At 48.0% G+C, this 121,896-nt stretch overlaps 1 protein-coding gene across 3 annotated transcripts; it reads right to left on the bottom strand.

The window, feature by feature from the left end:
- Positions 1-21,972: 21,972 nt before the first annotated feature.
- Positions 21,973-60,805, bottom strand: JDP2 (Jun dimerization protein 2). 3 transcript variants are annotated; one of them, XM_081145122.1, is made up of 4 exons: positions 60,699-60,805; positions 51,726-51,949; positions 29,839-29,943; positions 21,973-23,130 (listed from the first exon to the last, which is right to left on the bottom strand). In XM_081145122.1, exons 2-4 carry the CDS (start codon positions 51,924-51,926, stop codon positions 22,945-22,947), a joined length of 492 nt encoding a protein of 163 aa, XP_081001248.1. In that variant the 5' UTR covers positions 51,927-51,949; positions 60,699-60,805; the 3' UTR covers positions 21,973-22,944. The 3 variants fall into 3 exon arrangements, with proteins under 3 accessions (XP_081001248.1, XP_081001246.1, XP_081001247.1); XM_081145120.1 differs by lacking the exon at positions 60,699-60,805 and adding an exon at positions 60,296-60,540; XM_081145121.1 differs by lacking the exon at positions 60,699-60,805 and adding an exon at positions 59,941-60,172.
- Between the last annotated feature and the right edge of the window lie 61,091 nt (positions 60,806-121,896).

Genomic DNA, 121,896 nt, shown 5'->3' with positions numbered 1-121,896 from the left:
CTAGTCAGACAGACAACACTGAATCGCAGGCACAGCGCCTGCCGGCTCTGTGACTGTGAGCAAGTTATTCTATGGTTCAGCACCTTGGTTTTCTCACCTGAGAAACGAGGATATTATCGGCATGTACATCATGTTTGAAAAGTTGCATGAGATTTTGCTTTCGGTGTGCTTGGTGAATGGCAGCCATTGTCATTGCTAATCTGACCACAGATAGCAACTTGTGTCTTCTCCCGAATGTGACTGTGTCCCCTTTAAGGGTGGGGCCCTGTCACCGCCAGTGTTGGTGTTCCCAGAAGTGCCAGCACAGTCAAGGCATAGAAATCTTTCAGTGACTTGCAGTGATGAGGCCCTGGACCAAACTGCCGCCTCGGCCCCCTGATGAACCCCAAATTAGTGTGAGAGAGGTGAAGAGGCGTTACTTTGAGTGAGAGGTCTTGAGAACAAATGTCCAGTTTCCTCTCCAAAGCCAAGAATAATTTAACAGACTGAATGTCACTGATGAGAGAACTGAGTCCCCGAGAGGAGGTGGGCCTTTGACTGGGTTGATCATCTTGGGTCTTAAATTCCATATCTGTGTATTGTCTTTTTTCCATTAGCCTCCCAGATATACTTGTAACCCCCCTCACCCTTAAGTAGGACGGAGATGGCATCTGCAATAGATATCAATCCTGGGAGACTTGTGCTCGCCAAAGACACACTTCCTATCAAAGACAGTCCCCAGTGGTTGAGCATCGACCTAGGATCCAGGAGATAGCGGTTCGATTCCCGGTCAGGGCACATGCCCGGGTTGTGGGCTCGATCCCCAGTAGGGGGTGTGCAGGAGGCAGCCGATCAATGACTCTCTCATCATTGGTGTTTCTATCTCTCTCTCTCCCTCTCCCTTCCTCTTTCTGAAATCAATAAAGATATATTGAAAAACTACAACAACAAAAAAAACCACACACACACACACACACACACACACACAGAGTCCCCAGAAGCCGAGGCCCCCCTCAGCCTCTCACTGGTGCAGAGACGCACCATGTAACAATTTCCCAGCGCGGCCCCTTCCCTGCAGCCTGGTAGAGAAAGAGACCAACACTTTGATTTCCCTGCACCACGGACGAGTTCACCTCTCCAAGTGAGTGGGCGACTGAGCTGAGATTCCCAGGGGCCCTACTGCTTTCCTTACCAGGTCATCCTGGGGGGGATGGAGTCCTTATCTGAAGAAAGCAGACGTAAAGGCCTGCTTCACAAAAAGCCTCAGCTATAACGGGGCCCTCATGCCTCACCCCACTCCCAGCCCCAGAAAATTCTTCTCTGGTCAAAATGAGCGTATGAATAGGGCTGGATCCTCTAGTTGCCAGAGGAGAGCACATACACACCTGCTGATGCAAATCTTTTTTTTTAAATTTTGATTTTTCAATTACAGTTGACATTCAATATTATATTAGTTTCAGGTGTACAGCATAGTGATTAGATGTTTATATAACTTACGACATGATCCCCCAATAAGTCTAGTACCCACCTGACGCCACACATAGTGATTACAGTATTATTGACTATATTCTCTGTGCTGTACTTCACACCCCCATGACTATTCTGTAACAACCAATTTGCTGATGCAAATCTTCCGGCTAATCATATGCGATCTTTTTCTGTGACCAGACTCCTTTTAAAATAAGTAGTTCCAATTTTCTTTATCACATTTATACATATAAAAAGTTTTAAAAATTGTCATAGGGCAGAAGAACTTATAATGAAAACCAGAGAGATGCTTCCAGAAAGAATCATTGCAGCTACCATTTACTGAGCACCTACTATGTGCCATGCACTTTATAATCATGATCTCATTCAAGGCCCACACCCTCTGTGAGGTAGGTGCTTTACAGATAAGAAAACTGAAACTTGCCCAACATCACACAATGTTAAGAGAGAAAAAAAGTTAATATCATAGGTGCAGTGGAGCTATGATTAAACTATGAAGATCGGGATGGAAGGAAGCCCAGAAAAAATGAAAACAGATTATTTGATAGGGTGATAAGATTATGGGGATTTTTTTCTTCTTGGTAAACAGCTCTGTTGTTTTCCTGCAGTGTTAGGTACGGGGCACTACAGGGTAGAGAGGCCACCCCCAGGGTGACAGCCAGGAAGCCTTCTGGGAAGGGGCCGTGGACTGTGGTGAGAGATGCCTCTCCCCAGCTGCCCCTCCCTCCTCCCTCCAGGACTTTCTCAATATCTTTGCAATTGCTGAGTGCGTGGTGGAGGGAGAGTTTGGGGGAAATCCCTTCTCCAACTCAGATTGGCTTTGGTTCTTTTGAAAACTTACTGCAAATTTGCTCCTTTGGAACCTAGGGGTTTTTTCCCTTCCCTTTTATAGTTCAGCAAGAATTGGCTTGTGTGGGCCAGAGAAGGCTCTGAAATACAAATCTTGCTGAGGTCCTAGTGCTTCTCTGCCTGACTATAGGCTCTCCCTCCTCCCTCAGATTCACTTGCTCCAGGCTTGCTCCAGCCCAGGCTCCAAGCTGACTCCTGCCCTTTCTGCCCCCAGGAGCCTGGGCCCAGAGAAGAGACTCCTGGCCCTCAGTCCCACCCCCCATCGCAGAGGCGACCTGGGGGTCCCTGTAATCCACATGCCTCATGAAGGGAGAAGTCAGCTGGGAAACCGCTCTCCTCCTTCCCCACCCCCCACCCCACCTTCCCCTGGGGCATCATGACAGTCCCCTGGCCAAGTGACCCTGCAGTTTTATTCTGCTCTCCCGCCTGCCCCAGGCTCAGGGCCCCACCGGCAGCTGCTCCTGACAGTAGGAGCCCGATACGCTTCCCTTGTTAAGTGTCCCTGATGTAACACGCTGCCCTCCGAGGACATTTGGTGTCATCGGGGACTCTCCTACCCACCCAGGGTATCTGGGTTCAGTTATCCCATTTCATAGATGAGACGAAGGAGGCTCAGAACCACCATGTGACTTGCCAAGGCCACCAGCCAGAGGCGCCAGTCTGGGATTCTTGCCTCGTCACCATGCCGGACCATCCCCTTCTGTCTCGTCAAATTGTGTGTCTGGTTTTTGTAGAATATAAGGACGGTTATAATATATCAGGACTGTGCTTTCGTTCACGGACACTACCGTCATCTTAAGTCAGACTGTGGCAGGGATTTGTAGGAAGGAGGGGGAGCAGGGATGAGCTCAAGGGTTGGAGCTGAAGAGGGGCCGGGAACCCTGAAAAGAAAGGCCATGAGCTGATCACAGTCCTGTCCCCACCCTGCCCACTCGAGATCTCAGCTACAGGCCAAGAGTCATGGACACCAGACACCCAGCGACAGTACAAGGCAAAGGGGGACGAAAGAGATCAATATTCAAAAAAATAAACAACACTGAATATTGTCCCAAAATAAAGACGTGGCTTGTAAGGCCGACACGCTTGTTGTCTGGAGGCACTAGATTTCCAATGACCTAGTATCACGTCAGCCGGGTTCCCCCTGTTATTCAAGTTTCTCCCTCTTACGGTGCTCATTTTGTAAGCACTGCAAAGTTTGCTGGGAAGCGGATAGGATATAAATTGTAAACAAATAAATGCATTGCATCGTTTTATCATTATGGTGGTTTGTTTCCCAAGTTCAAAGCCAGGCCCTGCTGAGCACATGCACTGGAACAGGCTGAGGAGGAGCTGTCTGCACGGGGTCCTCCTTGGGGGCAGGTGCAGAGGCCCAGACAACCTGTGACCACACGCAGCATCTCAGTTCCACTCTTGAAAACAGATACCCCAACCTCAACCTCAGAGGACTTTCTAGCCCTGTTCCGGGATTAGCTGTCCGTGATTCTGAAACTTAGTGACGCCGAGAAGTGGGGGGCCAAGAGACCACTCCCAACCACTTCCTCTGCCCCTCAGCGATTTGTCCCAGACACCATCCATTCAACAATTATTGAGCACCTACTGTGTGCCAGGCTCAGTGTAAGCTGGGAATTCAGCAGTGACCCAGAATGGCATAAGCCCCGCCCTAATGTAGCCCACAGAATAATGGGGGGACAGGTGAATAAGTAATTATATATAATTCTATGCACTGGATGCCACAAGAGAGGAGTACAGAAGAGGATCATCCAATTCAGATCCCAGGGGTAAGGATTTCTTACCGGAAGAATTAAAATTTAAACCCAAATCTCAAGGCTAGTTAAGACATAAGCCATTTGTGGCAGAGACTGGCTCGAAGGTGCATTTCCTCTGCCTCCTGGACACAGAGCAAGACTAGATTTCCCAGCCTCCCGTGCAGTTAGGTATGACCATGTGACTGAGCTTTAAGTTAATGGAATATGGACAGAGTTGATAGATGCCACTTCTAGGCCTGGTCCATGCCCTTTGCTCACTCACCAGCTAAATGCAGAGGACTCCAAAGCCCCAGGGCAGAGCAGAACCACGAGACAGAAGGAGCCTGGGTCCCTGAATCACCCAGGGAAGGCCTGCCCACCAAATGGGAATGCCTTCATGAGTTGTTGCATACATGAGAAATAAAGTTCTATTGTGTAAAGCTGTGGAGATTTGGGTCTTCTCTGTTACAGCAACTGGCATCACCCTAATTTATAACCAAATAGGAGTAGAGATGAAGTATTCCAGAAAAAATATATTAGTGAAAACAACCTAACCTTAGTAGATAGCAGTCAGCCAAATAGACAGGAAAGAACAGAGGCTCTAGAGTCAAACCAATGGGATCAAACTCTGGTTCCATATTTCCTAGCTGATGTGATCTTGGGTGAATTACTTAACCTCTCTGAATCTTAGTGTCCTCATTTGTAAAATAAAGATAATAACACCTTCCTTGAATGGTTGCAGTGAGTATTCAAGAAATAGTATGTAAGACATAAAAGGCTTATCAAATAATAAATTTCTTGCTTCTAACTATATGCATTCATAGAATGGCATTTAAATAATAATATGCTTTGGTAATTGGTAACAGTAGCAATAATAATAAATATATATTGAGAACTTATGTCCCAGGCACTGTTCTAATTATTCACATATATTAATTAATTCCATCCTCACAGCTCTGTGAATTAGGTACCCTTTCCCCCCAGTTTTATAGACGAGGAAACTGAGACAGAGATGTCAAGTAACATGTCCAAGGTGAACAGCTGATAAGTGGTAGAGCTGGGGTTTAAATCTAGGCAGGCACCGTTGCTATTCCCATGTTACAGATGAAGGAACAGAGAAGTGACATGATTTGCTTAAAGCCACATGATCTCAAAGCGTTGCCCAGGTTGGGGGCCTAGAACCTGCCATTACTGATTGCGATTCTGTGGGAGTTCGGAGCCACACTCTCGGACCGTGAGAAGCTCTGTCCCTTTGCGTCCCAGCAGGTGTGCTGGTGGCTTTGGCAGTAATGATGCTGACCAAAACCAAATGCAGCTTCAGTCAACTGTGAAAAAGCAGCAGGTGAGCGCGCCCGGAGCCCCCCAGAGCCCTCCCCTGATGAAACTCTGGCTGTGAAATCCAGGCGGAGGGGCTCTGGTTTTTAAAAGAATGACATTTCTACCAGGGCTTTAAAGAACTGTACCCCGGAGCAAACCTCAGCAAATTTAAAAGGATGCACAACTTCAGAAAAACAAAACACAACTCGAAAAACCCAGTTCTGAAAAATGGGACTTTAGAGGGCAAACCTCAAGTGGAAGTGTGCCCACCGAAACAGGCTGGGCATCGGACCTGCTGAGGTCCCAAATGACCACCAGGGGGCAGCAAAGACATTGGTCAGAGAAGGCAGAGTCCCCTTTGAGTCTATTCCCTGAATCATCTTCAAAGGACAGGAGAAAGAAATGAGAAAGGAGAAAGGAGAAATGCCCTCAAGGAGCAGCCCCGAGACTTGGGATCCAGACATTTAAAAGAGACTGGGCTTTGAATTCATTCTTCAGATCATGCAACTAATGTATGGTAAGTGTAGGAAATCTGGAAAATGCAGAAAAACACGCCAATGAAACGGTGATAATGTCACCACCCAGGGAAAACTGCAGTTAGTTAATATTTTAATGCATATTCTTCTGGAGAGATGTAGAAATAGAATATTTAGCTATATAAACATGTTAGATATACATCTACCTATTTTTTGATTTTGTGAAACTGGCATCAGTCGGGACATGCACTGACTTCTAAAAACTCGGCTGCAACAAAAATACATATAACTAGACACGTACATGTATATATGGCATTATTTGGCCCAGTGTCTCTTACTTGCTCACCTGTGAGCTTCTCAAAGGTTTCAGCCTCCATTGTCCCTAGCAAAGGAGTGAGGGGACTGGCACCGTGGGGGTAAGCAGGCAGGAGCAGTGTCTGCTGAGGTCCACTGGTCACTCTGATGGGTCTCTTTATAGCCTGGGTCAAAGCTTCCTGGAATCTTGGGGGAGGGGAGTTGTAGAGCCTTCTAGATAAAAGACTCCACTTAGTGACAGGTGCCAGTTCGCCGAATTTCATCAAAATGAGTCACACTGAAGGTGTGAAGGAGTGACAGGTGTAAGGAGTTACCACTTCCTGGTTCCACGCCAGCACAGCATTCTATTTTTTTCTTTTTTTCAAATCCTCACCTGAGGATATTTTTTCCATTGCTTTTCAGAGAGCGTGGAGGGGGACAGAGAGAGAGAGACATCGATGTGGGAGAGATGCATCAATTGGTTGCCTCTCGCACGCACCCCGATTAGGGCCAGGGAGCGAGCCTGCAACTGAGGTACGTGCCCTTGGCTAGAACTGAACCCAGACCCTTTAGTCCGAGGGCTGGCGCTCTAACCACTGAGCCAAACTGGCCAGGGCAGCACTTCATGCTTTTACCAGAGCCAGAGGCACTTCCCGAACGGTGAGAATCCAGGCAGCAGTCACAGGCACCATTTTTTTCTCTTCAGGTGTGACCATGTCTTCCCACAAAAAAAATCAGCATCCTTACTCTGTGACCCCCTCCATCATTGTTGAATGAGCTTAAACCCCAGAAAAAAAACCCTGAAAGTGCAGTGGTGCTTGAATTGAGTCTTTAAAAGGACACTGGTGGCCCGGCCGGGTGTGGCTCAGCAGTTGAGCATCGACCCAGGATCCAGAAGATCGCGGTTCGATTCCCGGTCAGGGCACATGCCCGGGTTGCTGCTCCATCCCCAGTCAGGGGCGTGCAGGAGGCAGCCGATCCATGATTCTCATCATTGATGTTTCCATCTCTCTCTCTCCCTCTCCTTTCCTCTCTCTGAAATTAATAAAGATTTATTTTTTTTTTAAAAAAGGACACCAGTGTTCACCAGGTGAGAGGAGGGCGTATCACAACCAAATGGGACAGCACTGATCCCCTAAGGAAATTCTCTTTGGCCTGTGCTTTGTAATGAGACAAATCTGGTTATGAATCAACTCTATCACTTTCTAAATCTGTGTCCATGGGCAAGTCACATGATTCCTGGCATTCTAGGGTAGGGCCAAGGGGAAATGTTGGGACAGTTTTGGGAGAAGCATCTGCTGTTCAGTCTGATGGGATCATAGAACTGAAGGTAGGCAAGAGGATGGCCTTGAATGCCACACCAGGGAAGGCCCCCAGGAGCCATGGCAGGCTTTTAAGGAAGGGTTAAACCATGCAATAATATGTTTCACCAGTCTCACAAGACTTGTGGTAAAAACCAACAAAATGCATTTGAGGAAGGGCTTTGTAAACTGGAAATATATGTCACTGGCATCTTTCCTTTCTATCTGGGTGACCATTAGTGGCTCCCAGGTGTAACCACAAAGGGAGGAATCCTATCTAACTTCAGGATTCCAACGCATCTCATTGACAGGGCTCTTACTACGTGACACACATTGCTCCCAATGCTTTAAACATGACAGCATTTATAAAGGGCTTTAGCCCCATTTTACAGGTGAAGAAACTAAGGCTAAGTTTTTAAGTGACTTGGACAAAATCACACGATAGGAAGGAAGAGAGAGAGAGAGAGAGAGAGAGAGAGAGAGAGAGAGAGAGTGTGTGTGTGTGTGTGTGTGTTGGAACCTGGGACCTGAGCCCTTAGCTACAGCCTCTAGTTGTGATGCTCAGCCCGGAGCCCGGGAGACAAGAAGGGAAAGCGGCAGGTACCTGGGGCTGCATGGCCTAGAGGAAGCCACCATGCAACAGGATTCTGATGAACTGAAGCAGATTTGTCCCCGAGTAGGTGGCTGTGAAATCAAGAGGGAGGGGCCTCAGGGAGAAGTCTTCCTACCACACAGATGATTTCCATTCATGAGGGGGGAAGGGTTTCGGCAGAAAGAACCATCTGACCACATCAAGCATGATGGTGGTTCTTGCCACAGTGGATTGAAGGTTTAGTCACCCTGGGAAGGTGGTCAACTGGGTTCTCCCTGAGGTTGGGGAACTAACAGGTACAGAGGGGGCTCCCCAGAGCTTAAGTGTTGTCCAGACTCAACCTGAATGAACAGAACGCACTACTCAGCTGGTCCCTCCCTGCCTGCTCACTTTATGTGGCTCTCACACATACAGAGGAATTGGGTTTTTATTTTTTATAATAATAATTTTTACAATTATCTTAATTTTTATAATAATCTATCTATACAATAATTATCTTTTCTGGTGACAAAATAACACAAATTTTAATCTTAGAAAAATTGGAAAATACAAATAGACATGCACACAAAATAGGAAAGTCATGGATCATCTCACCAGGCAGGAATAACCTTGTTTAATATTTTGGTATATTTATTTCTGATATTTTTTCATGGCATATGAATACATATTTCCCCCTGCATCACTGATATAATATGTAATACAGTTAATTTTCGTAAACAATTTGGTAGAAACTTTTTTAAAAAGTCAACAAAACAGAATTATTATTACAATTAAAATATATGAAATAAAATGTAAGTTTGGGTTTAGCATTCCTTACTTTCTTCTAGATGTCCCAGGCTGTTGTAGTGCACATGAAACAGGCAACAGGTAGTCACAAGTGAGATCTTTGGCTCTTATCATGTCTCAGGAATTGATGGAATTGGCCTTTGTTTCTGCCGAGCGTGAGTGGAATCTCAGGAGTTGCATGGTGTGGCCACACTAATTAGCTGTTCCTCAAACCCATTTCCCTTTCCTCCTGGGAACACAACTACATTTTCCAGCCTCTCTTGCAGTTAGGTGAGACCATGTGACTGAGTTTTGACTGATGACACAGAGGTAGAAATGGGTTTTAGTTATCTATTGCTGTATAACAAATTATCCCCTAAGTCAACAGTTGAAAACAAATAATTTTCTCACGGTTTCCGAGAGCCAGGAGCCCAGGAATGGCTGACCCCGACGCTTCTGGCCGCGGGGGCCACACAAGGGTGCAGTGAGTCTCTGAAGAACCATCGAGGCTGTTGGAGGTGGGAGGGGTGCTCAGCTCCCCTCCCCATGGGCTTCTCCACAGGCTGGCTTGAGGCATGGCTCCCCCGGAGTGAGCATCCAAGAGGGACAACCCCTGACGTGGAAGCTGCAGCCTTTTTATACCCGAACCTTTACAACAATGATCGCTTCGGAATCTATTTGCTGGAAGTGAGTTACTAAGTCCAGCCTGCACTCCTGGGGAAGGAATCGAGCTCCGCCTCTTGGAGGAGGAATATGGCTCCAGAACAGAAAGAGCTCGGCCATCCCGGGCTGGCACAGCCAAACAAGACACCAAGAACGGCAGTGCAGAAATATCGGCTCTTTTATTCTGAATGGAGCGGTCTAGGAGAACGGGAAACTAAAACGAATGCTCAGAAGCCCAGACTCCCCAACGGCTTGTACACTGCACATTGTTTAGGGCAGAATCACAAGACACCGTGGGTTAGGGGTTCTGGGTGGTGCTGGGTGCTGATTAGTCAGAGGTGGGGGAAAGGCGATAAATCAGTTCTTCGGGTCTGGAGGACAGCTCCCAGGGCTGTGCCTGCGTTCCTGCCCAGTCTCGTGGGAGAGGAGCCAGGGGCTTGTTCCACCTTAGGGCTTAGGAGCTGAAACATAACTTAAGGTCAGGATGTTCTCTTTACTCACAGATACAGAGAACAGGCTGATGGCTGTCAGAGGGAAAGGGTATTGAGGGGCTGGGTGAAAAAGATGAAGGGATGAAGCAAAAACAAAAAAGAAAAAGAAAACTCATAGACACTGACAACATCATGGTGATTACTAGAGGGAAGGGGGTGGGGAGGCGGGAGAGGGTAACGGGGGGGTAAATGGAGATGGAAGGAGACTTGACTTGGGGTGGTGAGCGCACAATACAATATACAGAGAATGTATTTCAGAACTGTACACCTGAAATCTACGTAATTTTATTAACCAATGTCACCCCAATAAATTCAATTTTAAAAAAAAGAGGTTATCTTTAGCCCGCCATTGGTCCAGACTGTGTGACTATGAGTCAGGCCCAGGCTACTGTCTCCTGCTGCCTCGGCGGTTGCTGATTATTGGGGGGAGGGCTAGGCCTCTGAGGGGTACAGAGAAAAATGATTTCTAGACCTAGGATTTAAAACTACATTTAACCAAAATCATAAGGACCCTTGGTTTCAAAGAATTTGTGCATGTATTTTAAAACCATCACAATCTACTATGCATTCAAACTGGGCCATAAAAACCCCTGTCTTCCTCTCAGGCCAGCTGAGAGGAGAGGACTCAGTCACAGAGGACGAGGGGCACCAAGTGGGAGGAACCTGGTCCCTGGGAGGGAGGGGCACTGAGGAGTGCTCCCCACTCTGCTGGCCATTTGAACTTTAGAAGATGGGCATCAAGGTCTTAAACTGAGCCATCGGAGATTTGGAGTTTATCTGTTACCGCACCTAATCAGCGCCCAAAGGAGATCTGTTTTGTTTCCTAGGCTTATGCCTGTGGGTATATGTTCTATCAGATCACAGTCTCTTTAAAATAACAGAATTGCTTCAGAGAAATGATCCCTTTCTTTGTTCAGAGAGCCCTGACCCCAGAGAGAAATAATCACATTCCTTCCAGTTTGGGGTAAGCGAATCAAGACACAGAAAGCAGGAGGACGTCGGTACCAGCGGGGGCAGAGAGCTGGAGGGGAGGCCCTGGGGGCCACGCTGAGCGCAGCCAAACGCTGCCAGGGCTGGGGGCGCCTGTGCACAGCAGTGCCCGCAGCGAGTCCGGCCCCGCGTACAGGAAAAGACGACACAAAGGACAGAAGAGCAAGGGACAGGGATTTGGCAACATCCTCATTTGAGGGACGTATGCGCAGAAACAACGTGTGAGAACCTGAAGGCATGTGTATGAAGATGCCGCTGTGCCAGGCCTGTGAGGCAGCGGGGGGGCAGGGGCCACCTAATGGTTCAGGGGAGGGCGGTGGGTGCAGACCACGCTAGGCTGGGAGGGTTGATCCCAGCAGGCCTGGGAGTGGCACGAGCTGATTTACTGAAATAAACGACACATGTACAGTCCATAACGTAAGTGAAATAAACAAGTTGCAGACTAGCATGTAAGACGTGACTTTTTCTTTTTTCTTTAGAATTTTTATGAGTTTTTTTGAGCCGAACTGACGACAACTGCCAGGAAGCAAAATCTCAATGGATCGAGACAATGCTCCTCATCTCTATTTTTTTAAATGTGTGATGGCAGATAGATAGATGATTGACAGATGATTAGATAGATAGATGATGATAGATAGATAGATAGATAGATAGATAGATAGATAGATAGATAGATAGATGATAGATAGATAGATGATAGATAGATAGATAGATAGATGATAGATAGATAGATAGATAGATAGATAGATAGATAGATAGATAGATGATAGATAGATAGATAGATGATAGATGATAGATAGATGATAGATAGATGATAGATAGATGATAGATATAGATATAGATAGATATAGATAGATGATAGATAGATAGATGATAGATAGATAGATAGATAGATGACAGATGATAGATAGATAGATGATAGATGATAGATAGATAGATAGATAGATAGATAGATAGATAGATAGATAGATGAGATAGATAGATGATAGATAGATAGATAGATAGATGATAGATAGATAGATAGATAGATAGATAGATAGATAGATAGATAGATAGATGATAGGTAGGTAGGTAGACAGATAGATGGCAGATAGATAGGTAGATAAACAGATCGTAAGACAGAAACTTAAGAAAAAAGTCAGGAGGCATGCACACCGAACTATAAATAACAGTTACCTCACTGGGGATGTGTAGAGTGGGGAAGGCAATGGGCTGGAATGTTTACTTCTCACTTTATGTGATTTTTAAAAAAAAGACAGCATTATAGATCTTTTTTAAAAATGAATAAACTTTATTGTTTAGAGCAATTTTAAGTTTACAGAAAAATTTAGCCACAAGTACAGACTTCCCATGTACCCCCCCCACACACGCCCTCCTGGACACTTTCCCCCACTATTAATACCTTGCACGAGTGTGGTACATTTGTTACAGTTGACGAAACAATACTGAGGTATTATTATTAACTGAAGTTCTCTATACCTTTGCCTTTTCCAGAATGTCATATAATTGAAACCACACACATACTAGCTAGCCTTTTCACACTGGCTTCTTTCACTTTGTAATACGCATTCAAAGTTCCTCCATGTCTCTTCGTGGATTGATAGCTCATTTCTTTTTATTGCTAAATATTTCATTGTCTGAGTGTACCGCCGTTTGTTTATCTATTGAAGGACATCTGGGTTGCTTCCAATTTTTGGCAATTGTGAATAAAACCGCTGTCAACTTTTGGGAGGACATAAGTTTTCAACTCATTTGGGTAAATACCAAGCAGTACGTCAGCCAGATTATAGAGTCCATGTGTAGCTTTGTAAGAAACGAGCAAAGTGTTTTCCAAAGAGCTTGTACCGCTCTGTCTGCCCACCGGCAAAGGAGGACAGTTCTTGTAGCTCTGTATCCTCACCAGAATCTGATGTGACCAGTGTTTTGGATCTGGCCATTCTGATAGGTGTGTGGTATTTCATTTTTGTTTTAATTTGCAGTTCCCTAATGGCATATGCTGTGGAGCATCTTTTTACACGTTTATTTTCCTTCAGTATATCTTCTCTGGTGAGGTGTCAGTTTAGGCCTTTTGTTCATTTTTAATTGGGTTGTGTTCTTAGGGTTGAGTTCTTAGAGTTCCTTGTGTATTTTGGATACAAGCCCTTTTTCAGATATGTTTGGCAAATATTTTTTTCCAAACTGTGGCTTGCCTTCTCACCCTCTTACTTATAGGTTATTTGTATCACTTCTGTGTTTTTCAAGTAAATGTTTAAGTCAGGAAGATGCCGGTGAGCAGGAATGACTCCGGTTAGCCCTTTGCCCCATTGGAGGACTTGTGCTAATTCCTAGGGAGGAGGGGTCAACAGCGGCACGAAATTCACATCTATGTATTATATTTGTAAACAGTTTTTGTATTTATGTAACTGATTTAGTGAATCCCATTGTTCATCTATAGTGTGTGATTGTTTATCTATAATGCTCCTTTTTTGGAAGGCCCAGTTAAAGAAGAACAGTCCAGGGGACTTGCGAGAGTCATCTGCTCCTTGGTGGGAAGCCCCATCGGGGACAGAGGCCAAGTGCAGGGGGCTGCCTGCACCCCCACCTACCCGACCAGGCCCCGAAAATCAGTTTCCCGAGAAGCTGAATGCTTCGCTTGAGCTTACTTTATTACACCCACAGCGGTGACCTTGGACTCCCCTCCACTCCCTCTCAGTGAAAGAAGGGAAGCCTCCAGAGTGTGGGGTGGAAGCTGCCTTAGAAATGCAAAGACTCAGCTACTTGAAGGGAATGCATTGGAGGGAAGTCTCTTCTGGTTTCCCCTTTGCCTTCAAAGAGGAACAGAGCCTTTCAGAAACGCTGTATAAAGACAGAGAGTTCAGAGGCTCTGGTCCCTGGGCCCAGAGGAGGCTTCTTCCCAGGCGCTGTTATGCAAATCTGGCTTAGCTGGGCAGACTGAGCCTTTGGTTCAAGCAAAGAAAGGCAGAGCAGGCGGATGAAGACGCCCTTCACACTGGCTGTGCACCCAGTAAGCAGGGCTGGGGAGAAAGGAGTGGGGCCTTCTGGGGCTTGAGGCTGCTGGGAGGCCTGTGCCCAGTTCCTTCTCACAGGAAGGATGTTACAAGCTGGGATGGAGGGACTGTGATGGGCACCCATTAGAAAAGGCTCCCTGAGGACACAGCCACTCCCCAGGGCAGCCTTTTGGTCACCTAAGAGGGGCAACAACAAGGTGGCTGAGAAGAAAGCAGTCATGCACTGTGGACGGACTGTCGGGATCAGAGGGGCCAAAACTGCTGTCAGAGATGAAAATGTTGGCCCTGGCCAGTGTGTTTCAGTGGGGGGCATCGCCCTGAGTACTGAAAGGTTGCTGGTTTGACTCCCAGTCAGGGCATGTGCCAGGTTTGTGGGCTCAATCGCTGGTAGGGGGCATGCAGGAGGCAGCCAATGCCGATGGATGTTTCACTGTCCTATGGATGTTCTCTCTCTCCATCTCCCTTCCTCTCTCTCTAAAAATCAATAAAATTAAAAGAAGATGAAAATGCTGACCTGAGAGTGACCTTTGGTGGAACAAAGTGATAAGATGGAGTTTTATTTTCCCTCAGATGAAAAGAGCACGCACTCAAGAGTCCCCTGACCCAAGGTGGCCGGTGCCCTTGTCTGCCTCCCCAAGGGACTGTGACCTCCCTAAATGCAGGGATTTCATCAGGTCTGTATTTGTCTTCCAACCCAGCCCAATAAATATTTCTTGGGTTGAATCCAGTGGTGCTAACTGCCTCAGTTTCCTCATCAATAAAACGGGATGTAAAGTTATAACACACACACACACACACACACACACGGAGCCCAGCACATGGCTGATACTCAATGAAAACCAGTGTCTGCCCTTTACTTCACTGGAGATCCACACTATCTGCTCCCGTGGGGAGGCAATTTTTTTTTTTTTTTTTTACAGCTGGGTAAGAGGAGTCCATGACCCTTTATAATCACCATCTACCCTTTAACTACAAAAAATTACAGTTTGACCAAGACACCAAAGCACAATACATGTGAAGCCATATCACCAAGTACAGACTTAATGAATTTTAAAGAACTGGTTCCAAGACGACGGAACTGTGATAGGCAGTTAGACGTGAGCAGAGCAAGGATAATGGGCCAGGTACAGAAGGTCATCAGGGTGGAAAGCCATGGATGCCTGGTAAAGGACAATTGTAGGGTAGGACTTCACCCCTAGGGTGGCCTTTCCTCCTCTAGCAGATCGCCGGTCATGAGGTTTAGGCCCCTGACCTTTCCTCCCTAGAGATAACATTTAGGCCTCAGCTGCATTCCAGCTCCAGGCCCAGAAAAGCAGCAAAACCAGCCACAGCCGACCTCAGGACCAGCTGCACTGAATGATGCCCACCCCCCTCCCCGCCCTGGCGCCAACCAATCAATCAGTGGAGACCACAACCCTGAAAGGCCACACCTGGAAAGCTGCTGAATATTATAAAGAGATCTTTCCCGGGGACCTCCCCGAAGATCTCCACATTTAAAACCATTAGGACTGGGGACCCAGTGCGCTCTCCCGGTAGCAGTCCCGTGCCCACCCCCCCTCCCCAGCCTTAGCATTAGCTTCCACAGGCCCTTCCTTTGCCCCTATAACTTGTTTCCTAAGCCCATTTCTTCAAGGAATTACTTCTTCCATCTCTGTATTTTTACCAAATAAATGTTTTCTTGCAGTTTGGGTCTTGGCTCTGAATTCTTTCCTAGCCAGAACCCAAGTATGGAGGTTGCTGAACCCAGGTCTGGTCTGACCCCACTGGACTAACACTCAGTGCCATTCTCACCGCCTACAACAGAACCCTTATCCACTCTGAGGGTCTAAAAAGGGCTCCAGATATGGAGAGGTAGGAGAAGCATTTGTAGAGCCATTTCTTTGGAGAGAATTTTGGTGCAGAGTCCTGGACCTCCACCAGGCAGGAGGGGGTGCCTGCTGCTCCCTTAGCCATGTAAGGACGGGGCTGCCATCTTGCAGAAGGGGTTGTGCTGGGCTGGGTCTACATGCCCCCAGTGTCTCTGGGCAAGGGGTGACTGGGAGCGACCTGGGGCCAGTGTTGGCTGGTGTGAGTAGGCCTGGGTCTGTCCCGTAGGGCCACATAGAGGATGCTGGGATGAACCCGAAAGAAGCTAGAGGTGGGAGACACTCTCCTGGGCCTGAGGAAAGCACTTCCTGCAGCCCTATCTGCCCGGGTGGAGGGACATGCTGAAAAGAGGTCCCTGGAGAAGGAAACATCAGAAGAACCCAGAAAAGAATCTATGAAAGAAAGAACCAGTTTTAAACATTTGCCAGAAACAGCACACCCAAGCCAGCTTAGAACCCTAACAGTTCAAGGTCATCAGGCCATGCCTACCCCCTCACTTCTGCTCCCACCTCCTGCTCCATCCCCAGGAGGAGCCAGAAACTGGCTGGTGAGCTTGGGTTGGAGGAAGGGAGGAGAGAGAAGTTCTCTCTCCTGCTTGCAGGCCCTCAGGCTGAAGCAGACCTGGGCTGGTCAAGTGGGGAAGATTTGAAGATTTGGCGGTTCAATTTTATCTCAGACTGGACCTTCTAATTAACAAATCACAGCTCAGAATGGCATAGGACTGTCTCTTACTTGAAAGTGAGCAGAGAAATTCCAGGCCTGCTGGAATTTTCACACACACGCACACACAAAATTTCCTCATTGGATAAGTTTCAAAGGGACTGTGGGAGATCACACATAAAGTTGTATTTTAATTTAGCACGAGTTATGCATTCAAAACAGCCAGTACCTTATGCACCATGGACGCCTCTAGCTGCACCGGGTCTGCCAGGTGATGCGGTGACAGTGCCTAGGGCCGGACACTGTGAGTGCCGGGTCAGCTGGTGCCGCATTCAAGGCCCAGGCCCCATTCAAGTCTGGCAGCTTTCCAGGGCACTGGGAAACGGGTCAGAGCAGTATTCCTAAGTGTGGTATCTATGCCGCCTCCAAAATCCAAAGAGTTCCACCAGGCCAAGGAATTCTAGGGCCTGAAGAGTCTCATTTAGCCAACTGTCCCAGCTTCAGACCGCGAGGGTCCCCATTCTTCCATTTTAGCACCCTGACTTTAACATGGAAAATTTCTCCAGGGTGGACGTTCCTTCTCCGGGTCGGGTGTGCCAGGCCTCTCACATCTGAGGTCAGGAAACCGGGCCGCGGGCCTGCTCCTCGGGGCAGCGGAGGCCTGGACGCTGCCAGGGCTGCCTCCCGGCTCTCCCAGCCCTCTTCAGTTTAGAGCTGGCTGGACTCGGTTTGTCATTTCTTTCTCCAAGGCTTCCAAAACAGTTAACAAAACGCAACCCAATCAAGCTTGCTAAGTACCCCCCACCACTCAGGTGCCACCCACACCGCTCACCCTCCAGCTGCATCGCATCTCCAGCCGCCAGGCTGAGTGACGGCCCCACCCCACTTACTGTCGGCCGTCTGACCCGCACGTGACTCAGCTCCAAACATCCATCCCGAGGGGCTGATTTCTAGGCTTGCTTCTGATACCAACTGTTCTTGCCTGGGTTCTCCCCAAAGAAGAGCCTGAGACAAGGGCCTGTGCTCAGGTGGCTTATTTGGGAAGTGATCCCAGGGAGCAGGGGAGTGAAAGAGGGAAGGAGAGGAACCCACACAAGATGCACTGCTGAGTTGGGCCGCTTCTGCCAGTCATTTCTGCAGGTCTTGCTTAATCCTGCAAGACCTTTTGAGGAACCTTAGGAAAAGCATCTGCGAACTCTTCACCTGGAAGACGAAAGGGGGAGGAAAGCATTTATCCATCAGCTCCTCACCCCAATTAGTCAAAGGAGACCCTACAAACATTGGCTCCCCTGAATTTCCACGTTGCATGTGTGCAAGTGCCAAGGGGGTGGCCATGGGTGTCCCCCAGGCCAGGAAGTAACACAGGTACAGTGCGTCCCTGTGGGAAGTGACGCGGGTACAGGGGCCCTGTGGGAGGCCCTGTCAGTTTGCACCTGTGTGAAGATGCTCACACCTGCTCAGAACTGGAGTCAGAACTTTCAATGGGGCACAATAGGTGCCCAGTACAGCCCACCCAGGTGACTGCCATCCTTCAGGGCAGCAGAGGCCGATGCTTTAATGTTCATTTCACTGCAAATGGTCCAGGGCATTAGAAGTCATTTCTTTTTAGGAATCACCCACAGAGCCAGCTTAGGAGCCAAACAACAAACCCAGTCTCTCACAATACTTAGTTTTTAAGCCAAGACAGTGTGCCCAGCTTAAGTAACCTCATCATTAACTATAATTTAGATCTCCCCCCCACAAAAAAGATGATTTGCCAGTATGGAGAACAAGCTCACTTCAAAACTACAGAAATGTAATATAAAGGAATAGGACTGGCATCAATCTCATTACTTTATGCTTAGTCATATTTTATATGAATGAATGTGTCTATATCTGCGTGTTGTATAAGTAACTGTTTACGTCTATATCGTATCACATATCTGTGTGTTTGTGTGTATGTTGACCATCTGGTATGTGCCAGGCACTGGGGATGCCCTGTGTAGACTCCATCCTCATGGACAGAAAACAGCCTATCTTGTCAGAGAGTGAGGAGGGCCAGCGTTAAGAACCTTCAACTCTTAAATTTTATTGTGGTAGGTGGAACAATGGTCTCCCAAAGACAGAAACTGAATATGTTTTGTCACATGGCAAGGGGGAATTAAGACTGCAGATGGAATTAAAGTTGCTAATCAGTTGACCTTAAAATAAGATTATCCTGTATTACCCAGGTGAGCCCAATATAATCACAAGGGTCCTAAAGATGGAAGGGAGAAGGCAGAAGAGTCAGTGTCAGAGCCATATGAAGTGAGAAAGACACAACCAGCCATTGCTGGCTTTGAAGATGGAAGGGGTCACGAACCAAGGAATGTGGGCAGTCCCCAGAAATTGGAAAAGGCAAGAAAATGGATTTTCCTCTAGAGCCTGCAAAAGGTATGCAGGCGTGCCGACACCTTGATTTTAACCCAGTGAGGCCCATTTTGGACTTCTGACCTCCAGAACTCTACCATATTAAAACCTGTGTTGTTTTAAACCATTAAATCTGTGGCCATTTGTTACAGCAGCAAGAGGAAAGGAAATTATCTGTGAAAACTGGATTCATGTCTTTAAAATGCTTTCCTTTTGCTTTGCTTTCAGCCTTAAAAGTGCAGTGGATTGCATTTTACATAGGGGCTTGGTTGAAAAGTCAGCATTTAAATGAGAAAATGTAGAGTCAAAATCATTATATCTCGGATATACTTTCAATTGCTCGGTATTAAAGAGCAGGGACCAGGATCCACTGAAATGAGCAGATCAGCACTCCCCAAGGTGTCCCCATCTTGGGACCAGCTAAACAAATCACACTCTTTGAATCCTCTCTCCCCCTAGGCATATAATGAAATTTGCATCAATTCAAAGACCCTCTGCTGCAACTCCATTGTAATTTCAGATTTTGTTTTTCTCTCCTGAGTTTGCTAAGAAAAGTATGGAAAAACAAAGCCTTCTATTTGTGTTGTGGCTTCTCCTCTTTTATTATGTAGAAATACCAAGCAGACAGAGGAGCCTGGAGAGAATATACCCCACATCTGTGCGCACACCACCCACCTCTGACAAATTCTAATTATTATTCTACATTTGATTCAGATTATTAAAAATAAATGAAATGTTACACATATGGTTGAAACCCAGCGTCCACCTTACCTTTGCAGATGCCATCCCCACCTCCCTTTCTCCCCACCCCCAGGAGCCTCTCCCATTCCTGGTTTTGATTTTTAGAGCGTTCCTGGGCATGCTTTTCTCTCTCTTACCCAGATCTGTATGTACCCATAAACAATAAAATCTCGGTTTACATGTTTAGAACGATTCCATAAATGGGACCCTGTTTATATCCCTCTGCAGCTTGCTCCCCTTTCCTCCAGCTTAAATCATGTTTCTGAGATTTATCCACATTGATACTGTAGCTCTGGCTCATTCTTTTTAACTGCTAAATAATATTCAATTCTATGAAAACACAAGTTGTTTATCTGTTCTTCTGTCCTAAGCCACTGAGGTTGTTTCCAGTTTCCCTTTATTATAAACAAAGCTTCAGCGAACATTCTTGAACATTTCCTTGTGCTCCTAAGCTCGAGTTCCTCCAAGGTATGTACTTAGAAGGGAAACTGCTAGGTCAAAGGATGCGTTTAGCTTTAGCGTCACTGGCTATTGCCAAATTGCTTTACACAGTAGTCACACCAATTTCCCACCAGCGCCGCAGGTAAGGTCCCTTTACTCCGCGCCCTGCCAGCATGTACTGGCTTCTGCCCATCTGACTGCTAATGGGCCTCACCGTTCTCACGCTGCACAGTTGATTTTCACAGCAATCTAGCACAGAGGGGGCACAGGTCTTATTTATGACCACCTGGCAGGAGGGCAGAGGAGGCTCAGGGAAGGAATGACAAGCCCAAAAAGCTAGTTGTGGCCAAGCAGGAGCCGAACAAACCCAGGGGTGGCGGTCCCGGTGAGGAAGAAACTCCAAGGGCAGGCCCGGACACAGCACTGATTCTGGAGGCAGCCCATCTGCAGAGGCCAGGAGGGTCCATTCTGCAGGCACAGGCTCGGAGCACCCAAGTACAGGTCCAGAGGAGCCACAGCCGGGGACAGGGAGTAGGAACTCCTACCAGGTCTACATCTTTGTTTTTCTCACAGCTTGAAAAATCCAAAGGACTACAGCCTGAGGACTTACCCTGGCTGCCACAGCTGACAGTGAGCTGCCCAGGCCCGGCTTCCAAGGCAGGGCTCAGGGGGCCCACACCAAGTGGAGAGAACTTGAGATGATAGGGAACCAAAGATATATTAATGACCTATCCTCAGTTCCCATCCATCCCAGAAGGCCTCGTTCATGATTTAGAAAGCAACCCACCGTCACTGCTGTTCAAAACATCATCATCAACAACTAGTTATCTAGCCCCAGCGATGGAGAAGAGCGAACATACCATAGAAAGTAGGAGAGTAGGGTTCAGCTCCTAGCTCTGCCTGTTTTCAGAAGGGTGAATTTTCACCTTTGTAGCCTCAGTCTGCACAACTATACAATGGAGGTAAAAACACCTATCCCACCTACCTCGCAGAGCTGTGATAGGAAATGAGATAACATGCTTGAAGTGCCTTGTGAACTGTCGGGTGCCAAGTTAATGGCAGTTATTGCCGGTCACACTGAACCACATTTGCTCGTCTGAGTCAGGTATTCAGCTGTGCAGGTGAGGACCTGGCTAAGTGATCCACACCCTCTCTCCTGGGTCAGGCACACATTTCCCTGGGTCACTCCATGAACGTGAAATAGCCCTTCCAAAAATGAAATCTGCAACCATGGCCTCATAGGCTTCCTGTTCTAATCAGGTGAGACATCCAACCACGGGGATAACCACACAGCTGGGGACAGGTGAGTCATGGGCCTTTGGAGGCAGAGTTCAAACACCAGCTCTGCCCCTCACTAGCTGGGTGACCCTGGGTAAGTCACTTACCCTCTCAGTTCAGTCATTTGTGAAATTGGGGAATGGTGCCTATTTCATGCTATTGGGAGAAGTCAATGAGACTATATATGCTTGTCACACAGTAACTCAACAAATGGTGGCTGCAAGTTCATCTCCCAGGGCCTCTAATTTGTCATCTGTGAATGACAGCAATTGCTGCTCCCTGGCACAGCTGTTGTGAGGATGAATTGAGACCATGTATCAAGCAAGCCCAGGGTTTAGCTTAGGACTGGAATGCCACAAATGCTGGGATTAGGTTTGTTTTATGGCGACTGGCACACAGGGGGAGGCACTCGGTGAACATTTGTGTAGTGTATAAATGAAGCAAGTACTGCAGATTAATTTCTCTGAACCTCAACTTCCTCATCTGTAAAATGGGCACATAAACACTTACCTGGGAGCGCTGCTGTGAAAACCAAGGGCCTACAGCAGATGTTCCAAACGTTCTGGTACACCACACACCAGGAGGCCCACTGAGCACGCCCTGCACCCCATTCCCTTGGCAGATACCACAAGAGGCAGCTGGGTAAGTAAGAGTAATGTTTACTGAGCGATACAGGACTGAGTACTATGAAGGGTTTACCAGGATGGAAATGCACCCCACCCCCGCCCCTGCCACCCCCAACACCCAGAGACTACAGTACTTAGGAGTTACACGCAACGGCCATAACTGCTGAATATCTGTTCGTAACAAACAAACCATAGCATATTTATACTGTATCACATCGAGTGATTATAGAAATCCATTTATATATTGCTTGTATAAAATCTTTTTTGTAAAAAATATTAAAAAAAAAAAAAAAGGAAAGTATAAAAAACATGTGCAGTTGAAAGCCCTGCCAGGACAGCCAGTCTGTAAACATTCAGTGAGTATGTGCTTTGGAAGGGCGCCCGCGCCTCATGCCCACAGCAACTCCAGCAGGGCTGGCGAGGGTGCGCCCCGGCTGCCGCTCCCGGGCAGGGCCGCGCTGGACCGCGGTGGGCAGGTACAGCAGGGCCTGGCATTGTGCCCCTCTCCAGCCTTGCATTGGGGTCGGGGTCAGGGTCAGGGTCAGGGTGAGGGTCAGGGCTGGGGGCAGGCAGATTGCAGTTTCACTCAGAGTTCCATTCTCAGCCGAATTTTGGTTGCAACTCATGGCTTTTCCTGGCTGCTCGGAGGTCCTTTGGGTGGGTGCCCTGGAAGAGAGGCCAGAGAAGTGCCCACAGCTGCCTGGTTGGGCGTCTCTCCGGCCCAGAGCCTCTGTCCTGCCTCCTTCAAGCCTGGCCCCGGGCAGGACAGCCCCACCCTCGGGGCTACTTTGGTCTCAGCACTTGGTCCTGGGTTTCATCAGCCTGTTCTTCCCCTGGTGTGGCTGATCTGAGTTTCACAAAAAAGCCCGGCCAATGCTGGCTGTGCTGAGCCTCATTGAAGAGTTTTTCACGCAGCAAGGAAGAGCCCTTTGGGACCCTCCTCCTCCCTCTTCCCATCTCCTCCTCCTCTTCCTCCCAGCCCATGGTCACTTCTTCTCCAGCTGCTCCAGCAGCGGGTTGCCTTCTGAGTCGGGGGTCTTGACGCTGTCCGTCCGGACGATGCAGGTGGGGCGATGTCGGTTCAGCATCAGGATGAGCTGCTGCCGCTCCTGCTTCAGCTCCTCGATCTGGGTTTTCAGCTCCGCGTTCATGAGTTCCAGCCGCTCAGATTCCTGGGTGCAAACACAGACATGGCTTTCAGCTTTCACTGGGACGGGCTCTGGGGAGAGGTGCTGCCTCTAGGTAGGCACAGGGCTAGCATTTCCCTGCTGTCCATCTGCCAGGTTCCCACTGGAGGAAGCACAGAGCCTGCAGGCAGTGTCCCTCACACCTGAGACACTGGCCTAGGTCACCAGTGAGATGAGCCCCGGTTATACCTGGGGCCAGGCTGGTTCAGGTCCCACCTCTCTTCCCTCACTCAATCCTCCAAACCCAGGGGCTTCCTTGCTGTTGCTCAAATATGCCCAATACTCTCCTGTTTCAAGGCCTTTGCACAAAAAACAAAAGGTGGGAGAAGACTGGAGGGTGAGTGGATGTAGAACAGGTGCATGGAGGGTCCACAGAGGGGTCGGAGGTGGCCCCTGGGTGGCAGTGAAATGGCAAAGTGCTTTGATGAGTGACAAATGAACATTGCAGAAATTTTGGCTTGAGAAGAACAAGCCCAGTGTGGCCATGTAATTCCTTTTCAAACATGTGCTTCCTGGTTATTAGCCTATAATTGTTTCAACAGCCTCTTCTTTATCCCATTATCAAGAAGCTTTACCCATTGGGAGGCAATAACAGTCATCCTTCTGGATCCAAAATGAGGCTCTAATAGACCTCAGGAGAGATTGCCAGTCAACTTGCAGCTCAGTTGGAAAGGCTCCAGGGAAAGAAAAGAACGCTGGTTTGATGTGGGGGGGTTACATGCTTATAGTGTGGATAGCGCTGGGCATACCAATTAAAGCCTCAGGGATCATAACAACAAAATAGAAAAGCTCCTGAATGATTTTTCTTGGACTGTGTCTAAAAACTTATAACCAGTTTAAGAGCTGGAATTTATTCAATGGCCAGCAAAGTTTTAGGCCAGCGGTTTTCAACCAGGAAAAATTTTGCCTCCCAGGAGATATTTGACAATATCTGGAAACACTTTGGGTTGTCACAACTGGTCAGGGGGCAGCTACTGGCATCTCGTGGCTCCTAAACGTTTGCCCTGCAATGCCCAGGGTGGCCCTAGAGAAAGAACTGTCCTGTCCAAAATGTCAACAGTGCTGAGGTTGAGCAACCTGCATTAGACAAAGAACACGCTGCGGTTGCAACTGTGTGTGTGACAACAGGCTGTGTGGCCTGGCTCAGGCCTATAAGCTGCCGTCCACCTGGTGGGGCCTGCACATCCCCTGGGCTGCTGTCTTCCTCACACCAGCCAGTCTGACTAAATTGTTCCTTATGCTCGTGTCTGAGGGGACAGCGTCAGCGCCCAGGGACCTCAGAGCTGCTGAGACCTCGTGACTAGATGCTGAGGGAGAACAGTTTCAAAATGAGGAAAAAAAATGCTCAGGGGGAAAATATTAAAAACCAGCCATAGTGGGTTTTAGTTCAACAGGATGACGCACAACAGGGAGGCTGGCCTGGTCCACTGTTCTCAGAATTCCAGAAGAAGTCCACCTCTGAGGGCCAGGAGAGCCCATGTGACACCATGAGTCCAGGCCCGACCGTCCGGGGCCGGGAGGTGCTGATCTTAGCCACCGGCTCACTGAGTCTGATGAGCTGCTGACCTTGGGACGGTCTCACAAGCCTGCTGACCATCCGGCTCTCTCCAGCCCAGGCTCTGACCCTGAATAATTCTGAGCCTCTGCCCACCCACCCGTGAGTACCTGTTGAGGGCCTGTCATATACAATGAATGCTCTGGAGAAATCCAGAGACCTGTGAGCGCCCACCACGGCTCTTGTATGGCTTCCACTCCAAGGGGAAGAAGAATCCATACAGCAGGGCAGAGCTTACTATGTGCCCGTCAGCCAGGCAGAGCCTGGAAGGCCTTCAGAGGGGGCTAACTAGCCAGGTCTGACCTTGGGTTTGAAAAACCAGTTGACTCTCTGGTTGAGTAGAGGAGGTCAGCGGGGGTGAGGGATTTCAGGAAGGGAGCCCTGAGTGAACAAGGACACAGGCATGGAAAAGCTTCAGATGTGTTTAGGAGAGCGCTCAGCTGGTTAGAGCGTCATCCCAGTACCCCAAGGTTGCTCCGGTCAGGGCACATACAAGAAGCGACCAACAGATGCATAAATAAGTGGAATGACAAATCAATCTCTCTCTCTCCTCCCCCCCTTCCTCTCTCTCTAAAACTCAATCAATCAATAATTTTTTTTTTTAAAGATGTGTTTAGGAGAGAAAATCCCCCATCGTGACCATGGGTCAGTTTAGGACATAGTGGAGTGGAAAGCTGGGAGGTGGGTGCAGAGGCAGCCTCAAAAAAGCTTTCGGGTTTCAAATGAGAGTCTAGAGCAAGTTTCTTAACTTCTCTGAGCCGTGGTTATCTCATCTGTAAAAAGATGCTGATCAAGGACTCGAATGGGAAAGGAACTTCGTAAACCGAAGGGTTAAGGAGGCGTAAGGAATTTTTACCTTAAGCCACGGGACAGTGGCGGGAAAGGACAGACAAGGGGTTGTTAGGGTGCAGGTGCAGTGAGTGCAAGTTAAAAACGGACGCACGAGGGGCAGCACCCGACACGCGGCATTCAGTTCTGTGCAGCATTCAGTTCTGGAAATGACTGCACGTCAACCCAACCTTGTATGTGAACATCCGTATCACACGAAAAGACCAGCAGGTGTGTGGCACCTTGGTTCACACATGATCTATCGCAGGGATGCTGTGACATACCATTGGCTCCGAAACGTTAGGGTAAATCATGGAATACCATCTGGCTGTTCAGACTGTCACTGCTTTTTAGTTTTATTTCCTTCTGTTTTATTGGTTGGTGCTACATATTTATGTATTGTGTACGACTTGAGTTCAGAAGAATCTCTTTTTAACCATAACTGTAGAAGTGGTTTGTGGCTTTATAGCTGCAATGACCTGATCTGTTTTCCTAATTAATTAGGAACTTGGCCAAGGATCTCGGAATGTTAATTATGAAGTGAATAACTCTGCTTGCATTTTTGTTTATCATTTGGCCTGCTGGTAGGTATTTACTGCCCTAGAGAAAAGAAACCATTCATTGTTTTAGAATAGAATGAGTACACATGAAGTTACAATCTCCTCCACTGTGGTCAGCAAAGGCAATAGAAAAAAATACAGGGTGAGGGGCCGGGATCCTGGCTTTTCATCCTGGCTGTGTGACCTTGGCCAAGTCACTCCCCTTCTCTGGGCCTCAGTTTCCTCCCTGATTGGCCCAGGGAACTTTACACATTAAGATTCTCTGACTCTTACCTTTTTTTATTAAAATTACCCTAACAGTTGGGAGGAAGCCTGGTGCAACCTTCTGAACCCAAAAGACCTGTCTGAATTAAAATCCTGACTCTGCCACTTGCTAGCTGTGCCGCTGTGAACAACATTCCCAGGTTCCCTGAGCCTGGGCAACCTAAATAGAGTGCTGGGCAGTAGAGGAAGCCCTGGATTCTAGTCCTGACTCGGCCACTGTGTGACCTTTAGCAAACTTGAATGCCTCCGAGTGTCAGATGGTCTCCTCAGTGGAATGGGGCTGCCTTGCCTCCTCCCAGAGTCAGTGACCATGAAGGAGAGAGTGGCTGTGAGAGCGCAGAGTGCCATGGGAGTATGAGATGGTGTTATTGCTACCAGTGCACAGGGAACCTGTGCTAGCGCAGCAGTTCAGAGGCTGTGTTACAGAAGGGAGAAGCCTAGGAGGCCTGTTGCTAACTGATGGCAGACAGAGGAGGTCCTGAGGTCACCCTGGGGCTCACAGGGTGAAAATCTGCCCATCCAAAGGCCTGCCTCCTTCAGAGCCTTGGCTGGTCCAGCTGAGGTGTTATAGGAATTTCCCAGGGTGGATGTGGATGTCCAGAGGTCAAGGATGGGAAAGTGATTTTCTACATACTTGTGTGTATGTTAATGTGTATATATATGTACACACGCGCACACGTGCGCACACACATCCCTTTGTACCTCTGGGCCTCGTAAATACTTTACTTGCTAATAAGTAAATTCCAACACAATTCCCCAGGTCTGTGGACAATGACTGTCAACGAGCCATCTACATTCACGCCTATACTTCACACCCAACCTCTGCTTCCAAGGCCAGATGGGGGCAGGCGGGGGGCGAAGGGGAAGGGCTGAGGTTAGGCCCAGTCCATGTCTCTCATTCTCCAGACCTGTGCAAACCTCCCTCCCAGACCCAGAGGCCATACACTTCACCTCGTGCTCACTGCTGCCTTCTCCTCTCACCAGGACAATACCATAGCCACATAAGGGATCCTCCTTCCCACTCTATTCTCTGCTGCCCCAATCCCTGCCCCATGCTAGAGGGATCTTTCTAAGATGTGTCTGTCTCTCCTGAAACCCTTCCATGGCTCTCCATGACCACACAATTCATCATCCTAATGGGGACATTTGTGAGAGCAAAAGTAAGTGTTATTAATAATCAGGCCAGGCCAACGGGGACACACTGGTATTGCCCCAGACCACCAGCGCAGAGGACCACCTGACACATTAAGGCTCTGGGGCCTGCTGGCCTCTCCTTCCTCCCACCAGTGCTCTAAACTCCAGCCACTCTTTTCAATTCCTTAACCACTTTCTTAAACACCTCTTGCCTCGGGCCTTCGCTTATGCTGTTCCTGGTAACCCCTGCTTCCCTGTCCTTCACCTCGGCTAGCTCCTACTCCTTTTTTATGTCTCAACAGGCAGTCTTTCCTCAGCCTAGACTAGGACGGGGCCTCTCTGTATGTTCTTACAGCTCGCTAGGCTTGCCCAACGTAAGGCTCACGCACGTTACTATTCCTCATTTCCCAGCTGCCGCCCCCTTGCAGACATCGCCTGCTTGGTCTCTGTGCAGTGGGCATCACTAAACACTTACTGGGTGGACAGATGGGTCAGCAAAGGAATAAATGAATCCCAGCTCTACTGCTTGCTAGCAGTGTGACCTTGGGCAAGTAATTTGACCTCTGAACTACAGGTCAATGTCTAAAACGGGGATAATCAATATATATATTACTGGAATGTTATAAAATTAAATGAGATATGTGTAATGCCAGGCACACAGTAGGTGCCCAGTAAGTGTTACTGGAAGGTGAAGAGCAGCTAGCAACGTTCATTTGGCACTGACTGTTTACTGCACTAGTGTGTTATTAGTTTACATTCACTTGGCGTATCTTGCCTGCTAACTGGCTGACGAGCCCTTGAAGGCAGGGATCTGATGTGAGACTTCTCAGTTCTCTGCTGGGCCTCATCCAGCTCTGCACACACTCAGGGCTGGCAATGAGTATGCGATACCTCCATCCATCTTAAAGGCCCATGGAAGACCCGTGTCTTAGAAACTTCTTGAAAACATCCAGTCCAGCGTTGGTCCCCCATCTCTTCCAAGGGGGCTCCAAGATCTAGGAGTCTAATGGACCTAGGGGCTCATAGCCCAGAGGCGTAACACAGCCCCATGCTGATTGCACCCATGACCTCAGATTTGCTCTCTGTTAGTTGCAGGCATGAGAAGAGACCCATAGATTCCCAGTGTCAGAGAAAATCAAGACCAACCCGGGTTTCTCTCTCCAGCTCCCATAGGAGAGACCATGTCTGCTCTACATGTGTCTCCCGCAGTGTATCTAGTGCCAGGCACCTAGTACACACTTAAAAATACTTGTCAACAAGTCAATGTAAGAGTAAAAGAATAAATAGATGAACAAATGAATGCACAAATGAATGAATGAGTTAGAGCCAGTATAGCAGAGTGTGAAGAACAAATGCTTTGAAGTTAACCTCAGGCTCAAATCTCAGTTCTACCACTAAGTTGCTGAGGAATCTGGGCTAGTCGTTTAACCTTGCCATGCCTTATTTTCCCCATCTGTAGAGAGAGGATCATGAAAACACATACCTCGTACAATTATTATGAAAATAAAATGAGATAATAGACACACAGCAGTTAGCACAGTGCCCAGCTTTACAAATGTGAGCAACTATTGTTAATTGTTCATACTGTAGGTTAGAGCCTGACCCATGATGTTATTATTATATATTGTTACTATTATTATTTAGAAATGAAGAAAGGATTGGAGGTGGGGAGGCAAGAGAGACTACCGCCTGGCCTAATTAGCTTTCTGGTCATGTTCCTTCACTGCCATCTACCATTTCTGAGAATTGGGAAAGGCCTGAGAAATGGGACTCAGCAGAGAAAGAACAAACCCCTGCTTGGTACATTCCAAATGGAAGGGCAGGGACCTGCTCTGAGGGCTGAGGAAAGGCAACTTTCCACCAGCCTTTGCATCAGAGCTGATCTCTGGTCCCCGGGGGCAGGAGCAGAGGCCAGCCAGCTGGGAGGCAGAGCTGGAGGAGCCTCCTGCAGCCTCTGCCCAGGTGCTATGTCCACGGCCCACACGCATGGTGTTATCACCCACTTCACCAGCACCTACCCTAGACAACTTTGGCAGCCACCAGGGCACCAAAATGGGTAGTACCAGTCCTGGGCCATCCTGGTCAATCAGCACCAAGGTCTAGCCTCAGTGGAGGGAACTTGGCTCCTCCTACCTTCTCTGGCCCCCCAAGGGACCTGCGTGGGCCAGAGCTGCTTCAGCTGCCCTTGGCTGTCTTGATTTGGGAAGGGGCATTAGGCCGGGGCAGGGAAGAGCAGAGGGGCCAAGGCCGCTTGGGCAGATGCCCAGGTACACGCTGACCTGCAGCTTTGCTGATGTCATTTGGCCCACAGTGCACAAGCCCACTCCCCGCCTGGCCCGCAGCCCGGCTCACCCGCTGCAGGAACTCCGTGCGCTCCTTCTTCTTGTTGCGGCATCGGGCTGCCGCCACCTTGTTCTTTTCCCGGCGCCTTTTCCTCCGCTCCTCTTCCTCATCTAGCTGTGAGGGCAGAGAGCCGCTGATTAGACACGGACGCAGGCCCGGAGCAGCTCACTCCTGACTCACAGACAGACAGGTGGACAACCCCCCTCACCCACATCGCGGCAGTGAGGGCCGCCCGTCCGCCAGCTGCTGCCTCTCGGTGGTGAGATGGAAACGCCTCCCCGCAGCCGGAGGGCCCCCTCGGAGCAGGTGCGCACCCCTGGGGGAGTCAGGGCCGCATGGTTCTGCTGGAGTTCAGGAGGCCTGGGCCTGGGAGTCTACTCACACAGAGGTGACGCCCAAGGGTGACAGTCTGCTCTCCTGCCCAGCCCAAGCCCTCTGGGCACTATTTTCCAGGCCAGTGGTTCTCAGCACTTCCTTTAAAACCACCTTGGGCGTGGGCACAACTTTTGCATTCTGCCCCCACCCACTTTCACCTCCCTGAGGTACATTCTCCCTCTCTCTTGGCCCTTCCAAACGCTTGGATCTATCTCCCTGTCAACAAAACAGTCTCCCAGCCTCCTCGCCTGGCTTTAATCCTCTCCCCTGCGTGTTCCTCCCCAGGACACCACCCACCTGTATCCCAGGATCCCAGGGCCCCCTCAAGTGCCCTGCGTGGGACACAGGCAGAGGGGCCTCCTGGTCTCTGGGTTCACTTCTCCCCAGGACACATTAGCAAGTGCACCAAACATGGGAGAGGGCCCATAACATGGGAAGGAGGAAACTGCCCACCAGCACTGGCTTTCAATCAAAGTGGCAGTTATTGTTTCATCATCAATAATAACAGCTGCTGTTTGCTGCCTGCTTTGCTAAGTGCTTTAAACATAGGTCATGTAATCCTTGCAATCAAAGCTTGATGAGTAAGGCACTACTACTGTCCCATTTGACAGATGGTGATACTGAGGCTAAACAATATATCCAAGGCCATTCATCTAGAAAATGGAGTCAGCATTCCAACTTGGATTTCTGTGACTTCAACCTTTCTGCCCTTGACCACTGGCCCACACAGCCCCAGCCCATCGGGATCACTTTGATGTGATGCCTCTCATGGTCCATTACCTGCAGGAGTATCTGGAGGACACACATGACCAGCTGGACTGAGGACAGCCTAGGGTGAGAGGCCATTAGAGAGGTCACGGATTGCCCTGGGCTTGCCAACTCTCTCACTTCTCAAGCCAGTGGGGGTGATTCTGGCAGCCTGAGGCCTGGAATAAGGTCTCAGCCGAAAGGGCTTTGGGCCAGGAAAATAAACAGCCTCTCTCCATGCACTCCCGGCATGCTCTAGGAGGTCAGGACCCAGGGCCTGGGCTGGAGACCAGCACCCACAGCCATCATCACAGACCCTGGCAGGGCAGCCCGTTCTCCTTCTCCACCACCTCTGAGCTTCTCCCTGACCCACTCCCACCCCACCTGGGAGGCTGGCTGGAGAGGTGCCTTGTCAACACTGCCGCACCCACGCACCTCCCAGCCCCTCGGCCTCCTTTGAAACAGAACCAGAAGTGACAGCTCCTCTGGCTGACCTGCATCTGGGAAAATAGAAACCTGGACAAAATTGATTCCGCCCAACCTCAACCTCACCCCCAACAAAGCAGAGGTAACCGTGACGACAGCCAGAGGGAAGGAACTGGAGGAAGTGGCAGGTGGTGCAACCTCCCCTCTGCCAAGAGGGTTTGCCCACAAACTGCTAAGGTGATGTGTGCAACCTGAGCACTGCCTTGACCCCCTCCCTGGGGCACCCTGGGTTCAGGCAGAGCTGCCATTTCCTAGGAGACACAACCTCTCCTCCAAGACCCAGCTTCCTACCCCACCCCTGTGCAGGGCCTCATCCTATATAAAGTTGGGGGCAAATGGAAGCTGCTCTAGCAGCAGATGCAAAGAAGGCTCAACACTGGAAGTTTAAGAAATCACCTGGGCCACCCGGCTGGGTGTGGCTCAGCGGTTGAGCATCGACCTGGGAGCCAGGCGATCAGGGTTCGATTCCCGGTCAGGGCACATGCCTGGGTTGCGGGCTCTATCAATGACTCTCACATCATTGATGTTTCTATCTGTCTCTCTCCCTCTCCCTCTCCTTTCCTCTCTCTGAAATCAATAAAGATGTATTTAAAAAAAAAAGAAATCAGCTGGGCCAGGCTGATGCCCAGACAAGGGCTGCTCCACCCATTCCTCCAGCCACAGCAATCCCTTCCTGCCATCACCCTGTACTTTAAAACACCTCACCTTTCTCCAAGCCAGCCAGGCCCTCCTGAGATGGCCTTCCTTTCCCACTTGGAAAACTCTCACTCAACCTTCAGGAGCAAATGTCACCTCCTCTAGGAAGGCCCCTTTGACTCCCAGATAAAATTAACTCCTTTTTTATGCTGCTACAGCACTTTGAGTACCCTGCTGTAAGAGTCTCTATCCCATCCCACCATAACTCTCTGTTTACATAGGTACCTGTCTTCCCTGCTGGGGACCTGAGCATCCCCAGCACCTGGCACAGAACGTGGCACTTAGTAGGAGCTCAGCAAATGTTAGTCAAATGAATGAAAGAACAAAGGATTCCGGAGAAAGACAACACAGGCTTGGATTCTATAATTTAAAAAGGGACTTACTGCCTATTTTTGTATCTGCATGACCTTTTCCCCAGAGCTCACAAGGAGCCTTCTTTGCTGGAACAGCCTCTGTCTGTCTGCAGGAGGCAAGCAAAGCTTGGGGATTGGGGCCTGTCTCCTCAGAAGCACACTGACGGCTGCGGCAGGTCTGCACGAATCCTGAGCAGGCCCTGAAAGCAACCAGACTGTGCACTGAAGCCTAAAGCCTCCAGTTCCACAGCCTCCACCAGCTTCCCAGCCTGTCCCCAGGCCTTTCCTACATCCTGCTCCGCCCTGGCTGACATCTCCCAATAAGGCAAGAAATGGCCCTAAGGCCCCATCGCCACACCTTCCCCATTGACACTGTGCTTCATCTCCCCCCAAAACCTCCTGCTGCTATTTAAGAGCCACCCAGAGGACATGGAGAAAACAGCTCTGCTGAGGCCCTGCCAGAAATATGGGCTTGGGCAGTGCCCCTCAGCCTTCTCCACCCCCATGGGCTAACTCTGGCTCCTTTTGCTTGGGCGTGCGTGGCCTGGACCACCCCCAAACTGGGCCCATTTGGAGACCCCCCTTCCTCTAAGTCTTCTTTTATCCCCAGAGTCCAAGCTGCTGCCCCTCCTCCTGGACACTCCTGGATTAAAGCATTTGGAGGCGAGTGGGTGAGAGAGAGCGGAGACTGTTTTCATCACACACAGTCCAGGCATCTAAAACTGGAACCCAGAATGGGACATGACCGTTTTTCCTGCAGATACAGCTGGAAGAACCAGGCTGTCTGAGGAGGAGGCAACTTGACACTCAATACATTTAAAGAACCAAGAGATGGGGGTTAGGAGATGGAAGGGAGCATACTTTTTCTGTTCTCAAACAGTTCTGGCTCTGTTTTTCCCAAATTCCCAGGAAGGCCTGGGGCAAAGCTGTCCATGTTCAGCACTGATGGTACCCCTGGGCCGTACTTCATACTGAAGGGACTTGGGGACCCATGCCAAGAGGGCCCTGCTGCTGAGCTGTCCCACCTCAGGAAGCCTGTTCTCAAGCCCCGACTGAGGGCTGGGAGGCCCCTGGCCACAGCTGACTGGGCAAGGTGTGAGTGGCTGACCCGAGTGGGGCTGTATTTACCTCCTGGAAATTTAAAACTGGACTGCTGGACTGGGAGCAACCAACCTCAGCCACGTGCCCAGAGGAGCAAAAAGATCAAGTTGCTGGGGATGAGCAGAGACCAGAGACCATGTGACAAGAGAGATACACATACCCAGCTATAGGAGGGAGTCAGAGAGGCAAAGAAAGAGAACAGGTGACAGAGAGAAAAACAAGACCTGAACCAGGGTGAGGCAAGGAAGGTGCCTGCTACGCACATTTAAGGAGGCGCTGCCTCTGGGGCTCGTGCAAGGGCAGGGTCAGCAGCCAAGAGTGAGTGAGTGCCTCCTTGAATGTCCTGCCCTGGCATCTTGCTTGCCTCACAAAAGCTCCAGACTGGGAAAGGTGAACCTGAGACCAAGAGGAAAGAGAGAAACATAGAGAACAAAGAGAGAAAGAGACAAAGGCAGAGCCCCAGCAACACACACAGAGACATGGACAGAGACCAGTGGTATAGACACACTAAGTGGACAAACGCACACACAGAGGAAGAACTATCCTAGTCCTCCTGATTCCACCCCGGAGAGGCCTGACTATGCTTCCTGTCCTTGGGGTCCAGGGTGCACACCCCTACTGGAATCTATCCGGAAAACTCCTCTGCCTGGAGGGAGTTTGAGAAGGTTTCTGCCTCTTGCCAGGACTCCAGGGTCCCACCCTTGTGAAGTCAGGTGGTACCTGGTGAAAATGAGTAGAAGGTGGTCCCCAGTGGTCCAGGGGAGAATCCCTGCTCCCCAGGAGCCATGCTTCTAGACCAGCTGGGAAAGTGGCAGCCGGGTGCAGAAGGGCCTTGAGCAAGTGGAGGCAGGGCACCTCAGTGGGAGTCAAATACCTGGATTTGGAGTCCGGTGGGCTAAACGGCCTCAGTAAACTACCCAGGATAGTCTTCTCCTCCCCACTTTTTCAGATGAGGAAACTAAAGACCTCAACGCTGCCTAGAAGGTCAGTGACAGCCGCTGGGCCCCAAGGCCTGAGTGCCTCCTGCTCCTCGAAGGGCAGGTGGTCTGAGCCTCCCATACATGGTAACAGGCCCCTCACCCTTTCAGCTCTATCCTAGTGATAGGACTGTATTCTGAGGGCGATGACCATTTTGTTTTTCCCTATGTGGGTCTTTTAAAATAAAAACTATATACTGCACAATTAACAGTGAATGTGTAGCATTGAAGCTGCCCAGTTTTAAGGAGGGGGCTTACCTGCTCCACTCTGCTCCTGCCTCATCCTCACCAGCGGCCCTGTTTCTCAGGCCCGTCTGTAGGCCATGTGACTTTCATATGGTGGCAAAAGTTGCTTAGATGTGATTGTGAATTCTGACATTTCATAAGCCTTTTTAAAAATGTATCTTGTGGGACCCACAAATGGATAAGATGAGAAAAAGCAATGATACTTTTTAACCTGAGGCACTGAAAATACAGAAACTGTCATATGGACAAAGCAATAGAGAAAAGAGCAATAAAGCAGGTGACAAGCAGAAATAGTGGAGGGGGAATCAAATCCCCAGCACTAATCAGAGCAGCGGAAGGTCTGGAAGGCTTCTCTCAGGCTGAAACTGTAGCATGCGCAGAGAGACCAGGCTCATCTGAGGCTCACGGCTTCAGGGTTGGCAGCATGGGCTTTATGGTCTAAGAGGCCTGGATCCCCTGGCAGCTCTGCTTCAGACTGGCTGTGTGCTCCTGGGCAAGTCACTTGATTTCTATGAGGGTGACACTGAGCCCTGCTGCACAGGTTTGTAATAAGAACTAAGTCCCAACCCAGAGCCTGGGACACAGGAAGGGTTTAGTAAATGCCAGCTTCCCTGCTGCCTTCCCAGGTGAAGCATGGAGACAGAAGTAGTGCTGCCTGGGGTGCACCAGCCTCCAGCACCCATGGGCCGATTCTGGCATAAAAGAACACCTGAGCGAGGGGAAGCAGGTGGGGGTGCTTCGTGGCATCGAGCTGTCAGAGAGCAGACCTGGAGTAACAGCTCCATGGCCTCCAAATCCAGCCCCGGCTAGGCCCACAGGGTCCGCCCCCCTGAATGAAGGAGACAGATTTCAACACTAGGGACCCATGAGCACCCTGGGAAGTAAACACCCAAATACCAAACATACCAGACATTCCCCCATATAAACAGGCTGCTCTGAGCAGTCCCTCCCCACTCCCTGCACCCCCCTCTACCAACAAAAAGTTGGGCAGTCCAGGGATAGGACCTCACTGGGGAGGCCAGCCATCTGGGGCCCATGAATCCCTCGGCCTCCTCCCACTCCTGTAGGAGGAAGGAGCCCTCGTCCAATACCCTTGCTGACCCCCTGAACCCACAGGGGCCAGGCCCTCCTAATCAGCATCTCCCCTGGGGCTAAGCTGTTGGAAACTCTGCCCTTCACTCTCTCCCATCTTCTCTAGCCAGGCCCTTGCCCTCCAAATAGCCAAGGTCTGGACCTCAGCTGTGAAATATTGGACAGTTCCTGTGAACAAGGACAGGGCCATGAGGGCAAATTCAAGACAAATGTGGTCAGTCTAAGGCTTCAGTTGCAAACGCAAGTCACCTCCAGGGTCCAAGTCAGTAACCATCAGTGAGAGAGGACTAGATGGGGCCATGGCCCACAGAGAGGCACCCCAACTAGCCCCAGGGCAATGCATGCTCAGTGTTGCCAAATCTTCCAAGTTTCCAAGACTAGCTGAAAATGCGAATTTTTAAGTAAAATCTCCCAATTTTTAATGTTGGCAATGAATTCTGTTTTGAAAAGAACACTGAGTGAGCCAAACAAAACACATCTGTGGGCTGCACTGGCTGTGGGCTGCAAATTTATGACCCCTGGCAAGCGACCCCACAGGAGTTGGTCATCAGACACCTGGTTCTAGCCACCACAGTGCCCTATATTCCTCGTGACCTTGGGCCAGTCAATTCACCTCTCCTGTCCTGGGTCTTGTCCTTAACAAACACAATAGCTCCTACTTCTCACTAACCTTCAAACACCTCTGCAAGGTGGGTAATGTGGGCCTCATTTTACTCTCCATCCCCAAGGTGAAGTTTCTGCCCTAGGTCACCCAGCTGGGAACAGACAGGGATTCCATTCTATTCCATCACGCTTCCTTCCAATCAGTGGGCTGGACTAAAATCTCCCCAAGTCCCACCTGGCCCTGATGTCCCTGGGTTTTACTCGTTCACTTTTCAGGGGTAGTGCTGGCTTGGCAACATGTGCTCCCTTTTAAGAAGTTTCAGAAATAGTCAGTTCGGAGCCAGAAAGAGGCTCTTGACAAGCGCCCAGGCCAATCTCTAGATTTTACAGATGAGGAAACTGAGGTCCACGAAAGGAAGGGGATTGCTCCAAGGCTCACGCTTGAGGACAGGACCTGATTCCTCATGACCAAGTCCAAAGGACCCCCTGGTCAGACCCCCTGGGCCTCCTGGCTCTGCCTGACTGGGCATCACTCCCTCTTTCTGCAATTTCCCCATCTCCCTGACCTCTCCTTTCTGTCTCTTGCCTGGGATCCTTTGCTCATCCCTTGCAGGCCGCTGTGTTCCAGAGTCCTCTCCCTGGCCTGCTGCTTCCCTCACGCACCACCCATGGATCATTGTTTTCATGTGGTTTCAACCGCCACCTACACACTAAGGCCATCCAAACTTTATTTTCATACCCAAACATCCAACTGGTAGTTGGACGTCCAACCTGGATGTCCCTCAGCCCCTCAAAGTCTGGGTCTTCAATCGGAGATTTCACCTCTGTTCTTTACCCCAGTGGGCACTGCCGCCCACCCATTCACTGGGGTTAGAAACTCAGGGCCTACATCTCACCTGTCCCTCTCCTTATTCTAATTCTGACCATACAGGGCCATCCAATCCTGTATCCTAAATCTTCCTCAGATTTGCTCCCCGCTCTCCATCCCCATTGCTACCTTCCAGGCCTCTTCTCTTTCCTGGACCACCTCCTGGGTAACCTCCTGACCTGGCATGACCATCCTTCATCGCAGGCATCAAAGGATCTTTCTAAAATGCAAATCTGATCCACTTATTGGCCTTTCATGTGTGTGTGTGTGTGTGTGTGTGTGTGTGTGTGTGTATGGGGGGGAGGGGGAGGTCATTATCCTCAAGCCCAAGCTCCTTAATGTGTCAAGCAATGCTATGTATCCTCGTGACTTGTCCCCACCTGCTATGGTCTCACCTCCTGTCTATCCCTACCCTACATTCCATGTTCCTGCAATGCTAAGCCTCTGTATACCCTACACTCCCCTAGCTTCATGCCTTTGCCCCTGCTGTCCCCGTGACTTACTCTAAGCCTGTACATTCAGCTCAAGCATCACCACCTACAGGAAGTCCTCCTTGATGTTCATCCCTTCCAGGCTGGGGAGGTCCCTCTGCTCTGGACTCCCACAGAACTCTGAGTTTATCCTGGCCCCTACTGTGCTGTATTCTAGACTCAATTCCCGCCTCCCCCACTAATCTGGGAGTTCCATGAGGATAAAGTCTATGTCTTGTTACTTTTTGTATGCTCAGAACCTTGCTGAGTTTGTGGCCATCAGTAGTGCTCAATAAATGTTTGTTAAAGGGAGGCCTGACCCACAGAATCTGTGACCTGGGCAAAACCCAGGACTCCTGCCTCCCAGTCTGGTGCTCTTTCCACTTTACTCCAACTCCCCCAATGCCAGGCTATAATCAAACAGTCACCTACAAACCAACCCACACACTGGACGCCATGCTCACTCAAAGAATCAAACCAGCCGAGCCACCCACCAGGTGAAGGCTGCAAACAAGAGCTGGCAGCGGCAAGGGCTCCACCTGCCAAGATGATTCACTCCACTCCCCTGGCTGGGGGTGCAGGTGGATAAGCAACTGCTCAGTGCACTTGGCATCTGCAGGAAATGGCAGGGAGCAGAGGGACTGTCAGCTAAGCTCCATCCTGAGGTTCTGGAACTGAGGAGACCTGGAGATCCTAGGTCCCTGATGCACCTGCAGGTCAGGGAACTCGAGTTCAGAGAAAGGGAGTGAGTCTGCCCAGGCCCCTGGGTCAGACAGTGACAGTGCCAACCAGAACATACCACTTTCTGGAAAGAGGCAGGGAATGCCTTCTTTACTGAAAGCCTGACTCTGCTGGCATTGTTGGGCATCAGAGCCCACAGGGGGATCCATCTGAAAGGCTTCTCTGTCTGCTCACATCTCAGCAGGATAAAGCATTGACCTTGGTCCTCCCAACCCCGCCCCCTCAATAGAAATCTTCTCCGGGACTAAGAGAACCCATAAAACAACAGGCAGCAGGGGGACGGGGCTGGTTTATATGAACAGAACAGGGAAAGGCCATTCTCTCAGAAAACACTGGAGAACAGCTCGCTTCCACTGCTGAGAAAAGACAGCATTGTGTTTGGAACAAAGCCCGAAAAAGCCGGCTGGGCAGGGTGACACCCTTTTGCAATGGTCCTGCTAAGGACAGAGCAAACACTATTACTACTAAGGTGAGGGAGAGGCGGAAACGAGGAAACATCACCCTGGTGCCGGCAGAAAACCTAACATTGAAGAGAAAAGGGACCATGATTGACTGGAAGTTCTTTTGCTGGAGAAGAGTTATTTAAAGAATGATGGCTCCTTTTTATTGAAATATGTCTATTTCAGGCCTATTTTGTACTTATGATTTAATTGAGGTTTGGTTTCCCACTAGGCAATCACTCGATTTTCTTGCCAAATTGACAATCACTTCTAAAGATGAGAAAAGGAGAGAAACAGCGGCCCTGACAAGACTCTCCCACCTCCCAAAGATTGGTACAAAGCACGCTATATCTGGCTTCAAGGAAAAACCCGTTTTCTTCTCATAAAGAGTTAATAAGACAGCCGAAACTGAGTCTTTAACAATAACACAAACAAGCGGTGTAATATGCCTTGATTACAATGGGCAAAAAACAACCACCCCCAAAACAGAGACAAGAGCTCCTGCACAATGACTGTCTATAATTAAGTGAAAATGCAGCTGTTGCAAAGACTATCTATGAACAGGGATGTTCTGAAAGTCCTGAGTTGGCTGGAGGAGAAGAATATTTCAGGTCCTACCATCCTATTAAAGCCTTGGAAGTCATTTGTCTTTCATCATGAAGGTGAAAACCAAGGTCTTAGCTTAATTATCTCCACCAATGCAGTGCCATTTAATCTGTTTGCAGGCTGTGCTGCTAAAACGCGGATTTCAGCCAATTTCTTTCAGGCACAAAGCACAGATAACACAAACCGCTGAGCAGAACGGCGACCTCTACTTTGCAGGTACTGAACTAATAAAAAATCCCACCCAGGTGACGTGGCCAGACAAATTAACAGCCAGGGATACCTGGCTTCGAGGATGGAAAAATGATTTCACCATGAGTGATATATATAATGAAATGGATGCAAATAAAGTTCAGAGATGGGAGGGCTTCAGAGCATCCAGGCAGATGGGGGAGGAGCGGGAGGAACAGAGCAGAAATCCCCCCCCACTCCCACCCCCCCACACCCCCCTGCAGTTCTTAGACCAGAGCTGCTAAGAACTCCCTGCCAGACAGCAAATGGGAGCTCCTTTGGCATCAGAACAGTCTGTCTGCTTCTTCCTTCTAAAACAAAAAAGAAGCCAGCCTACTGATAAACTCGGTAGCTTAATTAATTAGGAAGTCCCTTAGGGTGTGAATGCTGGCAGCGGGGAGGATCTCAAGACCTGGAAATAACTGGTTTGGAAATGCTACAGTGTTTGCTGACTCAGGGCAACCTTGCCTTACAGAGATTCAGGTACCACACACGTTAACGAGAATCTGACGGTATGTGGGTCCCTCCAGGAAGCGTGAGGTAGGTTTGGAGAAAAATGTGGTGTTGAACCCTTGCAGCCATTCTCAGGGACAATCATTGCCAGTCAGAGCTGAGACGTGCAGGTCATCTAAATGCAGAGTTTCAGCATTCCTGGGAGGACTTGTCACATCACAGATTTCTGGGCACCACCCCCTAGAGAGTCTGCTGCAGTGGTTTAGGGTGAGGCCCAAGGATCTGCACTTCTGACATGCTCCCAGATGCTGGTGCTCCTGCTCTAAGGACCCCACTCTGAGTAGCGCTAATGTAAATCAGTGGATTTCAGATTGGTTTCAGCAGAAGGCTCTTGTTGAAATGATACCATATATATTAAATAGATAAGGGCCATATTTTATTAAGGGGCTCACAGTTGTATTATATACTTATAGTCCTCCATTAAGAATAATACAATGAGTTGTGGTTGACGCAAAACCTTTAACTCAGAGGTTATGAGGGATGGTTACAGGTTTCTGACAGTGTCAGGCTCCAAATTACTCCTGTCTTATGCTTTCCTTAAACACACAGATCAGTAGTTACAGTGTGTGAATATATATACACATATATCTATGTGTATATATGCGTGCTCACGCACACGCGCACGCGCGCGCGCACACACACACACACAGTCATGCGTTGCATGTTCTGGCCAAAGATGAACCTCATCTGTGACAGTGGTCCCAGAAGATTATATTGGAGCTGAAAAATTCCAATTGCCTAGTGACGTCATAGCCGTCATATCATCTTAGCACAATGCATTACTCAGGTGTTTGAGGTGATGCTGGTGTAAACAAACCTACTGTGCTGCCAGTTATATAAGATATGGCACAGACCAGTGGGCGTGACTCAGTGGTTGAGCATCGACTTATGAACCTGGAGATCATGGTTCAATTCTGGGTCAGGGCCCATGCCCAGGTTGCGGGCTCGATCCCCAGTAGGGGGCGTGCAGGAGGCAGCCGATCAGTGATTCTCATCATTGATGTTTCTCTCTCTCTCTCTCTCCCTCTCCCTTCCTCTCTCTGAAATCAATAATAATAATAAAAAAATATATATCGATTGCTTAGGGTAGTATGGACATTTTGAAGAATTATTTTAAAAATATATAGCACAATTATGTGCAGTAGGTAATACTTGATAATGGTAATAAATAACTATGTTACTGGTGCATGCATTTATTATACTTTTTATCATTATTTTAGTGTTCACTCTTTCTACTTATAAAAAGAAGTTTGCTGCTTAGCCGGGCATGGCTGAGCAGTTCAGCATCAACCTAGAATCCAGGATGTCATGGTTCGATTCCCAGTCAGGGCACAAGCCTGGGTTGCAGGCTCAATCCCCAGTCAGGGGCATGCTGGGGGCAGCCGATCAATGACAATTCTGTCATCGTTGATGTTTCTCTCTCTCTCTCTCTCCCCCTTCCTCTCTCTGAAATCAATAAAGATATATTAAAAAAAAAGTCTGCTATAAAACAGTGTGTCATGTTATGCCAACAGCAGCCTCATACATCTCACATTTACTGCATGTCTTGATTACATCATTTTCTTCCGTGTTTGAACTAATTTTACGTTGTTTTCTACAGAAACATGCTGTACAGGCTTCTAGCCCGGACACAATAGCTATACCACATAGCCTAGGTGTGTAGTGGTCTGTCCCATTCAGGTTTGTGTATGTGCACGATGTTCCCACAATGACGAAATGGCCTGACACATTTCTCAGATGCATCCCTGTCATTCATTAAGCATCGCATGACTGTATGTGTAAATAATGTTTTATCACCTTGCCTTCCACTCAGGATGCTCATCAGTTATAGAAAAGTAGCAGGAAGAGCTTTGTTCTGAAGCAAAATAGATTAGCCTGGCACGAGAGGTCACCTTGGTGGTCTCCCCAAGGTGTTAGGTTTGATAGCTAATAGGTCCGAGCATGTGTGTGGATCTTGCTTTCTTAAAAAAACAAATAGATAAAACGATGCTTTAAAAATGAGACCCTAGCAAGTTACTTAATCTCGCTGAGCCTTGATTCCCTAACAACTAATAATACTAACAACACCTAGTTCATGGGGTTATTGAACAGATTAAAGGAGATAATGTCTACAAAAGCAATTTGCAAACCATAAAGTGCGCGGCTCAAGTGAGCCTTCTGTCCTGAACGCAGCTACCCTCATTCTTTCAAAGGCCTGGGCCGGTTTACACTGTACCAGGGGTTTCCACCAACGGCTACAGGCTAGACCCACCTGCCAGCCCCACCCAGGCAAGTGAATTAGAATCTCTGGGGTACAGGTCAGTATTTTTTCAAACACTCTCCAGGAGACTCTAATGAGTAGCCAGGATTACTCCACATTTCCTCCTGAGTTCCATACAAAATCCTGCCCAGTTGCTCTCATTGCTTCTAGATGGCCACTAGAAATAAACATGAAAGAGGAGGAAATGGCCCTAACCAGATCCTGACCTTCCCCCTGCTGCTGGCTGGAAAGGGGTCTACTAACCACAGCTACTAATTCTGGAGCACCGACAGGCACTGGGTGATTTACATACATTATCCCCGTTAATCCTCCCCACACCTCTGAGGTAGATACCCTGCTTCCCAGTTTTTAAAATAGCTTTACTGAGATACCACATACCATACAATTGGCCCACTCCAAGTGGGCAACAGCTTGTAGTACAACAGCTTGTTCAACAGCAAGTTCAACAGCTTGTAGTACATTCACAAAGTTGCAACTATCACCGCAATCATTTTTAGAATATTTCCATCACCTCCAAAAGACACCCCATACCTCTTAGCTGTCACCCTCCACACACACATAACATCTCCCATCTCCCCCAGCCCTAGACACCATGGAAGTGGTTTTCTTTTCTGTCTCTATGGATTTGCCTATTCTGGACATTTCAATTCAATGGAACCCTGCAATACATGTTCCTTTGTGACTGGCTTCTTCCACTTAACATAATGTTTTCAAGGTTCATGCATGTTGCAGCGTGGATCAGTGCTTTATTCCTTTTTATGATCAAATAATATCCCATTGTATGGATATGTCATATTTTATCTATCCATCCGTCATTCGATGGACATTTGGGTTGTTGAGATATTATGAGTAACACAGCTGTGGACATTCATGTACAAGTTTTTGTGTGAGCATGTTCTCCTTTCTATTGGCTGTATACCTAAGGAGTGAAACTGCTGTCATATAGTGTGGGTTTATGTTTAGCCTTTTGAGGAGCTGCCAGACCATTTCCCAAAGTGGTTGCACAGTTCTACACTCCTGCCAGCAGTTTCTGAGGATTACCACTTCTCCCCATCCTCACCAACACTTGTGGTTATCTGTCTTTTTTTATTATAGCCATCCTTGTGGGTGTGAAGTGGTATCTCCTTGTGGTTTTGATTTGTATTTCTTTGATGGCTAATGTTGAGCATCTCTTTGGGTGTTTATTAGACATTCACGTATCTTCTTTGGAGAAATGTGCATTCAAATACTTTGCCCATCTTTAAATTGGATTATTTGTCTTTCTATTATTGAGTTGTAATAGTTCTCTACATATTCTAGATATAAGTTCTTATCAAATCTATAATTTTCAAAAATGTTCTCTCATTCTGTGGACTTTTTACTTTGTGTCCTTTATTTTTTTATTTTGATTTTTTAAATTGATTTTAGAGATGAAGTGGGGGAAGGAGAGAGAAATATCACTGTGAGAGAGAAACATATCCCACATGTGCCCAGATCAGGATTCAAACCTGCTACCTTCCGGTGTATGGGAAGACGCTCCATCCAACGGAGCCACACTGGCCAGGGCTACTTCGTGTCCTTTAAAGCACAGAGTTTTTAATTATGATGATGTCCAATTTATCTATTTTTTATTTTGTTGCTTGTGTTTTTGGTGTCATATCTAATCCAAGGTCACAAAGATTTATTGCTGTTTTCTTCTAAGAGTTTTGCAGTTTTAGCTTTTACATTAGGTCTTTGATCCATTTGGGGTTAATTTGTGTGTGTTGTCAGATAGGGGTCTATCTCTCCTTCCCAGTTTTATAACGGAGAAAACTGAAGCTCAAACATCTTGTAACCTCTCCAGAGCTAAACTGTTCCAATGCAGCAGTCCTGCACTGCTGCATTGCTTCCAAAGAGCCAAGGTTGGTTATTGGTGGTGGTTGTGAGAGGAAATGGGGAAGGGCTATGGAGGCAAACCCTGGAGGAGCTTGTCACCCAGAACATGCACATGCACTATTCCTAGTAAAGGGAACCCAGCCACAGACCAGAGCACAGTCAATGAGTCCCAGGGTAGGGCAGGATGTGAGCAGCCTCAAGGGGTCGCTAAACCCAGAGGAGGCCCCTGACCTCACTCCCAGCACCTCTGCAGCCTGCCCGAATCTGCCCACGTGTCCTCCCTAATCACTAAGCTCGATCCTCAGGCCAAGTTGTCCTGTGTCTTTTGGGCACAGAAGAGGGGAAAGAGACTTGGCTGACTCCAGAGCTGTTCAGCCAGAGGAGGTCACCTGTGAGAGGACTCAGTTTCCCAACTCTAAGTCCATGCTGACAGTGAATCTGGAGATGCCAAAGTAAGATGACCAGCATTGACAGGAAAGGCCAATTTGCAGGGCTGTTAAAAAATTGATGGGTCATGGAAATCCAGCAGTGACCTTAGCACCATGGGAAACAAGATAAGGGGTCACACAAGGCAGCTTAGGGAAAACCAGAGGGTTGAAGGGCCTTCTCATTTACAGTTTGTGATGGAAACGACAACTCGGGCTGTATCTAAACTGCATAAACAACCAGAAACAGGAAAGTCTGCTCGCTTTCCTGAAACCCAGGTCACAGGTACAACACACTGGAAAGGCCAATGCTGTCAGAATTTGTAGTGTCATTCACTGCAAACGGACTCAGTCTTAATTAAGTAATTTACACACACGCGCTGTAGTCAAGGTCATCTTTACACACAGTACCTCACTTAATCTTCACCATGAAACTCTATGAGATTTCGTTTCCTCCTGTTATAGATGGAAAAACAGATGCTTAGTAAGACCAGCTGACTTTTCCAAGGTCACACAAGGAGTGAGCAAAAGGAGCCAGACTTTGAACCCAGAAGCTGCAACCAAGCCCAGAGCTCTTCACAGGCCCCCAAATCAGCCCCTCTGGTTAGGAAACCAGAATGGTGTCCTGCTCCCATGACACCTGGGCCCCTGCAAACACTCAGGGCACTCACCACCTCCAAGGACAAAACGCCCTCAGGGAAATGAAAGCCCAAGTAACCGTTTTGAATAAATTATAAAACTAATTTGCGTAACTGACACGTCTGAAAAGTCAATCATGATTATAATCAGATCTTAAACTTTTGTGCATCTCAGTGAGTGCCGGGCATTATGCGAAGCCCTTTACCTGCATGAGTTCATTTGATCGTGACAAGCACACTGAGAGAGGTAGGTACTAATATTATTCCCATCTTAAGACAGATAATCTAAGAAGGCTGCAGGGACTCCCTGAACTTTTCAGAGGTATTCGATTTCTGCTAAGAACATGCATGTCCAGCCATATCCCCACCATCACCTCTCCAAGGTGACCCGTGTTAGGATGACAGCAGGTACGCCCAACCTCTGATGTTAAATAAGAGCTTCAGAGGCCCCGTAAATGCTCTGGGCATGGTATCAAATCAGACTCAATACCACAGAGGGCAATGTTAACCAGTCATAGCTGCTCTGAGCTATCACTCACTCTCCCTCAAATTCAGCTATCAAAGAGGGAAGAAAAGCTAACAGCTTTTTTAAATGTGCTAACAAAGTGACAGAATTAAAGTGGAAATTCAGGATTTCAAAGACGAGTCAGGAGATTCTGTTCCAAGAAAGGGACAGATTGGATCTCTCTGCCAAACAAGTATGAGACAGAAAAAGCGTCTGAGTCAGGGGGAAGAAGGCCAATGCTACTCCAAAGAGCCACAAATTAAAAACCAATCATGCAAGGCTTGCTAAAAAATGTCAGTGGGCTGCCTTTGTGTTTTAAATCACTAAAAACACAAGCATTCTTACACCAACATTTACCCAGCACATCAGCTGCCTGGGGGCAATTTTTTATGCTCAGGCTAAACATGGTGAACATTTGGTCTTTTTTGTGGAACAAACCACCTGTGGCTGAGAGTGAGCCCACCTTCCAAGGCCACCCTAGAGTCCACAGATTCAAATTCACATTTCATTCAAAGGGGGAAACTTTCTAAATGTCCTTCAGGGTTCCTGGAGGAGTTGGAAAATAACCAGATCAAAATCCATAAACAGATAAGTCTCAGCCTCATGCTCTGAAGATGGCGAGGACCTGGATCCAGTCCCCGCGGGGAATAGGTGCTAGAAAAGCCGTCCATGGTGGAATGCCCACACAGACTCCTCAAGGAGAAGCCCTCGGAATGCTCCCTGACATGGATTAGAAGAGCCTGAGGAGACAGGTAATAAACAAGGTCATCCCTGAGCCTACTACACATACAGATTCCCTGGGCTCTGCCTCAGACATTCTGAGTCCATGGGCCCGGGCGGGGTCTGGAAATCTGTATTTATAAGAAGTTTCCCAAGCTGTTTTGATGGATCGGCCAAGTGTGGGAATGGTTGGCCTGATTTTCATTGTATTCTTCTTTCCTGCCTGAAGTCACTGAAGTTCAGAAACAGAAAAACAAACAGACAATGCTTGGAGGTAAGAATGGAAAGATACAGAAATCATGGTAGAGAAAGTTTAGGTAACTTACAAAGTTGACATGGGTGATTAATGTTGAAAACAACAAGCATATACCAAACATACAATCTATGCAAGGCACTGTGCACAGGTCGGTGGAAGTAAAAAGAAATGTAACATCCAGTCCCTGTTCTTGGGACCTAAATACAGGACACAAACTCGAAAGCAGGCTGGTGACACGGTGTGAAGTAGGCTGTGTATAAGGCAACAGGGAGTAGTGGGGCCTGTGGTAAACTAAAGGTTGCATGCTAATACAGTGAGCATCTGCTACTCAGCTGTAGCTTTCATTACATATAAGGGTGTGGGCCTAGAGTGGCCAGATATTCTGGTTTTTAAAAAGAAGCCAGAAAGTTCACATTTCCTGGCTTTTAAATATAGCAACTCCATTCAATTTGAAAAAAAAAAAAAAAACGAAAAAAGGAAGAAAAAAAAACACTTTGAGGGCCAGACAAGATTCATCTGTAGGCTGACTCCTGCCCATGGAATGACAGTTTGCAGCCTCTTTCCTAAAAGGTCATCTAGTCCAACTTCCCTTGAACTTGAGTCCCCTGTAGAGCCGTGCAGGGACATAGAGGGTGAGGGGTCCCTAAAGGTGGTTAAGTAAGTGCCTGGTTTATATGTGTGTGTGTAAGCATGGAGCTTCTGACCTTCCTCCCCCCGCCCCCAGACACACTGAAAATTCATTCCAGGCCCAGAGGCAGAGTGTGGCCCCTGCAGCCACAGCAGCCCACTCACTCATAGATGACCCAGGAAGGACCAAAATCCTCAGGCCAATAGGGGCTGGTTGAGGAATCCAGCTGGAATAGGCTACAGAATAAAAAATGTAGGAAGAAAAGCTCGAGAGAAAGCCAGAGAGCAAAGGTGTCTTCAGAAGGACTATTGGAAAGGAAAGAAGGCAAGAAAGAAGCATGGGCTCTAAAAAGCCCATAACCCATGACATCCCCAGGTCCTAGCCAGCCATCAAAATCAGCAGTCTGGCCACTCACCATCCACTTGGTCTGCTTAATATTTCTTCACAATACTGACTACTACCTGACCTTTTATATTGCATATTAATTTGCTTATTTTTATTTCTGGATGCCTCCACTGCAATATACAATTCCAAGAGAAAGAGTGGGGGGAGCTTGTCTATTTTGTTAATGGTTCAGTTCCCAGTATCTGGCACATAGTAGGTGCTTAGCAAATATCTGTTGGACAACTGAACTGCAGGCAAGCAGTTGGCACCAAAACAGTTTAGCATTATGTGTCAACCACATAATAACAACATCAACACAAAGCACCTATCATTTAACTTAATTCCTCCAGTTTTCTTTTACCAGATTGCTTCACATATTTGCACATGGCCTAAAAGACCACAGGCCTGTGCAAGGTGGACAGTCCAAGAGCCTGCTCGGACAGGGCTGCCTGCACAGCAGCTCAGCCCACTCTCTCCAGGCCTGGGAGACCATGCGGCCACAGAACTGTAAGCTCAGTGCTAATCGGGCCATGTCATCAAAATGATCCAATGTTCTGGGGCCGAGTTCATTCCACCCCGTCCCCTTCCTCAGCGTGATAGAGAGGCAGCCACAGCATAAGGTTGAATAAAGCTTTGGCTCTAACGTTAGCGTCCCAGCTGCATGACCTTGGTCCTCTCCAAGCCTTGTTAACCTCATCCATCATGTGGGCATAACAATAACAATAGTAACAATAATTATTCCCAAGGGTTCTTGTGCAAGTTCAATGAGATATTTCACAAAGTGTGTCCAGTATGGTGCCTGGTGCTTGGCTCAGTACAACTGAGACATGGCAATTTCAGCAGCAGCCTTGTCATCACCCCAGGCTCCAACTCTGCCACCTTCCAGTGCTGTGAGCCTGAGTGACTTGACCTCCTCCTTCCTGGACTGAGGATTCCTCTTCCCTAACATGGGAAAAACCCAGTCGCCAGGATCAGGTAAGGAATAAACGAGATCAGGCATGTTAAACACTTAGCACAGGGCCTGGTACATATTCAATGCTTAACAAGTGTGACCTAGGGTCTTTTATAACTCAAGGAACTTTACTGATCTAAAATGCCGGTGTGAAAATCCACCAAGGGCAGTTTGCCATATGCAAATAAATCTTTGGGACATAAGGTTCTGCAACGACAAGTTTCTCTCCCTACCTGCTTTATTTTTCAGTTGCTCTAAGAATGAGCCCCCCAACTAAACCACCCACCCACCTACAGTCTGACCTAGGAAGCATCTGGAGGTCAGTTCCCAGGGCAGGGCTGACCTTAGTTCATGCCAGCACAGTCTCCTTCGCCCCCATGATGCTACAGCCTGATGGGAGGGAGAGGACATGCAAATACGCCCCAGCAACGGCTGGTTATCTTCACAGCCCGGATGGCATGTTTGTGGGTGCCTGTGAAGACAGCATGTCACTGTCAGGTACAGGGCATATGCTGCTGATTTGGGGGAGGCTGTGAAATGTAAAAATACACAACCCAAATAAAGGCCTCCCCCCCCACCCCCAAAAGAAGGCTCCTCCAGCACCTTTTGCGGAGGGGAGAGGTGGTAACTCCACCTGCCAGGCAAATCTTTGGTGGACCAGCTCTTGACTAAGGCTTTTCACCAACGCTGAAGCCTCAGCAGCCAATGACACTGCTCAGGTTCTGGTTTTAACGGGCAATTATACTGTGGAAGAGCCAAGAAACATTTGCTTTCAAGATATGGGCTTTGAAATAGCAAAGGACCAAAGGCAAGGGCCCTCCAAAAAGAAAACAGAATTCTAAACAAGCCAGGAAGTGCTATCAACAGCACATTGATCTACAAAATCAATTCATAAGACTGTAATTACCATCAAGTCTCATCTTGAAATCAACAGTCTTTAGTGGCCATCTACAATGCACCTAATCCAGGTGTCTCAAGTACAAATGTCTACAGTAAGGACCAAGCAGTTAAGGTACATGAAGGTAACTGGTGGTAACAAAAGCAAAACCAACAATGTAAGAAAAATCAGTAATAACAGGGATGTGTGGGGGCCTGTGGCAAATTGGAAAGAGGAAAGAAATGAAGGGGGTCTCTGCATTCTGTGTAGCGGTTGCCATGCCAGAACAGGGCACGGTGTGACCAGATCTTCCAATTTTTAAATCAAAGATTAAAATCCAACTTTTTAAGTGAAGTGTTGGTTCAAGTTTCTTTTAAAACACTGTGCAGGCCAAGCAAAACACATCTGAGAGCCAGATCCAGGATGCGAATGGCCAGTTTGCCACCCCGGGCCAGGCCCCCAGCAGCCCTTTGCAGTTTTTACGGTATTCCTGGGGAAAGCGAGGGCAAGCAGTAGCTGCATAATTTACCCAACTCTTCCCTGCCAGCGCAGACACCCTTCTCCACTCAAGAGCCCTTCTCTTCAGAATGTCCAGCCCTCCGAGCTCTGTCCTAAAGCACGAGCCCCCATCCGGGGGCACCTCTGCCTATGAATGCGCCTTTCCATCAGAGCTGCTAAGCACCTGATACTCAGCTGCTTCCCACGTCTTATCCCCCACATCTGCCCCAGCTACCTCTCCACCTCCCGCCACTGGCTCCTCCCTTCCAGGTGGGCAGCTATTCTGTCAGGCCTCTGAAGAAATGGCCCTCCTGGGGACCTCAGGCCTTTGAGCAAATTGCAAGCCCTGGGAAAGTGGGCTGGGGGCGTTCCCAGCACTAATGCTCACCAGTGCGGGAGACTTCTGCTTCTCACCAGTCCCCAGGGAAAAGCTGCTCTTCTATAAGTGAGGCTCATAAGAGCTGCAGCTGCAAGGGACTGAGGAGGGAGTGCTCCATGTGTGGGTCCCCTGCAAACATCTAAGGCAGACGATTATGGGTGGCTGAGGCCAAGCCCAGCTCTGGCAGCTCCTTCCTCCAAGTTCCCACATTCATCTGCAGCCTGGGGCCAAGGGTGTTAGAGTAATGACATGACCAATGATCGTTTTTAAAGATAACCCAATATTGTTATTCCTTTGTACACTTTCAAAGCATGTGCACAGTTCCATTATTTCCCCTGGTCCTCCCAACACACCAGAGAGATTGCCAATATATTATTATCGCTATTATTTTTTTAAAAGATATTACATTTTTTTTATTATTACTTTTTTTAATCCTCACCCGAGGACATGCTTAGAGAGAGGAAGAGGGGGAGAGAGAGAGAGAGAGAGAGAGAGAGAGAAACATTGATCAGTTGCTTTCTGTACACTCCCCAACTAGGAATCAAACCTGCAACCCAGGTATGTGCCCTGACTGGGAATCGAACCAGCAACCTTTCAGTGCATAGGACAACACTCAACCAACTGAGCCACTCTGGCTCAGCCCAATATAGTATTATTCATTATTGTTATTAATCACTCTTCCCTTGACCCTTAAAGAACCAGAGCCAGGTTCAGCATCCTGTCCTAGCCCAAATTTTAACATGTCCATGAATTCCCTAGGGGAACTTATTAAAATGCAGACTCTATTTCAGAAAGTCTGGGGTGAAGCCTGAGATTCGGCATTTTTAACAAGCCACCAGGTGACACGGATGCTACTGGTCCTCAGGCCCCACACTGAACAGCAATGCCGAGGTCACACATGGGTGTAGGGCTAGCCCTGGGACTCTAGCCCAGGCATCCTGCCCTTGGATACTGCCTGGGAGAACAAGGCTCACTCACCTCACTTTTCACCGGTTGAGGCCTCTTGCCCAGTTTCACCTCCAGGAAGTGCAAGGGGGCGATCATGGCCCCAATATTGCGGATGTCGGCGTATTTCAGCTCCTCTGCAGTCAGGGCCGAGCTGGGGAGTCCAGTCAGGGGGCCGAGCCCTGGCAGAGAGCCTGCAGTCACAGAAGGGTCCGGGATCTGCCCAGGCATCATAGCAGGAGGAGTGGCAGTCCAGCCTGAAGTAGGTGGGAGAAGAGCAGGACACATGCTATCAGCCAGAAGATGTGCCATGAGGGGCTTAAGCCCCCATGTCTTGCCAGGACCTCATCCTTTCTTTCACTAGTGTCCACCAACCCCTTCCTTTCCCAGTGGCTCTTTCTGCCCTTAAACCCATTTGTTATAGAGGAAAACTTAGTCCATTAATTCATATCAAGGTTATCCTAGGCACTTAAGGTAATGCTCAATCCAACCATCAGTTCATTGACTCAGCATTTGCTGTGTGCTTGGCACTGCATAATCCTCCCATTAGCCCCACAAGACTGGGTCAGTGCCCACGACACAGAGGAAGAAGCCGAGGCTTAGAAAGATAACTCACCCAGGACTGTACACAGTTAAAACTGGAAGAGCTGGGATTTAAACCTCAACATACCGCGTCCCAAGAGAATGGATTATAACTGTGGAATCTCAAGCACCTCTGCACCTGTTTAAGAGGAAGCTATTTTTGGTCTGGCACAGTGCCTCCCCTCAAATCACACATCCCGTTCCGCATACTTGTTAAGAAACCCTGAATATGAAATGAAGCAAATCGACGTTAAAGGTGAGCATGTGTGAGTGTGTGCCTCTGGTATCTGTGAGGAGGAGACTGAGGCAAAGGAGATGGAATTAATTAGCGTGTTTTCCTAGTGGAGCCCAGTACCAGAAAAATACTCCAGGGTCTCCTGCTTCTCAAAGCAAAACATACTCTGGCTGTGTTAGACCCAGAAGGTTTGCAAGGGAAAACAGATTCAGGCATAAAAGACAGAAATTAAACAGGTCAACACCAAGAGAATTCTTATTTCTTCCCTCTCTTTACTGGGAGAAGGTCATGGGTAAGAAATTTTAACTTCAAGGCACAGACGGCAGTGCAGAAAGCTTGTCTTCCCTTACAGGGCTCCCATCCATCCATCCATCCATCCATCCATCCATCCATCCATCCATTGGTTTACCACCTACTATGAGTGAGGAGGCACATCTGTTCTCCCTCTCCTTAGTACTCAGTGTCCCCCAGGCCATCTCAGTAAAAGATCTGAAACTCATTCACATTAAGTTATAGTCTTAGAGCTGGAGGAGGGCCTGTGCCTATCTAGCCACATCCTCATTTTGCACATGAGGAGGGTGAAGCTCAGAAAGGTTGAATGACTTGCCCAAGGTCACACAGCTAGAACAGGAAAGAATCAGAGCCAGACTCCTGGTCCCTGGATTTTAGAAATGAAGCTTTCTCATCCTGCCCTTTTTGTTTCCCCTCCTGGGTTCCAAGAGATGTTCACGAAGAAGGGATGAACTTCTAATAGCAGGCACTCGGACACTAGCCCACAGGAGGACCATTCTTTTGCACAGGGGACCCTCCACCTCGCCTCACATTGAGATCCAGGTTTAGGAAGTTCCCTGAATAACCCCATGCAGTTTGGGTGGGAGCCCAGACATAGAAATGGCCCCTGAGACTGCTCACCCGAGGTTGGCCAATATGCTATAACCACCCCTAAACCTGAGCAGGACTTGAGTTCAGGATCAGGGAGAGAGCTGCTCTCCACCCTCTGGAGCTGGGCCTGCAATGCAGAGGTGTACAGGGTGCCGCAGAAGGAGGCCGCTGGAGGCCATTGTGGGTGAGCTGCACGTCCCCCCAGGCCCCCTCCAGGGAAAACAATAAAAGGCCAGTGTAAGAACTCATTCCTATGTGGCAAAAGCATGCCTGGACTCATCCATACGGACACTCAGCAGGCAGAGGGGGTAATTTTAGGCCACCTGAGCCAAACTGACAAAGGAATCTCGCATTTCTTCTCAGAAAAGGAGAAAACCTTATAAAATCCCCTCTTCTAGACCTGAACTGATGCTCCAAGAAGCCAATGACCCCAAAAAGGATGCTTAATTGAGCTAGTCAAAACGGAGAGGAACTGGGAGGCTGGAAAACGCTCTGTGCCTGGTGCTTCAGCTGAACACAAACCCCTAACAGGAGCCAGGGGAGCCACACCCCAGGTATGGAGCAAAGCAAAAATACAGAGCAAAATCCCCTCCTTGGCCAGAAGCCCAGAACCTCCCTGAACTGGAAGGACCTATTCCTGCATGGCAAAATGTGCCACGTGGCCACTTAGCAAGTGAAGGGGTGATTTCGGGGGAGAAGCAGCAGTCACGGCTGGTTTTGCCCCACGTGACCCCAGTGCATAGCATCACTTCTGGCATAAAAACAGCAATCAACAAACACTTATTGAATTATAAATGAATGAATGAATGCATGAACAAATGATACATTCATGGCAGGGCAAAATTCAGTGAGTGGGGTAAGGATCTCTCTCTGGAGGTTTAGATGCTCACCATCCACCTCCAGATTATTTGTTCCCACAGTAGACCCCAAGAAAAATACTCCAGAGGCTTCTGTGCTTCCCCGCCTAAGCCATCTCTGAGAGATGGAAGCCAGACCTCACTCTGTTCCGGGAATGATAGGCTCTGCTTACAGCTTCTGTTTATTTTCATACAGATGGTATAAATGAGACACTAACAAATGATCCCAAAATATCTGCTACTGTGAACCCCCCCCCCTCAAGAGGGGTAACCACCCTCTGGGAGCAGCAGCCTCATAAATTCTTGCCATTCCTGCTTCCCTGTGAACCCAACCCAATGACAAGCCTCACTAAGGGGATCAGGCTCCAGACTTTCCTTTGCAGAAGCAAAAAAAATCCCCCCTTTCTTTCCTTCCCCCACAAGGGCGCCCCTAACTGCTCAGATACAAACCACAAAGTCCTTAACACATGCCATTCCTAGGAGACAACCACAACAGCTGACATTCACCAGCGAGAAGTCATCCTGATGAGCTCTAGGGGCGGGGGCAGGCGATAGAGGAGGTAAATCGGCTGCCTTTCATAATTGGATCCTCATTAACTGGGAAGAGCTAGCTGACAATCCAAGGCTGAAAGGCAACTTTGGTGATATGAAAAATAAAACAATTTGATGTAATTTAGAGATCTATAAAAAGGGGAGGGGGCAGTGGCAGGGAACCAACAACAGCCAGGAGGAATTTACCCACTTCAAGGAAGACACAGGAAAGATGACAAGAGGTGAAATCATCTCCCAAACTGCTTGTTCCATACGGAAACAATTTAGTTGGAAAAGGAGAGTGAGGCACTAAAAGCTTTAGGGGAAGAACCCAGAGTTTCTTCCCCTTCAGGGCCCAGGAGGTCGGAAAGGAAGATAAACGCCCTCCACGTCTCCATTAGCAACTGGGATGCATAAATAAAGAGCAGGCGCTATACACTGGCAGAAAACCCAAATTGGCAAATGAAGCTTGTGCCTCAAAAGACAGGCCTAGAATCCAAAAAGACTTTGGCAATTTGGGACACTGACCAGGAATATCCTGGAAACTAGCCAATGAAGAAAAACCGGGGAATACACCGATCATGATGGGACTGACAAGCAAGGCATGAGTAAGACAGAAAACCTGCAGGAGGTCACAGTGGATCCTACGCTGCTGTTGAGCCCAAGATTTTAAGTGATTCAATGCAGGTCCTTAAAAGCCAGCTTGAGAGAAACAGGGGCCAGGTGGGTCCATGAGGAAAGAGCCTAAAGGTCCAATATCAGTATCTCTCTATTCTGACTTGCTCAGGGACTTGCAGGCACACAGATTGGGGTGTTGCCTTGTACAAGCAAAAGAAAAGCCAGAAAATATTTCAAGTCCAGAAAATGGACCCTATTGGGAGATATTAACATGAAACATCATTTTAGCGGAAAGAAAAAAAAAAGGTACAGGTAACTACTTGAGTCTTACCCTCTTATTTTCTTTTCTTGTTTCACTGTATGTAAATCTGTAAGATATCATAATTCTGTGTATCTGGAGTATCTACAAATAACAGTCTTGCTTAGATGGGTCAAACTTGTAAAGGGGTATTTTTATTAGAAAGTGCCCAACAACTGGCATCTTCATCTAGAATGGCGAAGACAAATTAAAAAAAAAACCAAAAACGACAGGTTCAGAGAAAGTTAGGATCTGCATCAATGAACTTTCTGTCCATAGAAACAAAAGTTTAAGGGAGACTTTAAAATCCCTGGGCCTCTTTGAGAAGGTTAGCTCCCCTCCAGGCAAACAGCTGGCCTAGGCTGGCATCGGGAGCCAGGAATGGGCACACAAGCGAGTGCAGGTGGCCTAAGGCTGCAAGGTTCGAAATAGTGGAGGTGAGCGAGGACAGGCCCGGTAGCAAGGGAGTTAGTTCACAGGATCGGGCCCCAGGAGCACTAGTGCAGTTGGAAGTCAAGAGCAGGTAGCTGACACCTGGGCATCACCAACAGCAGGTGGGAGGTCTTGGGAGCCCGAGCCTGGGAAGCTTCCCAGGAGGAGGAGGTGCGTGCGTTAGGGGAGGGGAGGAAGTACAGAAAGGTGCCAGGCCAGTAGTGACTCTCACGAATCTTGGAGAATTAAACAGCAAACCTGTTCTTGGAGATAAGAAATTATCTGGGATGATCTCTCTCCTGGAATCTGAAATTACGTAGCTGCAAAAAGACAAGGAGATCCAGAAGGCAAGGAGGAAAAGGGTGGAGAAAGCGCCATGATTGAGAACAGGGACAAGCACAAAAGCCCCTCTCCAGGTGGCTGTGCCAGCTCCACAGGTAGGAGAGTGAGGCGGGGTATGGGTGGGAGCTTTGGAGCCAGGTCGTCTGAATGTGAAAACTAGCTCTGCTGCCTCTTACGAGCTGTGTGACCTTGGGCAGGTTCCCTACCCTCTCTGGGCCTCACTTTCTTCAGCTGTAAAGTGGGAATAATGATGTTATTTGCCCTGTACGGCTGCAGAGAGGATTAAGTTAGAGAAAACTTGGAAAGTACCTGGAACAGCGCCTGCCCCAGTGAGTATGAAGTCAGTGTAGCCACAAGGACCTTCCTTCCTGGAGGACACTACCGCTGGATGACCCCTCAAGGTCACTTCTGTACGGTTCCCACCTAACACTGATCTCCTTTTCGTACACCCATGAAGAAGATTGCCCCAGAGGATTCTCTGCTCACCCATTTTCCAGTTCTAAACTCTAAGGGGACAGGACCATCCTGTATACAGTCAGTTACTGCAGAATAGAAACAAAGGGGGCCAGGTCTGGGCTGTATACAAAGGTGCGGAAACGAGACCCGGCACTTGCCCTTTGCTCCCGTTTCTCCTAAGGTCTCCTCCATCCTACGTTCCAGAACACAGCTGCATAGATCACTGGCACCACCAACTGTCTGGGTTTCCACCCCTGCCTCCAGAAGCAGAGGGCTAGCATCTCTTGTGTCCTTCTACCTACTCTCTCCTTGCACTGCTTAGGAGAGGTCAATCCTCAGATCTTCATAAGAAGAAAAAGAGGGGTGGCAGCGGTCCAGAGAAGCCACTGCTACGGCACATTGGCATGCATGATCCCTGCGTAGGCATCCCGGCCATAGAAGAAACTGGAACCTCTCCCCAAGAAAGGTTCTTCCCAGGAGACCAGAGAAATCCTTTCAACAAGGCTCTGTCTGTAGGCACCGTCTCTCCTGCCTGATGTAGGTGCTCAATAAATACACATTAAGTCACCTCTGCCAGGAATCCTTAATCTAGAAGCAAGATGAAGCTGGGAAAGAACTGCCACCCAACAACCCTGCCCTCTTCCCTCTTCACCCCATCTCTGTTCCTTGGCGTCAGGAGGACACAGCATGATACATTACACAGTCACACACACAGAGTGTGTGATAAATCCTTTGACCCTTTTTAAAAAATGCCATTGGCCTGCTAAAACTTTGGAAATGAAGCTCCACAACTGGAATCCCATGAGCTGCAGTAAGAAAACAGACTTAAAAAAATCCCTAGAACGGTGGGCTCTGGCCGGGCCTCCCACAGCCAGCAAGGAGTGTAAAGAAACACAGGCTGAAATTCCAGCCCTGGGTCGCTAAGGCATTTGTCTCTGCTGAGCTTCGAGAGGCCAAACCACACACACGCACAAGAGTGCACACACACATACACACACAGGCACACGGAGCTTGGCAGCCCGTAAGTTCCAGAGCTGGTAACACAAGCCATGGAACCGACTGCCAAGACAAGCAACAGAAAGAGCCAGGCCCAGTTTCATTGGCCACCATACGCTGCATATGGCCCGGGACGCAGCCAAAACAGTGTTCTCACCCTCCTCAAAGGCATAGGAGACCCTCTGTTTTCAAACACACCTCCACAGAGCCTTAATTAAAGGAAAATGGAAAAATAATGTGTCTGCTGCTCTCCCCCTGCCTATATAGGTATGCACACACACATATTCATACACACTCCCTCTATTCTTCTCTTCCTCTCATTTCAGTTTCAAACATAATTCATTCGCATGGAAAAAAGCAAACTGCATCCTGCAGCAGAAAAGCAGAAAAGAATGCTGCTTGCCCTCAGCCCTGGCTCTGATTGCTCAAGTTGAGCTGGGGCTGAATGAATACAGAGCAGGCCAACCTAGAGTCTGCACTGGCCCCTCTCTTCCAGAGCAGAGCTGAAAACAGAAACACTGGTGAGAGAGACAGCCCATTGCAACACCAGCAGCCCCACGACAAACAAGGCCTGGAGAGCCTAGCCCTTCTCATCCTGCCAAGGGTTCTGCAGGTTGGAAAAGATGCCCACACAGCCTGCAAACAGGTGGGGGAGACAGGCTGATGGCTGCAAAAGCTAGGCAGTGAGTGGGTGAGGAGATCCCGGTCCAAATCCTTCCCTAGGGGACACCATTACCACTTATCAACACATCTCCTTAGAGGTGGCTGCAAACAACCTAGGAGAAAAGTCAGAGGCCTCCACACCCATGCCTTCCAGCAGCCTTTCAAATCTCACAGCACCCTGCTCTTCAGGAAGATTCTGGAGCTGCCTGCTGCTCTGAACCAAAGCCAAAGTAGAAGGGGAACAGAAGAGTCTTTGAGAAATCCCTCCTCCCTGTTTTAAACAAGGCAAAACCTTAACCAGCCAGAGGCACGAGAATAGACCTTGCTTCTCTCCCCTGGTCCTCAGGTTAATCTGAGCCATGCTCACACCTGATACCTGGTTAAACTCTCCCCTAGAAACCTGCAAAGGAAGATCAGGCAGCCATCCAAGCTGCAGCCAGATTTGCTGGAAAGATGAAAGCAATGGGAGGTGTTTTTAAAAACCTTCAGGGATGGAGGTCGGGGGGGAGATGATATTTGAACATAATACATAACAAGGCCTTACAGGACAAGCAGGCACCCCATCATGGTTCAGAGCTTCAGTTTCTGATGCTCCTCAAACTAAGACCCTAGGGGAGTTCACCAAGATTTAAACCTGGCTACACACACCCGCAGTCTGCAAGCCCCTTTTTGAGAGACAGGCCTGGGCTCATCTGCAATGAGCACATGTAGTCAGGACGCAGCCTGAAGCCCCCAAGCCAGTGGGGAGGGTGGCACACTGGGCCAGGGTCAGGCAACCTTGCAAGTGGAGCTGACCCAAAGGGTCAGTTAATTTCCCTTCCACCAGCCTCTCCATTCCCAGCCGCATGTATGGCCCATCCATCACTGCAGAAAAGCCAAGGCCTCCCCATCTTCCCGGCCCCTCCCAGGGTCTGGGGTCCAGGCCTTAGGCCCAATCACTCAGCCTCCTTTGAGGGGAGGAGCATAGTAAGAGAGCCTTCTAAACTGGGCTGGTCAGGAGAGGAGGGGCAGGTTACCTACAGGAGCCGGCTTGCCTCCTTATGTAACCTAGCTTGGGGAGCCCGGAGAACCCAAAGGGGACCTGGGCCGCCCCCTGGGCCCCCTCCCATCCCAGAACCCCGGGGCAATGGCCCTGAGAGAAGTCCTCTTCATTGGCTGGAGAGCCCCAGGCCTTCTCACTACTCTCTTCCAGGTCCCGAGGGAGCTACGCTTCCTCCCTGCGAGGGGGTGGGGGCGGCGCGACTTGCCAGCAGGTCGCTGTCATCCCCCCACCAGTACCCCGCACCTCACTGGCCTTTCACCCTCCGTCTGCACCCCCACGGCCCGTGTCCCCCGGGCAGTTTTCTGCTCACTCACCCGCCTTCCCCGCCGTCCGAGGAGAGCACCTCTCTGCAAACGCGAGGGGAGAAGAGCGCGGGAGGGAGACGGAGGGACAGCCCCGGCTGCCCCGGGAGCGGACGGAGCCTCCCGTCCCAGGGCGGGAACCAAAGGGAAGCCACGGGCTTCCAGGCGCTTCGCAGGACTGGCCTGGGCTGCAGCGCCCCCCGCCGGGGCAGCTCCGGGGCCCGGGGCTGCGGGAGCCTCCCCGCGGGGCGGCGGATTCCGGGGCTCGGCGCGCTCCGCCCGCGCGGGGGCGGTCGTCCCAGGTGCCCGCTGCCGGCGCGCCCCACCCCGCCCGGCCCGGGCGCCCCCAAAGCGCGCACGCACCCACCGTGCAGAAGCCGCGGGCGGAGGCGGCGTCCCCAGGGCCGGGGCCCGGCTGCAGGCGCCGTGCCCACTCAGCGCCGCTGCCGCCCGGCCGCCGAGCTCCGCCCGGTGCCCAGGCCCGTCCCGGCCCGGGAGCCGCCGCGGCGCCAGCCCCGCCGCTGCTGCAGCGTCCGCCGCCGCCAGCGCCCCCCGTCGCGGCCGCCGAGCGTCCCTCCCGCAGGCTGTGGCGGGCGGCGGGACGGGTTGCATCAGCCCCGGCTATATAGCGGCCCCTGGGCGACGGGGAGGGGTCGGGAATGCGGAACCCGCCGAGCTGCCAGCTCCAGACGTCAGAGGGGGACGGAGAGGAAGGGAAGGAGGGGACAGGGGAGGAGGGGGTGTGGATCCGGCGCTTCACACCCACTGACCTTCACCTCCCCCGCCGCCTTTCGCGCCCTCCTCCCGCCGCTCCTCGCGCTCCTCTGCCCGCAGGGGCGGCTGCGGCCCCGCAGCGCCGGCCGGGGCTCCATCGCGCTGCCCGGCGCTCCCACCCCGCGGCTCAGGAGCGCGCGAGAAAGCAGGACGCGGCGAGCGGTTATGTAAGAGCATCCCCCCCGCGCACCGCCCGGCGGCCACCGAGACGGGAGAGGAATGAGGAGGCGGCGGCAGGACGGGTCGGGAGCCCCTGGAAGCGCACGCAGCCTGTGCTGAACCATAGTCCTCAGCCCTTAGTGCTTTTTCCCAGACCGAGAGAGGGCTGCAGCACATTTTCATCCTCGGACACTGCACGACTGAGGAAGTGATCTCGCAAGCCGGTTTTATTTTCCCATGGAGAAGGGTGAGCAGAGGATTAAGGCATATGGGTGCCTCTGCTCCCACCCACTAGCCCACTGGCCACCTTAGGTGCCTTAAGCCCTGAGCCAGTTCAGTGCAGGAGGCCTGCCATCTCTGGGGCTGCAGCCTGAGCCCTCTGCTTTCTCTTTCTTGGTGGCTAGCGCTGTTTCACCCCTGGGCTTTTTGTCCCACTCCATCAGGCCTCTCCTTTCCTCTCCTGGGCAGAGCACACCCAGCCCTCCACCCACCACAAATGGCCTTTGCTGTTACAACTTCCATTGCCAACTCCACTCCCACCTTTTACCCCCCAGAATGGTAGCCGGTTAAGGGAGACTCCAGAGGAAATGTGTGTTCCATGGTGCCCTCCAGTCTATAAAGGCCAGGGACCTGAGGCACACACGTGGCACCTGAGACCTTGGCACCATGGTTGGCATCTCCTACTTTCAGACCCTCTGGGGGCTCAGCCAACTCCCTACCTTTCTGCAGAAGCCAGATAGGGGTGACAGTGTTTATATTCAGTGACTGTCAGCCTCCTTGTCGGTGATGTCAGGTCATCACCCAAAGAAGAAAGGAAGTGAAAGAAAAACTTCATGCCTTCTTGGAGTGCAGATGTTCAGAGTGAAAGAAACAACAAGACTTGAGGCAGATGGGAGCAAATAAGCAAAACCAAATGAACATGTCTCTGCAATGCAAGTATGGTGAGGTTTTATTTTCCTTTCTCCACAGTGCAGTGAAATCCTTCTGGAGGGAAAGTCAAATCACATCCTGATGACCATTTTCACCTTCACAGTCAGATCTCTCTCTTAAAACATTGAAGTTAGTAAGTAAAAAGAAAGTAAGGTCCTGAAAGAACCTACGATGAAAAATGAATAGTAATTTGATCGTTTTGTGGGAGAATAATGACTCTCAGCATCAGAAAGGCCAACTACACCTTTACTGCAGCACAAAGATCCAAGCTGGGTACTACGAAACTACTTTATGATGTTTCCCCCATGAGACTGGACATTTATATGGAAGAAAACACTGAATGAGGACAGTGTTACTTTATGCATCTTTGTCTAGGATTTTGAAAAACTAAACTGATCTACATGTGGGGACTAATAATTAGTGCATGTGGTTAGAGCAAGTCCTCTCCAGGGCTTGCTTTGCATGTAGCTGGGCCTTTAGCAGTTCTCCTAGGCCTTTGCTTCCCCCACAAATTAAATATGCTATAGGGGTGGCACCAAGGGGTAACTTGAGGATCTCTAGCCCCGTCCACTTCCCTGTTATATCCATCAGGTCTCCTCCATTATTTGATGTGGATGGTTTTCAATTTTATATAGAATACTACATGACCACAATTTCAGGACCTCCCTTCTACCACACTGCCCCACCAGGCCCCTCTACGTAGTTACTGCCTCTGGAAGTGGCTGGAGGGAGAGGCCATCAATGGGGCCATTTATGTAGACGTTGGCCTGCTTCTCCCTGCTTTGCTTGATGGACCTCATCTACCACTGGCTCTTAAGGATGGATAAGTGACCCAGCCTCAGGCAGTTTGAATTTAGGTTTCCTATCACTTGCAACTAGGAAAGTCCTGATTAATACACCTAGCTCTGGCCAATGGGCTGATCAGAGATTGCCAAGTATCCCAAGTTAGTCCAATAAGACTAGAAATTTTGTGGATCTACCAGGAATAGAAGCTGCCAGAAACTAGACCTGAAATTGCCAGAAGCTACCACAGGGAAGGAGTCTACTGAGAATGAAGCTAAGGGAGGGAAAGGCAGATCAAGTTCCGATAGCACTGTCTGAGTTCCTGAATCCTCCCATGCCTGACATTCTCCCTACCTCTGGAGTTTTTAGTTATAAGAATCAGTAAATTACATCTTACCTAAGGCTGCTTGAATTTAGGTTTCCTATTACTTGCAACTAGAGTAGGCCTGGTTAATACACTGGATTTTGCATCTCTGACTTATTTAGACAATTACTTCTTAAAGCTTTATAGACATTGATGAATCCCAAATTCTTTGCAAACAGGAAAATATGCACCGCCAAGACAAAATAATCAATTCCCCAGAGGTGTTCCTCCACTGTCAAAAGAGGAAATGACAGTTCTGACTAATCAACTAGTCTTTATACTAATTTATTGAAATTCTATTATGTGCCTGTGAGGTACACAAAGTTTAAGACATGATTTCTCACCTGTCCCCACCTCCCACCTAGTTAGGAAGAGACCTGAACAAATGAACAGCAAAACTAGAAGTAACTAAGGGCTAATACGTGACAGAGACCATAAAAACTGCAGGAGTTTAGACAGGATTGCTGCACAGAAAAAAATCATATTCATTAATTGATCCATTCTCAGCTCAAACTGTACAGACTCAAAACTGCAAACTAGTAGTTGGCAGGCTGAATTTGGTTTTGTTGGTTCAACCTTAAATTCTTTTTTCTTTTCTTTTTTAACACATCAAAGATTTTACACAAAAATCTAAGTTTCTAACTTCTCTTGAGAACAGGCAACATGCCATAGTCAAGATAGGATAGATTATGCTGACATTGCAAATATCCTTAAAACTCAGTGGCTTAACACGAGAAAGGTTTATTTCTCACCCACACAAGATAGCTGTGGATAGGTGATTGTCCAGGACAGCTGCCCTACAGGTGGTGGCTCAGTATTGTACCTCCATATCAACAAGTGTAGGGAAACAGAGAGCAGTAGAGAGGGCCAGGCACCAGCAGTTAAATGTTTCCTCCTGGAGTGACATATGTCATTTTAGCTTACATTTCATTGGCCAAAGCAAGTCACATGGCCATTCTTAATTTCAAAGAGGCAAAGACAGTCCTCTGGTATACACAGAGGAGAAGGAAACCATATATTAGTGAACACTCACTGTCTGCCACAGCACGCACTACCTAATGGCAACACTGGGCTGCAGCCCACTAGAAGCTGCTCCCTTGAGATGGGAATTAACCCCCAGTTTGGCACATTCACCGCCCGGCCTGCCAGGTCATTTACATGGCCTGCCTAGCCCCTAGGGGCATTTGATTTTGCAGCTTCTGACACAGGAAAAAACAATCTCATTATCAGTCTTTCAGGTGTCCCTAGTGACCCATGGAGTTATCACAAATTTTGAAAAAAACATGTGTTTTGATTTGCTAATTTACAAATAATACCATAGAGAATTCTTAGGTGAAGGACAGGATGGTACCATAAAATCAAACAAGACGTTGGAACTAGCTGTTATATTTTCTGCAAATTACATAGACATGTCTACAGTGGTTTTTTGCCCTTTGTTCTTTCCTTGCTCAATCAAGCACCTACCAGGGGAGACCAGGAGAAACGAGCCTCTTGAAAAAAATCAAAGTCAGGAAACATGGGAAGAGAAGTTGCATGGTAGTGATTTGGGAATGGGTGGGGTGGGGGGCTCTGATTTAAAGTTAAATATATATATATTTGAGAAGAAAATATAATATTTGTTGAGAATGGGACAGCTTCTCTTCCAATAACCACCAATGAGAATTTTATAAAACAATAGGGAACATGTCTAAAGGTTTAATAATAAATCAGCACCCATAGAAATGCAGCCATCTCTGGGGAAAGCCCATTATCTTTAACCTTCTAACACAGCAAACCTTTGGAAGGTGAAGAGATGGTAAATTCTCTGGTCAAAATGCTGGGCCAGCCGGTTTGGCTCAGTGGTTAGAGCGTCGGCCCATGGGCTGAAGGGTCCTGGGTTTGATCCTGGTCCAGGGCATGTCCCTCGGTTGCAGGCTCGGCCCTGTAGGAGTGCGTGTGGGAGGCAACCAATCAATGTGTCTCTCGCACATCGATGTTTCTCTATCCCTCTTCCTTCCACTCTCTCTGAAAAGCAATGGAAAAAATATCCTCGGGTGAGGATTTCAAAAAAGAAAAAAATGCTGGGCCAGGCAGGGTTAGGGAGATGAGGGGTTTAGGGGGTGTATGTTCTCCTCAGCATTCCTGTCTGTTTTGTTTTGTTTTTAGCATTCCTTTGTTTGCAGAACCACCACTGTCCCTCTCCCCGTGGTCCTGGAGTGGTACCAATCCTGGTGCCCCATAATCCCCAACCAAGTGTGGGGGTGTCACCTGAGCTGGTCAATCACTTCCAAAACGACAGTGATGGTTCAGGAGTGGGAACATGACCCAAACAGGGCCAATCACAGTCTTACTTAAGACTTGATATGCAAATATTAAGGGAGAGAGGAGCAACCTTCCTTTAAAACACCTGTGTAAGAATGCAGTTTGTGGCTGTCCATGGCCATTTTTCCTGACATGTAACATGAACCTGACTGAGAATGTAACTAACACAGAGGAAAAGAGAGCCAAGACAAGTAAAGGGAGAAACGGCCGTGAGATCATCATCTGAGTCTCTGAACCAAACCTGCCATGAGACCATGCTGAACGGGTCTTTAGACTTCACAGTGATGGAGTCAATACATTCTCTTTGTCTTTCTGCTAAGATAGTTTATCTTTTCTGACACTTGCCACCAAAAGAAGGCTAAAGAATACATGAATTAAATGGCCAAAAGTCAATCTTATAAAGGACTGCTGAACTGACACCCTGGAATTTTATCTGCTTACTATTCTTGCCTCATCCATCAAATGCCACTCAACCATCTGAGACGAAATACAGAACTGCACTGAGTTGCCTTCTTGAAGCTCAAGGTTCAGTTAGTCATTTAAATAATTTAGTCAGACAGCCTTGTTTAAACGTTTGCTGTGAGCCAAGCACCATGTGCCATCCTATTTGAGAAGGCAAAGCAAAAAGAAGTTATCACCCTGCCCATAAAGGGTGACAGACAAGAGGCCCAAGAAGATGGATGATATTCATAAAAATGGGGAAATGAGGACTTGAGTGATCCAGGGAAAACCTAATGCATTCTGCTTCCAGCATATTATATGTCAAAATATGTCCCGAAAACACCTGGGGAGAAGATGAAAGATCTATGTTGGGGATATTATTGTGTAAGTCATCCATACATAGGTCCCTGAGGCTGACACCAGGATTGTAGACAGAATCACCAAACTTCTTTAGATCAAAGATTATTTTTAGATATATTAATTTTCAAATAATAAGTAATTAACAAATTTTGAGTTAATGAAAGAGTGGTCTAGAACTCGGTCTTAGGAAATGCTGACAATGAACAAGCTGGAGAAATCAGAGAAGACAAAGAAGTTAGCAGACAGGGTGCCCCCAGAAGATAGAAGAAAGGTAGGCACAGACATAGACTCACAGAACCTCAAATCCCTCTCCCTGAACACGGGAGTGCGCTTTCCCACTGCCATGAAAACCAAATTAGGTTGTCAATGTGATCAAATATAACACAGAGAATTAAGATCTGAGATGAGTCCATTGTATTTATTCAGATCTGGAAGGTACATTGTAACCAAGAGGCCTGAATATATTATTGAAAGAGGGAATTTAATCTCAAAATATAGACATTATGCTACAAAGATGTTCCCACTTAGCACCTCCATGATGCTGCTTCTAGAGGGATTAAAGACCCTTCTCCACTCTTTCCTTTCTTCCTAACCCCTGTCCCTTCACTCCCAGAAGCTGTTACTACGGGATGGTCAGATTCTTAGATAAAATGTTTGGACCTGTTTGCTCATATGTTAAATGGGAACAATAATGGTGCCGCCATTAGAGCGTTGATGTAAGAATTAAATGTGATGCAGGCCCTGGCCGGGTAGCCGGGTAGCTCATTTGGTTAGGGCATCATCCCAGTATGCCAAGGTTGCAGGCTTGATCCCTGGTCAGGGCACATACAAGAATCAACCAGTGAATGCATAAATAAGGAGAAAAACAAATTGATGTTTCTCTCTCTCTTTCGCTCTCTCTCCCTCCCTCTCTAAAATCAATCAATAAATAATTATAAATAAACAAATAAATGTGGTATTTATAAAGTACCATATGAGTACCTGGCACATGCTAAGAGCTCAATAAACGTGGCTATATCCATCATCATCACCATCACCATTACCTTTTAGCCAACTCAAGCCCTACTATTACGAAGCCTTCTTAGATCTGTCAAACCCACAGCGATTTCTCCCTCTTCTAACCCTGAGTAGCACTTCCCTGCCCAACCAACATTCCTTGTATGCTGCTATTTTAAACTGTTCTCTTTGTTCATATATATGTTGTCATTCTGATGTGCTTGAAGTTACTTGAGAGGCACGGACAACATCTTACATTTTTAAAACTCCTATAGCACCTACTACTTACTAAGCTTTTGGTTGGCTCTCAATGGGGACTTAAATAAATGATGGGCAGGGGCCAGGAAATTTCTTTTGCATCTCCAATAATGTCAAAAGCAGCCTGGGCTCTTGGCACTTAGAAAATATTGGCTGAACAGATGCTGAGCAGAATGGAATGACCAGTGGCCCGTGGTGCAGCACACACTTGTAGAATACAAACGTGAGGAAGGGGCTTTATTTCATAGATGAGGAAATTGAGGCCCACGCTGATGACACAGATCTGGCTGAACAAAAGTTATGATGGGATTAATTCTCAGGACTCTTTTAATGCTATGCGTTTTAAAACAACCACCAATAAAAAGTTATTTCAGCAAATGTTTATTGAAGGGGGAAAAAAAAGTCCCTTAGGTTTTCTGTGGGAGGTGGTGTTTCCTCTTACACTCAACAATTTTGGTGGAGTGGTAGAAAGAGGTGTGGGAAGGAGCCAGGGGGGGCCCTATGACTGGGCTGTTGTGTGGGCCTGGGTGGGTGGGGGAGGGCTGGGATTTTCACTTCTAGGAAAGCTCTTCCAGTTCCAGGCGATCTGGGCCAGGTTTTGACACCTGCTTTTGTAAGCACTCTGCCTTAAGTTGGCTCCAGAGTGCCTTCCAGACAGCTCCACTCTCCCAGCTCTGTAGCTGGGCTGGGGGAGTCCCCAGGCCCAGCTCATAGAAAATCACGCCAGGGGCCAAAAGAGTTTCCCACCCTCAGAACCTGCTCTCCTCAGGTAATGAGAATAAAATGTTTACAATTAGAACTCATCTCGGGGCAGCCCAGGGAGAGGCTCTGAGGGAGGCCAGCACCCTGCCCAGGGAGGCCTTGGACAACGGCTTCTTTGGGAGCCACGGCCAGGCTCACAGGCTGCCTTTCAGGTTTTATGCCCACAGTCCCCTCCCCTCGCCTCCCACCAGTGTTTCTCTCTCTCTTAAATACACCTCCCTAATCCCCTCCTTCCTCCTTTCTAAAGCCTGCCCTTCCTTTCAAATACTTCCTCAAATGCCACCTTGTTATTTGTACCCTCCCCTTTGAGAGCCCCCCCCAGAGCTCTGGCTGAGAGCATAGTTTAGACCTCAGGGCCGGACTTTGCCTTATACATTCATTCAACAAGTATTTGATTGTCTGTTTGTGCAGGGCCATGGGAGTACAATCATGGGCAAGACTGGCCCGGGTCTTTGGTGACTAGAGAATTGCAAGGGTACAAAGGAGAATGAATGGGTATCATGGGACAGGGAGAGAAACGACCAGAACCAACCTGTGTCTACTTGTCAGAAACTCTTACCCAAATCAGCTTGGTGTCCAGACCTAGCCTACTCACGGGCACAGGGGCAGGTGTCCTTTATAAACCCGTCCTGGGGACTTACTTCCTCCTTCCTCCCATAGGTCAGTTTCACTGTGGCAGGGGGTCCCCTCCGACTCCACTGTCCAGCCCTAACTCCCCCAGACCTCTCCTCCCTGTTAGGGTCTCAGGTTGTCATCCACGGTCACATACACAGTTTTCCCCTAGTTCCCTGGTCTTTTAAAGTTAACGCATCATGCAAGGCAGTAGAGCATAGCAGTAAAGGGTGTGGACTCTGGAACCAGATGTTCCCTGTTTACATCCTGTTTCTAATGCATACTAGCTGTGTGGCCTTGGGCAAGTTACTTAACCTCTCTATGCTCAATTTCATCAACATTAACACGGAGTGTATGTGATAATACCCAAGCCATAGGTGTATTCTGAAGATTTAAATACATAAACATACAAAGAGTTACTGCCTGCAAAGCACTTGGAACCATGCTTAGCACAAGTAAGGGTTTGAGGAGGGAGCTATTGGACGTTATAGTTTGAATTTCCCCTGACAAGGTGTCCAGCCTTGGTTCCTGGAACCCAGCCTGGGTCAGAATCTCAGGCCACTGCTTGCCTGAAAGGAGAGGCTGGAAAATTTTAAAAGAGACAAGGTACTAGCAGCAATGAAGACTGCCCGAAGCTGAATAGACAAGGGCACTGAAGCCAACTGGATGTGCAACATGTTGATTTCAATTCCCTTAAACCAGGAGCCGTTCCAATGGTCCATTGCTCTGGCAGTGAGAAAGGAGTCCAGAGCCCTGGCTTTGAGCAGGGCTCACCTACCTCTAGCTTCTTCTGTGGCCCAGACAAAGATCATTTCCGTGCTTTAATTCCATTTTTAATGGCAGAGGATAATATTCCTAGCATCATGGAATTTAAACTAAAATTGACCTTAGAGAGTTCATATTGCAACCCTCTTATTTTCCACCTCAGGAAATTGAGACCCGAAAATGTCACGTGACATGGGCAGCAGGGGCTAGATTTGAATCCTGACCCCATGACTAATCCTCTTCTCTGACATTCATTTTACTTTTAGGAAGTGAAGGTAGGAATTCCTACCGCAAAGGTCATGCTGGGGACTAAATGAGACCACGGATGATGTCCTTATCCAGGGCCTGGACATGCTTGGGTAGGCGCTCAGAGGGCACGTCCCAGTGTCACATGACCCGCCAGTAGTCCCTTTCTTACCTTCTTCACTGGGTTGGCAAAAGAACAAAGCAAAGCAATGGAAGATTCATTCTGAAAGTAGAAATGCCACACAATAGTTCTGGGCTGTTCAGGTTACTCTTCCAATTAAGATTTACGACACCCATTCAGGAAGCTGGCCAAGGGACTAAGAACTAGGGGGTTAAGGGGTTAGTTTCTGGTTCTTGACTGGGCCTTTCAAAGAAGAGACACCCTTTCCCAGGCTGAGTGCTTACTAACCATGGTGTCATGGAGAAAGCTCGCTCAAGGTGGGTATCATTGTCTGGCACCCCTTAATGAAACATCAGGTCAGGGGCTTGGCTTTCAACCTCCTCTGAGAGCAACTCAGGGGCCTGAGTCCACAAATGTTACCATTGGGACAGCGGCTCAGGCACAGCCAGCAGGATAGCTGCACCCTCTCCATGAGGAAGGTTCCCTGCCTGGGGCCAGTGTGGAACTGCCACCAAGTGCCATCAGATTGCAGACCCAGCCTCAGTGCCATCTAGAGATGAGCCAAGGTCCACAAGTCCAGAGTCAAAGGCAGTTAGCCAGGTGCTCTTTAAAAGAAGACCAGAAGCAATAAAGTAAGAATCAAACTAAAACGAGTCCAATAGAAATACAATAAGTCCCTGCCCAGCTGGCGTGGTTCAGTGGCTGAGCATCGACCCATGAACCAGGAGGTCAGGGTTTGATTCCCAGTCAGGGCACATGCCCCAGTTGCGGGCTCGATCCCCACCGGAGGGGGAGGGGGGGGCGTGCAGGAGGCAGCCGATCAATGACTCTCTCATCATTGATGTTTCTATCTCACTCTCTCCCTCTCCCTTTCTCTCTCTCTGAAATCAATAAAAAATAAAAAAAGATGTTAAGAGCACCTTAACTTTGAACACAAACCTTAGTTTAATCCAGCACAGAGCTTTCTTCCCCAGAGTGACATCAGAAACAATGCTTGGGGAAGGAAAGAATGGGGACTGGAGGATCTGCCAGGTCACTCAGGCAAAGGGACATAAATATAGCACTGTTTTTCCTGCCTGATCTATTGGCATGGTCCCATGAAGAGGCATTTTCTCTGGGCCTCAGAACATGTGTGGGCTTGAAAGCTCTGGCTCTGCAAAGATTTTCTACCCAAACCCAGAGTGAAAAGAAGTCATCCTGTCAGACATCTGATTGTCTATCCTGAATGCAAGGGATTTCTGTGGCCAAGGGTTGTGACAGCCAATAGGTTGGCATCAGCTCTTTAAAAGGTTCACTTTTTTAATAGTAGCTAACATTCATTGAGCACTTACTATATGCCAAGCACCATGCTAAATGCTTTGGATTTATTAATTTATTTAATCCTCATAAAACTCCATGAAGCAGGCACTATTATTATGCCCATTTTACAGATGAGGAAACTGAGGCATGGAATGTTTAGCTAATTTGCTGTTGATCACAGCTAGTCAGTCAACAGAGCCAGGACTCAAACTCAGGCAATGGGGTTCCAAAGCCTGTGCTCTTAACCATACACAATACAGCATTTTATTTGTTTTTGGTTTTATTTTTTTAATAGCCTTTGTTTTTCAGAATAGTTTTAGATTCATAGCAAAACTGAGAAGGTACAGAAATTTCCCGTATACCGAATACATGCACAGCCTCCTCCACTATCAACATCCCCGCCAGTATGGAACATTTGTGATAGTTGATAAATCTACACTGACACATCAATTATCAATCAAAGCCCACAGTTTTATTGGGTATTGTACATCCTATGGGTTTGGACAAATGTGTAACAATAGCTATCCACCACTGTAGTATCACACAGAATAGTTTCACTGCTGAACTTTTCTGAGCTCCACAGATCCATTCCTCCCTCTTCACCCCTGGTAACCACTGATCTTTTTACAGCCTCCATAATTTTGCCTTTTCGAGAATGTCATAGAGTTGAATCATACATTTGCAGCCTTTTTATACAGTCTTCACCTATTAATATGCATTTAAGTAATATGCATTTAAGAAATATACATTTCTTTTTAGCACTGAATAATATTCCATTGTCTGGATGTACCACAGTTTATCCATTCACCTACTGAAGGACATCTTGGTTGCTTTCAAATTTTGGAATAAAGCTGCTATAAACATTCTCATGTAGACTTTTATGTGGACATAAGTTTTCAACTTAATTGGGTAAATACCAGGGAGCACAATTGCTGTATTGGGAGGTAGGACTCTGCTTGCCGTTGTTGGAAACCAGCACACTGTCTTCCAAAGTGGACGTACCATTTTGCATTCCCACCAGCAGGGAGTGAATTCCTGTTCCTCCCCATCCTCGTCAGCATTTTTTTGGATTTGGGCCACTCTAATAGGTGTTTAGTGGTATCTCATTGTTGTTTTAATTTGCAGTTCCCTAACAACATACGACGTGGAGCATCTTTTCATATCCTTATTGGTCATCTGTATATCTCCCTTAGCAAAGTTCAGACCTTTTGCCTATTTTTTAATGGGGTTGTTCCTTTTCTTACTGTTGAGTTTTACAATACAGTACAATTATGGATTCATAGACTGTCAGGAATGAGAGCACCTCAAAAATCATGCAGTCAATCCCCTTATTTTGGAGATGTGAAAAATTAGGCCCAGAGAAGCTCAGATGTGACAAAGCTGGAATCCGAGCCCAAGAGTTCAGTGCTCCTCCCCCTAAGTGCATGCCATCGGGCAATTTCCTTTGTGAGCAGTTGACTCCCCAAGGACAGGAGTCACACTTGACCATCTGTCTGTCCTTCCCCCACACCACGCCTGGCACACATTTAGTGAATATCTGTGGGAGGGAGGAAGGACAGACTTTCCTCTGGCCTCTATGCACCCTTTCCAAAGGGCAGGCTCCTCTGACTTCTACTCTAATCTATGAGAGAGGAAGAGAAGAGAATTAACATTCTAGATCTTCCACGGTGCAGTGGTGGGAGCCGAGGCCAGATCGGCTATGTGTCTGCATCCCCTTTGGAGCTTGTTAAAAAGTGGATGCCTAAGCCCCAACCCCAGACATTCTGATTCCATACACTGTTTTTAGTGTTCACTGTGTCTAGATCCTGGGATAAACCCTCCACACACATTATCCTATTTAATCCTTCCTCAAGCAATCCTGTGATGTAGGCTGTACCAGCGATCTCACCCTGCGAATGAGGAGACTATGGTTGAGAACGCTTAAGGAACTCGCCCAGGCTCACACAGCTAGCATGTGTGGGAGCTGCATACATATGAAAACAACCCAGAATTGTTGGCCAAACCCTGTCCCACACATGAGCATGCACACAGGCCCTGAGGTCTTCACTCTCCACCTTGTGGGAACCCCTGAAAGCTAAAAGGCACGTGCACAAGACCCCCAGAAGCTGCCACAAGAGAGCTGTTCACAGGGGTGTGACCATAGGGCAGCCCACATAGGGGCCCTGAGAGCTGTCTGTGAGGTCCCAAATTAAAGACCATCACCTCCTCCAAAAAACAGACGCGGTAGACACCCACACACTCGTTCTCATTTGCATGCTGCTCAGAGACAGCTCTCACTTTTACTTTTCTAATACTTAAGTGAATTCTTTATTGAACTATAACATGCAAACAAAAAGGCGCACCAATGTTAAGTGTTCACCTGGACGTTATCTGGTAACCTGCTCCACTAATTTCAGGTGACTTCAGGCATCTCCGGTTACATGAAGGGGTTTCAGTGAAGACTTTAAAGCAAACACAGAAACAAAAGGAGTAGCCACTACCAAAGCTACAGGGAACTGTAAATCTAAAAAGACTGGAAATCACGGTGTTGCTATTTTAAACCAAACTTGAACTTTTTTGGGGGGGGGGCGATATTCATTCCAGGTAATTAAATCCTGAAAAGGGTGCGTCTTGCTCTGGGCATGCAACTCGGAATGGCAGTGAAGGGAGGGCCTTTCTATCCTGGGTGGCACTTATATTTCCTCTGGCTGTTTCCACATCTCACCCTGTACCCTGCTTCCTGGTGATCTGTTCACAGGACCCGGACCGAAGCACAGTGTGCCAGCGGTTCCAGCTTCACAATCAGACGACTGGGTCGAAATTCAGCTCTGCCCCAACTGGCTCCGTGAGCCTGGGCAAGCCACTTACTCTGCTAGAATCTCAGTGCCCTCACGTGTAAAATGAGTCCTCGTGTGTACCCGATGTGACTGTAGTGAGGGTAAATGAGGCGTGTCGAGTGCTTATCACAATGCCTGGGACACTGGCGACCTGCTCCTTAGTCCCTGTTCCCACAACCTGCATCCCCTGTCCTGGGAAATGTGTGGGAAAGAGAGCAGTCAATGAAGATCCAGTACCAAAGCAGGGGGGAAGGGAGCCCGTGAAGGGGAGTCTGTGGAATGCTCCTTCTATATTCAGGGGACATTTGTCACCTGCCTTTAGGCCCTGACTCAGAATGTCAAAGGGCCATTTTATTCCTGCAGGTCAGCAAAGAGATTTCCGCACTGAGACAGAAATAAAAATATTGATTCTTGAGGTTGAGTCCTGGAAGCCTAAGGTGTCAAACCAGAATGTGACGGTCCCTTCATCTAAAGGGTCTCACAGCACAGCGTAAACTGACGCTGTCAGCCAGGAAGCTATCAGCCTGCCTTCAGAAACACCCAGATCACCATGAGATTGGCTCAAGGAGAGGGTGCCATGGAAACCCAGGGGCCAGGACTTGAGCCTTCATTACCACCACCACCACCCATGTGAGCACACACCACAGGTTCAGACCCACCTTGGAAGGACCCGGCTCTCTGAGCCTCAGAAGTTGTGTCCTGTTGTTAAGAAACCATGTGGCCCTGCCACTTCACTTCTCCACCCAGCACGGCAAACTCAGGGCTTTGGAAGCCTTATGAGACTATTTAGGAGGAGGGTGGGGAATGAAGGTGCTCTCAGGATAATTGCCTTCCCAGAGTAGCTGCTGGAAATGATCAGCCTGCTTTCCCCTAAAGCAGGTAGGGAAGCTAACCTTGGGCTCATCAAAGCCCAAAAAAGGGGCCCTGGGCCAATTAAACACTTTTAATCTGCCCCCTCATCCCCACCCTTAGCCCTCCCTTCCTGTCCTCCCACAGGACTGCTCCACTAAACTCTCCCTACTCTTAGGCTATTAGGGGATTATACTTCTCAGAGTCTTTTGCATTTTAAGGGAGACTCCTGAAAATCAAAAAGCTTTCAGCCTCAAGGAATAAATTTCTTAATAGGGAATCTTTGGGCTCCCTGGGAGAGGGGGTGGGGGTGGGTAGAAAGCAGGAAGGAGATGTTTGAAGGGTCCACCAGATTTGGGGTTGAGTCTTTCCTGTTTGACCTTGGATAGGCACCTCACTTCCCATGTCTTTATTTTTTTTTTTTTTTAAAACATATCTTTATTGATTTCAGAGAGAGGAAAGGAGGGGGAGAGAGAGAGAGATAGAAACATCAATGATGAGAGAGTCATTGATCCGCTGCAGCCCGCAACCCGGGCATGTGCCCTGACCAGGAATCGAACCCTGATCTCCTGGATCCTAGGTCGATGCTCAACCATTGAACCACGCCCAGCCGGGCCCCATGTCTTTAACATGGGGTCATAATGCTTAACTCATATGTCTGTTAGCACAAACCCGGGCACAGAGCCTGGAACAATATCTCAAGGCCTCAAAGTAGAACCAGCCAAGGAGACTGTTGTACGTCCCCAGCCAAGGACCAGGGTTGGTTCTGACGGTCTGGGCCTGGGCTGGGGTGTTTATCAGTAGCACTATGTCCAGCTATTAGTGTTGGACAATGGGGGGGAGAAGGGCCTGAAAGGAGGAACAATTAAATAGCCAACACTTAGATGCAATTACAGTTATAAGTCTGTTTGCTTATTTGTTTTTCTTTCAGTAGGGGAGCCTGAGAAAACATGAAAGCACTAGGCACTTTGAGTAGCAGAGAGAGAAAGTGCTAAGAAAAGACAGAAAGGGAAGCAGTGAGGCCCACCTTTCCAGTCACTGCTTAGCCTGGGGATCCCCAAGACACAAGCACAGGTAAGCAAAATGCTTGAGCTGTGGCCAAAGGCTTTGTTTCTCCGCAGATATTTCTGGCAGTGGCAATGGCTGCTTTTAATATTAGCAATGTTTGACGATCTATACCACAGCTATCAACTGCTACTCTAATGGCAATGGCTGACTCTATAAAGCTAGTGTGGCTGCTACACAAAGAATGCTGAGCAAAAGAATCCTAGTTGATTTGGGAGAGATCTAGATTTGAGACGCACCCCCTGGCGCCACCACCCCCAACCACACTTGGCTGACTTCGGTAGGGGCCCAGCACCCGTGACTTCAGGGCAGCAGGGTGATGGAGCAGAGAGCAGGGCCCCAGCCCAGCTCCACCGCTGCCAGCTAGGTGACTGGGGCCATTCACTCAGGTCTTGAGCCTTAGTTGCCTTGTGTGTGTAATGACACAACAAATCTACTTGGATGAACTGTGAGGTTAAATATCATGAATATAAAGCCACATCCAGGGACATATAAGCACTCAACAAATGTTAAGTTTGACAAGCCATGTAGACTCTCCCCACTATTTCTCCTCACCCTACACCCCTGCTGGCATGCTATCTGCTGCAACTGACAGAAAACCATCCCACAATTGACTAAACAGGTGTCATTTTCCTCAAGTAAGAAGTTTGAGATAAGAAGTCACCCACTCTGGTTCTGTGGCTCAGCAACATCAGGACTATTGTCTCTTTGATTCCTTTGGTCTTTCCCTCGTGGTTAAAACATGGCTACTGCAGCTCCAAGCATCACAGCTCAATTCCAGGCAGGAAGAAGAAGAGAAGGGGGGAGAACCAACTGTGAGTTCCTTTTATAAAAGAGGGGGAAATGTCCCAGAAACCCCCAGCAGACATCTCATTGGCATGACTGTGCCACATGGCTACTTTTATGTACTAGGGAGGCTGGGGAAATAAACCAGCCTCTAGAGTGAGGGAAGGGAAAGGAAGGGAAGGGAAGGGAAAGGAAGGGAAGGGAAGGGAAAGGAAGGGAAGGGGAGGGGAGGGGAGGGGAGGGGAGGGGAGGGGAGGGGAGGGGAGGGGAGGGGAGGGGAGGGGAGGGGAGGGGAGGGGAGGGGAGGGGAGGGGAGGGGGGGAGGGCAGCTGAGTAAGCCCCACACCTCAGTGTGGGCCACCACTGTGTGTCAGGTTAAATACAGTATTTCACTTATTCATTCAATTAGTGAATCTTGAGTACCTCTTGTGCCCTGAGCTGAGTGTTGGAGAGGATTGATGCCAGGGGGGCAATGAGGGCTTGACATGTCTATTGCAGGGGGCTGTGGGAGCAGCACCAGAGTTTGGGGGAGGGGGTAAAGAAGACTTCCTGGATAGGTGCTGACAATGACTAGGAGTAAGCCAGGTATTTGGAGTGTAGGGAGGCGGGCAGGCTGCCCACGTGGTATTCCAGGCAAAGGGAACAGCGTGTACAGACTTAGCAGCAAGAGAAATCATCACAGGCATTCAGGGAATTGAAACGAGTTCCCCGAGGCCACCGAAGTTTATTCAGACAAGAAAGATCAAAAGCAGAGCACACAGATGTGAAGTGAGAGCATTGGACTAGCAGGACCATTAAACAGTAGTCTGCCAGTCCCTTCCCATGGGAAAGAGAAGGCACTGGCAGCCTTTTTAAACACAGAGGCTGCCGGAGAAGCAGAAAGCCCAGGGAGCTGCTGTGGACAAGCTCAGCTGCCTTGCTGGCAAGGTCCTGTGGGAAAGGAGAGACTCTAGACCTGGCCAGCTGCGCCCTGCAGTCAGGGGGTCTCTCCTGTCCATGGAATCCTTTACAGAGGCCTTAGCACCCGCTCTGCCCTCTGCCTGGAATTCTCATCCCCTGAGTCTGCATGCTCCCATTCCCATCCCTCCTCACCCTTCAGAATATAGTTCTGGCCACACTTCCCTAGGGATGCCTCTTCTGACCAGCACCCACTCTGAAATATATCAACTCAGGGACGGTCCATGCACCAAGGACTTCCACCTTGTTGCTGTCACCACAGTTGTGATTTTATATCCGTTTGTGTAGATTTTTCTTTAAATTAATGACCATCTCTCATGGTAGACTGTAAGCTCTATGAGGGCAGCAACCAAGGCTGGTTTCACCCACTGCTACATCCTCAATACCTAGCATTGTGCCTGGCACATAATAGGAGCTCAATAAATATTAAGAACTAGACCATATCAAATGGATAATATTAACCATCTGTGACCTATACAACAGCAATTTCATATGATTCGTCCTAATATTAACTGAATGAATGAATGAATGAATGAATGAATGAATGAATGAATGAATGAATGAATTTGAGGTTTTTGGACTACTATCCACTCCAGCATGGAGTTCAGTACAAGGAAGGTCCACCACCTTGGGCCTGTTCAAAGGGCAGGTTTTTCGTGAAATTATAAAGAGCTGAGTATTTGGTTCCTGGTCATGGTCTAGACTTGAGCAGCACTACTCACACTTCAGTGTGCATTCGGAGCCCCTGGGGACCTTGTTAATGTGCAGATTCTGACTCTGTAGGTCTAGGGTGGAGCCTGAGATTCAGTATCTATAACAGGCTCCCAGGTGACTCCCATGGGAAGGCAGCCAGAGGGAGGGAGGCCAAAAGGCAGACGTGGAGCTGGTTGGTGAAGGTGCTGTGTGCCTCACCACGGAGCTCCCACTAAGGCTCCCCCCTCTTTTCTTTCTCAGCCAATTCGGAAATTCAGAAACTCATTTGCAAAGAGGTTATTACCATAGTATCTGGGAGAAAAGCTGAGCAGCTGTCACATATAAATGAAAACTTTCCGGGTTACTGAAACTTAGCCCTCCACTTGCCCCAAACTGTTTTTCTTTTCATTGTTATTGGTGGAAATGTTTCCAATTAAGGTTATTAAACACTGTCTTGCCTTTTAAACAGAGTAAATTGGACAGAACCTGCTCTTGCTTTTTTCCCCCTTCTTTTAAAAAGTTGTTGGTGGAATATATATGTGAATAAAACATACATGTACGGTTTAAAGAATCTAAATCAAGTAAATACCAACAGAACCATCACCCAGATAAGAAGGAAAAGAGTGTCACTATAGTACCTCAGGAGCCCCTCTTTCCCAATCAGAGGTAACCTCTCCACCAGTTTATACAGCAATCCTGTCTTTGCTTTTCTTTATTGTTTCACCTTACATGAATGTACCCCAAGCGATATCATTAGTTTTGCCTATTCCCGGACTTTATATAAATCCTACTTATGTGTTTTGTTGTGACTAGTTCCTTTCGTTGAGCATTGCGGTTTTTAGATTCATCCATGCTGCCCTGTGTGGCCACAGTTTGTCCATTTTCTCTGCTGTATAATATTCCATTGCAGATTATACGCCACAATGTGTTTATTCATTCTACCGTCCCGTGGATGTTTGAGGGGTTTTTTAATACTACTGCAAACAGTGCTCCCATGACTTTACTGGCATGTATCTCCTGTGACTGTGTGCAAGGACAGGTTCTCTCTACTCACAGTTAGGAGCCGAACTGCTGGGTCAAGGACCCTGCACATGCTTGGCTGCACAAGGTGCTGCCTAAGTGGTTGTTTTCCCAGCAGCAGTGAGGAGCTTCCATTGCTCCACGCACTCGTTACACTGACTACTGGCCCACTTTTAAATTTTTCCTGGCTTTTCATGATACACACGGTTTTCATGAATTGCACTGTCATAGTCTATTTGAGCTGCCATAATAAACAACAGAAACTTCACTCTCACAGTTCTGGAGGCTGGAAGTTCGAGACCAGGGTGCTGGCACGGTCAGGTGAGGGCCCTCTTCTGAGCCACAGACTTCTCCTTGTGGAAGTGACTAGGGAGCTCTCTGGAGCCTCTTTTGTAAGGACATTAATCTCATTCTGTGGGCTCATAGAATAAACTACTAACCTAAGCACCTCCAAAGCACCTAACCCTCATAACCTAAATACCTCCAAAGGCCCACCTCCTAATACCATCGCCTTGGACATTAGGATTTAGCATATACCAACGTGGGGGACACACACATTCAGGCCTTAGTGCACATTCTCCCCAATCTCTCGCTCCCTCTCCCCAATCTTGGGCTGGACTGTGACACAGGGTCATTCCTATGACATTTACTGGGCTCAGAGGCTGTGCTGTGGTCTCCTGTCTACTTTTTTTTTAATGTTTTTGTTGATTTTTTTAGAGAGAGAGGAAGGGAGAGGGATAGAGAGATAGAAACATTGATGAGAGAGAGACATCACATTGATCTGCTGCCTCCTGCATGCTGCCTACTGGAGATCAAGCCCGCAACCTGGGCATGTGCCCTGATGGGGAATCGAACTGGGGACCTCTTGCTTCATGGGTCGATGCTCAACCACTGAGCCATGCCAGCCGGGCATCCTGTCTATTTTTTATTCTAGGTTTGTCTCTGCCTCTAACACAAACTAACAAGGATCTTCTCGTTTCGATCAGAATGTCAAGTCTGCAGCAGTTTTCTCCTTTCCCCTTCTAAGGTACTCTTTCAAATTTGCTGTGAAATGGGAAGTTTTTCACCCAAATTGTCCCTTGAACTGTGTCTACACAGAGAGTAAGTGGGCTCTGAGGGAAAGCCTGAGGGTGGGACCTGCCTGTGAGTAAATACAGAAAGTGCGGGGCATGAGTTCTGTGACATTGATCTTGGCTGTGAACCATCTTTTGTTTTAGGATGGTTGTTTGTTTCCTCACTTGCTTTTGTGTTTTGTTTACTTTTGCTCCTTTGTGGGTCCTGACAGTGTTCCAAATAACCGAGGCTGCTGTAGATCACCTCTGGATAAGTGGAGTGCTGCTGCCCTTTGAACATGCTTTCTAATTTAATTTTGTATTCAATTTAATTAAATTCATATTTAATTTTCATTGCTGGTATCCTCCCAAAATACCATGGCTTCAGCTAGCAGATGGCTCATATCCTTGTGACAAGAGACACTAAATATTCCAAAAAAAAAACACTAATTCTGCCCCTACCAGAAGAATCTTCAGAAACAAGGGTGTTGGAAAATCCTGACTTAAAAAAGTAAAAGCTTTGGAGATACCGCTGGAGACAGAGGATCTGAGCCAGGCAACCTTTGTCTTTTCACAGGTTTGTGGGACCAGGGCTAGAGTTCAAATAAAGACACACAGACCATGCATCTAAATAGTTAAAAGCTATTAGCCAAGCCAACAAATTGCTAAATAAATATGTCTTGGCCTCCTACCTTCACACACACAAAAAAATGTACCTTCGTAACATTCTGAAAGACCAAGCGTGACTTTAGAATTCTCAGATTCCTCAGACCAGAATGCTGCAGGCAGCACAGGGACAGGCAGTCCCAGATCAGGGCCTTGTCCCCCTTTCGTTCCCACCCACCTACATATTCCTATACCTCCAAGTTCTGTCCACTCCCTGTGCCCCAAGCAGCTACCCCTTGGCCACTGGCTGCACGTGCCCCCATGGACCCTAGAAGCAGGTTTGGGCCATGTAAGCAGAGATTCTGGGGTCCTGAGTACCAGGAGCAAGGTGTAAACGAGGCAGGCATGGGCATGGGCATGGGCATGGGCATGGGCATGGGCATGGGCATGGGCATGGGCAAGGGCTCTGTTTGGGTGTCGCCCTCGGTACTGAGGACTTCTCACCTCAAGGATGCAGGGAGGCCAGGGCGGGGATCTCCAGAAGTTCCTCTCACCTGGGTCTTGGGTGGCATTGGGTCACACTGTCACACTGTCCAGGCGGGCCTGTCCATAAACAAACTGAGAATAACTGGAAGCTATTTTGAGAGTTTTTCCTACTAGGTCTGGGGTCTGGAGGTTGCCTCTGGATACTGACCATGGGAGGGGATTTCTTTGGCTATGGCTCTGTACTGGGGGCAGGATTCAGCACTAAATGCCTGTCTCCTCAACTCTGGAAACAAACCCAAACTAACAAGCCATAACTAAAACAGAACAAAACAAAACAGGAACCCCTCTTTTTACCCTGTTTCCTCCTGCCCCAATCAGGCTCTCCTCCGCCTCGTCCTGCAGCCCTGCTTTCGCTGCTCGCTTTCTGCCCTCCGCCCTCCTTCCCTGGCGCCCATCTTAATCCCTGCCATAGCGACAGGGAAAACAACACAACACTGGGCAGATGAGAGCTGACTTTCAGAGCCCTCCAGAGAAGAGCAGGCAGCAGGGGGCCAGGAATTTCCATCACGAAACAGATGGGGGGGGCTTGAAATTTGGAGAGGTAATGAGGGAAACTTTGGTGGTGAACAAAAAGGGGCACCTCAAAACTCAGGAAACGTCAATGTAAAAGGAAAGTAGAGGTGCCTTGCAATGTTGCTAAAGGTTAATAAAGCTCCCGCAATGCTGCTCAGCTCACGGCCATCCTACAGGGTGAATTATTAGCAGAGGGAGAAATGGTGGGGAGCAAACATGGGGCAAAGTGAGATCTCGCTTCTGAAAGGAGACAAAGAGTTAATATTTTTGTGAAGTGGAACCCCAGCATTTTTGCCCGATGGGATGGTAAGGGAATTAACGCTCCAGGGAGCAAACCGGGGGTAGCTTGGAAAGTTTTGGTCCCGAAATTGATTTATTTTAGAAGCATGGAAAGCCAGTGAATGTACTTTTGGCCACAAGACACAACAGGTGAGAAACAAGAAAGGAAGAGGCCTGGTTTCTGCTTCCAGGAAAAGGGGTGTTGTTGCAGATCTCCTGGGGAGCACACTCACGCCTCTCGTAAATGTATACGGCCCTGATTACTTGGCTCACTCTCACCATCCTAGCGTGTTCCCAGTGGCTGGCTCCCTGGTGTTTGGCACTCGGGCTGCCAACACCTGCCAACAACAAGGAAGCTGGGTATCTCGGCTGCAGTTTTTGGAGACTACTTATAAAAGAGATGACTAAGCCCCCAGGGCAGAAGGAGGGTGCAGCTAATGCCTAGCTCAGCAAGAACCAGTATGCTATCAACTCAATCCAATTCAGCATTGACCAAGTGCCAACCATGTGCCAGGCTAGTCCCCAGGGATGTGAAGATGATGAGGCGTTGTCTCTGCTCTAGAGGACCAGGCATGCCCATAAGGAACTGTAATCATAGGCATGAACGCACCACAGAGGAGAATTAGGAGTCTGGCAGTAGAAAGGATTTCATGGGGCTGCAGTGCTGGAGGCAGGAAGAAGGCTCTCAGAGTTCTAGAATCTTCCTGAAGCAGGCCCTGGGCCTCAAGGCCCTTATCCTGTCAGTCTGTGGAGTGGCCCTCAAATTCTCCCACTTTTCTCCTGTCTTGGCTCAGGTCCTCATTTCTAGCCTTGGTCCAGGCACTTTGCATTCAGCACCTGGGGCCACTTTCTACAACTCAGGTCCAATCCTCTTCTGCACCTGAGAGGAATGACCAAGTAGAGGTGTAAAATAAGCAAAAAAAACTTACCCAAAAAATCTATTTTCTTTTCCCTGAAGCTGCCAGCAAAGTCTTCTCCAGTCTCTCGGGTCAGAATTGGGTCACTCGCTCATCCTTAGGCAAGAAGGATTTTGCTGAGGAGTCTAGATGCAGCTATTCACCCCACCCCTAGGGCTAGGGGAGAGTCAACATCCTCCAAAGTGCATGGGAAGTATAGGGGTGGATACCCGAAGGAAAATGTGGTAGTTACCAAAGGGAATGGATGTTGAGAAGGCCACCCCCACGTCCACTTCACCCTTCCAGGGCCCCTCCCCTCAAGCCCCACCCAGTTGCTTCCTGCTCTCAAACATGTTCTATTCTTCAGTGTCCCTAAACCTTTGCACATGCTGTCCCTTCCCCCTGGGATGCCTTTTCACCCGTCTTGCTCAGTGAACACCTACTCATTTTTCAGACCCTTGCCGGACATCACCTTCCCTAGTCTTTAGATACTGTGATCACCTTACGGACAAAAGCAGATGGCGCGCAGAAACAAGATGGCGGGTAGGGAGCAGCTGCCCCGCCGCCTCCCACAACCACAGCAAAATCACAACTAAAATACAGAACCACCATCACTCAGAGCCTCCTGAAACCTGGCTGAACAGAAGCCCCACAACCAGGGACCTGAAGAAGCACTGAGACCGGAAGGAGGGGCAGAGACGAGGGAGGATCCGGGCTGAATCGTAGAGACAAGGCCGAGGGCCCACACCCAGTGCCGTGGGTAAACCCGGGAGGGAATCTCGGCGGTGGGGGTTTCCCAGAGGAGTGAGGGGTCCCAGCCCCACAGCAGGCCCCCAGCCCAGGGCTCCAGGGCTGGGAAGAGATGTCCAACAACTCCGTGCTATGAAACCAGCGGGGACTGTCGCTGAGGGTCCCAGAGGCTCCGGGAGCCCCAGCAGCTCCTCTTAAAGGGCCTGAGCACGGACTCACTCGGACCCGCTCCCTCTGAGCCCAGCGCCGGGCAGCAGCTTGAAAGGGCCTGGGACACTCGGGGAGGAGCTAACCTGCCTGACATCCGGGTGAGAGCTGGAGGGGCGGCTTCTTCCCAGGCAGAAGAGCTGGCAGAGGCCATTGCTCCTTTGGCGAGCCCTCCCCGCACACAGCCAGCAGGCAAGCGCCATATTTGAGTCGCCAGCACCTGACTCTCACCTTTGGCCCCGCCCCGTGATTCCCGGAGGCCCCGCCCCTCCCCACCTGCAGCTCATCCGGGCCATTTCCAGGGGCTTTTCTGTGCAAGTGGCCTCTGGAGCCGCATGCTTACAACTTTCCTAAAATCTCTCAAACAAGCAGCAGTGGGCCCCATACAGCTTGATAAGTGGCCCCAGGCCTGGCACTAGCGGCAGCTGCATTGGCTCATAGCTTGGCCTCTCCTGGGCAACTCCAAGCCCAGCACAAGTAGCAGCCAACTACGGTTTGCTGAGTAGCTCATGCTGGGTGGCCCTGGGCAAGGCACTGGCACAGGTTGACTTTGCACCTCTCAGGAGGCCCCAGAGACAGTGCGCCTGATGGTCAGACTCAACCACGCTGGATCACAACCCTACCACATCCACAACTGACACACTCAAGGGGCGCACTTGGTGAACACCAAAGCTCCACTGAAGTAAATCCTGCTCCATAGAGGTGTCTCCAGCACAGCAACTCTCTGGCTGTAGTTGCAGCTGGTCCTCACAGCCGATTGGTCTGGGGTCAATGTCTCCCAGTGACACCAACAGTAACCAAGGCTCAACTACAACAGGACAGTGCACACAGCCCACACAGGGGAGCCCCTAGAAGGCCCAGCTCAGGTGACTGGGGAGGCTGAGCCACTGGACCCTACAGGACACCTACTACACGAAGCCACTCTACAAATTCCAGGAGACATAGCAGCTCTACTTAATACATAGAAACAAACACCTGGAAGCAGTCAAAATGTGGAGGCAAAGAAACATGTCACAAAGGAAGGAACAGAAGAAATCTCTAGAGGAGGAACTAAATGAAATAGATCCAAGCAAGCTAACAGGTACAGAGTTCAGAATTTTGTTTATAAAGATGCTCAACCACATTAGTAAGAGTATGACGAAAACAACTGAGAAAATCAATGACATAATGAAGTACCAATTTGAAATGAAGGCTACACGAACTAAAATGAAGAATAATTCACAGGGAATCAACAGTAGAGTAGAGGACACTGAGAATCAAATCAGCAATTTGGGACATGAGGAAACAAAAAACACCCAACCAGAAGAGCAAAAAGAAAAAAGAATCCAGAAATATGAAGATAGTATAAGGAGCCTCTAGGACAACTTCAAGAAGCCCAACATTCGTATTATTGAGGTGCCAGAAGGAGAGGAAAGAGAGCAAGAAATTGAAAACCTATTTGAAAAAATAATGACAGAAAACTTCCCCTACCTAGGGAATGAAATAGACTTACAAGTCCAGGAAGCACAGAGGGTCCCAAACAAGAGGAACCCAAAGAGGCCCACAGCAAGACACATCATAATTAAAATGCCAAAGGTTAAAGACAAAGAGAGAATCTTAAAAGCAGCAAGAGAAAAGCAATAGTTACCTACAAGGGAGCACCCATAGGACTGTCAGCTGATTTCTCAACAGAAACTTTGCAGGCCAGAAGGGAGTGGCAAGAAATACTCAAAGTGATGAAAAACATGGAACTACAACCAAGATAGCTCTACCCAGCAAAGCTATCATTTAGAACTGAAGGTCAGATAAAGTGCTTCTCAGATAAGAAAAAGCTAAAGGAGTTCATCACCACCAGACCAGCACTATAGGAAATGTTGAAGGGTTTTCTTTAAGAAGAAGCTAATGAGCAAAAGAATCTGACAAACTAAATAGATCCAGAGACACTGACACATGTAACAGACAATCATATTTCAGAGGGAAGAGGGAAGGGGGGTGGAGGGTGGGAAGAAATTAACCAAAGAAGTTACAGGCATATATGCATAACCCATGGACACAGTCAATAATGGGGTGAAGGCCTGGGGAGGGGTTGGAATGAGGTGGAGGGGGTCAACTGGGGGGGAAATGGGACACCTGTAATACTTTCAACAATAAAGATAAATTAAAAAATAATAATATGAGCAAAAAAAAGGACAAAAGCCAGGTGCTTATTCACTGTCAGCATAAGGCAATATCTGGCAAACAGTGGGTACTCAATAAATGTTTTTCAAGTGAATAAGTGTTGCTGATGAGACAACAGTATTTCCAAAGTCTAACAACAAGGAGCTAGTTTGTCTTCAAAATTTAATCTTCCCAAAATCTAAAATGTACCAAATGTAAACAGAGTCGTAATGTGTAAAACTATGATGAGGAAAGAGTGGAGCCCCCAAGAAGTTCAGATAAAGGAACGCTGAAAGCAACAGTTTGTTCAAGGGTTTCCAGTGTCATCCCAGTTAGAGGGCTCGCTCATGGCTGGCAGGAATGGTTTGGTTCACTTCAAAGGTCTGTATTTCCTTAAAAGGGAAGGAGTCTTTCGGGCCATCATAGGCTGATTCATTAATCTTCCAGTGATTTAGATTATCCTACTGGGAAGAGATTGCAATGGTCATCAGATCAAGGCACTCCCACATGGCTGGCAATTACAGTCTCATAATCTCTTAATAAATTGGCTTTCTGGTTTATCACTCTAATCTGCATTGCTTTCGTGTTTCTGAGACCAACAGTACCAGTTAATTTCCCATGTCCTCTTTTTCTTCCTCAGTCATAGAACCCCAGAACTTTAGCTGATCACATGATCCCCTAAAATATAGGCTACATTTCTCAGCTTCCTGTGCAGCTAAGTAGGGCCACGTGACTAAATTCTGGCCAAAGGAATGTAAGTAAAAGTAATATGAGTATAACTTCTTGGAAGCGCCATTAAAAGAGAATAGTGTTTCCTTCTCCTTCCTTTTTCCATTTTTGCTGACTGGAATGTGGATGCACTGGCTGGAGCTGGAGCAGTCATCTTGGACTATTGCGGAATTTGGAAATAAAGTCTATGCATGGTGGAGCAACAAGATAGAAGGAGCCTAGGTTGAATGTTACCACAAAGTAGCATATCAAAAAGCACTCAATGCCCACCTATCCATATACATAAGAGAAATGTGCTTCTATCTTGTTTTGACACTAGCAGTCAAAAGCTAATTCTAGCTCAATACAATGCCCTGGAGCTATGCTGTCCCACATATGTGGCTATTGAGAATGTGGCTTGTACAAACTGAGAAATCCACAGTAGATTTTTGACTTAGTACCAAAAAGGAGAGGGAGAGAGAAAGAGAGAGAGAGAAGTATCTCATTAATAATTTTTATTTTGGTTACATGTGGTAATGCTAACATTTTAGATATATTGGATTAGCCTATTCTTTTTACTTTCTTTAATATTACCATTAGAAAAAAATTTATATTTGTATCTTCCATTGTCTCTGGGCTTCCCTAAGCACTCCTTTATATATATATATAAAGATATATATAGATATCTTTATTGATTTCAGAGAGAGGGAGGGAAAGAGAGACAGACAGACAGAAATGTCAATGATGAGAGTCATTGGCTGGCTGCCTCCTGCATGTCCCCAGCAAGCCCTCAACCTGGGAATGTTCCCTGACTGGGAATCAAACTTCAATCTCCTGGCTCATAGGTCAATGCTCAACTGCTGAGCCACGCCAGCCGGGCAAGAACTCCTTAAATAGAGTCTGCACCTTGCAGCTCTTTCAGCCATAACCCACTTCTGTCATACAGGAGCCCTATTGATGCAGTAAAGTGGGAGGAGAGGATTTGTTATATAATCTTATAATTTAATCTTAGTCTTTTTTGGGGGGCCTGTGTTCCTGGACTAAGACCTTCACAAACGTTTCTTAGTTTCACCTCCTCTCTTTAGACAGAAATGCTAAAGAGGGCTGGAGCTGGGTAGTGCCCTTGCCCCAGGTGGGCTAAGGCTCTGGCAAAGTTTTTTCCCTGGATAGTAGGACTTTATTGTGGAGCTGTAGTTCACAAGGGTTACTTTTCCCCTCTCCCTGCCAGAGTCACGGGGCCTCTTTCTTGGCTCTTCGCTGTGGAGGTAAAACCCACAAGAGTGTGGGGGCCCCTAAGATTGTGACCCCCAAGATTTTCTCACTCTCATGATAGTATACATTCAACTTTCTGAAAATTATCAAGTTATCATTTAAGTGTTCCCACGAGTTTATAGCTCTAGCAGCATTCAGGTAAGCTGATCTCAGCTGCGTTCTTCTGTAGTCATCTGCCACTCAAGATTTCAAGGTGTAATTTGCCCTACAACTCCAATTCTCTGCTTTGTCCCAGAAAAATCATTCATATTCTATTTGTACAGCGTTTTCTTGTTGTAAGGACAGGAATGACAACTTCTAAGCTTTTTACATCCCAGAGCTGAATCCACAAGTTTATTGTTGCTTTGTTTTCCCAATAAAATTCAAAATACATAGTAGCCTGTGCCCACTTCATGTGGGGTCAAGTCATTTTATTTATAAGAACGTGAGGGCCACAGAGTACTATGGAAGTCATCAAGAAAAGGGTAAATGATGTTCCAAATACTCTAGTAAACAAGCAAGGAAGCATGGGTACATTTTGAAAGCCCATCAGAATGATTAACTTCAAGTTTGGGTACCCAAATTTTAACCTTTTGGGACAACTTATCCCTCTGCAGTTCCAAATAGTTGAGGTCTTACCACACAGGCTCAAAGTAACTCAGTGAAGAGATTCTAAATCAGGTTAAAGTCCTCCTTTCTTTATCTTAGTTACTGTTTAAGAAAACAACCATACTTTAGAAATTTATCCATAGATCAGCCTCCATATAAATGGCTCCTGGGCCATCTTCCTCCTTGTGTCAGGTAGTTGGGTCCCCAGTCCACTCCCGTAGGAAGGTCAGCTCTGCTCTGACCTGAAGATCTCTGCTTGGTTCCCTCTCTCTCTGCCGGGCAAAGCTGGCCTCTCAGGATTCCCCCAGGTGTCCTGGGGGCTGGGGCGGCTGGAACAGAGGTGCCATAGCTGAAGCCGCCTAGCAGGATGAGGTACGGGGGGTGTTGGACAAGTTTCTTTCTCTCTTTTCTTTATAAAAAAAAAAAAAAGTGGCCTTTCTTTTTGTTAGTGGGAATACACACACACACACACACACACACACACACACACACGGACTCTAACCTGAAAAAAACATTCACACACACATACACAGGGCCTCTAACCTGAAAAACACATTCACACACACATACACAGGGCCTCTAACCTGAAAAAAACATTCTCTTTCCAACTGCCCCAAATTACTCAAGGTAATTTTTCCATCTCTGAGGTCTCAGAATGTTCAGGTTTGGGCCTGGTTTCTGCTCTTCCCCTTCTGAGATCGAATCCCCTCTCTCAAAACTCAGCTTTTTTTTTTTATTGTCCTCACATGGCATTCCTCCCCCTCTGCTTGTGGACTCAAAGTGCCCAAGACCAGGGCCATGTCTTATTCTTCCTATTAACCGTTGTATCTCCCAAAACTCCTGCATCCGCAGGACCTCACCCAAACATGCAACTGACGTTGTTTTCACTTATTCCTCCAATAATAATAATGATAATAATAATAAATAAGTAATAGCTAACACATATTGAGCATTTACCATGTGCCAGACATTGCTCTAGATACATCACATGGATTAATTCATTTAATTCTCCCAAACAGCCCTAATATCTCCCCCATTTTACAGATGGGGAAACTGGTGCACAGGTTGGTTCCATCACTGTCCACAGGCCACAGAGCCGGTAAATCACGGCAGAGCTGAGCTTTGCTGCCAGGTCTGTATCTGGCTCCCTGAGTATCTTCTAAACCACTTGGTTATATTGCCTCCCCCGATGTGCATAAGACCCTGAAATGATTTATCAATTTAGTCCCCCGAAAGCTATCCTTTGCTGTCCTAGCAACAAGACAACAGGATGGGATTTAACTTTCTAGTGGGTATTTGTCTGTAACTATAATTGCATCATAAATGAGCTCCATGGGTTTTGCTCCCACCCAACCAGTCTTTGCATCACTGGGAAGTCCTAGGTATGTGTGGAAGATTTAGTGGGGATGAGGGGCTATAGTTGATTTCTTTTCAAATTTGAGATCCATAAAGAAGAGCAAAACTTACAACACTGGTGAAAGCAAGGACACTGTGATAGTTAATTTTGTATGTCAACTTGATGCCCAGATAGTGGTTAAACATTATTTCTGGGTGTGTCTGTGAGGGTGTTTCCACATAAGATTAGCACTTGAACCCGTGAACTCTGCGGAGGAGATTGCTCTCCCAGTGTGGGCGGCATCATTTAATCTGCCGAGGGCTCGGACAGAACAAAGGCGGAGGGAGAAGAGTTTGCCCGTTTTGCTTCCCGCCCGCCTGTTGAGCTGGGACGTTGGCTTTCTCTTGCCCTTGGCCTGGGATTTACAACACTGGCTCCACTGGTTCGCAGGCCTTAAGAGTCCTCTGGAGTCCTACCACGGCTTCCTTGGGTCTCCAGATTGTCTGTAATATGATGTGTTTTAGATTCCACCATCATCAGTTGGTTCCTTTTTTTAAAACATTTTTTAAAAAATGATTTTAGAGAGGAAGAGAGAGAAATATCGTTGTCTCCTGCACATGCCCTGTGCCCCGACTGGGGATAGAACCTGCAGCCTGGGTATGTGCCCACCACCTTTTCGTGTACGGGACGGCGCTCCAACCAACCGAGTCACACCTGCCAGGGTCATGAGTTGATTCTTTTGAGTTAATTGCCCTCTTCCTTTTATCCTTCTGTTGAAGCTTACACATTTCCAGAAGAAAAGTCACGTGTGGTGTAAGGATTTCTTGATGTGGAATGAGGAGACCTGGAGTCTAGCCCCATCCTAGTCACTGTCTCTGTAGATAACAGAGATCCAGTATCCCTTCCTCCCCTCCTCCCCTTGAAATAAAGGTGCTGGACTGGCTATCTGACCCTTTCAGCTACAGGAACCTGTGGTCTCTGATTTGGGTGTGGGTGGGCTCCTTGACAGCCATTTTCCAGGACAGGGAAGGCAGGACAAAAGCCCAGTTAGAAGACTGGGGTCCCAACACCTCACAGTCTGAGCCATAGAGCTGGCTCTGGCCAAGGGCAAGGAGAACCTGGGCCTGTGGGCACTGCCAGGCCTCAGCCAGCTCCCGCAGCCCCACAGCTCCACATTAGCAAAGTTTTGTTTTGGAAAGGTCCAGGAATAAATTTATTGATATAAGCTGGAAGTTGGTTGGCCACATTAAGAACTCAGCTTCCCCTTTCCCTTGGTTCCACTGGTTACAAAAGGAGCTTTGTCTGCTGTGGGGCAGCCAGTCCAGGATGTGACCACCAGACGGAATTCAGCCTTTAATAAGCTGCAATGTCTGCTCAGAAACACACACGCCAAGCTTCTGCACCTCCAGTGCAGGAAACCCTCCCCATGGATGCGGGTCAGGGTGCCTTGGTCTGGCCTGGCCCTGAAGAGCAGGGCCTGGATGAGCACCAGCTCGGCCCACCCTTCTTTTCCCTCGCCTGTCCTGAAAATGAGCACCAATGGCCGGAAATGTGACTGGGCAAAGCAAGGGTCTTCCTTTCTCTGTGGTTCCCTCACAGGTAGTGTTATAAGGAGCTGTCCAGGGTCTCACCTGGGTCAGGAGAGAATATGGAGCATGAATATAGTGGTTAGAACCCTGTACCCAGGCTACATGACCTTCCGTTCCACCTTCTCTCCCACCTCCTCCCTGTCTTGCCTGGTCACCAGTCAGGCTCCATCATACCTGAGGCTAAACTGAGATAAAGACAAATCTGCCTCAGGCGCCCCACTACTCTGGATCTTCTTCCATGTACGCCCCCAGGGCCTCACCGTCTCCTCCTGCACCATCCCAACCCACACACCCAACCCTCTACTAGCCCTCAAATACTCCAGCATCCTACTTTCAGCTGGAAAGGGCTCTTAAATCTAAATTAGTTGTGACTTACCTGTGGGCAGGGGTTATGTCTTTCCTCCCTGTGTCTCCACACTCTCCACAGCGCCTGGCTCACCAGAGTCACCTAATATGTCTGAGTGAGTGAGTGAGTGAGTGAGTGAGTGAGTGAGTGAGTGAGCGAGTGAATGAATGCCAGTGTTAGTAAGTTATACTAATGTACATATTCCCCAGGGGGTATGTGCCCTTTGTTTCTTTAACTAAATCCCAGTGGAAGAGGTACCTGATGGCAGAGCACTTTCCTAGTGACCATAAGACCTCATCAAATAGGCGATGGCCCTAAAAGTAAAGTTGACCCTTCCATGGAGTGAGGGTGGGGAGGGGCTGTTTATGGGTGAGGAAAGCTACACTTGCAGGAGAGAGGAAAGAAGCAGGTTTTTAGCTCTCTGAAAACATTGCCTAGAGACACTTTAGATTCTGCCCAGCCTGCAAAAAGGGGATCATTCACCACTGTGGCTGCCCCAGCTGCAGAGAAGCATTGGAAGAGTTTGGTCTATCCACAGGCAGCCAGGCAAGTGTGCAGCCATAATACCTCTAATACCCAGTAGAAAGGGGTAAAAGCCAGAGGAGACATCTGGATTGTTTGCACCTGAGATCGGGGAAGGCTGTATGGTGGAGAAGGGAAATGGGTTTGGACACACAGACATGGGAAAGGCTTTCCAGGCAGAGGGAGCAGAAAAAGTCAAGGCCTGATGGATGGCTAGAGGACGCAGGTGTGCGGGGAAAAGAGTTTGGCGGGGCTCAAGGTACATGAAAGGAGTAATAAGAAATAAGTTTGAAAAGGACAATTGGGATCCAATTATGGAGGGCCTCGGGCCATGCTAAAGAATTTGGACTTATTTCATAGGCAATGGGAGCATTTTAAGATCTCTTAGCAAAAAAAAGTGGCTTAATTATGAAAATAAACTAAAATTTGCTCAGCACCAAGAATCAGGCACTCTATCAAGGTTATCATATATAAACCTCACAGTTATCCCATGAGGTGGGTGACATAATCCCCATGTTGTAGTTGAGGTAATTGAAATACAAAGAAGTTAGGAACTTGCCAAAGTAACACAGCTAAGTCCTCGTGTAGGTACTCGATATTTCCTTCTTGAGCATGCCTTGTGCATAAGCTAAGTGAGAACGTACTCCAGCAAAACCTGAGTGAACGTCAAGGGAACAAAAGGATAGTGCGAGAATACAAGAAATGATGGAATTAACCCCAGAATCCAAAAGAACTTTCAGGATGACAGCTGTTCAGCAAGCCTCAAAAGCAATTGGTGTCCAGTAAAATGTCAGTGGGTCCCAAGGAAAAAGTCTTCTAGGATATAATAGATTCCAAGACACATAAAATGAGTAAAAAACTAGATCACTGGAACATGATGACAAAGACCTAGCTTTCTTTGCTCAAACAGAAAAAAGAAAACAATCCAAAACTCTAGGAAAAACAAACCACTAAACAAGGAAGCTATGGATCCAAAAATGAAACAACGTAAGAGGTTAAGATATGTTTGAGCAAATGATGCCACATAAAACAAGAAAATCTATTTGATTTTTGGGGCCAAGAATATTGTCATTTGAGTGACACTGGTGTCTATCCTTGGCCAGACAGGGAAAGAAATATGATAATAGACCATCACTAGGCCCAGCACCCATTTACCCACACCAAATACACTGCTCCTTTGCTGTTTATTGGTCTTCAACTTTTAGAGTGGCCCATGAACAGAGAAGGAAAAGGTTCACTATGACTTTAGGGCAGGACGTAATATTACCATGCTGGAAAATACAGATATTTAAAAATAGCTGGTAGAAGAAGTGAGATAGGAAAAAAGAGAGGGAAAGACAAGGATGGTGATACTAATATCCTACCTTATAAGGTAAGGAGTAAAGTACAATTGAGAGCTGATGAATCAAAGTTATCAATAGAACTAGAAATAGTGACTGCTATCAGTTAGAATTCAAGAAAAGGGGAACCGTTATGGGGATTAGACCTTACGTAGTTATGGGTCCTGGTTAAACAGCCTAAGTAAAACTATTGCCTCTGCGTCTGGTGTTGGACCCATGGTCAGCAGGATGGGCAGTTGAGAAGTGAGGAAGAGGAAGGACAACCCGAAATCCACAAGGACAACTTGAAATCTGCATCTGTCTCTCTCCACCGCCAATCCCCACGATGCGAGTGGCCTTCAGATGAGCAGGTGCCCCATGGTGGAGTTGCACATGCGCCTGGCCCAGGACACAGAAGGAGCCTGGGGCGGCGCGCCAGCAAGGTGAGCCGCGTGGCTGTTGCTTCGTTCCTGCCTTCCAAATTTTGCACAAACCTCCTCCAGGGCTAACCCTAACTTGGGACCACATAGGGGAGGGAATTGGGGGAAATGTAGTTCCCACTGACGTAGTACAAATTGATAAATTCTGAAAAACTGGCAAAGGGAGGGGGCATTTGTTACAGGTAGGTTCCCTGGAAGCAGACACTGAGACACTTAGGGGCACATGATGTTTGTTGGGATGGACACCTGTGAGAGAAGAGGAAGGAAGCAGATTGGGCAGAAGGAGAGTCAAACTGTGATGTGGACCCTATCAAGTCTCGAAGATTGGGCCCAGAGTCCCACACTGAGCGGAAATAGCCTGGCCTATTCACTCGCTGTGCTCAGTCGCTGGATGCAGGCTGCCCCAGAAAGGGTGCAAGCTGGGGCGAGGCAGCTCTGTACCTTTGAGGCTGGCAGCTGGTGGTCATCTTCTGACCACACACCCTGTAGCTGGGCAGCAAGTCTGTTTTTGAAGGGAGGGTCTGGGTGGCTCTTCTCTGTGTCTACCCAAGTATGCCAATGAGCTAAATCCTGCTTTATCCAAGCAGGGAGACAAAGTCCCCAGAGGACCCACCAGGACACAGCAGGATTAGCCCACTACTTCTCCACTGGAAGGTAACCTGGCAGAATGGAAAATCAGAACAGTTAAAAGCCCTTGCCTCTGGGAGACAAGACTGAATCCAAGAGGAGTGAAGCAGAGGTCTGTTTTTTACTGTAAGCCCTTCTGTATCGTTTTATTTTTCTAACCATGTGCATGTAGATCTTTGATTAAATATTTGTACAGTTTTTCAAAATTCGGATCTGTCTAATTGCAAGCCGCGTCCCAGAGTCACGCCCAGACGGACCTATCTGGAGTGGGCAGACAGAACCTTCGCTCCGTCCAGGGGAGGCAGGAGCAGCTGTGAGTGCCTGGCTGTGGCTTGGCATGTGGTGCCTGGCCCATCCACTCCCCAGGTAGGAAGCTGGCCAAGTTTTTCATCTCGTGCCCCAAATGGATGGGTGCCCAGGCCCTGAGAGTCGGGGGAAATACCAGCCCCCGCATTTGGGCTGGATTGGGGACCATTTCCACTGGAGAGCTGCTGGATTGCCATCGCTGAGAACAGGGGTGCCTTTTTGTTTATCCGGGCCCCTCCCAAACTTTAACATCTATGATTTAGACTCGGAGCAGCAGGGCCCAGCACCTGGAGAATGTCAGCGGTCGGTTGGCATGGAAAGACGGGCTTGTCTGGTGTGAAGGACTCCTCGAAGGCTGGCTGGACCAGGCGGCCACTGTGTGAGTGTCAGATGATGTCCCTATTTATTTTTTAGGTTTACCAATGGAGTACAATTACTATAGTAAGTTAGGAAATTAAGACAAGGCGAATTCACCACCCTAACACATTTTCCTCACTTGCCTCTCCTCTGCACCTGTCTTTTTTGGAATCCTGCTGTCATCAAATTGTGCATAAATTTTGACCCTTGCATCTTCTGCTAAATGTGTATCATATGCATTTTCCATGTTATTACCTAAGCTTCATAACTATAATTTTAAATAGCTGCATAATATGAGGTCAGGGGTTTTGTGCCAGAACCTAAGTGCACACTAGAGAATTAAGATATTTAGATATTTTTTAATGAATGGAATGCGTGATTGGGCCATGATATGTTTTACTCTTCTCCTACTATACGGTATTTAAGGAATTGGTTTCCAATTTTTTAAACATCTTGTCATTTCTTTCCTGCACATCCTTTTTTCATTCAGCATCTCTAATTAACCCCTAAACTCTGCTCTTTGCTTGGTTCTCTCTATCCCTCGTTTATTATAAATCAACCATGTGTGCACTGAGCAAGCACCAGTACCCAGCACGGGGGTTACTGAGAAAAGGCAAACCAAGGTAACTGGTGGGTCAGCAGAGTGGAAGCTGGGTCCCATCTGAGCTGGGCCCTCTGAGTACAGTCATTGCGTTCTGTCAACACCGCCGTCACCATCAAGTGCCCTTCATCCTGAAATAGTTGCCCAGACTTGGCCAGTTATTTCATCTCGGTGCTTACGTTTTTCATGTGACTTTAACATTCAAAGATCATGAACATGAAACATAAACACTCAACCCACCGTAGCGGTTTAATGAGGTTCAGCTGGGTTCAGCACGTTTCATTACTTACAATTGTGTAAAAGCTTTCTGCCCCAGATCGTTCCTCAGGCCTGGCCCATTACAGCCAAAACAAACTGTGTTTTCTGAGCACTTTAAAGATTGGGGAGAATTATTCTGAGCGGAGGATGAATACCCACAGGGCCTTCCTTGGCTCTGATTAGCTGGACCAGCAGTGTAACTGAGCCACAGAACACTCCCAAAAGGAAATGCTGAGTAATAAACCGTGATCAGAGATACTCACCCTGAAAATGCTCCCTGCGCACCTTTGCCTTGTTCCTGTGCTTTTCAAATCGCAGCCGCACCTGCAGCTCTTACACGCTTCCCATGGAGCAAGGAGAGAACTCTTAGTATTCCCGTCTGACAGATGAGGCCTAGAAAGGTAAGGTGATTTGTCCAAGACCATGGGACAAAGATCTAGTTGTCCAAGGTTCCTGCTACTAAACAGATTCAGGTACAGACTAAGGTGCTATAATAAAGAGGCTTAAAAATACACCAGGACAGCCCTAGCCGGTTTGGCTCAGTGGTTAGAGTGTCAGCCTATGGACTGAAGGGTCTCCGGTTCCATCCCAGTCAAGGGCACGAACCTTAGTTGCAGACTCGATCCCCGGCCCCAACCCAGGCGTGTGTGGGAGGCAACCAATCGATGTGCCTCTCTCACATTGATGTTTCTCTCTCTCTCTCCCTCTCTCCCTCTCTCTCTCTCTCTGTCCCCCTACCCCCTTCCACTCTCTCTGAAAAGCAATGGGGGGGGAATCCTCAGGTGAGGATTAAAATACTACTACTAATAATAATAAATATACAGGACATAGAGAGGCAGTCCAGGCCAATAGGAGACTCTACCTCCTTCAACACACAGCTGCGTCCAAGAAGGCTTCTCCAATGATCCTTGCCCCATCCTGTAGGGAGGGAGAAAGGGCAGGGCATCAGTCATGCATTTCTTTTAGGGCTAGCTCAAACGTGGGTCACTTTTACTCACATCCTACTCACATCCCAGGGGCTGGAACAGACTTGTATTTTGCCAAGCAGCAAAAGAGGCTGGGTGGCATGTCCCCGATCAGATTCAGGAGTTCTGTTATCAAATGAGGGGGAATGGAACTCAGTGGACAACCAGCATATTCAAGCATATACATCATGGGTGACACTCAAGTGGTAGAGATGAGGGACCCCCAGCGAGAGCTCAGAGTCGGCACCTGATTGTCCTGGCATTTGCTCTCTAGCCCCTCAATAGAGCTCATGGCCACCCTCTCCCTTTGATATACTTGGACCACAGCAGTGCCAGGAGTCCTGGATATGATCCATACTGTACTGGGCTCAGGACTAAAAAAAAAAAAACTAAAAAAAACATGAAAACTGGGCAAATCCTTGCCCACTGGGAGCTTACATTTTAAGAGGCAACAAGGCCAAATATAATAGGGTATGTTGACCAGAGAACAAAGTATGAAACCGACAGATGACTGAAGGGCAAAACAGACAAACATACCAGGCAAGGCTTCCCCTTCCCAGGGACCAGGGCATCACAGGATGAAGTGAATACCCCTGGGATGGTCCTCAAGCTTAGCCTCCTTCCCACCCCCCATTTCCCACCACTTCACCCTGTGCACAGCCCCCCCCAACACTGCTTACCATTCATCCTCTAAGTAGGCCATACACTTACTTTTTTTCCTTTGCTCTGCTAATCTAGCTCAGATAACATCTCTTTATCTAGAGTTTCCTGAATCTCCCAAACAAAAATTAGTCATTTTTATCTCTAAGTGCTTTTTAATATGCTGATCAAATCACTTATCACAATGTACATATTATGATTGGCTGGGCAGGAGTGTGTCACTCCGCCCAACCTAGAATAAGAATTTCACCAAATCTTGTACACCCAGTGCTTAACACAGTGCCCAGGAAGTAAGGGGGGTTAAATGAATGAATGGCCCTTAAAATGGCAGAAATTGTGTCTTACTTATTACCATACATCTGGTGCACAATATATGCACAATGCCTGGCATACAGTTGGTGCTCAATAAATGGAGTTTGATTGGTTTAACTTAAACTTAATTAAAGGAAAGTGCAATCACACCCCAGAAGGTACAACTTATCTGGCACCAACCCAGTCCTGTTGCACTGATGGGATTTTCAGAGTCTATAGATCCCATATAGCCAGCTTGGTCTGCCCAGCAGATGCAAAGGCTTTTAGTACATATGGCAAAGATTGTCTGGAGCTGGCACCAACCATGCTGCACTTTGGACTCCCCTCCTTATCTCTCCCCGCATCACTCCCGAAGGCTCAGTCCTTGGCCTACAGCTCTGGTCCCCACCCTCTATCCCCCAGGGGAGACTCAGCAGGTAGAGCAATGTACTAGACAGCTAAGAACCTTGTACACATGCCATGTAGCACCTAGCAGGGGACCACACAAGGCTAAATGACCCCAGAGTGACATGCTTAGGTATGCCTGTTACTGTGAGAGTAGCATCTGCCATCAGGACACCAGACACTGCACACTCTGCATGTCTTCCCTGCTGATCTCAGAGAACATGAGCGTGAGCTCATTATGAGAGTCCCAGACGTGCCACCCGCCAGCCATGAGCACATCCTTTATCCTCTCCAGCCTGTCCCTTCATCTTTAAAATGAGGTCAGAAACACCTGTCCTGTCTGCCTTTCAGGGTGAGATGAGAACCAACCAGGAGTGTGACAGGGCTCTGTAAGCTGTAAAGTAATGAACATCGTTTACTACTGTCATTATACTTAGTATGATTATTAAGTAACCCTTTCTCCTCATTTTTCCTGCTGATTGTCAGTGGTGCCAACATGCTCCTCCGGTCCCCAAGCCTAAGGAGATCTATTGTTTCTGTCCTTCCAGGCCTTTAGGCCCCTTCATCAAATACCTGCGCTTTCCCCTGTGGGAAGCACATTCCCTGCAGCACAGGCCCCCGGGCTCGGAGCCTCCATCCCTGCGGCCACAGTGATTGGCTCAGAGATGGGCACATGACTTAAACCAGCCAATTGGAGTCCTCCTGGGATTTTCTCACCAAAGCTATGAAAGAAAATTGGTCCCTTTCGGCTGAGAGGGTGGTCCTGGGGCTCCAGCAACCGCTGATACCATGGTGGGGAGAAGGCCTGTCTGAAGAATAAGCCAAGTCGAGCCAAGAGGAGCAGAAGGAGAAGGATGCCCTGGATCAAGCTGCTCCCAAAAGCCGGTGGTAACCCTGGACTTCCCAGGCCCACAGATGAACACAGGCCTTTACATGAGCCTCAGGTGGAGTTGGGTTTCTGTCGCTCAAAGTGGAAGACTCCTGACCAATACAAGACTTAAAACTTAGGTGATGTGTCCTATTTGCCTGTTTCCTTCAAACCCAACCCCAACGTGTAATTTATTGGAGCTTGTAAACAAAGTCCCTTCTGCTGCAGGTGCTGGCCGTGTGTCGGCCGCAGGAGGCCCGGTGGGGAGAGCTGTGGGGGGAGAGCCAGGCAGAGCTGGAGTGAATCCCAACTCCGGTGATCATGTGATCTTGGGTTTCTCTGGCCCTCAGTATCTTTGTCTGTGAAGTAGGACAAAGAAGTCCGTACCATGCATGGCTGTTGTTTGAAATGAAAAGAAGTCTAGAAGGACCCAGTGGAGGCTCAATAAAAGGTAGCTCTTATTACTATAAACAGTACAGTGGCCTCCTGGCTCTGCCAGTAGAGGGAAGGCAATGAACTGATCCTGTTTTCAGTTTGGAGGTCCTAAATACCTTTCTCTTAGCTCAAACATTAAAAAGTGACCAAAGCCCTGTCTGAGGAAATAAGGCCCAGGCAGCTATGGATGCTTGGGAGTCACTGGGTAGAGGAGATGATGAAGCTGCTGGAGGAATGTCTTAGGCAGGAATGGTCTCCCAGCAGCAAGGAGAGGGGCCCGGGGTAATGCAGTCCCAGCCTCCATAGCTGCCAATCAGAGGTGAGTGCCACTGTAGGTATCCACCCCTGGAGAGGCCAGGCCAGGGCCAGGATAAAGGACTGGTCTTCAGAAGTAAGGTGAGTCCTCTCCCAGGTGAGGCCTCAGGCGGGGTCAGTGCTTAGGAACTTAGTACATTCATGATTTCCTGTGAGTATACAGTTTGTAGGCTCTCTGCAAAACACCAGACTTGAAATCTACTCTTTGCTGTCCTTGACCGCTGGTCTGGCTTATTGTTCCTGAAGAAAGAGAATAGGACTAGGAGTCCGGTGCCTAGGATTCCTACCTCATTTGTAACTGATGAGCTCTGTAACCTTAGGAAAGGGGTCTCCCATCTCTGGGCCTTGGTTCCCTTCCTAAAAAGAGGGACAGAAAAGGGGGCTGGCTGGTAGATGATCTCTAAGGTCCCTTCCAGAGCTTACACTGGAGCCTGGGCACCCTTAAGCCCTAGGGGTTAATCAGGCTGGGCCCCTTCATCGGACACTGGCTCCCACTACCCTAGACCACACCAAGGGCTTTTGTTTAACAGGAATCCAAGGCAAGGCATGGGTGGGGGGCAGCCTCCCCAATTTCCATAGATGTTTATCCCAAAAGAAATGATGGGGTGTGTGTTGAAGGTGGGTAGCCCTGGGGACATTCTCCCCACTGGACAGTGCCGCCTCTGTGACACCTCCACGTGGAGAAAGGTGAACCAGGAGCTAGGGGGTGAGCGTCCCTGTTTAACAGCTTTCCATTTGTTTACCAAAAAAATATTGTTCCATCATAAAAATTCCCAAAATAGTTACTTCCCTGGCCAGACTGACTGGCAGACGCCCAGCTTGGGAGCCCAGCCTTGCTGGAGACACACTCTCAGGGAGGCAAAATGAGCCGGAAAGGTCGGGGGCTGCAGCTTGAGGACCACCAGCCCCACACATCCTGTAGGGTGGGGCATGGAGGGTTAGCCACAGAATGGGCTCTCTGGGGGGCTCTGGGCAGTGGCAGGATTTTCCCCAGGTGCTCAGCAAGTTTATATTTAACTGAGAAGTGCTTCCTCTGCTCTAGGGTGGGGGGAGGGGGAGGGCTCATAGCCTGGAGGTGGGATGAATGCTTTACCTTCTGCCTGAATGCTCTCTCCCACACGCATATTCTGGCCAGCACCTTCCCATCCCACACTTCTTCACTTAAAGCAGCTCTTCAGAGAGTCCTTCTCCCCAAAGTGACCCAAACTAGAACCTCGGCTATACAACCTCACAGGATTCCTCCCTCTCTCTTTGGAGAATTTACCACGGTTTGCACTGACAAAGATGAATGCTGGTCTTTCCCATAGGTTCTTGGGCAGAGAACATTGTCCAGTACCTTTCACATAGTAAGTGCTCAATAAGTATCATTCCCATTTACAGAATGATTCAATAACTTGCTTGAGTCTCAGAAAGATCAAATAACTTGACCAAAGCCATGCAGTTCACAAGTGCCAGAAGTAGGATTTGAATCCAGGTCTGTCTGACTCCAAAACCCAGGTCTTAACTCCACTGTCCTGCTCCATATGATCGGTAAGGCTGGACAAGTCACTGAATGAGACAGCAATGAGCAGCCATAATTGTCTTCTCTGTCATTTTCTTCCTGCCCCCATGGCAGGGAGGAAGGAAAACATGTATAGGCTGCTCCCAAGGAGGCTCAGTACTAACCCTGGGAGCCTCATGTATAATAGGTGCTCAGTAAGTATGTGCTGGGTGAATATTCCCTTCGCCTGGGACCCCATGTATCTCCCAGTGGCATAGCAGTCTTGTGGGGATGTGTTTCTATTTGGGGATGGGAGAGGGAGGGAGAGGATCAAACAGAATGGCTCCCCTCCATGCCTCCAACTTCTCTCTCCTCCTGCCCTCCACCCCAGCCTACCAGAGCAGGACCCCAAATAGTAAAATGACCCATAGGTAAGAGTCATCCTCACAAACAACTCTTGCTGCAGCCCAGAGCTCCCAGGTTGGGTTTCCAAGCAAATGAAGGCAGGAACCTTCATGGACTCCTTAAAGGCCCTGTTTTTATACCCAGACCTACCCCATTCCTATCCCCCTGCCTTAAGGCTTTCCTAATCTTACGTGAAGTGGGAATGGATCCAGCGTAGAATTCAATAAAGTAAATTGATTCACCTTACAATAAAATGCTAATTGTATTGATCTACAGTATGCCATCTAAGTTCATATAATGGCTTGCCTTGCAAGCCCAGCTTTAAGACAAGGCCCCCACCCCACATCCTGGGGGCAGAGAGACAGAAGGGGGCGGGGGAGAGCTAGCGAGGGAGAGCACTTTGACAGGGAAGCTGTTTCCTCAGGCCATTCCACTCAGTGAGAACAGACTTCACAGACTGAAGAACAACATGGCAGATACTCCCTCAGCGCTGGCCTCAGGTCCCAAGAAGCTCAGTGCCGCTTGCACCGTAAGTGGATTCCAAGGTATAAAGATGTGATTCTTTGCAAACATCTTGGCCCCGAAATGCAAGGCAACTACTTTGTGATGCACAGGGCCACGTATATCTTACTTTAATAGGGGTGTTATCTTCAATGGCAATCTTACTGGACGTGACTTTCCTCTTTACATACTGACTGTAGAACCTGACAGCATCCAGCCGTATTGTCTTTCACTTCCATTGAGGGGTGATCAGGTCACAGAGCCAAACAAGAGAAAAATACTCTCCTGGAATCCCCACTCAGGGATAAGCCACCATGCTTTGCTGAGGGGCTTTTTTAAAGCAAATGGGTACAAATGAGTATTTATTATATCCACATCTCGAAAAAGGAAGAATGAAAAGATGTTCTTTTGAAATTTACGAGTTGTGATTTTTTTTCAAAGTCTTTTCTTTAAGAATCCAGTGGGCTTGATTCCCTCCTTTTCAGACTCCCCGTCCAGACTCCAGGCTGATTTTCTGCACTGTTAGTATTTATCCCAGGAAATCTCCTTGGCACCCTTGATTCTAAGCAGGTGAGAGTCAGAATCCCTCCCAATGGAAAAAAAAAAAAAGGCCAAATGAACAAGGACCAAGCTTTTTCTTCTTCCCAGCTGGCCTCTGGTTAGTTCTGTGGGGAAGCAGGTCCAGGAAGCCTGAGTCCCTTCCATGAGGCGCCTGCGCTCTGCCGCCCTGGGTGCTCAGCCGCACCCGGTGCTTATACCACCTGGGAACAGGTCGGCTCCTCTCTGTCCCCTCCTGAGACCAGGTGGCGCAGGGAGAAACAGGAGAGACGTTTAGAAAATCAACACCCTTCTTTGCCCCATTCAAACCATTTCTAGCCTCAGCTTGCTTCTTCCAGTTGAGGAAAAAGAGATAATTTGAAGATCTACAGCATTCGGTGTTGAGTGCTAACTGGAAAAAACACAAAAAACTATGTTCAATACACTATGTATTTTGTAAGAGCCTGGTTCCATTTTGCTTTGCTTTCTTCACTCCTTGGTGGCTGCAGATCTAATCCAAGATTGGCTAAGGATTTGCAAAATCAGTGGTTTCGATTAAGTATTTGGACTTTGATCTTTAAATGGATATATACATGGAATTGACCTTAAAAAGAAAACCGTGCTGCTTAGATGAAAGAAATCACCAGCGTCTTGCTCCCCTGAGTGTGGAGGTACTTCTATTCCATGGCCAAATGGACTACTAAGGAATTTGATAATTACCTTTCCAGTTCGAATGGCACATATTCACAGCTCAGATTCAAGAATTTGTTTAAAAATGCAACTATAAATAGTGCAGGTACTTCCAGAGTTTCTAACATCAGTCTTGCAAATTTCCTGTACTTATGAATAGCCTGTTGTTCAAGCCACCCAACCACAGTCAGCAAATGGACTTGTGTGAGCTAGCACCCCTTCACCGCCTTTGTATTTATTTAACCATCTTAGTCCCAAAACAATTTCAAATGACTGTTTTAAAATGTGTGCAATATAATGAAAACAAAACAATAGGTGAAATAAGGAAATAAAAAAAGGGGGAGACAAGAAAGAAAAAATCAGATGCAGATGCTAAGAATGAAATTTTACACTTTGTGAGGCTCTGACACTTGCTGCACATTGCTTCAAATTTGAATGTGAGATCCTAGTGGATAAGAGACATGGCCAGTGATATGATTTATAGTGTCCATAAAATAAAAGCCAGGTGTTTAAGAGAAACACAGCTATTCCTGGAACCAAGGCCTAAGAGAAATTTCTTCCATTGAGCCTCATAAAGAGAACGATATTCTTACCATAAATATGGAGTTCCATAATTTTATCTCTTGAAACATCCCTCAATGTAGGCTGATGGCCTCTTAACAAAGTTGAATTTGTTGAAAGCATTTCCACTGGAGACCAAAGGCATGTGATTTAAATCCACAGCTGGTGTGGTTCAAGAACAGATTTTAAGAATTAAAAAAGGATAGTCTGCATAAGTTTCAGGCAATTCTCATCAACCTCTATTTCTCTAAACCAAGCATCAGTTAGCATCATGAGCACAATGAATTTATGGTTACTTTTCCACTGACGAGCATCTGCAATGCCAGTAACACATCACTCTCTCTGCTTCAACTTGAGCCAAGCCAGAGGTAGGGTCAGTGTCCCTGGTGGGTGGTGCAGTGAGGTTACCACACCTCATCCCCACCACCCCCCTTCTCCTCTTACAGGGAAGACTTGAAATGTCAAGTCCTCTCCTTTCCCCCTTTGCCATTCAAGACCTAGTTGGGCCCATCTCCAAATAGCTTTCTCATGTGGTAAAGCATCTAACCAAGTGAAACTCATGCCCCACTCAAAATGTTTTAAGTCCTCTTTTTCTGCAGATCCCATGTCTTCCCTTTGGGATGTTCTCCAGTCCTGTTCACCCACTCCCCTAGCTTCTTCCCATTCCCCAAATGTGTGAAGCTGACCAGATGCCTGGAGGGCTTCCAGAACTCATGTCTATGGAGTTGTTCTGGAGCTTTGACCAGGCCCAGGTTCCACGTGGGCATCAGGGCAAACAGATCACTCCTAGTGGCTAGGGGGTTTTCTTTCATGGGATCACATGAGATTAGGCTGCCTGAATGGTGCCAATGTGCTAATCTGAGATGACTTACATCAGAAACAAGGAGAGTTCAGGGCTCTGGGCTATCAGTGATCACTACGGAACACTGGGCTTGAGCCACCTGAGTGGGCCATACATCGATTCTCTCCTGCTCCCCTTACTCCCCACAAATAATTTAGCGTCAGGGAACCCACACAATAAGGTGTCCCTGCTCACATACACAGGCAGTTTCTTTGTCCACTTTCTTCCAACTTCTACTTAGTGATCTCAGGAGGAACAGTATTTCCCTCTTTCCCTCTTCCTTCACTTTGTTCCATTTGTCAGCAGAAGCCCAAGCCCTAATCAAGTTTTATCAATTTAAAGTGGGGATAATGACACCTTAGGAAGGCAGAGAAAGCCACAAGTGTAGACATCAAATGAGTTATTCCCAAGAATGAGGACCATTAACACCTAACGCCCTTGGAAACCTAAAGGTTCCATCCAGAATTCTCAGTCTTCATCTACCTCTACTTCGAATAAATGCTGCACGAGCTACCACCAACATTCACAATAATTTTTTTAAATCTTATTTGATTTTATAGTTTTCCTATTTAAGCAGTGATGGTGAAAAAGTAGTATTTCATACTTGCATTAATTCCAAACGGGCAGCATTTCAACTCTATATGAAGTTAAACAAGTTTCAAGCATTAATTAAACCACATATAATGTTTTTTATGGGAAAATGTATTTCCAGTCCCCATAACCACTCTATAAATGAACTTCTGGAATAGAAAGTCGGGTACTTCCTTTCCAGTATAATCCTACACATGTGAAAAAAAAAGAATTGGGAATACGACCACCACTGGCAATGAATAGTGCCTGAGCATCTATCTAAAAATGGACAAATTCTTCCAGAAATGGTCACTTCTGGAAGAAATGAGTTCTTCCAAAAATTCATTTGAGATATTGGTACAACAAAAACTATTACAACAAAAATCCCTGTGTGGTGTGCATGCATTGCACACAGACACCCACGCAGGCACCCCCCCACACACACACAGATGTCACGGTGTGAGCTGTGTTGTGCCCCACAACTATCAAAGCATGTGCGGCACAACAGGCTCACATTGGTTGTATGAAGGTTTTTACTTAGGAGCATGGGTTTGTATGTCCTTCTGGGGAAGTGATGCAGGCATTAGGGAAAGTTCTGTTCTTTTCTTTTCAGGCTATGGGACATAGTTAAACCTCTTACAAAAAACAACACTGCTTGTACTTTTCATCATGACAATGTAGACATGTATCTGTATGAAATTAAATTTCTATTGATGGGTTAAGTATAAAATGAGGATGGAAGAGCAGTGAATTAAAGGAGAGGCATCCTCGATTGCAGACCAGCTCTTCCGTTGACTGTGTGGCTGAGGGTAAGTTACCTTGCGTCTCTGAGCCTCAGTCTGCTACGCTGTGAACAGGCAGGTGCGGCCGGATAGATACACATGAAAGAGTCCACGCTGAATGTCTGGGGTTTTGCCCCTTGATGAAACCCTGAGTCATTTTAGGCCATTGTCATATCCACGCAGGCCCTGGAGCACCAGTGCCAAGGCTGGGACCTCTGACCAGTTTCCTAGGTAAGAACTGAATCCAACTGCCACTTAAGCAAATGTCTGTACAGTGTCACCTCCCTCCTCCTTCTCCAGACATTTGGTGGCCTCCTGTGTACACAAACTCACAGAGCTTTGTACTGCTGAGTATAAACAGAGAGATGTTCAGACCCTGAAACTATGAGAAACAGCTGATGGTATCATAACACAAGGCAGAAAACTCAGGGAGTTTGTCCAAACCACACAGCAAACTCACGGCGTGATGTTCACCCCACTGCAGAAGGAGCTGGGGGTGTTTACCAAGGCAAGTGAGTCTCCCTCTTCCCACCTGCCAGCGCAGTACCCCTGGAGGCCCAGACAGCAAGCCCGGAGCGAGGGTGAGGATGGATTTTGTCTCCAGTTTCCACTCTCTTGGAGCGGCTAGTGCTGGGCGGCCCCTGAGAATGTTTGCTGGCTGCAGTCTTGGCCTCACTACAGTCGGAGAAAAGCCCCTCCTAAGTCCTGCTGTTCTTAGCACAGAAACGCAGCTTCCAGGATTAAATCGGAAGGGAGGAGAGCTGAGTGAGGCAGGGGTCCTCTGGACAGCTGAGTGATGTTTTTATAATTCTAGCAAGCTATGAATGTTCCTGCCACATATATCCAAAGGCTAAACCAGGATACGCTAAGAATGCAGAACTAGGCCTCCATCGTGGGCTGGATAAATTATTCTGCGGCTGGATTATAAGCCCCAAGAAAGCCAGGATTTTGTCTGTCTTGCCCACTATTGTGGGCATGGCTTTGCATCCAGGAGGTCTTCAGTAAACATTTGTTATACACTTGTTCATTAACCAGAAAAGCAGGTAGACTTTGAGTGAGAGGAAGTTTGTTTTAAATGAATGGTGAATGGAGGAGCAGGCCAGGGAAAAGGAGACTACAGTCAGAGTTGTGACACAGAAAGAGGAGCTATTTTGCATGCTGGGTCAGTGTGGTAAGCATTCCAGAACCATAAACATTCGCCCCAGAAATCTTGTGAGCCACCTTGGGCTACTGCTGTTTGCCCCAAAATTTTAAATACATTATATATATAGGGAAACAGGCTATGAGCTTTTGGAGTGTGACATGGTGAAATTTCCCATTTGTATGAAAAGACCCCATCTAGGAAAGGAGCCCCGTATTAGCTGAGAGCTAGGGATGCACTCCAGTTCTCCAGAGAAGAGAAGAGGGGAGAAGAGGGGAGAAGAGGGGAGAAGAGGGGAGAAGAGAAGAGAAGAGGGGAGAAGAGGGGAGAAGAGGGGAGAAGAGGGGAGGGGAGGGGAGGGGAGGGGAGGGGAGGGGAGGGGAGGGGAGGGGAGGGGAGGGGAGGGGAGGGGAGGGGGGAGGGGAGGGGAGGGGAGGGGAGGGGAGGGGAGGGGAGGGGAGGGGAGGGGGGAGGGGAGGGGAGGGGGGAGGGGAGGGGAGGGGAGGGGAGGGGAGGGGAGGGGAGGGGAGGAGGGGAGGGGAGGGGAGGGGAGGAGGGGAGGGGAGGGGAGGGGAGGAGGGGAGGGGAGGGGAGGGGAGGGGAGGGGAGGGGAGGGGAGGGGAGGGGAGGGGAGGGGAGGGGAGGGGAGGGGAGGGGAGGGGGAAGAAGAGAGCCCCAAAAATCTCCCTTTTATCCATTCCAAGCCCTCTCCCCACTCCCACTGTCCTGAGATCTTCCTCCCCAAGGTCAACAGGCCACAAGAGGCTGAAGTCCCTCCACCATTTTCACAGATGGCTGTCTCCTCTTTGGTTTGTTGCTAATTTATGAAAAGAAAGTTCTGGGAACTATGATTAGCCTGTACCCCCAAAGGCTTTCACACCAAGGGAGGTGTGAAAGCGCTGGGATCAGATGGAGCTGTTAATAGCAGCCAGGGTGGAACCACCCTGAACGCCTGGCCTTGTGAATTTCACAGCCTAAGTCTGGTTGTTCTGTCCTTAGGGCTCCCTACACCCAGGTCCTGCTAGGAGAATGCAGGAAAAGGTATTGGGGGGGATATAACTACTCCACTACCTGCTGAAATTGGTTCCAGGGCCCAGTGTGGGTAAACCATGGACTTTTGAGGATTCAGTGAAATAATGCAGAGGCAGAACCTAGTGCAGTGTTTGGAAAAACGGGCGTGCATTGAACAAATATTTATTAACAGTTACTGTGCACCAAGTATTGTTCTAGGCACTAAGGATACAACTCTAAACAAAATAAAATCCTGTTCTTCTAGAGCTTCCAATTAATGATCTATAGCATGTGCCTTGAAAAAAAGTAAGTATCTAGGCTGGAGTGTCAGGTAAGGCGCCCCTGAAGGAGGCCACAGAGCAACAGCATATCCAGAGGTAAGAGGGCTGAGTGTAGAGTGAGGCATGTGGCTCTGCCTTACCACGGAGCAGGAGGCGATGGGGAGGGGAGGAGGAGGTGGGTTATCATTACTCATCTCTCTGCCTTAAAGAGGGTTTGGTATGGTTCAAATGAACTTTCCAGAAGCCCTTCCCTTGGCCGTCACAAAGGGGTCATTGGTTGCTCTGAAACACAGCCTATTAAAAAGTACCTTCAGTGCTTTAAAACATGACAGTGCTCCCCCCACCTCGAACAACCAGTGTCTTCCAGGTGCTGCCTCAGTTTCCCCAGGGTGACCAGTCTTTGGAAGTCTAAAAACCAAACCATTAAGGACAAGCTCTTCATCAGGCATTTACTGAACTGTGTCCTTGAGTGGGAAAATTACTTAACCTCTGTGAGCTTCAGTTTTCTTTTCTACAATGAAAGAAAACTAACTTTGGGTGGGGGATGGCCATAAGGATAATAAAATGTGATGATTCAGGAAATCACTTGGCACAGAGCCTGAAGCACAAAATGGCCTCAAAAATGTTTTCTTCCTCTTTAAAATCAGCATACCTCTACTACTGTGTGAATATGTGAAAATTTTTATAATGCAAAGTTATACTTCCAGTCTCAGTTCTTGCTACTCCTCCCACCTGGCATGATAGGCTTCAATACTACTGACTTTATTTCAATTCCTCAAATGCTTCAAGTTCTTCAATGCCTCTCAGCCTTTGAACATGCTGTTCCACCTTCTCAGCATTGGTTTCACCAACCAAGTTCCCAACCATTCTCTGTTCATTCGCAGAGAGCTTCAAGACCATTCTCCGTGTTCACCCCAGGCTTTGCCATCATCTTGGGTGACTTTGCTGGCCATGCAGTAGGCCAATCCAACTCTGCTCCACACAGAAACCCAAGCCTGTCACCCTAGTGACTCTGTCATCTCCTAAGTCCTTGGAATCCTCCACTGCATTGCTCAGTGTCCAGCCAGCCAATGAAAGACAAGAGACAGAGTGGTTCACAGGGAAGGTTTCAGGGACCAGGCCTAGAGTTGGTCAATGGCACTTTCGCCCACATTCCATCAGTCAGAACTCAGTCAAATGTCCTCACCTAAGTGCAAGAGAGACTGCGAATGTAGTCTAGCCATGTGCCCCGGAGGAAAAGGACAGGGGGGTTGGTGAACACAGAGCAATGACTTGAAACTAAGGACTCTCGGCCCAAAATACCCCAAAGAATTTCAGCCTCTGTTAAAACAAGTTGCACAACCTCAGCTACTCAGCTTACCCCAAAGTATCAGCTTAATGACATTAACCCTTAAACAACTGCTAGCCTTCATTCACTCAACAAATGTTTGCTGAGCACTTACCATGTGATCTACATGAGAGACCCTTACCACCTTAAGCCTAAACTACTATGATTGCCACTGACTGAATCTCCCTGGCTTCTCCCTCTCCAATATATCAGCCACACTGCCTCCATATTATTTAATCTTAGTGGAAAAACAAAACACATTCTGTCAGTCCTGGGTTCACAAAATTCTTTAATGGGTCTTTATTGTCTATAAAATTCAATTCAGTACAATAAATATTGTTTTAACAGCTTCTATGCATGAGATTTGGGGACCACCACAGTGAACAAGCTGTGTGCTTCCCCTTAAGGGGCTTACTGCCCATCCTGAAGAGGAGAGAGACATGTAATAGGCAGGAAAACAAAAAACTCCAAATCATTTGACCAAAGGAAGTTGACATCCATTTTTTCTGCCTACCCAGTATTCATTTTCCTTATTCTGGCAATAGCACCCTGCTCTTTCATTGGAGAATATCTTAGTTTGGCTTTCCCCAAAAGCAGATCCTGAGACACACAGATTCATGTGTGAGGACTTTACTTGGGAGGTGATCCCAGGAAACGCCAGGGAGGTAGGAAAGTAAGATGGGGAAAGGAAGTCAATAAACAGTGTGTTATCAGCCAAGTGACCACTCTGGGCAACTGGAGCTTACTCCCACTGGGAAACTCTGAGAAACACTGTAGTACATGAGCCTCAGAGCTATCCCACCCAAGAGGCAAGAGAACTGGGGCATTTATACACCAACCCCATCAGCCATTGGTGGCAAACTGCTCCTGGGAGATGTTACTCCCTGACATTTTTGGCCTGTCTTGAATGTCCGCAGGTGGACTCTGATGGTCAGAGAAAACCCTCAGGCAAAGAGATGCAGGTGTGAACAGATGAAACTGAGCCACGACCCACTGAAATGGGAAGGGCCAGAGGGTGAGGATGAGGCACTGAGAGCATCTGTTATAGTGACCATACCTCCCGTTGGTTGGGGTGGAGCTCAACTTGCCCTCTTGGGCCATGTCAGACCTTTAATGAGAGACCTCACATCACCCTGGCCATGGTTATAGTTCCAGTGAAGACAGGGGGGTGATTGCTCATGACTCAGGCTAAGCCAATCAGCAAGCCCTGAGAAGCCTGAGAGTTCTGCTAGAAATATTGGGCAAGAGATTACTGAACTGAGATGGTATAAGCCCAGGTTTGCAAGGGGCCATCACATAGAGAAAACCTGCTAGAAAATGAAAACAAACATGGATGAACCCAGAGCTGAGAGATAGCAAGGCCTGATTAAATCGTCTGAATACCTGGATGTAGCCATGTCTCAAACTCATGCCCTTGGGTTTTTTTAATTAGATGAAACAATAAATTCTGTTTTATCTTAAGTTAATTTGAGTTGGATTTCTATCACTTCAAACTAAAACAGTCCTGATGAGTACATAGGGCAATCAAGAGTCTCCAAAACACAGTCCCAATTCAAGTTTCTATTGTTACCCTCCACAATTCTTCTACCCACATCCTGCGAGGCTTATAACTGACTTGTTTCCCCAATGGATCTCATTTATACACAGACGCCCCACCCACTCTGAGCATCGCTTACCTCATTCCCACCTTCCAGAATCGCCTGCCTAAATCCTACCCTTTGTTCAAGGCCCAGCTTCAGTCCTGCCTCCTCCAAAAAGCCATCCAACCACCCCAAACCACAGCTCTCCCCAGAGCTCCTTGATCGCTGTTGTCTGTAGCATTCATTTGGTGCTTTCCATAATGTGGCTATTTGTATAATGTTAGTTAAGACTAGAAGCCATACATGTCACTGTGTCTTTCAGAATGCCCAGAATGGACTAGTATTGTAGGATGCAAAACAACATGCTGGTTGACTCAAATCTCTTTTTGAAAGTATCTTAAAACTAGTAATGACAGTTTGGGTTGGTTGCGTGAGCACCCTAGAACATAAGCGTTTCTTACTTCTCTATTTTGTCTAAGACCAACAGAGCATAGCGCTGCTGAGGGAGACCCACCAGAAAATCTATCCCCACCCACACAGTGGGGCACTTTCTCCCACTAACTTTTCCTGAGTATCCCAGGCCACAGCTCACAGGCACCTTGTGGCAGGTATGTCATTCCTGGCTGCTCAAAGGGCTTTGCATCTCTCTCCACATTTTAAGGACACTCACAGAGATTGATTGTGTGTGTGTGTGTGTGTGTCTTTCAGAATGCCCAGAATGGACTAGCATTGTAGGATGCAAAACAAAAAATGTGTTGACATTTCTCATCTTTCCTTGCTACTAGGTTCAGACACATGGCTTAGATTTTGCCACTTAGAAGCACCCACATGAGACTTTGATTTAGAAGTGAGGTACATGAGGAAAAACAAGGGGCGTACGCACATTTTTTGTGGCCTGTGATGACAGGTGCAGGTGCAGCAGGTGTCTGGGGTTAGAGGTGGCATTGGCAGTGTCCTGGCAAGCATGGTTCCATGGCTGGCAGTGGCAGCCTCCCCCTACCAACCCAAACCATCAGTGTGGCTCTGGAGGCTGTTCACAGAAGTTTAGCCTCAAGCCTGCTCCTCCAGCCCTTCTGACAATTATGTGAGCTTTCCAGTGTCCCCAGATAAACTCCTTCCTGCTTAAACTAGCTAGAGTGGACTGCGTCGTCTACAACTGTGCCTTCGAACCAATGCAACCTTGATGTCTGCAGCTCGGCCAATGGATTTCCCCACGTCGCAGACGTAAATTGAAGCCATGCGACCTTACCTGGCTGGTGGCCAGCTTCACATCTTTCACAGGTCAAAAGCCTTGGAGCCTTTGTGTTTACCTGCTATTTGTCTCTTGGAGAGAAGGGTTGAGCAGCAAGACCAGACGGCCCTGGAAAATCTGCTTAGGTTTCTGGCATTCTGGAAGTTTTTCCTAGTCTGATTGGTGATTCTCCCATTTGCCCCAAAAGTGACTTTTGACTGGAAGCTTTTACTAAATAAATGTAAAATCACTTTATGTCTCTTAAATATTTGTATGGCACCAGAAATTCAAGATTTAAAACAAAAAACACACCAAAAAAAAAAAGAAAAAAAGAAAAAAACCTCTCTCCCAGTGTGAGGCTGCCGCTGACTCCATAGCCCAAGTTCCTCTAGTTCAGGTTCCTCTTGTTGGCTTCTGACTCAGCTAATTTTCCCCTCCTTGGGCCTCCTGAAGGCCTTTCTCAGCTCCCCCACCCCTGCTCCTGCTCAGCCGCCTAAATCATATTTTCCCCTCGAGCGCCTGGTAACTTCCCAATAAAACCTGACCATGTATCTGCGAGGTCCAGGGCTCTGGAGCTAGGGTTAGGGCCCATTCATCCTTCGAAAATGCCTTTTCTCTTCCACCTGATCTGGAACTCTAAGGTAAACCTTTCCTCCCCCTGCCTTCCATCCTGTTCCAGCTGGCTCCAGAGCAGGCCAAGAATTCTCCAATCAGCAAGTTGAGCTGCGTATCCAAACTTTACGACTTCCTTGAAGGATGCCACCGAGGACAAGGAGAGCAGGTCATGGGGATTCCCCAACTCTAGCGCAGAGGCACGTGTATTCTGGGCTTATTTCCATGTGGCCACCAAAGATGCTCCACAGGAATTCTCCCCTATTACCCTTGTAGTTCATCAAGCACTTATTCCCTGGAGAAATTGGGCTGAAACCCTAGGAGAGGGTAGGTTCGGGATGGTTGGCCAGATCAGCTTTTGTGGACAAGTCCTGGCCAACAGCTTCAGAGGAAACAAGGTCTCAGGAGGCCCCTTGGCTATCTGATCATGTGACCCTCTTGGCTCCGTTACAAGGACATCCTGTTCCTCTTGGAGTGATGGCTCTATTGGGGAAGTGACTGTGTCATATCTGGGACAGGAAAAAGGCTATTTCAAGTCCTGAAGTGGTCACTCACTCAGCGCAGCCTTTTCAGAAACTGGCTGAAAGGTAGAGAAACACCAGTCTAGAGGGAGGGTAACTAGAAGCTGATGCATGGCAAAGGCAGACCACCTGGAGGGAGGGGAAGGCCAGGGGCTTGTGCTGTCACTCCTCCACTGTGACACATCTCTGGACGGCTATGAAGTGTGACAGGTGGGGATCCATATACGTGATCCCCCAACCAAGAGGCAGAGGCCCCTCTGTACTCCTGGGGAGGCCAGGAGGGATGGGAACATCCTCACATTCACAGCATCCTTGCAACGCAGACGAGCAGCAGGATGGTATCGGAGGGCCATGAAAGCCTCTCCTCAGCTGGCCAGCGCCCCCTGTGTGCAAAGGGAGGTTTAAGGAACCTCATTCGTATATTTCCTTCAGGAATTCTGGGACTCAGACCCAAAACTTACCATTTCCTCATCACTAGAGCAGACTGGGGAAATAAGGGTTACATTCAGAAAGCTCATGGACCCACACACACTCAGGCGGTGGTTTGGCCATCACTCTTAAGAAAACAGGAGGAAGGGAAAGGCCTTATTCCCTGAGAGATCACCTGTGTTTTCAGCATCACGCGTTTGCTTGGGCCTGCCTCCCTCACCGTGGGTGTTTAACACCTACTTACAGGGTGAATGGGTTCATGTTTATGTGCAGAATTTTTATGTCAGCCCACACTCTCCTGCATCTGTTTGAGTCTCAGGGCGGCAGGAAGATGCTGAGTCGGGATTTTACTTCTCAACAATCAATCAGTCAATCATGTTAATTTTTTTTACTTGCCTGATAAATAAAAAAGAGAGGCTATAAAAGGCAGAAGGGTGATTTGCTACAAGTCAATAGAGTTCAGGTTTACCTCCTGGAAACCCTCTCCTCACCTAACCACCTCTCCATTATGATGCAAAATCAGAGAAAAATAATATTGCTCCCAGAAATTGCAGAGCAGCTGCTGTTTTCAGCACCTAGGTTGGAGATGGCAGATCTTTATTTGGCATACTTGCTACGGCTTTGTATTCTGTGTCCATGACAGATGTCATTAATCAATCATTACATGTCTACACTGTGGACCTTCAGAGCGCATCTCAACATTGCAGTCCAGGTAGCCACTAGCAATCAACTGGAATTCACTCAGGAAAAGAAATCAACCTGTCATCCTTGCTCTAGCCCGCATGGTCTGTGATGTTTTTGTGTCCTAAATCAGTCTGAAATCCTCACAATATTTTATGGTAACAGTGAACACTGAAATTACAGAAGGATTACAAATTGGAAAGGGACCTTAGAGATCATCTATTTTAATTCAAAATATAAGGTGAGCCTAGAACATTTTGTACTGCAGTTGAGGACACTGAAGCCAGAGAGGTTAAGCAACTTGCCCAAGGTCAGAGCATTAGTTAATAACATTGAAGATGCCTTATGTCTATATAGTCTTGTAGAGATGACAGGGTAATTTTACCTGAAGCATCTCATATGATCTTTAATTCATTCATTCAATAAATATTTATTGAATTCCTACTGTGTTCCATGTACTACGCTGGAGATTAGGAAATCAGCAGTTAGTAAAGAAAAAAAGAAAAGACAAAAATCCCTTCCTTACAATTAGGTGGGGAGCCTTAAAATAACCCCATGGTCTGGGCACGACAGGTACTGCTCTCTTCAGTTTTTTAGGTAGTAGGGATGATAATTAAGAGAGGATATGACAAGGATAAAAAATGGTAGCTCTGGAATTCACAGGATCCCTCAAGTTACCACTTTTGAATGAGGTCACTACTGTGTGACATGTAAGGACCAAATTTCCAGGCCCTTCAGTCATTTCATTTCTTAATCAGCTCTCCCCCTATTTCAGGATGCACAAGGTGTAAAGGAACCTGGATCTGCCTTTCTATTCAGGAGATGGTGGTGACTTCTCCCAACCCTGTTTAAATAATTTCAAAGGGCTTTTCTCTTTCTGCAGACCTGTGACCTCTGACCCTGTGACCCACAGAGTGGCGAGAGGAACACAGACATGGGAGTGCCAAGCCCTGGCTCCTGTCCCCACTTATGGCTCTAACCAGCTAGGTCATCTTGGACAAGTCACATCACCTCTAAGCTTCAGTTTCCTCATCTGTAAGGGAAGCAGTTTGAGCCAGGAGATCTCTAAGCTTCTTTCCTTCTCCCTGACATCTGACGATTCTGCCTGACAGAGGAAGAGACAAGCTGCTCAGCCATATTCCACCTTCTGCTTTGGCCAGACAATCTGAAACAGCTATCACTACAGCCCAGACCCACCAAGCAGCAGCAGCTCCGGGAAAAGCAGTGTGGTCCAGCAAAGCCCAAAGCCCTGAGTTCCAATCATAGATCCAACCGGTCATGTGACCGGAGGCAACCAACCCACCTCCATGTGTCAAGGCTGCTTCTTCCCTCACAAAACAATAATGACAGTCCAAGGCGAAGCCAGATGTGGAAATGCTTTGAAAATATTAAGATGCACCCATCAAGAAGATAATCGAAAGAGCTGGCGCAAGTAACTTAGAGAAATACTTTGACTGGAATCGATAAGGCTCACGACAAAAAGAACTATACAAAAATGCTGTATTCCAGTTTAAAAACTGTTTTTTTCATTAAGTATTAGCAATTCTGAAACTACATGGGTACCAGGGTTGAACAAATACATACATTATGTAAATTATAGACCATGGGAGCCAGGTTTCTCATTTCTCAGAGAAAGAAGTGACAATGAAAAGGGAGGAAGGCTAGATGAATCCTGCGGAGCTGGATTAGAGTTGGAGGGATCAGTATGAACCCATTTTTATTTAAGTATATAGACAGACACAGAAATAAATGTAGGCATGTGCATACACATGGGTGAATATACATACATGTATTTCCTAACTCTGTCCGCTGAGAGGGCACAGAAGCAGCGACACACCCAGTGCTCAGAGCCTGGTTTCCAAGTACCAGTCTCCAATAAAAGGAACCAGGGTTCCCTGGAGAATGAGCTGATTCTAAGGCTGAGGCCAGGAAAATACCAGGGGAGCCTAGAGCATCGTACAGTGCCAGAAAATAAGGAAATGAAAAAAAACGGGGTGGGGGGGGAGCGGGGAGGCATGTGAAAAGAACACAGGAGCCAACCTGGAGGAGTTCTTAATGACAAAAGCTGGAACAATTTGAGCAACAGTTTGAGAAAGTATTGGGTTAGAACTCAAATAATAAAATAAATACCCATCAGTTCATACTGATATAAATAAATGATTAAATTTAAAAATTACCGAGAAGAGAGAAATCTTTGTAGAAGAATTCCACATTATATATGTAGATTCTCCCTCCTCCGGGGAGTGGAGCGTCATTTCCCTCCCTCTGAGTGTGGGCTGGACTTAGTGACACTCCCAGTAACTTTACAGTGAAGACGCCTGGCAGAGCCACCTCACCCATGTGATCAAGGTTAACCTCACAGTTAGTCATGTTGATATCATGTGCCTCCTGATAGGGTGCAAAGAGCCAGGGCACTTCACCTCTGTGGTCTTCCCAAACATTCATACCCCTGGACTAATCATGAGAAAACCTCAGACAAACCCAAATTGAGGGAAATTGAGTAAAACACCTGAAAGTGTCAAGGTCATGAAAAATAAAGAACAACAGAGAAACTTTCACAGATCACATGAGACATGATGCAGTGTGGTAACCTGGGACAGAAAAGGGGCATTCGTGGGAAAAGTGGGGAAATCCAAACAAAGCCTGTAGTTAATGGTATTATACCAATGCTAATTTCTTAGCAAAGTATCCTAGGGAAGAAATGCTATCTGTAAGAAAGGGTTTTACAGCCCGGCCAGCGTGGCTCAGTGGTTGAGCGTCAATCCATGACCTAGTAGGTCACAGTTTGATTCCCGGTCAGGGCATGTGCTGAGGTTGTGGGCTTGACCCCCAGTAGGGGTGTGCAGGAGGCAGCTGATCGATGACTCTCATCATTGATGTTTCTATCTCTCCCTCCCTCTCTCTCTCTCTCTGAAATCAATAAAAACATATATTTTTTAAAAGTTTCAATAAAAAATAAGAAATGGCTATTACATCTGCATTCGGGGGTGAGGCTGGAATTCTAGACCAACTACAGGGTACTCGTCACAATGGCCAGGAACCAGATATGCCACCATTGAAATAAATTCAAGGAAAGGAAGGGGGTAAAGGGAGAGATGCCTGGGTGAGAGTTGATGGCAGTGAGGGTTGGGTATGGAAAGCTGTATGAGGCTTTTCACTGATTCTCAGTGACATTAACAGGCTTCCCGCAGGAACTCACTTCTGTTGCACCGCTCAGTTCTTACCTGTAGGCAGTCACTCTATGGGAAGCTAGTTCCCTGAAAGGCTGGTTTGTGATCACAATCTATTGTCAGGGAGAAAGAAAGTTCCTTCTCCCACGCAAATGCCAGGCAGGGTATGGTGCCAAATGGTCACAGGACCCTCATTTTCTGCAACAGTAATTGCTTTGTGTAAAGGGGGCAAGATGCCAGGGCAACTGCTGCCCAGCATTGCACAGCCCCAAGCGTTTGGGGAATTTCAGATTGAGACCAGTGGAAGAAAGAGAACTTCCCCACGTGATCCCCCCACCATCTTCTGGGAGGACTTGTGGGGAAATAATGGAGAGACACTGCTTGTTCCTGTTTCGCAGATGCAACATCAATGCTGGTGACCGAGAGCAGAGACCCTCCAGAGGGGACAATGTTTAAAGCTACGCATCCTCTAGAGTGAGTTACCAGAGCAGCCAAGCTTTTCAGAGAGAGGGGTGAATTCCTCTAAGTGTTTAAATGGTAATTTGGTTTTGATGGAGATCTTTTTAAAGCTTGTTACTCCCCCACCTTATTAAACAGAGCTTGCAAAATAGAAATTAACCTCTCCATGGTGGCCGCAGGTCACTACGGTGACCATTGTCATACCATGTGCTGAGACTCAGAAGTGCATGCAGCAGCTGGGACATTTGCTGAATGGGTGGTGAGCTCAGCGATGGCCCTGAAATGTGCTTTCTTGAAAGAATCCCTGATATCAGCTTGTTTTTCCTTCAGAAAAGTGCAATGCGTGTTCCCTCTTCTCCACAAAGACAAAACAGAACACTGGCCCCAGAAGCTGTGTGACCTTGGCCAAGTGATGTCATCTCTTAGTGGCTCAGATTCTTCATCTGTAATATCAGGAATAATGTTATGAAATTAGATGGTGCATGTTCAGAACACACGTGAGATGCATTAGAACAATCTGAGCAGGACAGTGCAGGCCACGTAGGAAGACCTCCATGTGTAAATTCTTATTATTTGCAGGTCAAGACAAGTCCCCAGACCTGGTTAATTTGGTCTCCCTTCTCCTGCTATGAGCTCACCAACACCAGCCAGCTGGGAAGCCACACTGCTATGACCTTCATCCCCGGGGCCTCATGTGGCCACCAGCCATTGTGCAAATTTTAATCCACCCACAGCTCACCTCCAGCCTGTGCCTCGCTTAATAAGAAAGGGAAGAAAAGATTTCCCTGGGTTAGGGTCCTCACCGAGCCATGGGCTCTTGCATTCCATACTACTATGTCCCAGAGGGAAGCACTCAGTAAATGTGCACTCAGCGCAGCGACAAAAGGCAAACTGGCCATTAAGTAACCGCGGAGCCTCTGTTCTCCTGGCACTTTCACCCTGGTTTGGAGGGTGAGCCAACACTTGTAGAAGATGCAACTAGAAAGCTCCAGGAGGGCAGGGGCCTAGGACTTCATCAGGAACGGGGTGGGGGTACAGTGAGAGGCTTGGAACCCCTCAGGACAGCCAGTGTACCAGCCTCACAGCACCCATTGCCCTTTGCCCCAAAGCCCCCAAGGCAGGCACTCTTTGGCCTCGTTGTTTGCCTTCCCACGGGTGATATCACCCACAGCGTTTCCAGCTGGGAGGAAGTCAGAAACGACCACACCAGCCACAGCCTCGCCCTGCGCCCTGGGGCACCCCCTACCCCAGCCCCAGGGTGCTCAGGAAACTCTCCCTGCCTAATTACAGAGACCCTGTCCTTCCCCAGCTCACCTTCCCCTCTCTCTCTCTCTCTCTCTCTCTCTCTCTCTTTCTCTCTCACACACACACAACCTGCTGGCCAGGGCTGCTCAGCCAAAACCAGGGAGGCAGCTCTCCACCGGCTGGAGGGCGCTGGGCACGCCTTCTACCGGACCCTTTGGCATGGACCTCAGTCCGGAGCAGACCCAAGACTAGGGAGCCGGTTGCCTCACAGCGGCCCTCCGACAGAGGTCAACCCCTGCGTTTCTGCAGCCTGCCTTCTCCCTTGTTTTGCCGGATGCCATCCTGCAGACATGACCTCCGCAGGTGTTGCCTGCACCTGCACTGGCAGGGCCTTTCCCTCCTATGCCAGAGACAAGTAGCCCTCTTTCCTTATAAACATACTTGCCCCTAACCTCGCTCCACCAACAGAGTAGCTCACTGAAGGGGTGAGCAACAGGCCAGGCAGGTTTGGGCAGACTGGGGGGAGGGAGGCTCTCCTGGAAACCTGGAGGGGCAGAGGCAGAGCCCCTGACACCTGGCATGTTGTGGGCATTCAGTCATCTATTTCTGCCCTACTCTTCCTCTTTTTCTTTTTCAATATCAGGCCCTCTCTCTTCTCCCGCCTCCTTCTTTCTCTGAGTCCTGCTCTGTCCCTTCCTCTCCCACTTTTTCTCTTTTGGATGGATGATTCCCGCGTGTCAGGGACACCCAGTAGGGCTGGGGGGTGCCAAGGGCACCCTCACAACTTCTCCTGCCCCACAGGCTGCTGGCCTCTGAACTAGTCTCCTTCGCTACAGTCCCTTGCTTCCCTAAATTCACTCTGGCTCCTTTCCCACCTCTGGCCACTCTCGCCTGCCCAGTGCAGCCAGGTTGAAGGGGTCAGGTCTGCAGCAACCTGAGGCACAGTCATGGGATATTCTGGCTTTCCCCAACACCTCTCCAGCTTTGAAAATGCCACCTTCTGAGTTAGTGTTCATTTTGTTGGGTGTTATTGCACTTATATCTTTAAAGTCCTTATCTTTTAGAGATATATTCTTTGAGGTATTTGTAGATGAAATGATGGGATGGGAGGGGAAACTTTAGATATACAAATTAGCATATCTTGCCCTCGGCTCTGCCCTACAATTATTTTACTTTAATTTGTCTTTGGTCCCACTTTCAGTGGTAAACTATTAGAAATAATTGAGGAATTGGAAGAGTGGAAAGTTCCCCTTTTTAATGACTAATGCTTAGCTGGGGAAACTAAATACAAATGTTGAAAATCTACAGCCAGGTCCTTACTCTACTCCTCCCTCACTTTTTTCATGTTTGTTTAACTTTTTCT

The sequence above is a fragment of the Miniopterus schreibersii genome (assembly GCF_964146895.1).
Source record: "Miniopterus schreibersii genome assembly, chromosome: 1".
Classification (NCBI taxonomy): domain Eukaryota; kingdom Metazoa; phylum Chordata; class Mammalia; order Chiroptera; family Miniopteridae; genus Miniopterus; species Miniopterus schreibersii.
This window is presented reverse-complemented; position numbering and strand designations above follow the sequence as displayed.

Excerpts from the sequence above, each read along its gene's own strand:
- JDP2 (XM_081145122.1), bottom strand. The coding sequence starts at position 51,926 with ATGATGCCTGGGCAGATCCCGGACCCTTCTGTGACTGCAGGCTCTCTG. Across the intron at positions 29,944-51,725 it reads CTCAACCGGTGAAAAGTGAG|CTAGATGAGGAAGAGGAGCG; the intron begins GTGAGTGAGCCT and ends CTGCCCTCACAG. Across the intron at positions 23,131-29,838 it reads GCACGGAGTTCCTGCAGCGG|GAATCTGAGCGGCTGGAACT; the intron begins GTGAGCCGGGCT and ends GTTTGCACCCAG.